The sequence below is a fragment of the Gymnoscopelus braueri genome (assembly GCF_963280865.1).
Source record: "Gymnoscopelus braueri genome assembly, chromosome: 6".
In the NCBI taxonomy this organism is placed as follows: Eukaryota; Metazoa; Chordata; class Actinopteri; order Myctophiformes; family Myctophidae; genus Gymnoscopelus; species Gymnoscopelus braueri.
The window spans coordinates 44,712,002-44,856,180 of record NC_137607.1 but is presented as its reverse complement, the minus strand read 5'-3'; the positions used below and the strand labels follow the sequence as shown (position 1 = coordinate 44,856,180).

The 144,179-nt window shown below is 41.8% G+C and overlaps 5 protein-coding genes, 2 long non-coding RNA genes and 1 pseudogene across 10 annotated transcripts in view; 4 read left to right on the top strand and 4 right to left on the bottom strand.

Moving 5' to 3' along the window:
- camsap2a (calmodulin regulated spectrin-associated protein family, member 2a) overlaps positions 1 to 15,499 on the top strand; it is a 93,542-nt gene extending 78,043 nt beyond the window's left edge. The window contains exons 12-17 of the mRNA XM_080431874.1: positions 4,744 to 4,880; positions 5,453 to 5,685; positions 6,633 to 6,729; positions 10,765 to 10,877; positions 11,912 to 12,030; positions 12,456 to 15,499. Coding sequence (XP_080288000.1) covers positions 4,744 to 4,880; positions 5,453 to 5,685; positions 6,633 to 6,729; positions 10,765 to 10,877; positions 11,912 to 12,030; positions 12,456 to 12,764 — 1,008 coding nt within the window. The 3' untranslated portion in view covers positions 12,765 to 15,499. The remainder of the gene's footprint in view (positions 1 to 4,743; positions 4,881 to 5,452; positions 5,686 to 6,632; positions 6,730 to 10,764; positions 10,878 to 11,911; positions 12,031 to 12,455) is intronic.
- Positions 15,500 to 18,561: 3,062 nt separating this feature from the next.
- LOC308086964 (WD repeat-containing protein 47-like) lies at positions 18,562 to 43,035 on the top strand (the record flags this gene model as incomplete). Its single annotated transcript, XM_080430605.1, has 16 exons — positions 18,562 to 18,719; positions 21,873 to 21,956; positions 26,239 to 26,323; positions 28,430 to 28,738; positions 28,892 to 29,190; positions 29,595 to 29,735; positions 37,027 to 37,123; positions 37,634 to 37,818; positions 38,337 to 38,558; positions 38,660 to 38,738; positions 39,004 to 39,161; positions 40,311 to 40,483; positions 41,135 to 41,305; positions 41,438 to 41,569; positions 42,392 to 42,610; positions 42,890 to 43,035. 16 exons carry the CDS (start codon positions 18,562 to 18,564, stop codon positions 43,033 to 43,035), a joined length of 2,658 nt encoding a protein of 885 aa, XP_080286731.1.
- Positions 43,036 to 52,162: 9,127 nt separating this feature from the next.
- lim2.2 (lens intrinsic membrane protein 2.2) lies at positions 52,163 to 55,991 on the top strand (the record flags this gene model as incomplete). The annotated part of the gene is made up of 4 exons (XM_080430925.1): positions 52,163 to 52,340; positions 52,855 to 52,995; positions 53,336 to 53,470; positions 55,921 to 55,991. The coding sequence occupies 4 exons, from the start codon at positions 52,163 to 52,165 to the stop codon at positions 55,989 to 55,991; spliced, it is 525 nt and encodes a 174-aa protein (XP_080287051.1).
- Positions 55,992 to 58,713: 2,722 nt separating this feature from the next.
- Positions 58,714 to 61,575, bottom strand: LOC308086963 (integrator complex subunit 4-like; the record flags this gene model as incomplete). Its single annotated transcript, XM_080430604.1, has 1 exon — positions 58,714 to 61,575. One exon carries the CDS (start codon positions 61,573 to 61,575, stop codon positions 58,714 to 58,716), a length of 2,862 nt encoding a protein of 953 aa, XP_080286730.1.
- Positions 61,576 to 74,119: 12,544 nt separating this feature from the next.
- On the bottom strand, positions 74,120 to 75,689 carry LOC308087302. Its single transcript, XR_013933309.1, has 2 exons — positions 75,148 to 75,689; positions 74,120 to 74,902 (listed from the first exon to the last, which is right to left on the bottom strand). It is a non-coding gene; the product is annotated as an uncharacterized lncRNA (long non-coding RNA).
- Positions 75,690 to 87,382: 11,693 nt separating this feature from the next.
- On the top strand, positions 87,383 to 89,091 carry LOC308086962 (DNA-directed RNA polymerase III subunit RPC7-like; annotated as a pseudogene). Its single transcript has 3 exons — positions 87,383 to 87,513; positions 87,700 to 87,867; positions 88,637 to 89,091. The product of its transcript is annotated as a DNA-directed RNA polymerase III subunit RPC7-like (transcript).
- An 8,064-nt stretch (positions 89,092 to 97,155) lies between these two features.
- LOC308087342 lies at positions 97,156 to 98,884 on the bottom strand. Its single transcript, XR_013933320.1, has 3 exons — positions 98,824 to 98,884; positions 98,525 to 98,589; positions 97,156 to 98,438 (listed from the first exon to the last, which is right to left on the bottom strand). It is a non-coding gene; the product is annotated as an uncharacterized lncRNA (long non-coding RNA).
- Positions 98,885 to 109,238: 10,354 nt separating this feature from the next.
- On the bottom strand, positions 109,239 to 135,626 carry LOC308087590 (GRAM domain-containing protein 2B). 3 transcript variants are annotated; one of them, XM_080431551.1, is made up of 13 exons: positions 135,396 to 135,626; positions 119,861 to 120,037; positions 118,920 to 118,983; positions 118,310 to 118,382; positions 117,468 to 117,571; positions 117,057 to 117,155; positions 116,413 to 116,484; positions 115,805 to 115,873; positions 115,340 to 115,439; positions 114,631 to 114,720; positions 113,976 to 114,075; positions 112,577 to 112,684; positions 109,239 to 112,052 (listed from the first exon to the last, which is right to left on the bottom strand). In XM_080431551.1, exons 1-13 carry the CDS (start codon positions 135,485 to 135,487, stop codon positions 112,037 to 112,039), a joined length of 1,164 nt encoding a protein of 387 aa, XP_080287677.1. In that variant the 5' UTR covers positions 135,488 to 135,626; the 3' UTR covers positions 109,239 to 112,036. The 3 variants fall into 3 exon arrangements, with proteins under 3 accessions (XP_080287677.1, XP_080287676.1, XP_080287678.1); XM_080431550.1 differs by having other exon boundaries at positions 119,846 to 120,037; positions 135,396 to 135,625; XM_080431552.1 differs by lacking the exon at positions 135,396 to 135,626 and adding an exon at positions 121,814 to 122,083 and having other exon boundaries at positions 119,846 to 120,037.
- Positions 135,627 to 144,179: the final 8,553 nt, after the last annotated feature.

The window sequence follows — 144,179 nt, the reverse complement described above, 5'->3', positions numbered from 1 at the left end:
AAACTAAAAACAAAAGAAACTAACACGAAAGACGAGACGGACGGGAGAGGGAAGAGGGGGTTGGTACAGACGCGAGAGAGGAGAGAAGAGAGAGGGTTATAGACGAGAAAGTCCCCAACCTCACCATGGAGCATAGTTGCACGGACGACCTAGAGAACGCTCTAGCCCAGAACACCTCTTTATGCCACAACCTCCTCAGTGAACTCCATTACTACAGCTTTGGACCTCTCCCTTTATCCACCCCAAAAAATGAAGCTACAGGCTTTCTGCCACGGCACAACATGCCCCGGGGTGAACCCAGCGTACCTTTACGCTGGTACACAGAAGAGAGAGTAATAAGGATGGGATAGTTACATGCAGCCCCGGGAGTCAAACTGGTGACTCGACTCACTGTTAGGCCTGTGGTATGCCCTGTAAACATTTGGCTGCCCCCATGCACAGGAAGGAATCACAGGTGTAACAACGTCTTCATCACAGCCCCCCCCCCCACACACACACACACGCATTCACACACACACACACACACACACACACACACACACACACACGCATTCACACACACACACACACACACACACACACACACACACACACACACACACACACACACACACACACACACACACACACACTCACACACACAGTGTCTATCTGTTAAGATATAGGAAACTTCAGACTGACCACACTCGGGCATTGTTCATGGCTCCCGAGATGTGTGAGTAAAAGAATGAACAGTCGGAGTGGATGTATACGCCTTTGGAATGTGCATGCCGGAGAAGGTCACCTTCCCACTCCCAGTACCTTTACTCAGAGTTCTACTGCAAAGTCACCAGTGGGATGAAGCCATTCAGCTTCGAGATCACTACTGAGAAGGAGGGATGAGGGATGAGTTCGTCCCCAGAACATAACCTTGCTTTGGTCAACAGAAGAATCCCCTTTGACCTTATCAAGCAAGTGCCGGAGGACAGGCATGCTGCTTCTTTTTTTTCCCCCCCAAAATGAAGGGTGGGTTGTGTGGGTGTATGTGAAGGCGACCATAAAGACCATAGGGCCAAGAAGGCCATAAAGGACAGGTTTAGCTTAATCTGAGATTTGAAAAAAAGGGAACCAGGGGACCTGGTACTGCCAGACCCCTAGTGGTTGAAATCTGAATGGCCGACAGAGCACTACGTCACGCTAAGCTTTGTCCATATATGGACAAAAACATTGACCGGGAGGAAAAGAGGGACCGACAAAGCCTCATGTAGGCCTGACCCCCTGGGTCTGGCAAAAAAGAACTAGAGGTTCGGGCCCCTACGTGGCCCTCACACCTACGCCGCACCGCCGATCCAACTGACATCTCCAGATATGGAGATCTCTATCTCTCAGTCCTTGTCTACTTTATGCCCATATATAGAGATCCCTGATGTCATCAGTATATACCCATATATGGGCATGCCCCTTTTATGCCAATATATGTAGATCCCTGATGTCATCAGTATATGCCCATATATGGGCGTGCCCCTTTTATGCCAATATATGGAGATCCCTAATGTTTTCAGTATATGCCCATATATGGATATGGAGCTGACTGATTTGTTTGCGCCTCATTATATGCAGGGTGGAACAGTACAGTGATAGGCTTGAATAATGCTCTGGTGCAACAGTGCCAGATAACAGTTCCAAATAACTTGCAAGTGCTGCCACGACTGCAGTCATTCAACTGCAATTCCAACAGAAGAATCCTGCCCCCAAAATGCAGTGTTCCATTTCAGTGACGTTCCTTTAGTTCAGCCGATGTCGGCCATGATGTTTTGTGTTTACAAAGAAATTGCTGCTGTTTTCTGTTACATGACATGATGATGAATGGGTCTGGAAGTCGGCCGACTGAGTGAGGACAGCGTCGTCCTTCCAATTTGTGGCGTCGCAGGCTAGCGCACTGGATAAACTATATGCTTTGATCTAGGTCAGAAAACTGGGGCTGTTGTGAATAATTCAGACACAGCTGCGGAGAGGAGCAGGGGTGATGAGATGTTGAATGAAGTTGTGTGGGTGGTTATATGGAGTGCAAGGAATGTTCACATGAAATCTTAATTATACAGAAGATAGATGTGTTGTGATTAGTGTTGGAATTAGCTGCCTGCTGTAACCCGGGCCAGACTAAAGACTACTAAAAGCATGAATCATAAACCACTGGCAAGATATTTTTTGATAACCACTCACACAATTACAATTGAATTGCTTTTATATGTAAATAAGCTACACTACACAGTATACCATTAAGAGGCTGCAATTTTTGGAAGGGTTTTTAGTTTAGTTTAGTTTATTTCGCTCAATTCTGTAGTAACGTTTAGATTTCATAGGTAATAGGTAAAGATTAGAGAAAATAACCACATTTCTGACCGAAAAGGTACTGTATAGGCGGAAGCCATAACTTATTTTGCCTATATACTCTTTTACAAAACAAAGAAAAAATAAAAACAGTCAGGCGGTTGGTTTAGTGAAAATAATATAGTAATGTAACGAGTAAAGTAAATTATTCGTTTTTATACTAAATAATAGGTAATTGTATTACTTCTTAAAGGATAAAGGGGTAACCTGCCCAACACTGCTCATGTGTGTACTTTGGTTAAAATAAGTGTTAAATAGCTCTATATTGTGATAGTACTCATTGCTATAGAGTGTTGTAAAAGGAGTCTCCCATGTCTCTCCAGCTCTTTATTAAACAGAAAATGCATGTTCAGTGCTCTCTTCTTATTGGCTTAAACGTTATCACCTACCTGAAATTGTACTATATTCTGTTTACTAAAGAGCTGGAGTCAGACCCCTGTGACCGAACAAACGCTCTGTAGCAATGATTACTATCAGAATATAGTACTTTTAACCTGTTTTAACAAAAAAAAAGATTTTACCCAAAAATATCACTTACCCTACCTTTAAGCCTGTTCATGGTGCAGAATCATAGTCCTTGTAAAAAAAACATAAGTGAACTGTCCTGCCCAGTTCCTTCTTTTCTTTAGACTAAGAAAAATAAACATTGAATAGATCTTTGCTCTCTCAGGACACCAGTCCAGGTTCACGCAATTATCTTTTGTTTTTATATATTTAGTTTTACTAGAGTGAGGTTTCCTAAAATATCTTATGTATGCAGGAAGTCGATTTATTTTCTTACAGTCCCTTGTCATATAATACAAGGCCTGTGCATTGGAAAACAACCACAGTTTTATATTTCCTTATAGGTGTACTGTACATCCCACTGGGTATAGGATGATTAATAATTAAAGTATCGCACAAAGCTACCATCCTCCACTGTACAGTATGTGAGGCCACATTGTATACCATGTTATACTGTATGTATAGTCCTAGGAAACAATCCACGCTCACATACGTTTTTAACTCAATTCATTTTACCGCAGCAGCAGTTCAATGAACGGACACGTTTCAGCACCTCAGGCCTTCATCAGCGTTTTGAAAATGCTGATGAAAAACACATCCGTTCAGTCATGTGTCCTTGTGCTGTAGAGTATGAGTCTTGTCTACTGTGTACACCTTCCTGAGAATGTCAGCCTGACAGAATCACTATCATCTTGCCAGTCGCTTCTCCCAAGTCTCACTTTATAATCTGTGGCCTTTCATTTATTTTAATTACTTTAGTCTTGTTGCATTGTGTTAGCTGATGAATTTGCTCTTCTTGAATGCGAAGCACTTTGTAACTTGAAAAGTGCTATACAAGTAATTATGATGATGATGATGATGATGATGATTCATAGTATTACCAGTGGTGGAAGAAGTACTCACATTTTGTACTTTTGTATTTAGCAAAGTACCAATACCACAATGTAGAAATACTCTGTTACAAATAAAATTCCGGAATTAAAAATGTACTCGCATTAAAATATACTTAAGTACTGAAAGTAAAAGTACTCATTTAGCAGAATGTCCCATTTCACAAGTTTCCAAATGTATAAAAATGATTTGAAAATAAGCATTTTAATAAGCCTATATACTTAGGCTATTTGAAAATAGCCGATCTACAGTACATGCTCACAACGTGTCACGACGCGTTGTGAGCATGTACTGTAGATCGGCTATGTTCAAATAGCCTAAGTATATAGGGCTGAAGTGGTTAATGCATGTTTTGTAGTATAATAATCAAAATCTACAAACTAACTAGTAACTAAAGTTGTCAAATAATTGTAGTGGAGTAAAAAGTACAATATTTGCCTCTGAGATGTAGTGGAGTAGAAGTAAAAGTATTGAAAATTGGAAACACTCCAGTAAAGTAAAAAAATCCTCAAAAGTGTACTTAAGTACAGTACTTGAGTAAATGTACTTAGTTACTTTACACCACTGAGGCCAGTCGGTCAGTACTCTGACGTCATATTGATGTCATCATGGATATCCATATATAGGCATAAAAGGGACACAGGCAGAAAGACAGACATACAAAGATTTGCAAAAGAAAGGAAAACACAAAGTTTGAACTCGATTGATGGGATGGTCCTTGATATACATGGGACACACACAGAGATTCTGTGCTTTATAGATAGATAGATAGATTATGCACAATACACAACATACATATCCTAAGCTTTTACTAAGCTACTATCTTACTTATTGTTGGACCTCTTTCATATCTGTGTGTGTGTGTGTGTGTGTGTGTGTGTGTGTGTGTGTGTGTGTGTGTGTGTGTGCGTGTGCGTGTGCGTGTGTGTGCGTGTGCGTGTGCGTGTGTGTGTGTGCGCGTCTGTGTCTGTGTCTCAGGAGGATGGGAAGGCTGAAGACAACATGGCACAGAAGAGGGCGGCTCTCCTGGAGAAGAGGATGAGGAGGGAGAAGGACAACCAGCAGAGGAAGATGCAGCTGGAGGTGGAGCTCGAACAGAAGAAGGGGGAAACTCGGTATGTTGGCGGCAAAGCCATACTCGGTTTCCTTCGTTATGTTTACAGAACACATACTGTATACACAATATATTAAGCCTGAAAATAGCTGATCTACAAGCTCACAACACGTTGCATCACAACGTGTTATAAGCTTTAGATTGCCTGTCAGTGTGCGACACCATACGACAGCCTATGCCGGAGGCATTATGTATGCCAGATTGTCCGTACGTCTACATATGTCTACGTATGGACGGATTGACGTATGTATATACAATACATCCATCCGTCCATCCCAACCTTGTGAACGTCATATCTTAGGAACGCCTTGAGGAAATGTCATGACATTTGGCACAAACTTCCACTTGGAATCAAGGATAAACTATTCAGAAGCACGTGGTCAAAGGTCAAGGTCACTGTGACCTCACAAAACATGTTCATTAAAGTCTTCATTCACTACATTATGCTAGTCTGGATAGACATGTAAATGGCAACAGGATGCATGGTGGCATATACAACCACAATACGCTGCTCTTTCTATCCTGTCCTAATGTTTCCTAACTATACCTCCTTCCCTTCGTCCTCCTCTTCAGAGCGAAAGCGGAGGAGGATCGTCTCAGGAAGGAGGAGGACAAGGCTCGCAGGGAGTTCATCAAGCAGGAGTACCTGAGGAGGAAGCAGCTGAAGCTGATGGAGGACATGGACACGCTCATCAAGCCCCGCCCAACACCGGGGGGCGGGGCCAAGCCCAGGAGGGGCCGGCCCAAGTCCATCCACCGGGACGGCGTGGACTCGCCCAAGACTCCCGTCAGAGCCACCGCCGCAGGTAACTATGGAGACAGTCTCTCATGTGACCCCGACGACTGGACCCTCCCTCCCTCAGAGGGGGAGTGACCTGTCATCCTGTCTGTCGGAGTCTGTCTGTCTGTCTATCTGTCTGTAACCCAAGCTGTGCCCGGCGGTGCCAGCTAGCTTTGTGCCACCTGAGCCACTGAACGTGGCTGCCCGAGGTCTCGGTTTCCTCAGCTTATTGCTTAAATATTGTTTTTTGTTTTGGTGTTAACTAACCTAAAAATGATCTTGATTGATCTGTATTTCTCTGTCAGACATAAAACTACTTTGGCTAATTTTTGCTTGTAATGAATGGTATTGTGTGGATCGATTTGAACAGGATAAACCACTAAAAAGTATTGTTCCATGGCTCTCACAGCAGACAGTGGCTGTGACATTTTGTTTTATTTGAGCTTGAAATTAAACAGATTGAAAAGAAACTGAAAAGAGCAATGCACAGCATCAAAAGTGCATGTGTGTGTTTGTATCAATATGTATTACTGAATATTGTATGTAGCTGTGCACATGTGAGAATATTGATATGTTAGGTGTGCCTGTGTCTGTGTATTTGTGTATTATTTGTGTGTGTGTGTGTGTGTGTGTGTGTGTGTGTGTGTGTGTGTGTGTGTGTGCATACATGTGTTCCTATATAGCGCTCTATATTCTACGCAATATAGAGATATTTAGAATTGATATCACATAATCACATAATCATATCCCATCACCACCAAAGCTGCATTGCTCTTTTACAACTCGGGCACAAAGTGCGACAGAAAGACTTGTGTTATGCTCATCCGTGGTGTGTGTGTGTGTGTGTGTGTGTGTGTGTGTGTGTGTGTGTGTGTGTGTGTGTGTGTGTGTGTGTGTGTGTGTGTGTGTGTGTGTGTTGTGTCGTAACTGTGCTGTCCCGTGCCATGCCACGTCTCACCCTTTCACCTCTAGGTTCACGCCAACGTGTTTTTTCAGTCTCCAGCTTGTCCCTGGCGTCCCTGACCCTGGCAGACAACGACAGCGTTCACTCAGAGAAGAGAGCGCCAAGGTGAGACACTCTAACCACTTAAACCCCCAGTACCGTATTCTGGAGATTCTTTTTTGCAGAAAATAGCCGATCTACAAGCTAACAGCCTTGTGAGCTTGTAGATCGGCTATTTTCAGCTAAGATGTTTAATGTTGAGCGAAAACACAAAATTCACTAGTATAGAGCCCTGAGGGGCTCCGGTCAACCGTGTAGGGTTTAGTACGTTCAGTTTTATGTGAAATGTGCGGTGTTGATGTGTGTACAGCTGACCATTCAATCAGGACAGATATTGTTGGAGATTGAGATTTTATTTTAACATTATTTGGCGTTAAAGGACCATGCCAGCCTTTTTGACATGTGGGCCCGTCGTACTCTTACTTTGATAGGATTTAATTCTTCAAAACCATTTTTTCTGTTTTTGAGATATATTGTCCTATTTATGATAGATATTGCCTCTCAAAACATATCTTAAACACCTCAAAAACACACTAAACTTACCACACAATGTTGATATTCTTCAAGTAATTTAGGTCCATTGTGCCATAATCCACAAGAAAGTCCCATATGCATAGGTAGGGGGTAGCCTATGGCACAAGGAATCTAAATGATGAAATCTTGAACAATCATGAATAGGCAGTTAGATCTCTGTTGGGAAAAAATATATAACATTAGTTGAATTGAAGTTTGTGGACAAAGTTATGCAAGGCTGTGAGCAAAGATCACACAAGAAAAAAAACTCTATTTGAAACCTGACAACTTCAGACAAGGTTTGAGATCTAATGGTAAGCTAGTGTTTTAGCCAGGATTCTCGATTCCCAGACAAAGATCACAAGGTAATATCTTCTGATCCATTCTTAAACTCGTCTGGGACTCTGGTGAGACTATGGGATCGATGTGATTTTATTTGAAGTCTTTTAGTGTTGGCTCTTGTAGTGTGTGCAACACAACACCAGTAGGCAATATTTTTTTAATTTAAGATGTGTTTTTGACTTTTCTGCCTTTATTTTCGATAGTACAGTGAAGTTAGGACAGGAAACAGGGAGAGAGAGACGGGAGCAACACATCAAAGGCCGTCGGGCTCGAGAATCGAACCCGCGACTCACTTTCGGGCTGTATTAGAGCCTACAGTATATGTGGTATGCGCCTTAACCACCAGGCCATCGGCGCCCTGGGATCTGGATTTAAAGGGTTCGCCAACTGAGAACTGGTGAAGGAATCCCCAAATGTGTGATCCCTGTTTCTTTTGTTCAGGCTATACAGCAATTGTGTTGTTTCCTAACTTATGAAGGCAGATTCCATTCATCAATGTATTTGTATTATATTTGCGTACGTGAACTTTTTTACTAGGCTCTCCTCCTGACTAACACCTGCCTTAAGGTCCTAACATTTGCTCTCCTTTATATTCTTCCCATTTCTTTTTTGTTTTCTTTCTTTCGCCTCATTCTGTCTGTCTGTCTGTTTCGGGGCTGTCAGGAGTGCTAGCTTAGCCTCTGGCAGTCTCTTCCACTTTCTGAGCTCTCCTAAACGGAGAAAGAGAAGGTCAGTTTACACGACCCTACCAAACCCAACCCCCAAGGCACTTACTTCACGCTTTTCCTAAACCTCCACTTTAGAAAATGTGATTTATGTATTAAGTGCTTTGCAATGGCCTCATTTCAGTGTATTAAGTTTTGTATATGGAACGCTGCTGTCAATACAAAATTATACTGTAGTACTGCTTAATGTAATTGTCTGTATTATTTAACACTATGCCTGGATGCATGGGGTCTATTATTTCCATTAAGTTTAAATTTAATGCAGGGTTATTTGACATTTTATGCAAATGTTCCATAGGTTAAAAGGCAACTTGTGGATTTTTAACCTGAGTCTTATTGTGAGGACATGCGAATTTTGTGTATTACTTAAAACACATTGAAACTCGTCATTTAGGCTGTCAGAGATTTTCCAGTATCTATAGAGACACACAGAACACAATGGGAAATGTTCCGTCATATTATATTTTCACATGTCTTCCTCACAGTAGATGTACTGTAGATAAGAATCAGGTAACAAAAATCTGCGAATGTTCCCTTTAATATGCAGGTTAATCGTAATGTACGGTACAGCAATGACGCCACATTAAAATTAAATGCTACTCTTTTTTTGTTTCCCCTCATTGAAAATACCCTCTCCACGTTTCACTGCCAAGCTTATCTGTGTATCACCAAAATAAAAGCCTTTTTTTCCCCTCCCCTCACTTTTCATTTGTGCCACTGTCCACTCAACTCTGACCACCATCATCCACTGCTGTGCTGAGCTCTTTACCTCACCTTTAGAGTAGTCAATTGTTGTTCTTTTGTGCAATCCCTAACACCTGCCTAATATTGATTGATTGATTGATTGATTGATTGATTGATTGATTGAATACTTTATTAGTCAGAAGTACAGTAAGACATTAAGGCTAAAAAGATAACACAAAAAAGTCCTGTGGACTTGTTTCCATTGTGGTCCTATGTATTCAATTCATCAACATAGCATAAAGAAATGACACAATAATTACATGTCATCAACAAATACACTGGCCTCTGTAATGGGAAAATTACATGTACCTCCCCTTGTGTTCTCCTGATGTTTTTCAGGCCAATTTAGAAAGAAACCATATGCTGTCAGGGCATATCCCCATTTTTACATACAGTATATACACCACAACAAGTTATTTAGCCTTGTATTCAGTCTGAACGTAATTTTCTACTATCGACTGCAACTGCATTGTTGATGAGATTTAAAGACTGAATACAGGATTTGCTTCCTTTCTTTCTGGTTTCAACTTTTCTTAGCTGCTTACATCTGGACTAGAAGTGACAAAAGCATCTTCTTTGAGTCACTTTGGCTCTGCTGCCTGCGTCACATATTAAAGCTGTGATTGCTCAATGTGGTCTATTTATGAGAAAACTTGATTCAATCAGGCAAAGAGACAAATTCCCATGTAGTCCATAGGTCTCTTATCACCGATCTCCATTCAAAGTGAATAAAACATTATTTGTATCTGTATGGCAGAGTATGTTAATGCAATGTAACTAACAACTGTGGTGGTTGTAGTTGGCCTACCATCCTTTGGTCAGGTATGACCACTACTGGTTGACAAGTGGTATTGCATGAAGCTCAAAATAAGTATATCCTCTGTCGAAACAGGCTTTCTGTATTAGCTCAGCAGCAGATATTCTGGTGCTCCCGCAGGGCATCGTTGCTGTCAGGCAGAAACCTCTTATCTCCATATTTCAACGTTTTTTTCCCCCCATGTAAATGTATGCCCCACTTCATCATACAAGAGTGTCGCACAAAAGTAGTGAAGATTGCTGATCTACAAGTTCACAAAGCAATTTTTATAATAATACAAAAGGAATTGGTTTGGACATACAAGGTTTCCCCCCGAAACTGATGAAAGTTATGGATTGCAAGTAGGGGTGTGCCGATTCCACTAATTCCACGATATGATACGATACACGATATTGGGCTCACGATATCGATACGATACATGGCACTTTTTTTTATTATGAAAATATATGGGGGGGGGGGGAAGCTTATGAAAATATATGGGGGGGGAAAAAGCAAATGCAAACAAATACTTCTGTTTTTGCATTATTTTTTTTATTTTTTCAAAACAATATTTTTTTCCCTCAAAACGATACATATCGTCACAAAAACGTATCGCGATATATCGGCACACCCCTAATTGCAAGCTTTAAAGCCATGCCTTCACTTCCTGAGTGCACCACCACCAGACTTTATCATGTGACCTCCTCACTGTCCCTGCTTGTGTGCTTAACATCGCTTTAATGATCTTGGATGCCATCCAGATTCCAGACACATGCCACCCCACCATGCTGCTGATAGATAGATAAACAGATGGATGGAGCCACATTGTGGACATTAATGTAATATATACTGTACTTTTAAAAAGGATGAGTCTGTTCAAATTCTCCACTTAAAGAATGTTCTGGTGCTGTGTAATGCGATGAAAAGAGGTGACCTAACTGTGTCCGTGTGCGTGTGCGTGCGTGTGTGTGTGTATTCCAGGCCGGACTCTGCAGATGTCTTCCTGTCTCCCAGTCGTTCCTGTAGCAGGAACGGAGAGAAGGACTGGGAGGTTGCCTCCACCTCCTCCATCACCTCCAACACAGAGTACACTGGTACGCACCTCCATATAGTACATTACAACACATCCAATAACTTATTCACTCACTGTCTCTCTCTCTCTTTCACAATCCCTCCCTCTCTCTCTCTCTCTCTCTCTCTCTCTCTCTCTCTCTCTCTCTCTCTCTCTCTCTCTCTCTCTCTCTCTCTCTCTCTTTCTCTCTCTCACCCACTCCCAATGAACTCCTGAATCTACTGTACTCATCCCGATTACAATCAATAGTAATAACATTGGAGCAACATGCAATTGTGTATAGCCATGTCTTTGTAGCCAAAACTTACTATAGTAAGTAACACATTTTAGAAAGATTTAAAATATAGAAAATAAATCCTCTTATGAAATAAAATGATGATAATGTAAGAAACAAAACACAGTATCATGCAGTAAAAAAAAACTACAAAGCTATTAAAAATCACACCCTGTGTGAAGTGGGCGGTGTCTTGCTAGCTAATCACAATACTGAATGGAGTCGATCAATCATGTACAAAAAATAAATACATTTATTGAAACACTCTTTATGATGGACAAAACCATAACTTGAAAAAAACAAATTTTTTTTTTTTTTTCAAGTTATGGTTGCTTATATAGGGCTATGCACATGTGTCATGTGACACTGGCCAATCACAGTCCTGAATAGATTGTGATTGGCCAATCACAGCGCAGGATAATTGTACAAATTTCCAAACCTCACTTTTAGGGGCGGTTTCACTGCCCAAGATATTTGTAAATTTTTCCAAATCTCACTTATAGGGGCGGTTTCACCGCCCAAAAATGTGAGGGAGGGGGGGAGAAAGAAGTAAAAGCTCACACACATACAGTATAGCATTCAGAGCTTACACAGAAGCATGAGGAGTAATGCTCTAAAGGAAGCACCACCATGAATCATTCATATAAACAGTCAGGAACGGAGCTCATGTCCTTTCTCTGACAGAAAATATAGTGGTTGCCATGGCAACTATTTGGTGATGATTTATTTTTTATTTTTTCCTCTTGTCTCCTCCTCTCCATCTGTGTACGTCCCTCCTCCAGGACCCAAGCTGTACAAGGAACCCAGCGCCAAGTCCAACAAGCACATCATCCAGAACGCCATGGCACACTGCTGCCTCGCGGGCAAGGTCAACGAGGGCCCCAAGAACAAGATACTGGAGGTAACGGCTGACTATTCTTTTTTTTTAAAATTATTATTATTATTATTTTTAATGCATTGGTTCACAAAGTGGGGTCCAGGGACCCTCAGGGTTCTGACTGGGTTCCAAATGGACCTTAATAGGTCTATTACCCTGAGAGTTATTTGGTTCCATTTGTACGCTCTCAGAGCTAGGGGGTCTTAGAAATTAAAAAAGTTTGAGAACCACTTCCATATACTGAAGTAACATTGCAGAATCACTGAATAATATTATTTCATCAAACCTCTGCCGAACATGAAATCAATCACAAGTGTGTGCAAAAACATCTTATCACCGTCTGTGGTGTTCAAATGGTACCGTAGTTATCTATAATTGAAGATATATATATACACACACACACAAGCACACACGATTCTAACCGTCGCTTCTCTTCTGACCTTTCACAGGAAATGGAGAAATCGGGGGCCAACAACTTCCTGGTGCTGTTCCGTGACGGCGGCTGCCAGTTCCGTTCCCTGTACACCTACTTCCCCGAGCAGGACGAGATCACCAAGCTCACCGGCATCGGCCCCAAGAGCATCACGCGCAAGATGATCGACGGCCTGTACAAGTACAACTCGGACAGGAAGCAGTTCAGCCAGATCCCGGCCAAGACCATGTCGGCCAGCGTGGACGCCGTCACCATCCACGGCCACCTGTGGCACACCAAGAAACCTGCCACGCCCAAGAAAGTGCTGCCTGCCGCCCAGTCCTAATGGAACCCTTGATTTGACTAAACCACCCTCCCATCCCATCCATTTCACCCTCTAACGGAACATTCCCGTTTTTCAAATTGCACTTCACTGTAAATATCCATGAGATTCAAACACCTGCAAGTGTCAAATTCACACTCTTTTATTTTTTGTTAGTTTGTTGCATTTTTTTCCCGTTTGTTTTAATTTGATTACGCTGTCAAATCCGGAGTGTTTTAATTGAAGAGACACTCTCAGGAGTTAAATGAACACTCCGGATTTTAGTGTGAACAGCACAGTACATGCTCCTAACTGGACATTAACGAACTTGAGTTATGGAACATCGTTGAACAACTGGAATGTATATCACTATTTAACAAAAAAAGAAAATGATGTAAATGTCATCACTAATGTGTTTTTTTTAGAGATTGTCAGGTCTGAGCTACAGTACCGCATGTGAGTGTGTGTATGTTGTTTTATTTTCCTTTTGTACGTGCCAAAAGTCAAAAGAAAGGAGAAGAGTGAATGCAGCCGAAGGATGTGTTCCTTTGTTAAACTGAAGCACTGAATGTTTTCGACTCATTTTTGTACAGGTCGGTTTTCGGTTGTGTGGCCTTATGCTCGTTTCGTTTCAGTTTGTGAGGATGATGAGGTGATTGTAAGGCGGTTGAACCTTAGTGAGCCTTTTTGTATTTGGCAAGAATGCTTTTTCGTTCCCTTTTCCATTTCTGTGGGTGTAAGACTTTGTTTGTATAGCTAAGGTACGTTAAGACTACGTAGGGCCAAACAATGAAAGCATTGCATACAGCTAGTGTTAGTGTTAGCCACACAGTACGTGTGTCCTCGCTCCCCAAGAGCCAAGCACTTGCAAAAACCCTTTTGTCAAAACAAAAGGAGATTTTTACACAAAACAAATCTTGTTTTAGGTTATTCTAAGACTGCTGCTCGTTCACAACAGGTTTGTGAACAAATCGAACAAACACAGTTCAGTGTTATCTCCTTTGCATTTACTAATGAAGAGTTCTGTTCCGATATGATAATCCGTTTTGAATGACAAAACATTATCAGATGATTATCTTTCAGTATGTACAGAAGTCACCCACCTAGGGCTGAAGTATGTGATGCTTTGTATCACTTTCGTCAATGGTAGATATTTAATTTTGGAACAACATTCTTCGAATTAAGTGTATTGCATCATGTAGTTTCTTTGAAATATGTTTCTGTAAGTGAATTGGTATGTTTGCCCGCTGGTATAGTTTCAGAATTATAACTAAAATCCCCACTGTAAGTAACAACCAGGAAATTGCATGACTGATTTCCTCTCTCGTAACAATCAGGACTTTAAGTGTCTTTGTTTTTGGCAGGCACTTCGGTCCTCAAACTTTAACCCTTAAAGGTGATCGGAGTGATTTGTTTTATTAAAATAGCTCTATATTCCCATATAGTCATTGCTATAGAGTTCAGTAACAGGGGTCTCCCTGTCTCTCCAGCTCTTTAGTAAACAGAATAACTTTTTTCTCCATTCAGGAGAGAGAACCTATTTATCAGCAGGATCAGAATATAATTCTTTTTAATAATAATACAAAATATCACTTACAGACCCTTTTAAATATCTAAATATTTCTTGCCGGTCAACATTCCTGCATCTGCATTAAGTACTGTGGTCAGCATTCACTTTTTCATTACAGTGTTGGGGAATGCCTCTCACAGCTTGGCCACTGCAAATAATTAATATATTTTTCATTTCCTTACTTCCAGACACATTTTCAACATATCCATGTGTCTACTTTTGGACTAGACACGTCTATTACTTTTGTACACTATTTGAACACAGCATAATATGCATATTATGTTCTGTCAATATTTCTGGCTAAATAGCCTACCATACATAACTTATGTTGTTTAACACATGAACCCTAGCATTCTGGGCATGTCATAATAGACAAACATTTGTCATAAATAACAGATCTACAAGCTCACAATGAACTTGTAGAGATGTAGAGAGGGAAAACATGCCCCTGGGAGACCCTGGTTAACGAAGTATAAGGGATTTATGTGATATAATTTAAATATAATATAAGCGATATTAAAGCAATATAAACGTGTTTTGTCCAAGACTTTTACACAAGGATGTGTTTAAAATGACTCATCATAATGTATTGTACATTAATTGCAAAAATGACCCTGCTGTCTACAGAGACCACCAGGCCTGCTTTCAGTGGGTCAAAGTCAAATTAAATTTGAATCCCTTTCCTGTTTCTATTAATAAAATGAAAAAGCGCAAGGCAGGGCAAATCTTGTTGCTGCATATACGGGTAGACCTAAAAAAAACACTTGTACAATTCGGGTACAATTCAGCCATAAATGTGTGCTCATGGACTTACACGTGCACACACACACAAATACACCTGCCAACATTGGTGCTTTGTCTCATATATGGGCTTATATTTATAAACTCGACCAAATGACAAGTTGTACATGTCTTTGAAAAATGAAAACTTGATGGAGTAAAGAGTTATTTCGCTGTTTTTGAATGGATTTTCCTGCAGGGGAAAAAGCTCTTTTCTTCTGTTTCTTGGCTGTTTAAGGCCAAGTTGAATGGTGAATTCAACTGTAAGGATTAGAAAACTGTACAGTGTGATGATGTGTGCTCACTGGTTTTGTTCATCAGACGCTGTGCTGTCATTCATTCAACATGCAGAACATGTTTTATTTCATTTTTATTTTTCATTTTGCATTGAATAAAACTAAGCATGGCCCCGGACTGTGAGGTGTTGTTCATGGTATAAAAACGTACATAGGCTACATGTTTGATAGAGAGACCTTATACTTTGTTAATGCATATTTGTCAACAGTGTGCTATAATGAGACGTTTTATAAACGAAATCTGCCTTGAATTCCCTGACAAAATGTTGCTGTTGTTGTTAGGGGTCGCTTAGCACTAAAAACATGTTGATCAAAAATACATATTGACTTTTTCAAAAAGACTTTCAAATTAAGGAATTTAAAATGAGGATCCTCTCAATTTAGTCTATTTTTTCGAGTGGTTAACCAGGGGTTCTCAAACCTTTTCATGTCAAGGACCCCCAAACCAAAATGAAAATATTTTGTGTCAGGGACCCCCCATATAAGATTTGAGTTGTTTCCAAAATATGAATAGTGTTGATGCTATATTAATTAATTTGGATGCAAACCCCCTGGAACCCCCCCCAGGACCCCACTTTGAGAAGAAGCTTGGTCCAGTCCATCACTTGTTGAATCCCTATCCTGGCTTTTGAAACCAGGCTGAACACACAATTGGACAGATGGACCCACCCACCCACAATGTGCCCATGCAGGGGGGGGCAACAACACCCCACCCAGCATCCACCCTGCTGGCATTGTCTCATTATCAGCCCTGTAATGACTGGTGTCTGGCTGGTGTTTCTGCTGAGTTACTTGGGCTCTTTAACGTTAAATCAATACAGTAGGCCCAGGCTATCTGATTATCACTAAAGTGCACAATGTAATCTTCTGTAGAGAAGTTGCTGAGGTGAGTCGGCGTGCATCATACTGTACGGTGGCGCGCGCGCGTGTGTGTGTGTGTGTGTGTGTGTGTGTGTGTGTGTGTGTGTGTGTGTGTGTGTTTTTATATTGTGTTACAAGTAAAAGGCCTGTGCTCAAAAGGTTACTTGAGTAAAAGTACAAATAAGATTGGCATCAATATATACTTTAAAGTACCAAAAGTAAAAGTACAAAAATGTTTGAAAATATTGCAGATCTACAAGCTCACAACGTGTAGCGATGCGACGCATTGTGAGCTTGTAGATCGACTATTTTCAAATAGCCTATGTATAAAATAGGGCTAAGGTGGCTAATGTATGTTTTATAATGTAATAATTTATATCTGCAAAGTAACTAGTAACTAATAATTGTAGTGGAGTAAAAGTACAATATTTACAATATTTAGATGTAATGGAGTAGAAGTCAGAGTGTTGAAAATTGGAAATACTCCAGTAAAGTAAAAATACCTCAAAATTGTAGTTAGTACAGTAGGCTACTTGAGTAAATGTACATAGCGACTTTACACCACTGTGTGTGTGTATGTGTGTGTGCGTGTGTTAGTGCACGCGCGCGCGCGTGTGTGTGTGTGTGTGTATCGCGCGCACGCGTGGAGCATCATCGCCTCAGTTGATTGGTGGTTTGCGGCGGCCGGGCTTGGCAACCAGACTTGTTGTATTGTATCCTACAGGAGAAACACTGCAAACAGACAGACGGTCGGCAGCTTTTCAGACAAACTACGGAGGGATGTTAAAGAATAATAATAATAATAACCGCTTTCATTCAAACGCCGCAGTTTCTTCTGCACGGGCTGGCCGGTGGACTCGCCTTCATGTGGTGCGTTTTGAGTGAAAAAAATTGACAGGTGAGAAAAGAGAGTTGGATTGATTCATTTCTAGGGTGGTGTGTGTGTTGTTGACTTGGTAGCGTGTTAATTAAAGCCCTTGACACATTATAGGCTACACGCTTTCCTGTGTTTGTCCCTGAGCTGCACCTGCATGAAAGACACCAACACCATTAGCCTGGAATCCAGACTGATTCGCTACATTCGGCGGATTTCTTTTCTCATGAGAAGCGAAGTGAGGATAAAAAAAGCGACGAGCGTAGCAATCAGTCTGGATCCCAGGCCACCAACACCATGCAGCCGGTCTGTCTGTATTTGTGTCTATTTTATTGTATTCGTCTGTGTTCTGTCTCTCTGTGTGTGTGTGGCAGTGCGCTGCTGAACAGCGTGTCTTCTCTGCGTGCGCAGTAGCCTACGTATGTTGCCAGCAGCGATAAACAAGGTAGCTGACATCAGGTGATGCAGTATAATATAATGCTGCTTGGCATCATGAACCAGGTCCCGTTTAAATGACACTTTATGGATGATTCGGGAGGTGTGACTGATCTTAATTGTCTTGTCTTGTGTTGTGCATTGTCCCATTACTGTAAGTAGCCCGTTATTTCACTCACCAACATAATAATGAATGTGCACTATTATAGGACACTAGGACACAAGTGCACACTGACTGCATCACCACACAGCACAGCACAGCAGCCTACATGATGTTGCAATGATTAACCCTTTAAAAAGGTGTTTGAGTCAGAGGGCATCCTTTGGGTGTGATTATATCCTAATAAGAATGTGAAAGTATGGCGATGTTCAACTAATGTTTGTCATTTAGCACCTCATGAGAAATACCCCCCCCCCCTCCTCCCATTTATCCCTGTTGATAGTGTCACTGTCAACACACATTTCTATTCACACTATTATGAAAGTGTGAACGCATCAGAATCAGGATTTGTGTTACACCATCACGTGGATTTAAGATTCAAAATGTTGTTGTTCAATAATGAATGCATGCAGCATGGTCATCATGGTCAAGAGCTTCTTCAAATGGTGGCCGTGTCATTTTGGAAGGATACTGCAAAATAAGGGAGATGTCTGTTTTCTTTCTTTATTTGCAAGATGAGATGAGATAAGACTTGACATTCATTGCAGAGAGGAAGTATGTTTTCAGCTTATCTGTCATTCTGCATCATTTCATCCAGTGGTGGAGTATATCCAAAATATAGGCCTACTTACAGTAAAAGTACTCACAAAAAAAGAAAGGCATAGGTTTTTGATAGTGGTTAAATGATTTTGATGCTATGTTTACTAATTCTGCTGGAGACCCCCTCAAGGATCCCTGGTGGTCCCTAGACCCCACTTTGAGTACCACCTATCATCTCCTGTGCTCTGTCCCTGTCTCTCTCCTCCAGTCACCTCTCCTGAGCTGACAGCAGTGACCCAGTAACCATGACAGCGGAGGAGACCATCAACATCAAGGAGGCGGAGGTGATCAAGCTCATGCTGGACTTCCTGAACTCCAGGAAGTTGCACATCAGCATGTTGGGCCTGGAGAAGGAGAGCGGAGTCATCAACGGACTCTACTCGGATGACATGCTCTTCCTCAGGTAAGGGGGAGAGGAGGAGGGAATAATTCCCAACTTTTTTTTTTATTTCAACGACCCACAGTTTGATATGCATTAGTCTATGACCCCCATCCCCGTGTGAAACTATATATATCCCTGGGCCCCGAATCTACACTGTAATATCCTCAGTGTTAATTTAACTCTAACACCAATGGAACAAAATGGTCCTTACAGGTCCATTTGGTTCTATTTGATTAACATTTTCAGTCTCTTAGTTACACACCCATAAGGGTCCATTTGGTTCCTATCAATCATTTAGCTGGGGACACCCTGGAACCCGATCAAGGGAGGACTCGACGCAGAGAACCAAGATGTCTCACTCCATGCATTGCTCAGTAGCACCCTGTCAGAACCAGTGCTCTAATGGCACAATCACACATCACCTTCCCTTTCACATCGATCGACAAGCGAAGGAGTTAAACTTTGGTGAACTTTGATTGGGCCTCAAACAATTTCAAAGAAGTATGTGTGACTGACCCCCTTGATTGTCATTGGCTTTAGTTTTCTTTGTGAGCCATGATAGAGGAGAACTACATCCATTCAAACTGACTACAAACCAGCAAACTCATTTCTGTGCACGTCACAGCGTGCACTACACATTCAGCACGACAAGATAGGAATTTGCCTGCATTCGCACATGTGATCGTGCCCCAACAGTCATATTCTATGGCCCAGTCCCAATTTCTACCCTTATGGACTAACAGACTTAAAGGCACATTCACGCGAAGCCTGCGAGGACTTAGGGCTGTCCCACTGTCAAACTGTCAAGTGCATGAAGGCTCCCTCAGATCACTTTATGCACGCTTTCTGTAAGTCTGCATTTCTGCAGACTTTTGCCTGAGGGAATTACCCCACACATTTATGACGTTAAATCCGGGATTACCAGGGAATTGCTCCAAACGTCAATCATGACTGTATGCCAACAGCAATGCTTTCAATCACCATATTTCAAAAGAGAGACGGGTTGGAGAAGACATGTATTCAGTAAAGATGAGGGACAAGAGATAATAAATGAGTAAAGTCTATAAAGGTACAAATATATACTGTATACTGCATCCTATAATAAAATTGCCATGTAGGTGGACAGTGGGTGGATGCTCTGATCAGCACAATATAGGACTAGATTTTAAGATCTAGATTTTCCGGCTTCTTTTAAGAGAAGCCCGACATCGCAATGAGCATTATTGAGGACCAATTACATGAAGATAAGGTTGAAATTGGGTGAAGGACTCCCTTAAAGGCTTTAGCGGGGACATTGGGATTGGGCCTATTGAGAAATGTTTTATTCCAACCAAATACTCCATCAGCTGATTTAACTAATTAGCTCCAGTGGTCTAAAACCAGTGGGTTGCAAGCCAGGACCCTTAGTACCATGGGCAGCATGGTGGCACATTGTTGCTTCTCACCAAGAAGTTCCTGGGTTCCAACCCTGACGGGAGGCCTTTCTGTGTAGTATGTTCTCCCCGTGTTTGCGTGGGTTTCCTCCGGGTACTCCACCAAAAGACATGCAAGCTGGGTACATACCATTGCCACTGCCCTTGATCAAGGTATTGGGCTGGCATCACAACTGGAGTTGGTCCCTGTGCGCTGCACCGCTGGTATGTACTTGGGATGGGTCAAATGCTGAGGACACATTTCCCCAAGGTGATAATAAAATATGCAGTATAACATCATGCACTGCTAGTTTTTGTACTCTGCCAGGGAGTTACAATTGCAGTTACCTTGTTTTCTAGCTGTCTTAATGGGGACTAATTAGACATGATGTGCCAGGTCAGTGAAATTAAAATTGTCGTCTGTATTTTGGGGGTGTCATTATAGTGAACATTTCGCTTGTAGTTTTCTTTCAGTGAGCCAATACTCCAATGTAAATCAAACAAACTACACACAATTACATGTGCTTCAGATGCATCATAGCCAACGCAAGCCTAGACTTCAGATGCGTCCATTTCCCATGTTATCTTGCAGGGCTGCGGTCAGTGCCGGCAGGAGTGCAGGTTTTCCGGTGTCATGTTTACATGACCATTTCATTGACCAGAATATTGAAATTCCATATGATTTGCATTCAAGAAAAACTTTTATCTGTTGATTTTATTTCATGTTTACAGCTTAAAACATGTCTGTTTTGTGTGCAGCCAAGCGTTTGGGATTCTCCTCAGTAGCTGCATGTCCAACAGTTTGAGCCCAAGGCCTTTGTGTCTTTGGCCCCTCCCACTGTCTGAGGCAGATGGCCGCCCACCCAGAGCCAGATTCTGTCCAAGGTTACTTCCTGTTAAAGGGGAGTTTTTCCCTCGCCAAGTGCTTTCTCATGATGGGGGGGATTGTTGGATCTCTGTAAATTTAAGAACAGAGGGCCCTATCTTTACCCCTATCTTTACCCCTTATGCCTAAACCTTTTAGGCATTTTTTACTATTTTGAAAAACGAATAAAAAGTTCAAATAGCCAATCTACATCGACACGTTGTTGTGAGCTTGTAGATTGGCTATTTGAACTATTTTAAAATGTTTTTCAAAATAGTAAAATATTCCAAAAAAGTTAAGGCATAAAGGGGTAAGGCTAGATAGGCCCATAGTCTTAACCCGCTCTAAAGTGGTAGGAGATTACGTTAGTTGTGATTTGGCAATATATCAATAAAATTCACTTAAGTAGAAGACAGACATAGAGGAGCAGACTGGCCACCATCCCCCTTTATTTAATTTAAATAAAATAATAAATCACTTTGTCACTTGTCCAGTGTAGAATTTACTGAATGGTGGTCATGTTTCAATAATGCATAATATGACATTGATTCTCTGCCCTGTACTGTACCTGTTGACCTGATCAGAGGTGCGGTCGGTGCTCTACATTTTGGTAGAATTAGTTTAAAGTCCTTGTCCACATGTCCCCTGGTGTTGTTTAAATCCATCTCCCCAAAAAACTTCCCTAAAGGAGCTTTTCGGTATCTTAACCCTCATTTAGTATTCCAGTATCCATGAATATGTATACGTCTGATCTTCTGGAATGTGGGTAATCCAGCAAGTGTCCACGGAGAACATCCAAAGTCCAGGGTATAATATTTCCGTGTGCTAGAAAAAGGTTTAGAGAAGACTGAATAGCTGTATGTATTTTTATTTTATTATCATTATTTTTTTGGACAGACAGCTTATTCTGGATGGCCAGTGGGATGAGGTGCTGCAGTTCATCCAGCCACTGGAAAGCATGGACAAGTTTGACAAGAAGAGGTGAGCTTGTTCTCTTATTTCATATTCACCATGGTTTGTTGTTTTCTGTCTTGTGTTTGTTTTTGAGTTGAGATGATTTAACTACTGAAGCCCCATTTTATACTTTGTCATATTATGATGTCATTCAGAAATAGCAGCTTGAAGATTGGCTATTTTCAATGTTTTTTTTTAATGACTTTGGGGTGCAAAAAAAATACTTTTGAATATTTTGCCTCATATAGGACCTATCTGGTTCTCCTGATATTCTGTCTCATCAGACTGGGATGTATTAACTAGTAAACTGAAAGAGATTGCCTAACCAGAGAGCACATCTGGGGAAGTCTTTGTCTTCTAGTGACACTGTCATGTCATTGTGTCAGTGTCTCTCACTGACTAGGGATCAGCTGACAGCAATGACAGGATCCCAGCGGCATAGGCGCCTGTCATAGCAGGATGCTGGCAGACTGTGTGTGTAGGGCTGAGCTTGCTGAAAGTATACAGGAATGATAACATCACAGTGGCTGCAGTTACATGGACAGTTTTATTCGGAATGAATACACTTCTATTCGGAATGAATGAATGGATGAATTCATTCAGAATAGAAATGCTCATGTAGACACCTCAATTGGAATAGAATATTCCATTCCAGTCTGACCCGAATTAATTTTCATTCGGGTTTGGAGGGGTGGTATAGACCGTTTGAATTGGTATATACCTAACCAATCGGAATTGACCATGTAAACACCTTATTCCGAACGCTCCTGTCTGTTTGGAATACATGCATTCCTTTGCGCATGTCCGTGCTTAGTAGTGCTGTCAGAATTGTCAAAAAATGACCTATCAAATCTCTAATTCGCCCACGGTTGGTGCTGAGAAGCGCTCGCTCCTGCGGGATAAAATGAATGATTCTATTCTATAGCGTCATTTAATAAGCCTGTCATGGTTAAGCCCAGACTTGTCCAGGAGAACGGACGCTCCGAGGATTGCTGGCCTAGGCTACACTTATATGGATCTTTTTCTAAACGGGTATTTTAGTCCTCAGTTTTTAAAAAGAATCCCTGGCCACATGACAAAGATTTAAAAAAAATCCCTGTCCACACGTAAATGCAGAAACGCATTGATCAGCTGCAAGTTTCAATTTTAAATCAGATTTTACATTTATTTTATATATGAGGGGCCAAATACATATACATTTTTAATCACATGTTAACACATCCACTGCCAAGGGCTAATCTCATAATGTACTCACCAGTGCCAAGGTGTTTTTGTTGTTTTTTTGTTTTTTTCATGTCGCCATAGATCTTGTTAAAATCCTTAAGATTGAGCGCTACACAGTCTGTTTACATCCGCGCGATCTCCCTGTATCTCCCAGTGAAAACCACGTGTCAAACGGGGCATCCATGTTTGAGTTAGAGCGGATTACGTTAAACAGTGAAATGCGAGGAGAAAAAACTACAGGAAGAGAATTGAGTTTCAGTTTCGTCTGTAGAACGAGGGCGGGCGTGATCGTGAAAACCGGATCCCAAATAATTCTATTTCCTGTCATCAAACCGGAAACGGAAGTGGATCAAAAAAATTCCGAAAGTGCACCCGGACCGCGCATGCGCGAAAAGACCGCAGCCCGTAGGGCTACGGTCTCGGCGCTTAACAGTTGGATTTAACGGCCCGTAGGACTACGGTCTTGGCAGTTAATGTGTTAAGGCCCAATACTGCAATAGCTGCATTATTTTAACACATTGGCTGCCAAAGACGCATATCTGCGTTCTATTTAATCCCTCGCCTGGCTTTTTTTTTTTTGACCCAAAGACCAAGGAGATATGATTTATCGAAGATTTAAACTCCTATCCACTTCCTTGTTAACTTAAAACTTAAAAATTCTGTATCTCGGCTCCTGAGTACTTTTTTTTTCAATGAAAAATCTCTGGCAGTCTACAGCAAAAAATCTGAAATAATTCTGGCAGATTAGGTGTTAATAGCATACGTGAACAAAAATAAATGAAAACAACATTATTAGGGCGCAGCTGCAGCGAAAACAGATGAGTTGTACTTCATCAATTCATTTCATGGGCAGCCGGAACGGTCGTCGCAAAACACCCCGCCCCACGCACCTTTTGAGCGGGCCATCCGCGGCCGCTCCATGGTCGCTGGACTTTCACCCGGGGCGATTGTGTTTTAGGACGACAGACCCTGCATTCAACCCATGTGCGCTACTCGGCGCAGAAAGAGGGGTTTCGTCACAGTGAATGAGTTACAGCATGTTTCAAAGCCTTTTCATAATAATACAAGAAAAACGTGACATTCGGCATAATGAGTAGCCTATACTTTCTACTTTATAAGTGTATTTTGATGCCAATACTTTTGTACTTTTGCCATAAATGAGAGTGCCTTGTTTCATAGACTGTAACTCTCTCTCTCTCTCCATGTATTATTATAATGACCATGAGCGGTCCGGTGTTTATGTATTATTATTTATTATTATAATGACCATGTGCGAATGCGCGATGACGTCATCGTACCTACATGAGAATGTGACAAATAGTAGGCCTATAGGCTAGCCTAAGTTTTACCGTGTCTGGTACCAATACAAAAAAATAAACTGGTCTGAACTTGTAGATCTGCTACTTTTGCATTAAAACGGCGATAACAAAGGAACACAGGCTTGCACCGCATACAACGCTGCCTGGCCAGGAGTCGGTGCGTTGCTTCCCGGCCTGCCTACGACCGACAGACCTCCGCCGCGGAGGCACAAGGGGGCTATTGCCTCCTCCCATGCCCACCAGGGGAAGCTCTGCTATGGGTAGTGGCCCCTGGTCCATGCCCGGGCGTAGGCGGGAACCACTTTGCGCATGTCAAAAGTTATATTCCTAATGAATGCTTTGATCATGTAAACGAGGAATACTTTTATTCAGGTTCCATGTAAACAGGTGAGTGGAACAGATTCCTCTATTCGGAATGAGTTCATTCTGAATGAGTTCATTCTGAATGAATACATGATGTCCATGTAACTGCAGCCACTGTCTCTTTTTATTATAATCTCTTGTAACTACTCTCCAAACAGTCAACAACAGTCTATATTACAGAGATTTGTAATCTATTGAAATAATAAAGGTGACATACATCTTCATCTATCTAACAGATAATACTAATAATAATGGACAAACCTAATGCATGACCTACAGGTAGATGAGATGCTTACCACAAGGTGAAAGCAGGGAGTGTTAAAGGACAACTTAGTTTTTTTTAAGGTTTATGTTTTAGATTGTAATTAAAGTAAATAAAAGATGAGTGTTATTTTTTATTTATTTACTGCTTTCTATAGTTTTAGCAATTTTAGCGATCTTTTTTACAGTGGGCGGGGGCATTCTGTCCGGTGGCTAAATATGTCTTTTTTTTACACAATAACCCAACGTTTTTTTTATTTTTTTTTATTTTTTTTTATTATTATTTACAGTAGTATATTTAGCCACCGGACAGAATGCCCCCGCCCACTGTAAAAAAGATTGCGAAAATTGCTAACACTATAGAAAGCAATAAATGAAAAAAAAAGAACACTCATCTTTTATTTACTTTAATTACAAGCTAAAATATAAACCTTGGTTGTAAAAAAACAAAGTTGTCCTTTAAGGGTGACGCAGCCATGACGTAACCTCATTCCTTTCTTGCCTATTTTAACCCTCGTGCCTTGTTTTCCAGTTCATCGTTGGTTTTCTATAATCGTTGGTTTTCAATAATTGTTGGTTTTCTAACATTTGGTGTTCTGTATTCTCTTGTGACCTTCCTGAGAGATCTTAACCTGAACATCCATCCTTGTACCTTCGCCAAGGCTTTATTCCATTTATTTTACACCTTTTACACGTACCTGTTGTGATCTGTAACAGTACGATCAGACCAGAATGACCCCGGCAGAGTCCCCTGGGAAGTTTAACCCGACATCTGAACCGGAGGAGACCCGTATCCCACGGGAATCCGAACTGGCGGTTTTAGAGAGCCGTCTCACTCGCCTTGAGAGGGCTTTTGAGGACCGCCTCGCCCGTCTTAACGGTCTTGAGAAGGGTTTTGCGGAGCGCTTCGCCCGCCTAGAGAACTGTCTTGGTGGGAAGAGTTATGAGGACCGCCTCGCCCGCCTAGAGACTACACTCGCTAGATACAAGGCCCTCCTCTTGGAACGTCTTGAAAATCTCCCCGAATCCTTCCGGAGTGACGGCTTTGAGGAGCTCTACCGACCGTAGCGTACCGGGTAGCGTGTCAAACCAATTCATGTTCTTGGAAAGCATTTTTTTCTTACTGTTTATTTTGTGTGCAGGTTTCGTTACATCATTCTGAAGCAGAAGTTTCTGGAAGCCCTGTGTGTGAACAACGCCATGTCAGCAGCAGAAGACCCTCAAAATGTGAGTCAACCCATTTAGGCCGGGAACCCCTATTGGCTATTTGTAACTATACCTTTCCAGACAGGAACCCCTTTTGGGGTTGTTGTTGCTATGTACAGTATATAGCAACATACTTTATTTTTTAATAATTTTAAATATTAGAAGGCTAATCAGCCTCAGGTCTAAATGGGTTAAAGGGGAAAAATGTCTGAGGATGGGAAATATTGCTGCTAGAAACATGGGCATCGCTTTCAATATATCTAAGGTTATTCAATCTTATGTTTATTACCTGAGAAAAAATCTAATTGTTTCTGTCCATCTCTGATCTGACAAAATGTGCTCATGCTTTTATTTCATCACGTCTAGACTACTGCATCTCTCAGTACACAAAAGGGTCTCTTTATTGTCTTAAACTGGTTCAGAACACTGCAGCTCGACTTCTAACTGGCTCCAAAACATTTCACTTATCGTAGCATCCCTACCGTTGCTGCCTATCTCTAAGATTCTTTTTTTAAGTTTCACTCTACATACAAGGCTAGGTGTGGTCCGGCTGACCTAGATTACTGAATCTCTCCCCCTCTGAGCAAACGCGTTGCCTGAGATCCTCAGGCATGCACTGCTGCATGCGGTCATTCCAAAGTCCATCTTAAAAACATAAGGATACTTGGCTTTAGCAGTTAGAGAAAAGGCTTGCTGTGCCTTGTTTTAAATCCCTTCTTGAAACATACATTTACAGTTGCTTTTATAAAGCTTAATCCTCCTAATTTTATTTTATTTAGCATTTTCTCCTAAGCTGTTTACATTTTATTTATTTTGCAAAGCACTTTTTAACATTGATTTTCCAATGTGCTATTTAAATAGTTTATTATATTACAATGCTATATTAATTTCTTTGTTAAATTTGAGGGCATTTATATTGTTAACATTCACCCATTTTCTTGAGGGTCTTTTTATTTATTTGTTTGTCCCACTAGTAATAGGGCTCTAATGGCCCAGATATAGAGCAGACAGTTGGACTACCACAGCAGGGGTGCGCTAAAGTCGGTCAAGTTCAAGATAATCAGTGCGTAGCTGAGTTTTCATGTCGGAGCAGCACCATTGGTTGGAAGTACCAGAGAAATAAAACATACAGTGGTCATGGAATTTTGTGAAAGTGGTCTTATTTTATGTATGTGGTCAGATGAGTCACATAGCCTTACAGTATATGGATCTGATGCATAAGTAAGTAAGTGAGTAAGTAGGGTTAGGGTTAGAGCTGCAGTGTTCTGAACCAGTTTAAGACAATAAAGAGACCCTTTTGTGTACAGAGAGTTGCAGTAGTCTAGACGTGATGAAATAAATGCATGAACACATTTTGTCAGATCAGAGATGGACAGAAACAATAAGATTTTTTCTCAGGTAATAAACATAAGATTGAATAACCTTATATACGCTTATATATGCCGAGATTGAGTTCGGGATTGAAAGTGATGCCCATGTTTCTAGCAGTAATATTTCTGCCCATCCTCAGAAAATTTTGCCCCTTTAACCCATTTAGACCTGAGGCTGATTAGCCCTTTCTGAGTTTGGGCTATGGGAGCTATCGTCGCTATGCTTACAGCCGTCGCCATGGTTATAGCGCCCCAAGCTATGGGATGAATGGTCAAACTGCAAACTGCGCACGGGCACTGTTACATAGAGAACGCTGCAAACGTATAAAGGACTTTCATTTACGGCCTGTGTGGGACACGCGCGCGTGTGTGTTGGAACTGTTGCAGGTACCAGGTACAAAGTCACTTTCCATCCCTGATATATATACTGTCTGTACACAGCGCATCACCCAAACTGCTCATACTTTGGGTGCTCATAGCCCCGGACGGGTATGGACTAGTAGATAGAAGATACAGTAGATAGAGAGATCGATAATGTAGATAGATAGAGAACACAGAAGATTTTATTTTAATTAGTAGGAAAACCACTCCACTGGAATTGAACGGGTGTTGTTGTGACTACTGTACTTTATGTGTGGTCGGCCCCCTTGATTCGGCACCTTTATGTGGCATTCAATCTATATGAATGCATTATTAAAATTCTTTTTTTGTATTAAGTCACATATCTGGCTCATGTTTTTCTTGTGTCTTTCTTCAGCTGGAGCTGAGCATGCAGGAGGCGGTGCGTTGCCTCCACAGCCTGGAGGCCCTCTGTCCCGCCAAGGACGACTACAGCCAGCTGTGCCTGCTCCTCACGCTGCCCCGCCTCACCCACCACGCCCAGTTCAAAGACTGGAACCCCAGCACGGCGCGCGTCCACTGCTTCGAGGAGGCCTGCGTCATGGTGGCCGAGTTCATCCCGGCGGACAGGAAGCTGAGCGAGGCGGGCTTCCGGGCCAGCGGGAACCGGCTCTTCCAGCTGCTGATTAAAGGCATCCTGTACGAGTGCTGTGTGGAGTTCTGTCAGGTAGGGCTGTGTGCGTGTGTCTCTTGATGGTTGAATACAATCTTATTAGTCTAAAGCGGGGGTCTTCAACAGGGGTCTGGTACCCCTAGGGGGTCCTCAGAGTTACTACAGGGGGGCTGCCAAATCTTAATTGTTTGCTCACCTAACGTCCAGAGCAAAGCGACCGGTGAGGAGATCACGGAGGGCGAGGTGCTGCTGGGAGTGGACGTGCTGTGTGGGAACGGCTGTGACGAGCTGGACCTGTCCCTGCTGTCCTGGCTCCAGAACCTGTCCCCCGGCGCCTTCTCCTGTGCCTTCCAGCAGAAGACCCTCAGCATCCACGTGGACCGGCTGGTCAAGCCCTCCAAGGCCGGCTACGCCGACCTCCTCTCCCCCTTGATCAACCGCCTGTCCCCCTTGGCGTCCTCGCCTCTCCGCCGCCGGCCCCTGTCGGCTGACACCTACATGTCCAGGTCAGGGTTAACGAAATAACGACAATTGAAGAAGAATAAGAAAAAAAGAAAAAAAGTACATTTTATTTAACTGAGATGATAATATAGGATAACTAAAACTATATTGTGTGTTTACAATACTTACTAAAACTAACTAAGATTATAGAGAAAATGTCTAGACTACTATTTTGGGTGGATATGAAATCGTCCAATATTTTAGCTGCAGCAGTTTTTAGCTCTAAAATGGTCCAAAATAGCTGATCTGCAAGCTCTGACTAAAAAGTCTAAGCCTTTTAAAAAACGAAACTAACTAGCAAAAGAAATCTAAAAAACGAACCAAAACTGAACTGAAGTTGAGAACAGAAACTGAAATTGAAATAAAAATTCTTAACTCTAATAACCTGCACTAATAACCTTGTGTCCAGGTCCCTGAACCCGGCTCTGGATGGGTTGTCTCACGGCCTGACTGCCCAGGATAAGAGAGGGATGGACGGGGGGGTGAAGCCATGCCTCAGCAGAAGCCTGGTGGAGAACAACGTACATCAGCAGGACGACTCACCGGAAAGGTAAACAGAGGCTGGAGGTCGCAGCACAGTCTGCTATTTGACTGTTAAACTACTTTCAACCTGGCGTCCCTACTTCGCATGTTATTACCCTCACAAAATAACAGCTCTACAAGCTCAGAACACGTTGCATCGCAACGCGTTATGAGTTTTTAGATCGGCTGTTTTTGCTATTCGTCAAGTATATAACGGGACTTAATTAAGCAACGTTGTAACTTGTGTTTCGAGAAACCTAAATTGAAACACAATTTGGGAAAACAAAGGGCCTAAGCTAATTAAGTTTGTTATAGTCGAGGTATACAAACAGTGTCTGAATGGATACATTCTGCACTGCTATACTGTGTAATCCATCCTTTCTGGAGACATGTGATAGTCTTGAACTAGGGTTTGGGAGTATTTTGTGCACGCTCAGGTTGAGACTGACATTACTGTTCAAACTGCTTTAATTATCATGGTTATTACTGTATGTCAGGTGGAAACCTTGTATGTCAGAATCAGAATCAACTTTATTGTCACATCAGGTTTACAGGTGTAAAACAGTGGGTGAAATTTGTTTTTGTGCAAGCTCCATCGTTTTTATTATTTCCATAAAAAGAGGAAGGGAAGAAGAAGGAGGGGGGCAAGAAGAAGAGAAAGAGATAAATAAAAACAGCAACAATTTATCTACATATTTACACATAGTATACTCCTGACAGTGTAGATGAAAAAAGAAAGGCAAAACAATACTAAAAATCACACCCTGTGTGAAGTGGGCGGTGTCTTGCTAGCTAATCACAATACTGAATGGAGTCAACCAATCATGTACAAAAAATAAATACATTTATTGAAACACTCTTTATGATGGAAGAAACCAAACCATAACTTAAAAAAAACGAATTTATCGTTTTTTTTAAGTTATGGTTTCTTATATAGGGCTATGCACATGTGTCGTGACATTGGCCAATCACAGTCCTGAATAGACTGTGATTGGCCAATCACGGTGCAGGGTTAGGCGGGGTACATTTTTGGCCAATCACAGCGCAGGATTTGTTGTACAAATATCCAAACCTCACTTATAGGGGCGGTTTCACCGCCCAAAAAAAGGAAATAACGCGACGATTTATCGGAGCTCACTCGCAGCCTTCACCCTCCATGGCGCTCCCAGTCTCCAAAAGCGTTTTTAAATCATTTTAAATAGTGAAAATAGCTGATCTACAAGCTCACAAGCTTGTAGATCTGCTATTTGTAGGGCATACATTTACGAAAAAACATAAAAAGTTTAAATATGGAGATACAATATTTCTGTCCGACAGCAACGATATCCTAAGCCTTCCTACTGTGCCCGAACAGCCTTAAGCAAGTTAATCTGTAACTTTTGCTATTAATCCCCAATGTTAATGTCTATATGTCGCTAATCCAGTAACTGCTTTAGCTCTTTAGCAGCGATTAAGTGTCTCCCCTGCTGGATTCACTGGCTCTCTACTCTGAATCGTAACTTAAAGGTAGGGTAAGTGATATTTTTGGGTTAAAACAAAAAGTATTTTATAAAAAGGTTAAAGCACTATATTCTGATAGTAATCATTGCTATAGAGTGTTTGTTCAGTAACAGGAATCTCCTTGTCTCTCCAGCTCTTTAATAAACAGAAAAAACATTTTCTGGTAGGTGTCAAAATCTCAGCCAATCAGGAGCAAGTACCCATTTTTAAGCTTAATTTTTATAGTGTTCCAGTTCCAATTTTGCCTGCTCATTTCTTAGTGTCATTACTTCCAATTTCACTTGTTTAATCTATATCCTGATTGAGTTCTCTATCCTGATTGGATAAAATTGGAAATTAAACTGAAACTGAATTTTCTGTTTTATAAAGAGCTGGAGAGACAAGGAGACTCCTTTTACTGAACAAACACTCTATAGCAATGAGTACTATCAGAATATAGAGCTATTTAACACTTATTTTAACCAAAGAAAATCACTTACCCTACCTTTTAATTCTAATAATGCAATATGCAACTATCCTTATGTTTTACAAACTAACAAAATAATTACCAAGATTTAACCTCTTGAACCTATATTCTAGGCACTTCATCACAACGTTGTTGTGAACCCGGTCATTGTAGTATAGGGTTTAAGTGGTTAAAAATGAATGAATTTAAGACGAGTATAAAGCAGAGTAAAACAAGGCAAATGCTAAAATTTAAATAGATACATAAAAAGGCTGGTCAATTCTTTTTTTAATATAAAAGGTGATTTTAGGAGATGCATGCACATCCAATCTCTCATCCAGGTGCTGGACAAACAATGATAAACAGTCAAAAATAAAGTCCACACACTGGTATCTCAGCTCCATTTAATTGTTTATTGCAGTTCTAAATGTTTTGATCTTACACAATCTTCATCAGAATTTTATTTTCTCTTTTCTTTTTTGTAAATAGCACTCATCCAAACCCATTAGATGTTCTTTCAGGACAATGTTGATACCAGACCAGTAAGTTCAGTACAGGCACAGCATGTTACATTGTTCAGTGGAAACTCTCTAACTCTCAACAGAATGACAGTAGAGGAATGTAAGCCGAGATGTGTGTATAGTTTGCATCAGATCTCCGGAGCTTTTCTTGGCATCACCTTGATGTCTAGTTAGCTGACAAAGCTTTACACGATCGATCTAAGTGAAATGCTACCCCAAGGAGGGGTAAGAGGAGGAATGGCAACTGATTCTTTTCTGAATCTTTAGCACAAAAATACTGAAAAGGGCTTCCGTAGAGGACGGACGCGCAAGGAAGACGGGTGCTTGAATCGGAGGCTCCAGCTCTATTGGCTTTTTATTTAGCTTTAAACCATTGACATCCATGTTATTTGTTACTGGAGTCACAAGTTAGTTACCATTTCTATTACTCATCGTACCTGCAAGTGAAATGCAGAATATTCGTAAAAATGCTGGTAACACGGCTGAAGAGTCGTTAGGCCTAGGCTTTGGGGCTGATGCCAACTCGAAGGCCGGACAGACTTCTTCAAAATCCCTGGGTGACTCTGTAGTTGAGCCCACATCTAGGACTGTGATTCATGGACTTCTCCGAAAGCTATCTGAGGACCAAGCGAGACATTTCACGGACATTCGGATGGAACTGTCAGAAACACGAATAGCTGTTTCTGCTGTCGATAAGAAATTAGCCGATGTTCTTACACAGTTGTCCGGTGTGGAGGCTAGGCTGGACGTGTTGGAAGACGCTGAGAAACGCCGGCGTGCTCGCCGTCTAAGGTATCTTATAATCCAGACAGGCTACCTGGTCTTGGTTTTATACCGCTCTTTTGTTAACTTCTTCATACTGTATATATCATAGGTCTGTTCATTTAATTTTGCTTAATTCATTGACCATACTTAGGCTCTTCGCCCTTATGGGGCATAAGGCATTGATAATGTTACCACCTAATTACGTTCCTTAGCAACCAGTTGTGTCTCACCCCACTAGAGACCCATCTCCAGCAGCTCAGCCTCTTTGCCAGGTGATCTTAGATCGGCCTTGTTTCCTTTCCCCCAGCGAGTGGTCTGGGGGCCACTTTGGGGATCTGCTCTGGGGTCATTCTTACCACACCATTTTAGACGACAGTGTTTAATCTCTGAGATCACGTTTCGGCAGCCAGTCTTTATATAGAGTTCCTTATTTGACATCTTATTGGGCCAGAATATAAGGCAGATCTTTCACAAGCAGTCATTGTGGAATGGGCGGACTTTGTTCTTGTCGCATTTGATTATTCACCTGCACTCAGCCCCATACAGTAGAACCAGCTTGACCAATGTGTTTTGAGGCTGTAGGTGTTAGACTTTCACATGTTATGGAGTATCCTCGTGTTATGGAAAATTCTGTAGTTGCCGCAGGCTTTCCCAAGTCATTTCCCAAGTCATTCACTCACACACACACACACACACACACACACACACACACACACACACACACACACAGATTTAGCAGATTTATAGAAGGGTTGTAGGCCGGGCTCGAAATGTTCTTTTTTACTTGGCAGCACCGGTGCTACCAATTTAAAAATTAAGGAGCACCAGAAAAAGTGTGTAGAGTACTCACCAAAATTGAAGGAGCACCAATATGTAATCGATTTTTTTTTATTAATAAAAACAATAATATAACTGTATGGTTTACAAATAACATAAAATGATGAAAATAGTCTTAAAAAATGCATGTTGGGCCACCACTGGGACTTCATACAATATGCTGGAGCCAGGATTTAAAATGCAGTGTCCTGACTGTCTGTCCCTCATCCATCCATCTCTTCAAAGAGACTGAGCTATCAAACATGTCCAGATGAGGACCGTAGTCTACACTCTAAGCCAATCACATCTTCATCAGTTTTTTTGTTCACCTTCATAGCTTATTTGGATAATATAATTGGAATTTCTGTTATTAAATAATGGCAATGCAAATATAACATGGTATTTGTCATTACATTGGCCATATTGCGTATAGATAAGCCTACTCACTTCTTTTTTTTTAACACTTTTTTTATCCCAAGATTTTGTAACCCTTTTTCACCCCAGTGATCCCCCACCAGCCTAGGGAGCCCAGGGCCGAGCTCATGCCTCCTTCAATGCATGAGAGCCAACTGACCTTCTTGTCACCTGACAGGGGGAGTTTCCCCGGTTGGACATAGCGTGTGGCTGTCATGGGGGAGGCGGTATAGCGACAAGGATTACTACATGTTTTTGTGAGGGTATTAACTACCCTAGGAGACACGGGGAGAACATACAAAGTTAACTCTACACAGAGTAGGCCCTTTCGCCAACCCCACCTAGGGTATGGGCGCTGATGACGTGGAGGAGAAGACACGCCCCCAGCGTCCACAGTGTCCCCGGCAGGAATCGAACCCAGGACCTTCTAGATGTGAGGCGACAGTGCTACCGACTGCACCGTGCCCCTGCCTGCCTACTCACTTCTAATGAGCACATAGACGCATTTCCAGACAACGTCACACTGAAAAGAACCAGTATGCACTCGCATGCCGGGGCCAAAAGAACCCGACAGCTCATTAGATGCAATGTAAAAGTGGTCCCAGCACTTTTCAAATTTTCAGACGTTGTTTTCCTCCCACTGTGAAGGAAGAAGGTTTAGGATGGATGTTAACTGTGATCTCTCGCTCTTGAAATATATACCTTGGTTTATGTTGTGTGTAAACAATTATAGCGATTCTCAAAGCAGTTGTCCTCCAAACCCCACCTCCAGTCGCAGAGGGAGCGCTCCCTACGATCACGGCGCCAGAGCCTGCTTGATCGCGCAGCTGTATCCCCTGAAACCTAATTTATGCTCCGCCGTGCGAAGGTGTTGCGTGCAGAGAACGGCCGAGAATAGCAGACCTCCAAGCTCACAACGGTAACATTCGCGATGCGATGTGAGCTTGTATGTCAGCTGTTCTCGGCGCGCAATACCGTTGAATGGACAGAGGTTGAATGAACAGAATGAACAGAAAGGTTGAATGAACAGAAACCAGCGCTCCCAATTATTTTTTATTGGAAATTGATTACATGAAACCAGCACCTGAGCGTGCAGTCTCAATGTTTGTAAACAAGAAATCTGTCTATAGATCAGTTTTTTTGTGTGTGTTGTCAATCATTTGTCAATAGGCTACAAATTAAGTTTCAAAACTCATTTGCCGAAATGTACCACCAGCTTTCTGTTCCTATGACTTGATCTCTGTCTAGCTCCGACAGTTACAACACACACACACACACACACACTCACTCACTCACTCACTCACTCACTCACTCACTCAGGTCCGCCTCCTTCTCTTTCACAGTGAGAGAGACTCTCTTTCTCTCCGTAGCCTCAAAACGCTCAGCGATGCCCCACACTGTTGTGTCAATGAGTAGTTAACTACACACTACAACATACATGCTATTGGATTAGCATTAAGAACTAGCGCAGCTCAGAGGAGAAGGCAGTTGGATGGCAGGGAGCGCCTGTTTTGGTTCACTCGGCCGTTTTGGTCGCACCACAGCAATTATTTGCAGTCGACAGGTGCAATTATATGTTTAGGTCGGATTCAAATTCAGGCGCATTTGCGTCGCAATTCCGAGCCCTGATTGTAGGTAAAAAAGCAAATCCAATTATGTTCCTTATGGAGAACACCTGCTTGTGTTGATGGCAAAACAGAAAACAGAAGAGTGAGAATTCCTTCTTGAATGTGAAGGCATGGAAACTATTCTTAAACTCACTTTACAGTTAGTATAGTTTTTTCCTTGTTCCTGTCCATGTTGTAATTATTCCCATGAGTGACATGCGCAGCCTGCAAAGAGGGGAAATGAGCTGGCCTCGCTGAAGACCTGGGGGGGTTGATGAGTTGCAGTACACACAGTGGGTTGTTGTTAACTACTGTCTGTTGTTTCTTAAGTACACACAACAAGCTGCCAGCACAGCAGGCTACAGACGGCAATAGGGAAAGACAGCAGTGAGAAATCGTCTGCTGTAAAGATACAAAATAAAAGTTGAACTCCAAATTTTCCCCAAATCATCCTGTGGGCCGGATTTGACCCCTGTCTTAGATGCTGCCCGAAATCTGAATACTTTGGCTGCAGTCCTTTTTTGGGGGATTTGCAGTCACCTAGAATGGCCTTTTGTATGGTTAGTGCTTGGGGCTATGGTCTTCGGTGCCTCGTTTATTGATATGACGCTCACAGTGCAAGAACCTCTCCCCCCTTTTGCCATTTAGAGAAGTTCAAGGCAGGGTTGTCCCCAAGTCCATTACTGTTTGCGTTTACTCTCGATTGCTCTCTGACTGGATGGAGCGCTGCAGAGAAACTGTGTGGCTGCCCCTTTGCATGGAACCCATAATCTCTGAATTGGTGGCCATCCTATTCAGTTTCTCCTTTATCTTTTCTTTACATTTAAGATAAGCTCTAAATGCTGGTGGTGTTACACAAGGTTGCAGGGATGGTGGGGGATTTTATTATTATATATTTTTTTCATGTATACATTCTTTTCATTATCCCAATTTAGTCATTATAACAAATCCCATTTCCCCCCCATGTAGTCCCTGTCACTGCTGACCCCTACTGGCTGGTCTTGGAAAAGGCAGCGAACAACCATGTGTCTCTTCTGATACATGTGACATATCCAGCCACTTCTTTTCACCTGACAGTGATGAGTTTCACTGGAACATGAACATTTATTTGAAGCAGCAGCTACCTGTGCCTTGTTTTATCCTTATATTTTTTGTCAATTTTAATGACTTGTAATATCAATAGGCCAACCAGCAAATAACAATGTATAGATTGAGATTCAAACGTTTTTTTTTTAATGTTTCTGTCTTTAGGAAACACCCTCAAGGTCTGGAGAGCCCCAATGCCACACGCACCCCCCTGACCCCTGGAAAAGATGGTGGGCCACCCTGTAGCACAGACAGGAACGAGGTAATGATACAATGCTGTGTGTGTGTGTGTGTGTGTGTGTGTGTGTGTGTGTGTGTGTGTGTGTGTGTGTGTGTGTGTGTGTGTGTGTGTGTGTGTGTGTGTGTGTGTGTGTGTGTGTGTGTGTGTGTGTGTGTGTGTGTGTGTGTGTGTGTGTGTGTGTGTGTGTGTGTGTGTGTGTGAGCTTTGTAAATTGGCTATTTTCAACATGTTTGCATCTTTCTTACATAATATTTGACAATTTGATCTTAAAAGTCCTTAAATTGTCACTTGTTGTGCAAATGTGCAGATACCTGGTATATTACACTTATACTGTATGTTGGTTTGTTTACTGTTGAGTGAGAACAGTAAGCACATTAAGCTAATCATCTGGGGACCCCCCAAACATAATTTGGGGACCCTCAGTTTGGGAACCACACCTAAATCACACTCTTAACATTTGTGTAACATATGTGCTTGTTCATGAATACTGGGATGTTGATGAGTGTGTGCGTGCGCGCTGTGCCCCTGCAGCGTGACTCAGACCAGTACCAGGAGTACCAGCGCCAGCGGCTTCGGGTTCAGCAGCATCTGGAGCAGAAGCAGCAGCAGAGACAGCTCTACCAACAGATGCTGCTGGAGGGAGGAGTCAAACCACAGGAGGCGGGGCCCGGGGCTGCAGGGGCCCAACACAACCTCACCGAGACCTTCCTCAACAAGTCAGACATGAGAACATTATATCACACATTAGAAAAAAAGGGAAAAAAAGCTTGGTCTATAGGATGCGTAATTTATACATGTCATACTCTGGTGTTGCACAGCGAAAATAGCAGATGTACAAGCTCACAACGCGTCGCATCACAACATGTCAAGCTTAAGTGGATTTCTACAACACTTTTTTTAGACGGAGCATGCATTGCGGAGGCCCCACAGCAGTGTTTCTCAACCTGTGGGCCGGGGCCCAATGGTGGGCTGTGAGGGTACTGCAAGTGGGCCCCCAAATAATTGGCAAAACACGACAAATTTTATGAGAAACAATTATGTGGTATTTTTACTTTAAAACCTTAATCGGAGATGGAAACTAACAAGAAAAATGTACCCGTATAGGTCTGTAATGGGGGTCCGTGGCCTAATGCATACCGAAACTGGGGGTCCTTGAAATTAAAATATGCGAACCACTGCAGTATGTAAAACAGACGAACAACGTATAAGTCTGTACTCTGGGTTCTGTGTCCAGGTCCATCCAGAAGCTGGAAGAGATGAACATTGGGAATGGGATAGACCTGGAGGGGACCCCGCGGCTCAGCCAGCAGTGGAACGGAGTAGCGGGGGTCAAACCCAGCCCCTCCACCCCCGACACCCCCCCCGTCACCCACACCTCAGACAGGGGCGGGAGCAGCACTCCTCTCAAGACAGGGGGGCGCATGCAGTCCCTCGACGAATCCCCTGTCAGCCAGAGGTACGAATGAGAAATATGACCGAAAATATTGAAATATTGAGAAAACTGGTATCATTATACAGAGATTACTAACTGTGTGTGTGTGTGTGTGTGTGTCCCAGTGCTGAAAGAATGAAGTCTACTTTTCCACCAGTTCAAGATGACTCTCTCGGCTCCACTACACGGAGCATAACACAAGAGGTACAGTTCCCGGTCCAACAGAATGACTAACTCTACTGCAATGCTGATAGAACCAAGACCTACTGTAATACAGTAGGCTACTTGTGAATAATATGTATTTTTAGGCATTAATTGTGCTCCCATTCAGATACTGTAGGGTTAGGGGACGTTGCAATTATGTGGTTGATGCAATAAAAAGAATACAAGCACAGTGTACAGTGCATCCATACAGCGTAAATGGTATGTCCTTTCATACTGAAGCAGTGTAAACTCTTCCTGTGTCCAGACAGGGAAGACCAAAGGTCAGTTTGTGAAGGTCAACCAGCTGGAGGACACGCAGGCGGTGCGCTGTGTCGCCTTCCACCCATCGGGAGCGCTCTACGCCGTGGGCTCCAACTCCAAGACCTTGCGAGTCTGTGCCTACCCAGAAACCCTCACCCCTAGGTAGAACTAACAGACTACACATATTATTACGCAGTGGTTCTCAAACCACTGCAAATGGATTTGGCCATGGACCCCCTATCTGAAAATGTTTTGTGCCAGGGACCCCCAGAAGAGAAGACAAGATTTATGTTCAAAATTATTCAAAGTTTTCCAAACACTTGAAAGTGTTTGGAAAACTTTGAATAATTTGTGTGTGACATTTCAAAAATGTCCAAAAATAGCAGATGTACAAGCTCGCAGCACAGAACAAAGTGATGGGCTGTGAGCTTGTCTATCTGCTATTGTTGAATACCCACGTATAAAACATGGATAAAGTGGTTAAAATGATTGTGATGCTATATTAACAAATTTTGCTGGGGACCCCCTTGAACCCCCTCAAGGACCCCTGGGGGTCCCCGGACCCAACTTTGAGAACCACTGCCTCGTTAATTATTGGAATCTCTATTAATATTAAAACTGGTGCATTTTGTCGCTGAAACAATCTACTTTTAATGTTTTTAAATTAATGCCCAACTTGATCATACGACAGTGTGACACAAAAGTATGTAAAATAGCAGATCTTCAAGCTCAAAACGCGGTGCGGTGCGATGCGGCACGTTTTGAACTTGTAGGTCTGGAATCTACTGTGTTTTATTCATAGGAATATTTTTTACGGTGTGTCTGTGTGTCCAGAGCTAATCTCACAAACCACTAGACTGATCAGCACCAATCTTTGTATGCACAGTTGCTGCCAGTAGGCCACAGAAATGCCTCCACTCACGTTTTTCACATAATATGTTTTATACCTTTTTGAAATGTATAACTTTAATTTTATAATGGAAGTCAATGGGGCTCGAATCGGGCTGAAACCCGATAAATAAAAGCCCAAACAGCTTAATAAAACTCTATTGACCATAGGCAGTTCTGAATTTGTCCCACCTGTTTCGTATATCGTCTCTGTCGGGTGGAAACCTCATATGGTACTTTTCAAATTCCCAAAATATCAAAAGTAGCAGATGCTACTTTTGATACTTTTGTGTGACGCTGTAGTATGATCAAGTGTAATTTATGAAAAGGTTAGAATATGGATGGAGATAAGAGGTTTCTGCCCGACAGCAACAATATATTATCTGTACAACAACCTGGGTTGTCTTTTATGTGTTGGTCCAGTGGTTCTGGTGGAGCGGTCAGACAGCCAGCGGTGCGCTTCAGAAGGAACAAGCACCATAAGGGCTCCATCTACTGTGTGGCGTGGAGCCACTGTGGTCAGCTGCTGGCCACCGGCTCCAACGACAAATACGTCAAAGTCCTTCCGTTCAACGCAGACAACTGCAACGCCACAGGTAGGCTGTTGTGTGTGTGTGTGTGTGTGTGTGTGTGTATGTGTGTGCGTGCATGCGCCTTTGTCTTCCTTTTCCGGAATTATCCTTATCTTTTCTTCTATTTTGAAAGATAGAAGGAGTCCGTGCTGAAGAACTGGTGATGTAAACGAGAACAATCCCATCACTCCTTGCCGGCGCGCTCAGCCCACTGACACTCTTAGAGCAGTGGTTCTCAAACTTTTTCAGGTCAAGGACCCCCCCAAAAACAATATTTGGCCGCGGACCCCCACCTCAAAATATTTTGTTCCAGGCACCCGCAGAAGCAAAGATTTGAGTTACGAATGTTCGCTTTTAAAAATTATATATTTTTGCACAAAGATTTGCACAAATTTTCAAGATTTTTCTAAAATAGCAGATATACAAGCTCATAGCATTATGAGCTTGTATATCTGCAATTTTTGAATAGCCAAAGTATAAAAAAATGGATAAAGGGGTTAAAATGATTGTGACGCTTTATTAACTAATTTTGCTGGGGACCCCCTGGTACCGCCCCCAAGGACCCCTGGGGGTCCCTGGACCCCACTTTGAGAACCAATGACTTAGAGGACAATACCGCCTATATATACAGCATTAGGGTTACAGTGTGTGTACTGTGTACACATTGCTGTTCAGGTCCAGATCTGGAGTTCAGCATGCACGACGGCACCATCAGAGACCTGGCCTTCATGGAGGGTCCAGAAAGTGGCGGCTCCATCCTGATCAGCGCCGGTGCTGGAGACTGTAACATCTACACCACTGACTGTCAGAGAGGACAGGGCCTGCACGCCCTCAGTGGACACACTGGTACACACACACACACACACACACACACACACACACACACACACACACACACACACACCATCGAAACTTTACTAGTCTGTTACACACCAACACTCAGTGTGTGTGTTTTGTCATTTTGTCCTCTTACTGTAGGTCACATTCTTTCTCTGTATACGTGGGGTGGCTGGATGATCGCCTCTGGCTCCCAGGACAAGACGGTTCGATTCTGGGACCTGCGGGTGCCCAGCTGCGTGCGTGTAGTGGGCGCCACCCTGCACGGGTCAGGTCAGTCCACGGCACCGGCCATGGAGTGGCTCAGTCATGGTCATCTTTAACCGCTAAGCCCTATATCGTCTGTCAGGTGGAAACCTGATGTCCAAAACTGTTACTTTTCGGGATTCAAATTGAAAAACGGCAAAGGTAGCAGATTGAAACGCGGTGCGAACGAGCCGCGTTTCGAGCTTGTGGATCTGCTACTTTTGATGCTTTTGTGTGAAGCTGTAGCTGTAGCTGTTGTGTGAAGTAGGACATTGATTTACGAAAAAACACAAAGTCAGATATGAGGTTTCTGCCCGACAGCAACGATATACTACGTTTACATTGAATACCAAAAAGCAGACCTACAAGCTATAGGTCACTAACTCATAGTGGGAGACATTGACAGTAAGTGTAGACTATTTTGTTTCCACTCATAGAGGTAGAGCTTGACAGTAAATGTGGACTATTTTGTTACCGCTCATAGAGGGAGAGATTGACAGTACAGTTAAATAACAGCTTAGTCAGATAATACAGTATTTCTGTTACTGTGTAAATTACAGTAGCCTGGAAGAAGTTGTTTGTTTCCAACTAACGATTGATTTGTGATAACACAATTTCCCCACAAGAGGGCAATAATGCTACTTTAGATTTTTCACAGCCCTTATAGCTGTGGGCCTTGTGCATTTTCAGAGCATGTTTATTTTAATGATCAATCAATCGATTGTGTCGATAAGTGGAACTAACATAGCATACTGTAAGTTCCTATCTATCGGTATCAGCATTTTATTTTAAGATGCAAGAGGATTTGAATCGTCAAACTAGCAACCAGCATCTCTCCACCAAACCCAGGAAGTGCAGTGGCCTCGGTGGCGGTGGACCCCAGCGGACGGCTGCTGGCCACGGGCCAGGAGGACAGCAGCTGCATGCTGTACGACATCCGAGGGGCCCGCACGGTGCAGACGTACCGGCCCCACGGCAGCGACGTGCGCTCGGTCCGCTTCTCGCCCCGGGCACACTACCTCCTGACGGGCTCCTACGACAACAAGGCCATCGTCACCGACCTGCAAGGTAGAGTGATAGAGATTGATTGATTGATTGATTGAATAATTAATTAGTCAGACAGACATGTAAACAGCACGTGGTACAGTAAGACATTAAGGCTAAAAGAATAACAATAATAAAAGTCCTGAGGACGTGTTTCCATTGTGGTTCTACAATATGTATTCAATTCATCAACATACAAAACACTATATGTACAAAGGAGAAAAAGGGAAAACGGCGGCAGTGAACGACACCTTCTTTCTGTGGGAATTTGCATTTACCTCCCCTTGTGGTCTCCTTGTACAGGTGACCTGACCAAGCCGCTGCCTCTGATGGTTGCCGGGGAACACTCGGACAAGGTGATCCAGTGTCGGTGGCACACCCGCGACCTGACCTTCGTGTCCTCCTCAGCAGATAAGACTGTCGCCCTCTGGGCTCAGGTTGACCTTTGACCCTTGACCCCGAGCTGAGAAACACTGGCTAGCAGCTAATGCAACAACAAGCACAACACCTCCTCGTAACATCCCTAAGATGGGAGACTAACTGCCGTGTGTGTGTGTGTGTGTGTGTGTGTGTGTGTGTGTGTGTGTGCATGGATGCATAGGCGTGCATTCATGCCTTGCAACTTGCTGGCATATGCGCTGTATGTGCATTTGGCCCAGTTTAGCTATTTTCCGTGTGATTAAAAGTTATAAACATCCAAGAAGAAAGCTTTCGCCCATAGTGCTAGCTTATAGTCACTGTTAGGTTAGGGTAGGTATTTGGCACATATAGGTTTAAAGGTGCAGGAGTTGGGGTCTTACTAAAGACTAAAGACCCTGACGACACACTGCAAGCGTCAGTGTCGCTCCAGGACGATTGACACACGAGTGTCGCAAAAGACGGAGGAGTGTCTTTGTTTCCATCGCGGCCACACCGCGACCCTCCGTTCTTTAGTTATTGGCTGTTGAATATAGCTTGTTCTCGCCAAAAATGCAGAAAAAAACAAGAAAGCAGAGAAAAATGTATTTTTCTAAATCCGGACTGGGCTGGGCTTGTTGTGATCACGTTATTTCCGGGTGTACACTTCTTTGGGAGTTCTAGGATCACTCATAGGTGGGCAAAGAGCGCCCTCTAGCGTAAACACTTGAAAACACCAGCATACGTCATAATATGTCAATGGCGGTGAGTGTGTTTGGATTGACATGTGTCAAAATACGTCAATGGCAGTCAATGAGTTAATGGTTAAACCAATGTGGGCCCCAATGCCAAACCAGTTGAGAGGCACTTCTTGGTTATATAGGTTGTGTTCACCACGGATACTGCTGCTGTATGCTATTTGCCTTTTGCTCAGATGTTGTGCCTCGGTAGACTGTTTTAAACTGGACATGTAATAGTGATGTTGTAAATAAGGAAACCACAGTTATTATGATGGCGAGATATTTGTGCATGATTGATCACCAGTACCTTCACCGTAAGCACACTTGAAGTCGGGCCAGCTCTTTTCATGTCAAACCAGCCTATGTCATTAAATTGATCGAGTAATAATGTCCTAGCAATGTATGGCCTTCCCTACCAAAGTCAGCCAGATGTTCCCGAAGTTCATGAGTGATCTTTATGCCGTAATCCAAAAAAAATACTTTAAAACTGTTTAAAAACATTTCTGGTAGAGCAGGTCAACTGGTCAGGTCACATGGTCAGAACCATATTCAGCACTGGTTATATATTTATAAACAGGTAAACTTGTATTGCAGAGGGATTTTTCCCCTCCAACATGAGATATCTACAGTACAGTACCATTGGGAAGCTCCTCCAAAACAAAAATGATTGGCAGCAGGACTGTAAAATAATAAGACTTTTTCAGACTGGGCCCAATAATTTTTCAATGATTTTGAATTATATATATATTTAAGAGTGATTTATTTTAAATAATAGGCACATAGCATGATGGAAATGAACTCCCTTCAAGACTTCAGTGGCCTGATGGATTTACGTAGTTTTATCAAATCACATAAGCTTAACGTCATGTATCATTGTATGTAAAAGGTGCCTTTTTTTGTAATATACTTAGAGGTTTTGAATGTGCAGCATTGCCAAGTTTGATTTCAATAGCTTTAATAGTTTTACCCACGTTAATTGTAATATGATAATAATAATATGTATGTAATACGTTTGTCAAGTCACTGTTAAGCCTGATTCATACTTTGCTGTGTGTGTGTGTGTGTGTGTGTGTGTGTGTGTGTGTGTGTGTGTGTGTGTGTGTGTGTGTGTGTGTGTGTGTGTGTGTGTGTGTGTGTGTGTGTGTGTGTGTGTGTGTGTGTGTGTGTGTGTGTGTGTGTGTGTGTGTGTGTGTGTGTGTGTGCGTGCGCGCGTGCGCGCGCTGTATTTGAATTCTTGACATTGTCTGTGTTGCACTGTGCTGTGTGTGTGGTCAGGGCCTCAATCAAGCAAACATTTTTTTTACTCCTGTCTTGACACATACCACTTTTTGTTGTGCTTCACCAATCCATGTTTGAGATGCAGAACTCTGTAAAAAAGAAAATAGATTCTTACAACATTTTAAAGCTACTGTACTATCTATTTTAATGAATACAACCGTATTTTAGCCAATCTGTATGGTAGAGTATGTTAATACAATACAACTGGCACATCTCCAGTGATTGGAAGTGGTCTCCCTACTCTTCCATTGAGACACCTAGTGGTTGACAATGTCAATACACAGTCATTTGAATCAATATTAAATGATTCGCCATCTTTAATTGTACTGTTGTTCAGACATCATTCAAATTAACTCTCTCCATCGGTAAATTGTATAAAATCTACGGATTGTAGCTTTACTAGTGAATTCTTTCAAAAGTGAGAGTCCAAATTACGTTAGATCAGTGCAGTGTGTTTTGGTTTGGAAGAAACCGTTCTTTATGTACTCTTGGAAAAAGACACCACTCAAACATGGCATGTGCTCAATAGCATACAAAGGCTTGAAAGTTGAAAATGACATTCTTTTTTTTAAGAGCATGGCCAGTTTTATGTAGCAATATCCTGAGTGTTAATTTAACTGTTGAGTGTCAAAATGGACCCTCAGGGGTTGGCCCTGTGTAATAGTGGCTCAGTTATGAGTGAAGGTACCATTGATTCTCAACCTGTGGACTGGGGCCCACTGGTGGGCCGTGAGGATATTGCAAGTGGGCCCCCAAATAATTGACAAAACACTAATATGTTATTGATAATATATTATTAATTAATGTAGATAAGTGTCATGGTATTTTTCTTTAAAATCTTGAAAAATGTGTTTTCCTTTTGATACTGATAAATAGGAACTTCTTCTTTCTTAGTTCCATTGATCCCAGCCGCAACACAACACAATCTATTGATTGATCATTAAAACAAGCGTGCTCTGAAAATGCACAATTAAAAATGTCCAGAAAAGGTTGAGAACCACTGCTGTATACAAACAAAAGCAAAAGACAATGATGACAATGATGCACAATGTTTGAAGAAAGAAATGCTGACATACAGTGGGAAATAATCAATTTAATCGATTATAAAAAACAAATCGTATCGTGACACATTGTGAGCTTGTGAATGGGCTATTTTCGCTATTTGTGTGCGCCACCGTTGTACAACTAATTATGAAATAGTAGTTCATCACACTAATTGACTTAGTCGATTATAAAAACAATTATTAGAATCTTTTCACTTTAATTTGTTGATGTATAAAGAATTTATAAAAACAACCCTGCACTTCTCTATTACGTTTAATCAATAGAATAATCGCTATGAAGATAATGGATGGTTGCAGCCTTAACTATTACCGCTGTAAAACGTATACCTATAATTTGGTGTTTGGGGACATTTCCTAACACCGTAGAGAGCTAAAACTTAACTTATGTCATGTTACATCATGTTACATCATGTTACAATCATGTTTCAACACTGATGTTATGGTATGCCCACTGTATGCCGCCATTGCTGCACTTTAGCAAATCAAGGTTATATTGTATTTATTTTTAAGTGACACCACTGATTAAGATGTACTGAAGTGATAGAATAAAGATGACTTATTGTGCCATGAAAACTGCTCTTGCACAGTGTGATTTTAGACATCTTTTTTTCTGCCTTTATTGATAGTACAGGAGATAGACAGTAAACAGGGAGAGAGACGCAGCAAAGGTCGTCGGGATTGGGAGTCGAACCCATGACGCGCTGTCAGGCATTAGAGCCTATATGTGGCATGCGCCTGGACCACTAGGCCACCCGATTTTAGACATCTTTAACTGAGTTTTTAGTTAACATGTGGACAGAAGATACCTTATGGAGCATGATATCCAAATATGCATGAATAAGATGTGGTGGAAAAAGTACTCAAATGTTTTACTTAAGTAAAAGTGTCAATACTGCAATGTAGAAATACTTTGTTACAAGTAAAAGTCCGGAATTAAACATTTACTTGATTAAAAGTATTGCCATCAAAATGTACTTAAAGTACCAAAAGTAAAAGTACTCATTATGCAGAATGTCCCATTTCACAAGTTTACAAGAAAAACAATCTTTTGAAAATAGCAGATCTACAAGCACACAATGCGTCGCATCGTGACGCATTGTGAGCTTGTAGATTGGCTATTGTCAAATGGCCTGAATGTATTTAGGACTGAAGTGGTTACTGTATGTTTTGTAATAATAATCAAAATCTACAAAGTAACTAGTAACTAAAGTTTTCAAATAATTGTAGTGGAGTTAAAGTACAATATTTGTCTCTGAGATGTAGTGGAGTAGAAGTACTGAAAATTGGAAATACTCCAGTAAAGTAAAAAATACCTCAAAACTGTACTTAATCACTTAAACCCCATATGTTGTTTACCTCAGGTCTGTTTTCACTCACACACATTATAGAGTGAAAATGTCTGAAAACGTTTGCAGAAAATAGCCATTGTAAGCTTGTAGATCTGCTATTTTCTGCAAAAGTTTTCCCTCAGAATACGGATACTGGGGTTTAAGTGCTTAAGTATGGTTAAAATGCATTATAGACATGGAAGAAGAGGATGAGGGTGAAAGAGAAGAGGATGGGGGAAGGTGATGGAGAGATGAACAGAGTGCAAAGAGTTTAGGGAAGAGAGGAAGTGGGGGAGAGGATGAGAGGGGTGATGGAAGGTTGTCGGTAACCAGAGAGAGAGACCAGTAGAGTGAGAGGGATTTAGTATTATTCACGTAGTTGCACTGGATCATTCCCTCTATTGTCAGGTTGGACAATGAACAGCCAGTGGCAGCGGGCTTAAAAAGGATAGACACACGCCAACAGCCAGCAACCCCGAAGGCAGACGGAGAAGGAGACAGCAAACCAATACAGAGGTATTACAGAAAAAAATTACTCTTTTCTTAATAACTTGCATGGCGTTTGCAGATTCTGTGGTAGCCTACTTTAGTACTTAGCATCTGAACATACTTTAGGTCCATTGTGAAGAGTTGTGAAGACCTGAATGAAGAATGAAGAAAAGGCTGCTGAGCTCTGAGTGGATTTTGATATTCCTATAGCTTACAAACTGTGTGGTGCCCAAGTGTCAGGCTCATTTTGATGGATATAATTCATCTTGGAAAAGGGCTTCTGCACAATGATACCTTAAGTCAAAGAGAACGAGAAAAATATTATCATTGCAAAGTGGAAGAACATCCAGCCAGTCTTCATTTCCATGGACTAAAACATCTCGCCCAAGAGAATATCAGGACTACAAATTCCCCCATGGAGGATTTCAGATTTATCTCATTTAGTTAGGTTGCTTTTTTTGAGGTGTTGTTGCGCATACACAGCAGCGCATGGAGAGATCACCGCTTACTGCACGGGTGAAGGAGCACCAATGCTGACTCTATTGGTCGGGTTTAGAAGATTAGCGTGCGATGCGCTGAGGGGAATTAGTTGCAAACAATGGCTTTGGAACCTGCACTACAGCCTAATCAGCACTTCCATTGGCATGTGGCCGTTTGGGTCAAGTGCATTGCTGGCTTTGGCCAGTTTGAGTGTTTCAACGGTGAAAAGGTCTTTAGTTTCTTAGTGACTGAATGGTGGGACATGTGGCCTGTTTGCTGTTATTTCTTGTGCTGTAAAGTGAGGGTGAGCTACCAGGTTTAGATGTTGGGGAGACGGGTGAGAGGGCATGGTGGGGGAATGTACCTTGCCACCCTACATTCAGCAAAAATATTTAAACATTTGGCAAAACTCTGCGAACATTCTGCGAAAATAGCAGATATATAAGCTCACAATGCGTCACATTGAGAGTCTGTAAATTGGCTATTTTCACTTTTTTGACGCACAATGACGTATATAGGGTTTAAGTTGTTAAATGACTGCTACACATGGTTCAACAGGAAATTATCTATATCTTTAGGACAGGAGAGAGACAGGAAACTGAGAGCAGAGATGGGGACAGACATGTGACACAGGTCCCCAGATGGAATTCAACCGTTGCAGTGATGTGGTTGATATATCTGGTTAGCTACCTGCACAACACAGTGTTGGTGGGTGGGGAAAAAGGTAGCGTTATGTCTAAGTGAAACATTATTTCCAGGCCTTGCACACATTGCACAATTTAGCTTGTAAGAATTATGCAAGTATGTATCTGCTCTGAAGCAGTGGGTTTAGTCTGACGTGCAGTTTCCTGCTGCCTTTGTTAGCTTCATATTAAGCTGTGTACATTATTTACACCCAATTCACACCAGCAGCAAAATGGCGCTTCCGCGTTCTGAGAAAGCGGCGAGGTCAACACACTCTCATTCCCCAAACGGCCTATCGTGACTTCTTGGGACAAATGTGACCAACCATTCATCTTGGTGCCGTCCCGGGCACTTCTGCACTCCGGGAATGCAGAAGTGCCGTTCTCAAACTCAAAACGTAAGAGGGTGTCCGCTTAAAAAATCTGTTAAAACAATGGAGCGCGTCGCCTAAAGCGGACTTGAGCCACGAGAGTCGCCATGCCGAGCGTTGCGAAGTCTGCTTCAGCCGACTCAGCGCTGTTTTGAGTTATGTCCGGATATGAGTATCCCCCCTAGGCAACATGTGACGTTTCAGTCCCCTTCCAGTCTAACGTTTGACTTCTTGGCACATCCGTCCCAAGAAGTCGCATGTTTGCCGTCTTGGGACTGAGAATACGTTGGCGAGGTTCCATGTATTGTCTATGGTGAAGAGCTGCAGCAGGAGGCAGAGCCAGCAGAAAGCGGTGCGGTAAATTTGAGAAAAGTTCAACTCTGCCACTGTAGCTGTGTGGTGATAACAGATGGGCAACCAACTAGAACCACACTGTGGTATGAAATAGGCGTTGTATATACTAATTTAGTGGAAAAACACAGTGGAAGAAATCATTTCCACTGCTGGTGTGAATTTGGCGTTTAATTGATGCTATTCACTTGTTCATGCAAAGTATATGTTATTTAGACTGATGCTACATTTGATGTCTACCTGCTATCCTAGTTACATTGCACCACTTAGTTTCTTTCTTGGCACTCTATTTAAATGGCTGCTTACCCTGGTGTTGGCTCACTAGACTCTAGTGACTAGAGTTCATGCCACTAACTCCAAACGTGTACTTTGTAAATTGTTTTGGATTAGAGCGTCAGCTACATGACAAATTTGTAAAAAGTCATTTGTTGCTGTCAGGCGGAAACCTTGCATCTCCATCTTTCAACTGTTAGTTTTTTCGGTAAATTAATGCCCTAGGTCGTCGTACTACAGTCTCACACAAAACTAGGAAAAAAATCTAGAGAGAGATCTACAAGCTCTCAACATGTCCCGATGCATTGTGACTGTGAGCTTGTAGATCAGCAATTTTTTTGCTATTTTAGAAAGGTTTTTAAAGTGAATGTTCAAATGGTTAAATGTGTCTGAGTTTTATTAATATTGAACCTATGAAAAGTAAGTAAAACACAAGCTTGTGACTAAATAAATACATTGGAGTCATTGGAACATGGGTTCTTTTGTTTCCATTACAAGAAAAGTAACCGTTTTGGACATACAGTAGCCTACAAGGTTTCCACCCAACAGCGACTGTAATCTGCTCTCTATTAATTTCATTTAATTTCGAATCTTTATTTATGCACGAAAGGCACTGAATTTACCCTCATTCACAGTGACGTCGAGCGAACAAAATAAAAACAACAGCAGCCAGCAAACAATGAAACAAACAGACAGGAAGACGCATACAAACAAATACTAAAATATATACAAAATGGAATACTATACAGGTTAAAAACAATTACAAACAGACGCACAATGGAGCATGATCATTGATTTGAACTGTGCAAACGATGGCATAGAAACAAACTTTAAAATGTGTTGAAGGGTATTCCAGGAGTTGGGAGAATTAAAGGAAAAAGAGGATTTGCCAAACTTAGGGATTTTAAGCTCTCATTTTCCCAGGACATCATCTCAGACAGATACAAAGGATGTTTACCAATGAGGGTTTTAAAACGTTATAACAACCAATGCTTGTTGCCATACCATAAAGCAGTGGTTCTCAAAGTGAGGTCCGGGGACCCCCAGGGGTCCTTGAGGGGGTTCCAGGCAGGGCCGGTGCTAGGCAATTTGGCGCCCTAGGCAATATTTTTCCTGGCGCCCCCCCCCCCTCCCCCGCTGCAGCGCCACCTAGAGCACCCAGACAAATTATTGATACTTAGGAACCAAATGGACCCTTATGTGTCTGTAACTCTGAATGTACAAATGGAACCAAATGGAGCCGTTATAGGGTCCATTTGTATGCTCTCAGAGTTAAAGGCATACTAGGTAACGTTTTCAACAAAACTAAAGTTAAATTGTATATCTTTTGTGAGTGGCAAAAGTTTCACAACACCCACTCCATGAATTTCACCCCCGGAAGCCTTTTATTTATATATTTTATATTGAACGTGGACTGGGGGGACTTTCCCGGGGAAATGACGTCATCTGGCCGGAAAACGGAGGTGGAAATGTACTGGTTTCCTGTTTGGCCAGGAACTACCGCAACGGTTTCCTGTTTGGCCAGGAACTATCGCGCTAATAACAAAAATGAACCTCACGCTGATTTTAAGAGAATGTAGGATTAGAAGATCGAAAAAGAACAGAAAAAGAAAGCACAGCTCATGGTAACTAATGCTCCACTGGCTAAGAGAAACGATCCGTAGATAGTATAAAACAATTAAAAGATCGCTTTTTGAAACGCTTCCGGCTTCCGGTGAAAACGAATGGAATTCTGGGTAATCGAGGACTTCGGAAATTGTATGCAGTGACGGTAGTGACCAGCAGAGGTTGCTAAAAATCGTTAGTTGTGAATTAGCATTGTACAACTTTAAATTAACACTGATGATACTACAGTATAGCTTGGGGGTCCAAGAGATCAAAATCATATCAAACTGGGGGTCCTTGGTATTCAAATGGATCAGAATCACTGCTATGCAGTAGTTGTAAAAGCCTTCTCTTGTGGGGGTCCCTGGCATATCTTTTAAAATGGGGGTCCGTGGGCTAATATGTGTCAATTTGGGGGTCCTTGACATGAAAAGGTTTGAGAACTCTCTCTCCTCTCTCCCTAGCAGTGGTTTAGCATTCAGGAGTTCCAGCAGTGCTAGCATCGGAGCTTCTCCTCGATGCTGTACACCTTAGCAGGAGGAGGCACGCTATGTGGCACGGCCGCACTCGTGCTCCTCATCGTCTCCACGGCAACCGACTTCTGGATGCAGTACCGCTACTCGGGCGCCTCGGCCAATCAGGGACTCTGGAGGTTCTGCATCAACCACAAATGCCACGCCCACACAATCACCGTTGGTGAGCAGGGGACAGTGGTGGTGGAAAGCAACTATGTACATTTACTCAAGTACCATACTTGTGCACAGTTTTGAGATACTTTTACTTTACTTGAGTATGTCCATTTTAGAATACTTTATACTCCTACTCCGCTGCTTCTCAGAGGCAACTATAGCATTGCTATAGAGTGTCTGTTCAGTGGCAGGGGTCTCCCTGTCTCTCCAGCTCTTTAATAAACAGACGGAAAACAATTAAAGTGGGTGACAACGTTCCAGCCAATCAGGAGAGAGTACCCATGTATCAGCTTAATTTGTTTTTATAGTGTTCCAGTTGTAATTTTGTCTGCTAATTTATTTATGTCATCACTTCCAATTCCACTGGTTTAATCTGTATACTGTGTGAGTTCTCTATCATGATTGGATACAATTGGTATCCCGACCTTAACACACTCTATAGCAATGAGTCAGAATATAGAGCTATTTAACACCTATTTTAACAAAAAAGTATTTAAGTGTAACCTGTGTTTGCACCACAGCATTCTGGGACGCCACGCGGGCCTTCATGCTGCTGTCGGTGCTGAGCTGCTTCGCTGGTGTGGTGCTGGGACTCAGCGCCTTCGCTAACGGCACCAAGAGCAGGAGGGTTCGAACCGGTGGCATCGCCCTAGTTCTCTCTGGTAATAATCCATGGATTTGGGGGAGGCGGGGGTGGTCTTCTGTATTTTACTGGTTCTCAAAGGGGGCCGCTACTTGGCCCTCACACCTATGTCACACCGCCGATCTGACTGATATACACATGGAGATCTCTGTATCTGTCAGTCCATGTCCCTTTTATGCTCATATATGGAGATCTCTGTATCTGTCAGTCCATGTCCCTTTTTATGCCCATATATGGATACTGAAAACAGTGACAACACACAAATGTGTGTGCAAAGGAATTAATTGGCATAACAACTAAATTGGGTAAAAAAAAATCCAAAAAAGAGAAAACTAAATGTTTTGTTCTTGGTTGCTCAGGCTTCCTGGCCCTGCTGGCCCTGGCCATCTACACTGGAGTGACAGTCACTTTCTTCGGCAAGCGTTTCCTGGACTGGCGCTTCTCCTGGTCTTATATCATTGGCTGGGTGGCCATCATCTTGGCTTTCGCTGCAGGTAAAGGAACAAAAACACAGATTTTACACAGGGGTCTTTATCAGGGAGTCCAGAGTTACTAAAGTCGCCAAATCTTTGTGTGATAGGAACTTTTTTTTAGGACTGAAACTCGATTAAAAAAAACCAATCTAATTAATTAGAGGCGTTGTAATTAATTAATCGAAATGAATCGTATATTTAATTGCATATCAATATTTGACCTGAGAAGCAAAAACAGATTTAGGTATTCGAGTGAATCAATGCGTGAATACATAAGTTTAAGCATCAAAATATAGTTTATTTTGTTATCAAGGTGGTACTAAACAGACCAACCGATCAGTGCAAGTTTTACCATAAAGTGCAGCAATTTCTTAGCCTCGCGAATGCAATTTTGCAAAGGCAGATTCGTCTGGAACCAGGCTAGCAATTTTTAGTAATAAATTCAGAGATTCAGGTAACCTATATAAATTCAAGGACCTTCACAAGTAAAACACAATAATTTCAAGTACACAATACTTTCAAGTAGTAGTAGTAGTATTTTATTTTGATCTTAGCAGGATACATTCAATATATTCAACATATCATCATATCATATCATGTATGATTAAGACCAAAAAGGAGTACATTCTGTGGTACATTCCAGAACAGTGGAAACCCTGACCATTAGGAGAAATAAAAAATTAAGAAGTCTTGATTGACCTTATTGTCCAATATCCTGTATGAACAAACCAGACTAACAAAAACAAAACTCTCTGTTGCTTCAAAGGTCATTACTATGTTACTTTGTTGATTTACCAACAATTTAGTATAGTCCATATTGATTTTTTAAAATAAAATACGATAGACCCCTTCAATCCAATTCTCCCTCAATATCCTTGGCCAAAAATAATAAACAGACCAACAGTTCAACATAAGTGGTCGAGCGTGGGTTGGGTGTGGGTCCTTGTACTCATTATCCGCGGCTACGTTAACGTTAGCTCTGGCTTTCCACGCTAGCTGCAACATTAGCAGCAAATTCTTTGTTGCACAATCTGCACACAACCATGCTTTTATTCACGCTTCCATCAGAGAGTTTTTTAAATCAAAATAAATTTCCCTTCCACTGGGCCAAGCAAAGCGGTCTGATCGGCTTCTTCTCCCATTGCGTGCACTGGGGTTTGTTGTCTGTTGGTTGGTGCACTGGTATGATCGGTACACCTGAAACTCGTCCAGTGAGAAAACTAAGCACGAAATGTCGCGTTATTTTTTCTGTAATTAATTAATTGAAATTAATCAGTTAAAGTCCCAGCCCTTTTTTTATTAACCACTTGAACCCTCGTCTCCATTTAGGACACATCATTATAGGCGAACAGTTTCCAAAACGTTCAATAGTTTTTTTTACAATGCCATGATTTGCCATGATTTTTTGCTTGCTTTTTCGCATCTGCATCTTCCAACCTGTAGAATAGTGACCGACAGGCCCACTTTGGTTCCCAGTTCAGAGCAAGAAAAAACTAGTATTTTTTTTGAACTTTTAGGGTTCTGAACCAATCCATTTTCAGTGGAAACACTCTGAACTGGTTCAAAATTAGGCGGGGGAAAAGAACGGAACCAGTTCAACCCCAGTGGAAAGGGGCCAATGTGTACACTAGGGGCCCTATCTTGCATGCCGCATTACCCCTTATCCTTAAACTTTTTTGCCATTTTTTACTATTTTGAAAAACATTTTAAAATTGTTCAAATAGCCGATCTACAAGCAAGTAGGTAAGGCGGCACGCAAGTTAGGGCCCTAGCATTATAAATGTGCCTGTATAAATGCAGGACTCTGTCAGGTAAAGGGACTTTCACATACATTGGTGCCACCCAGTGGAACAGCCTGGACACTGCAACCAAACTGGCTTTAAACTTGAGAACTTTTAAACAGTCAATAAAATCACGGCTGATGTAGGCTGCAGTTTTTGAATGTTAGTAAGGTGATATCATGTGATGTCTTTTCTTATGAAAAGTGTTTATTTAGCGTACTTAGTTGTCTTTATGTGAGGACCACATTGGAAATAAGTCCTGGAGTCCTAGATAATTTTGTATGGTTGATACTTTCTGAAAAAGAAAAAAGAAATGGCAACAAGGTATTGTATGGGGGTAAAAAAAAAACATGAAAGCATACTACATTATTGAAGAATAATGTTGCACCCTACTACATTACAGCACCTGTAATACCTGTATTAACACTTGCAGTAGTAACACCTTTTTTAAGTGAAGGGCTAAATTCACCATTGTTACGCCCGGCCTAGGAGAAACCCAAGGCGCAACAAAAAAGTGGGACTCTCCTCTTTCCAGCTCCCAAGAACCACCAGCAACAATGATGTGCAGCCTTTTTATGGGTTTTATTGAAAAGCCAGTGATTTCAGAGTGGGCTTACAGTCGAAGCAAAAGTAACTAAACATAAACCTAACCTTACCTATCAAAACAAACCATTTCCTTCTCTGTTTCAGGTGTATTTCAACTGTGTGCCTACCAGAAGAACATAGCAGAGCCTGCTCCTCCAAACATGCCTGACAGCTGAAATACGCATTGATTTGTATATCAGTGTTTCTTAACTGGCGGGTCATGGTACAAGAAGTGGGTCGCAAGACATTTTCACATGATCACAGATTAATTAATCTTTTACTCTGGGTTCATGACCTTATGAAGAAGGAATAGCAGTAAGAAACGGTTGAGAACCACTGATTAATGCAATACCACAGAATTACATACATGTACTACTGCTTTGGACGTCACCTGAGATTTGGAAATTGCCTAGATTAGAATAAACAGGAATATTTAACTCCAGTGTGTGGTTTATTTAAAGTGAATTTCCAGTGTGTCAATCTCACACTAGTGGAGCGCAACAGAATAATAGAATACAATATATAGTGGATGGAAGGCACTTCTGTGTTCTCTTGATATGTGTCCTGAAGTGTTTTAAATTGTTTGCCTTGACTGCTTCTGTTTCTGTGTCTGTGGATCCAGTTACATGTGAACCCCAGGAAAAACAGATGTCACATCTGACTGTGCAAACTGAATCTCCTCCTCATCACATAACATCACAGTATCATTGAGACTGTTCGTCTGTAGGATGCCTTGTGTTTGGCTGGACCTGCACACGGATCGGCGCAATACACACAAATGTGTCTGGCTGACTGACTGACTGACTGACCGACCAAGCAGACAACACAAATGTACCTAACCATATCACCAGGGAGGAGACTAATAGCCCAATATAAGCACTGAGTAAAAACACTGAACAAATTAAAGACTTTTCTTTAATTAAAGACAAAACTGAACTTGTTTTTGGAGCCAGGAAGAACGATTTAATGTCAGTGCCCAACTTAATTCGGTAATGTTAGAAACCAGAAATCTTGGTGGTGTCATGGACTCGGGCCTGAATTTGAACAGCCACATTAAGACAATTACAAAGTCAGCCGACTATCACCTTAAAAATATCTAGACTTAAATGTGTCCATGTATTCATCTTCAGTATTCGACTACTGTGTCTTTATAGGTCTCCCTAAATTATTTTGATCAGAATTCTGCTGCTTGAGACTTTACTAAACAAGGGGAAAATATCACTCCATGCTCAGATCTTTACAGTGGCACCCTGTCTGTCAAATGATGTATTTTGAATCTGTCTGTTTGTCTGTCTTTAATCACACCCACACCCACACCCCATGTCAGGCTGGCTGAAACATTCCATAGCGGGGCAACTGTTTGAAACTTTTCATAATAATACCTAACATCTTTAAAATCATCCCTAATGTACTATATGTGTATCTGGTATACATTTGTGAATAGTGTTTTGTATATGTGTAATTCTTTTTTTTGTTTTGATTTCCTTGTTTAGGTTGAGTTATTTTGACTGTTGTGATTGATAATGTTAGACCACATGTTCTGTCCTACTGATTGGCACCGCACTCCACATTTCTTATTTGTTTTTGTCACTTACATTTTAATTGGGTTTTTAAACAAGACGGGTGTCCAAACGACAACAACTAAAACAAACACAAAAACCAACACAAATGGACAACTGTTGATTGCTGTCCTTCCTTCTTACAAGCTCCATCATCTGCTTCAGATGTCCTTTCCATATTCATTGTTGCTGTTTGAGTTCTTATACATTGCCCGTTTTCCCCATTTTTATTCCATTTGCGTTTCCTGTCATCTCAAGCGGTGTGTGTTTCCATTACGTAAATTTCCTCTACCAACTCAGTCCATTGTTCCTGGGTTGGGGGTCCTACCTTTCTCCATTTCCTTGTGATGGCTTTTTACCAGCCATTAATAGAGAACTACTATTGTCCCATCACTGGTTTACAGGTGTAAAGTGGGTGAAAGTTTTAGTGTAAGCTCCATCATTTTGTTGTATTCCAGAAAGGGACTCAAGATTATACACATACTGTAGCATAACACCAGCAGGTACATGTCGTGTTTACATGAGGTTAAGCCTAAGATGTGAAACTGGTAAGGCATTGGTAGGCATATAGGCCTACATAGCTGCAGGTATACATGAGATTAGACATAAGGTGCAAAAAAAACACAGAGCAGAAAACTTTACAGGGAAAGTAAAGTCTGCACAGAGGAACATACATGCATCTACATTCTACATTAAGGGAGGGGAAAGAGTGTTCCAGTTGACAGGCCAGGTGACGGGCCTCGTTCAGCAGTCTGATGGTAGCGGATGGAAGCTGTTAAGAAATCTGGTGGTCCTGCCTTTGATACTATGGTAGGTCTCCTTGCCTGGCCTTGTGGCTGGTGCATGTCCTTGATGATACTTCTCTACAGTGCCTTTTTTAAAGGACAACATCACCCATTTTCAACATATCATATAGTTGGTCCTCACTAATGCTCATGATAATATGGAACCATTTTTGTCTACTTTGTCTGTGTCTCAGAGGAGGGCTGTTGACAGTTCAGAAACCCGCCTACCAGTGACATCATCTTTAGGCAGTTTTTTTTTCTTCAAACAAGATTTCAACAACTTTTATGGCTTCCATTATAACAAACTAACTTTCCAGGAATAGAAAGCCTAAAGTTTCTGTTAGCTTGGATTGCCCATCGATGATGTCACTGGTAGACCGGTTTCTGAACTGTCCACAGCCCTCCTCTGAGACACAGACCGAGTAGACAAAAATGGTACCATCTTATAATGAGCAATAGTGAGGACCAATTATATGAGGATATGTTGAAAATGGCTGGAGTCATCCTTTTATTTTAGGATTGTTTTATTGATTTTGTAGGCGCCTGCATTGCTTTTATTGCATTTTGTTCTGTGTATGATAGTGTTGTGTCTGACACGGCCTGTTCACTTCCAGCAAGTGTTTGGCAGGTTTGGGCCAGATCCAGACTTTGACAGGCTTGCTGAGGGCAATGGTGCCCTGTATAGCACCCTCTGGTGTTGGGAGCCTGTCAGTGCTATAGGCCAGGACGAGGCACACCTCAATCTGACATGGTTCTGTCCATGACTGCATGGACAGGTAAACCTTTGACATAAGTCTGTGTCGGTTTGGTCCGGGCTTACTGAAGTCTACGGGCTTGGGTTGGATTACATGAGACTGACCGTCTGGATACAGCACCTGGATTTTAACAGTATTCAGGGGGTCCTGGATGTGTTCCAGCGTGGCATCAATGTCTAGTGCCACCACCAGACCAGCGATGAACCTCACAGGGTTGTCTGACTTCCCTGTCGGCTCGATGACGATGGCCACTGCTGTCGCTCGCTGGATTTGTGGAGGCAGCTGTGGGTGCAGCAACCTACTATGACTCAGTGTGGTCTGTACAATTTTAACCTGCTCCACTGGCCCTCGGGAGGACAGTTGGGGCGTTAGGTCCAACATCTTTCCAACAAAACTGTCCTGCAAGTGGGGCAGCTCTGTGTGAAATGACCTTTGAAAAGAGCCCACCTCCTGAACAAACCTCTCACAGCTTCTGGTGAGAGAGTCCATCCCTCGTCCGGTGCGTGCATCAAGCATCAGCTGCAATGCCCTTGCCTGGAGACGTACGTGATGTATAGTGGCCATCTGTCTCCTCTCCAACCCACTGTACAAAAACTCCAGTTTATATGTCTCCTCTGTGATCTGTCGTATTAATGACGTTACCGTGGATATGTACTGTTGGAGGATGAGAGGGACGGACGTGTTCCACAGCCTCTCATGCAGGGCCTTCATGAGCAGTAGCTGACAGCTGAGGTATGTGGCTGTGAAGTCAGCAGCTCCAGCCAGCTCCGGCTGTAGCTCCCCAAGCCTCTGGAGGTCTCGGATAGTGAAGTTCAACATGTCCTGTGCCCCCAGTGTCATCAGGTTCTGGATGGTACTGAACCGGTTCAGGCTCTGCTGGAGGAAGAGCTGGGTGGACTCCACAGCACCAGACCCTCTGCTGGAGTCTGCTGAGTCCAAACCATATACCTCCTTCATGCCTGGTAACCTTAACGGGGGTACTAAGTGAGACAGGCTGTCTCTGAGGTAGACGTAGTGCTTGAATGTGTGGTTGGAGAACAGGGCCTGCATGGTGGGACAGGACTTGGCTGCGTTGAACACCAGCACCAACACTCCAATGTAGGCTGGGTCGTCCATGTCGGGCTCAGGTGTATCCAAGTAGGGGTGCGTTTCGAGCAGCTCTGGGACCAGGTGCAGAACCAGGGTCGGGTGACGCTCTCCCACTAACTTCAAACACCTCCAGACAGCGTTGCAGTCGGTGGGATACTTCTTGAGGTTTTTGAGTAGCTCCCGTAGGAGTAGCTGGATGCACTCTTTAGTGAAGACGTTGGTGTAACACAGCAATTCATGCAAGGCCTCTCGGATGTGTCGTGATGAATCGGGCAAAACGGCCAGGACAGTGTCCAGCTGGTCCTCTCTGAGCGTTACATGAGTGGAGAGCTGTCTCAGCGCATAGATGGACTGGAGTCTCACTTCCTCTATCTCATCATTGAACATGTCAACCAGAAAGTCCAGGCACTTCTCAGCAAAACTGGGACATGCTCGTGCCAGAAGGCACAAGGCCTCCACTGCCGCAATACGCACCTCATACATCTCGTCCTCCAGGCCGTGGACGAAGGCCCCGCAGGCCCCTGCATCAATCAGGTAAACAGCGTTTTTGTCTATCTTCTCTTTTGTTGGTTTGTTTACACCCCACTTCCTGCCCAAGGAGAACTCTCCAGTGGTATACAGCTCCCTGACTACCTCATGGTCTGTACGTTTCTTCCTGAGATCTGACATCAGGTTCTTGTCCAGGGTCAGCTCCAGGAAATGAGGACTGACTTGCAGCATGGAGCCCAGTGTTTTGGCCGCCTGCACCCTGACCATCCAGGATGCGTCGCTGATCATGTGACTGATCTTCCCAAATGAGTCATCCACCAGACGGATCCCCTCATTAGATGATGAGAAGGGTACAATGCTTTCTGGGTAGAGTTGGCTGAGCACCCCGACCATCTGCACTGCTGCAGAACGCACCTGTTCATAGTCATCAGACAGTGACCTGCAGGCCGGCTCATAGATGCTCTGACTAATCTTCATTCCTCTCTCATTCAGCTGAAGCATAGCTTTGATGGCTGATGTGCGCACTCTGGGGTCATCGTCTCCAAAGTATTTGCTGATGATACTCTGGATGTCCTTCACCATGCCAGCAGGTGTGCCCAGTCCCTTGTTGCCTTTGGTTAGAGGAGGCCTATCCACAGTGCCCAGACACCCCAAGAGCTCCAAGGCCTTCTTTCTCACACCAAAATATGTATCTGACAGGTGCTTACAGGCCACCTCTATGAGCCTCTGCCTAACGGCAGGGCTGTCAGGCAGCTGTGAACCTATGGCCAGCAGAGTACCCAGCAGCTGAGCCAGAACCTGGTGGGACTTCTCATTGTTGACGATGTTGATGACAGTGTCGATGATGCAGTCGGGGCTAAAGCCGTTGGTCTTGGACAGCAGGCCCAGGAGAGAGGCGATCTTCAGCCTCACAGAGGTGTCTGTCTCCTTACAGTGGTGCTCCACTAGGACCCGAATCACGCCCTCGATGCTCTCTGCCCCCACATGCCTGTGACCAAATGCAAGCAGGACCTGCACAATGTCGTACGAGTTTGTGGATTTGCACAGATCAATGTGGAGTGCTGCTTCCTCCGTAGATCTCATTATTACCGGTTGACAGTCCTCTCTGTCACCACCCGAGCCTCAGCAAAAGGGACACGTAAACGTTCTGCTTCTGTCCACGAGTTTATGGATCAATCTGTGTGTTGTCAGCTTTTAGACAGAATCATCGCATCAACTATCAACTATGATGTCAGTCTTGCCCAAATATGGAGTTCTATGACATCAGTACTGTGACATCAGGCCATTGCCAGTGTACTCGGAGGCCAGTCTATGCTGTACTAGTCTGCCCCAGCACGTCTGATATCTGGCATAGAGGGGCGGATCTGTGCGTCCGCCCCCGCCCCGCCTTGCGCCCCTCCTCCTCCCGAATGTGCAGCATTGAGAGCCCTAATGTCACAACATTTGGAGCGACGCCCACTGCACTCTGGTTGGTTGGGGAAATGAAAGGTTGACTCCCACTTCCTATGCCAGGAATGTCAACAGCTTGGTCCAAGCTTTCTTTTTAAAAATAAAAGCCTGGAGATCGAGGCTAATGATGTACTAACTTGGGAAAATTTGGGACTTCCATATTTGGACACACACACGCACGCAGTTGAAGAAATATAAGTGCTGTAACTGGATTGTGTCAATTGGTGTAAGCACAATTTTTCATAAGAATGTGATAATATATAGGAAAACTGTGGGCATAAAAGGGATAAGGTATCTGACAGATACAGAGATCTCCATATATGGGCATAAAAGGGACACGGGTAGACAGACAGAAACAGATATCTCCATATATGGCCACAAAAGGGACACAGACAGACAGGTACAACGGGTACTCTGACAAAGCCCCCGGCACTATGATGCAGACATATTGGTTGGACCGGCGGTGCAACGTAGGTGTGAGGGTCGTGTAGCCGAAGATTAGATGCTCACAGGGACACACGGACAGACGGACAGGGGTTAAAATATAGTCTCCGGCCTTTGGCCGTCTGGCCTGGTGGAGACAATAAATTATCACAATAAATGAGTGAGAGACATACAGTGAGGGACAAAAAAGGATGAGAGGAAAGATAGATATAAAATAAAACAAGACCAGGAGACCTGGTTCTGCCAGACCCAGAATAAACTCTGCTCTAAATGGGCACAGAGCACTACGTCACGCTAAGCTTGGCCAATCAAAAAGAGGGACAAGTAAGCACCATGTATGGACGAAACCGTTTGGAGAGGGGGACCGAAAAATATATCCATATATGGACGAAAGAGGGACCGACAAAGCCTCATGTAGGCCTGACCCCCTGGGTCTGGCAAATATAGGCTATAAAGATTTGACACATTTTGTATGTACAATTAAGTAAGAGGGGTGTTTAAACTCTTAATCTATTAACCAAACAACAAAGACAAGTATGTACATGGGGATTTGAATCCAGGTCTCTCATCACATGCAACAGCACTACCCAGCTGGCTAAACATAGCCTGACTAGGCTAAACATCAAGGCCCACTGGTTCTTTATACAGGTTACACTTATACCAAGCTCATGGGACACAATATCATTGGGGAGCCAGGTGTCAATCAACTCTAGTAAACCTACCAGGTTCTGAGTGGGGGTGGGACAAAAAAAAAAGCAGGAATAGAGACTGTCTGAGAGGCGAATTATCTAATGGTAACTAGATTCTACCAAGCTCAGCCCTGCCTGCCTTGCGATTGACTGAATGCGAAAACAAAAAAACAAGGACTCCGCCCATAGAGGGGACGGTGGTGGTGTTGTCACATTCTAATACCACCCAAAACACACATTTTTCACCTGGTCTGTAGCGCGCCTCGCTGAGCATTGGAATGCAAATTCCTGTTGCCGGCACCTTTTTTTGCAGACTGCAGACTTTTTGCAGATAAAGTATAGTTTTGGACCACGACGGAGGCGTGCCGTCTCAAGCGAACTTGAGCCACGAGAGGCACCGCCGAGTGAGAGTCGCCGTGCCGAACGTTGCGAAGTTCGCTTGAGCCGACTCAGCGCCGTCCGAGTATGTACCGATAGGCACAGAATCGTAAATCATGTTTTGGGGTGAGCATTTGCCCCAACTGCCACTCAAAGTGACTACTGGCCAATCACAGCATGTCTTTTCCGGGACTTGTCAGAATCTAGTTGTAAAAAACTAACACGCGTCTGAGAGTGAGATAAACAGGTGAAAACAGATGTCTAATTGTTGGTTTAAGTTCAATAAACTGGTAAATGTTGTCACCAAAGCCTGGGTGAGGATACATCATAATATGTCCCGGGGCCTATTACACGAAAGGAGAATTAAACTAGAAAAAGTGCTCCTCGGAGCACAGGTCTCCGCCAGGTCAGGTAGGTTATTGTGGACCAACAATGTTCGGAATTCGCCAATCAGGATGGAATATGAAAAATCGGACAGAACCATCTTGATCACTTGACTATAGAGATAATGGGTACCGATTTGCATGATGATTGGACATTTGTAGGAGCAATACAAAAAAGAAAAGTGTTGAAAAAATAGGCCTCCTGGTGGCGCTATAATAGGGCAATGTTAAAGGGTGGCATTTGCTCTTCAACGTAGTGCGAATCTGCGTGCAAAGTGTCACCTCAATCGGACACTGCGTTCATGATTTGTGGCATTTTGTTCAAAACGGGCCACTTCTGCAAACTTTAGATGTCAATGTTAGCCAATCAGGATGAAATATGAAAAATCAAACAGTTCCATCTTGATCACATGACTATAGAGATCATGTGTACCGATTTGTGTGAAATTTGGATAAAATCTGAAGGCTTAATATCCAAAAATGTGTTTTACATAAGTCGGCCTCCTGGTGGCGCTATAAAAGGCAAATGTGAAAATGCAGGGCAGATGTTTTTCCTTAGCCTCTAGGGAGTATGCGTGCAAAGTTTCACGCAGATCGGTGCAGTTATAGTTAAAAACACAAATCAGCCTTTTATAGCCCCACCATGAGGCTGATTTGAAAAATGTCAAGTGGCATTTCTTCCTCGGCCTAGTGGGAATGTATTTGTGAAATTTCAGGGAAATCGCAAGCTGCGTTCATGCTTTGAGGCATTTTGTTCAAAACGGACCAATCCTGCAAATTTTGGAAGCCAACCTTAGCCAAAGAGGATGGAATATGGGAAATCGGACAGATCCGTGTTGATCACATGACTATAGAGATACTGTGTACCGATTTGCATGACGTTTGGATAAAATCTGTAGGAGTAATATAAAAAAATCACACCCAGTGTGAAGTGGGCGGTGTGGTCATCACAGTGGTCATCACAGTGATGGAAGCTCACTTTTGTGCATAGCCCTATTTATAGGTTATTAATGTCATCATGTGTCTCGCTAGCCAATCACAGTGCTGAATAGAGTCAGCCAATAGAGTCAGCCAATCACAGTACAGCTAGGGGTGTACTAATGAGCCAATCACAGTACAGCAAATGTGTACTAATGAGGTGTCCCAACCCCACTTCCAAAAAATGGGTTTTGCACAAATCGGCCTCCAGGTGGCGCTATAACAGGCCCATATGAAAAAGCGACCGGGCCAACGGTGCCGGATATTAGCTGCTAACACACGGACAGGACACACGGACACACGGACACACACATGGACGGACGGACAGGGGGTAAAACATACTCTCTCGCCATGCCTTTCGGCCTGGCGGAGACAATAAACCTGGATTTAAGTCAAATCCAGGTTTGACAAAGTCTGGTCCGTACAGCCTGGTTTATTCCGTTCCATGAACGCCAAGCCAGGCTGAAAAAGGAGCGACTTTGTCGAGCTTGACCTAGTCAAGCCAGGCTGTGTCGAGCCAGGGCCCTATTCCACGAAAGGTGAATTAGAGCTAAAGCCTGGCTTTAACACCTATCCTGGCTTAATTTAGCCAGGATTAGGGATGAATCGGTTCCATGAAAGCTGAATTATCTTGAAGATTAGTTTAGGCAGTTCACCCTGGCTAAGTTTAGCCATGACTCGATTCCACGAAAGAGAATTGAAGCAAGCCTACCTTAAGCAAGCCTACCTTATAGTTACCATGGCAATTTAGCTGTGAAGTTAGCCTGGTCAGGAGCAGGCTAACAGCCAAGCTTACTTAATCCAGTGCCTTTGTTCTTCAAGTGTTTCCACAGTTAATTCAACACATGTGTTTGTAATAATAGGCTTCACGTATTCCTATAAAAGACCATGAAAGTCGATAGCAGAATCCTTGAACTTGACCAATCATGGAGCCCAAAACCAGAGCGGCGTTCTTCTCTGTGGCTGAACAGCAGCACTGCAGCAGCTCATGGAACAGTGGCGTTCCCAGGAATTACATTTAGGGCAGGCGAGATTTTTTTCACTGCCTGTTTTTCAGTCAGTCTTTTACTTCATTTTCTAGGGGAGGCGGGATTTTAGTTCCTGCCTCTACGGTGGGTACGCCACTGATAGCGTCACAATCATTTTTAACCACTTAGCTTTGGCTATTCAAAAATAGCAGATCTACAAGCTCATAGGAACTTGTAGATCTGCTATTTTTGAAAAATCTTGAAAATATATCTTTGAAATAGGCCTATATATACATTTTTAAAGCGATTTTTTTTTACTAAAATCTTTGCTTCTGGGGGTCCCTTGCACAAACATTTTCAGATGGGGGTCCGCGGCCAAATGTATATCAATTTAGGGGTCCTTGGCATGAAAAAGGTTGAAAACCACTGTTCTAAATGGCAGTGGTTCACAAACCTTTTAGCTCAAGAGTCTTGAGTCAAGACCCCGGCTCCCGGGGAGACATCAAATTTCTCTTTTGGGTCTTAGTCCCAAGATTAAAGACCCAAAAAAGAAATTTGATTAAATTTGACTCCGGGGAGATATCAAATTTATCTTTTGGGCCTTGACTCAAGACCCAAAAGAGAAATTTGATGTCTCCCCGGAATCATACGAGGAAGTAAAACTTATAATATGCAAGAAAGGAAACACGGCCGCAATAAATGGATCCAGGGAGAAAGCGTGGCAAAGTATTGCCGACAAATTAAATGCACAAGTCGTCCAAAAATATATACAATTTATATACAAGTCCATAAATATATAATTCAGTTAGGCGTAAACATGAGGAGTGTCAGGAGTCTATAGTGAATATTGGAATTATCGCCTACTAATCTACAATGCGATAGCCTATTATATGCGCCATGCATCCAACCAATATGTCTTTGTCTGTGCTCAGGAATGTGGCAAAAACAAAAAAATCTCCATGAATTCAAGTCTTCATGGAGTGTGTAATTGATAGAAAATAAGTATTTTTTGGGTGAACTATTTATTTAAAGCGTCATGTCTCAAATTTTTTACAATGTATTTGATATTACCTTTATATCATTTAATAAATTATGCATTTCATCCTCTATACATATTGTCCAGCAAGCAACCTTTATGATAAAGGCGAAAAAAGATAGTAGACCCGTGGGAGCCAGATTGCTCAGATGCCAAGGTTCCTGTGCTGGGATTCGATCCCATGATCTTGTGGTCTGAAGTCAAGAGCTCTTCCGAGAGAGCTATGGATAGAGCAGCAGCATGATAAGCAGAAGTCACACTTTCAAATCCCACCCTCGCCAGGGTCAAAAACTTTATATTTGAAATCCGAACGTTTATGTAGATGAATGAAGGGGTCAAAAATGGAGAAAGTGCAAACACCAGGTTGAAGTTCATCCATGACGGTCATGACAGATCCAGACTGCACTAGCGATTTGTTTACATTTGACCGCATGGCTCATTTGCATAAGACGTTACTATATTGATTTTATCCCACTGTTGAGGGTTAGGGTTATGTTTTATATATTTTGTTTAAGACTTACAGTAGGCTGCCTTGCCCCACTGGAATACAGTGACTGATATGAATTAATAATATACTGGACCATACGTAAAATGAAGAATACCTTGTGAAGTCAGTGACATTTTATTACAAATGAAAATAAAAACAAGAAACAGTGCAGTAACAATACGTTTTCGTATAGCAGCAATTTTGCAAGTACAATATAAATATTAATATATTGTCTGTCAGGCGGAAACCTCATTATGGCCAAAACTGTTACTTTTCAGCATAAACATTCTAAAATAGCAAAAACAGCAGATCGACAAAAAAGAAACAAGACTCGCGCAACATAATTTGGCAAGACACACCATCTGCGGTTTACTTCCCGTATCTGCATAGCCAACCTGCTTCCGTTCTCCTAAAAAGGCGTCCGCCCACTTCACGCAGATAGCTACGCGGGCCCAGGTGCTCAAAGAGCCATTAGTAGATAGACTGCCTCACCTAGAAGGAACAGCATGAGCAGAGCACACTCCCATAACTCCATATAAGGGAGTGGGGCATCACAGTGTCAGCTGACTGTGATGATCTGGTAACTACCCCAGATCATTATTTTATGTAATGTATCCATGTGAGAAAATGTCTGTTATACAATTTCCCAGTAGATCTGTGACTTAGTTAATGTGTAAAATCTGGTGATTTTACACATTACCTGGAAAGAAAGCATGGTCACAAACTTTGTGGTGGAGTTATAGTATTTGCACTCTCATTAATAGTTTCATTGGGAAATGGGACGATGCCCTAGATTTCTCCTGTGGTTGGGGATTAATAAGTTAGTGCATGCATGCACAGATGAATATAATGTAAATATGTTATCATTATTTGTTGAGAGTAACACTCATGTTTTTTTAGGTGCCTCTTGTGCCAGGCTCGGACGTAAAGATCCCAAGGTTGAAGCTGAGGTCTTTGCGGACTTCAAGTTGGTCTCTGTACATTGGGGATCTTGCGGTGGTGATCTTTAGCAGGGAAACGCTGTCTAACTCCAGTTTGACTGGGAAGCAGTCAGGGGCCCACAAAGAGGTGGAGTCAAAGCCACCACTGGATGGCACTAAGCTTGATGCCATACTTGGTGAGTGTCTTTAATTAAAGACAAAACTAATTCTAAAGTGAATCCCTACATATTATGCTTTGATCTTCTATTTTTTAAACGCATCTATATGGTAAACAATAAATAATGTTTTCAGCTGTCTGTTGGTAACTATCAATTTTGCTGATAAGTGTTCAGAAAAGTGCCTAATGAATCAATCTACATGCCTTTGACTTTTTTCTTGTGTTAATTGTGGATGGTGGATCATATGGGCAGCAAAAAACATATTTTTTTGTATGTATGTTTTTTTCACTCACAGGCCATGCCCAGGCAAAGTTCCCTGACCTCACCATGAATGCTATGAGACAGGTCATCAGAAAAAAGATCAACAATCTGTGCTATTCCAAGCAAGTAATTGACAAGAAGGCAGTGGTGGAAAGTAATAAGTACATTTTTACATTTACATGATAAGGGAGTGGGGCATCACATGATGCCCCACTCCCTTATATGGAGTTATGGGAGTGTGCTCTGCTCATGCTGTTCCTTCTAGGTGAACAGGGTGGGGCAGTCTATCTACTAATGGCTCATTGGAGAGCACCTGGGCCCGGTGCCTCCAGGAGTGTATAAAACCCAGCCCATGATCAGGCTGAGTTGAGATTCAGAAGAGAGGACTGCCGTCCTCTTCAGCTGCTCCCCATGCTTCTATTTAGTTCTATTTGATTATTCTTCCATCTACACACCCTGCACCCCACCCTGTTCACCTAGAAGGAACAGCATGAGCAGAGCACACTCCCATAACTCCATATAAGGGAGTGGGGCATCACAACACGACTTTGGTTGCAGAAACTGCTGCGTCTCCAGACTGTGTGGGTGTCCAGGTGGATGCAGTTGCGGCCTGAGATTTGAGTTGTTCTATCACACCTTTCAATTCTGTCACTACAGCTGGAAGCTCTATGCAGGGAATGATGTAAATGATCATAAGACAAGGGAATGAAAGCATTAAGTGTCATGACTGCATTTTGTCCATTTTACAATTTAGCAGAGTGACTTCCAGTAAGCAAGGACAACACAATGCATCAAATGCATAGAAATAGTAATATAGGATCATAGGTAAAACCAAGAACCTATCATCAGTCTAAACAGTACAAAAAAAATGACATGAGTCTCTTTCTTTTTTTTCTTGTCTAGACATGGCCAGAATATATATTTTTTAGGTATTTAAATACCTCTCATAGCATTCAATATCTCCATGATGTTGGTTTCCTTCAGGAGTTTGTTCTTCCTCTGAAGCTCCTTCAACTGAATGTCAATATCTGAATTAAAATAGGAGATAGTCATTTGAACACATACCTACAATAGGCGGAAATGTAAATCTATGTAGAATGTTCTCTTTACTTTGTAGTGACTGACATGGATTGTCATAGCAGCACATATGATATCATGTTGGAAAAGGTGTGGTTCCACTGAATCCAGCAATATCAAGAGTAGCTTTAATACTCATGGAGTTGTGTCACTAAACGTATATGGTGTCCCAAATGGGGAAAACATGAACCAGTCCTAATGAGATCTACAGTATCACATCGATTAGTTTTATTTTCAATTCACTTATCAAGGGTGGAAAAATATAAAAAATTCACTTGAGTAGAAGTCGCAAAAATGTATGAAATGTCCCAAACTTGAGAAATCTTTAAATTGTATGCAACTTAAATTGTATGCAACTACTGTAGGCCTGAAAGAAAATTTCAGGCCTACAGTAGAACTAAGAATTATCTAGCAAACCTGGCTTGTTTTCTTTCAGGAGTCTGTTTTCCCTCTGAAGCTCCTTCAACTTCTTTAGTGCCACACTCCAGTTCCTGGGCAGCTGGTCCTCATCTGAGCACTCCTCATTGGAGTTGGTCAACTACACCACAGAAAATCAAATAATCTGTCTTCTCTGTTGCAGCTACATTAACAGGAATTACTACATCAACTCAAAATAACACACTTCAAATCTAAAGTTTGTAAATAGTGAAATATATTTGACCTCTGAAGATGCTGCCAGCTGCTTTTTAAGCTCTTCGATCATGTGATCTGCTGCCTCTTTTTCAGAAGGGACAGCCTTTTTGCCCTTTCTCTGTGAAAATGACAATTTATGTTTTAATAACAGGGATGTGTAATAACATCAACACTGATAGATCCTAACTAGCTCCATAATTTTGTAAATAATCAAAACCAATATAATTTGACAAGTGTGATCTGTGCACTTGGACAATTATTAAATATATTTAATGAAGGATTTACAAAAATAAATAATTAAAAATCAAGCAAATTCTATCACAAAAACAATTATAACAGTGGGTAAAAACATGAGAAACAGGAATGGCATTACTTTTTTAAAGTGCATTTAGGTGCCATACATGCCTTTTTTATTGGTATTGTTGACAATAAAGTTGAACCTTACTATTTATCTAGGGAATTACCTTTTTTAATGGAACTTCCTCCTCCTCTTCCTTCAACTTTGCGTTTGGCTTGACCCCCCTCTTGGCTGCCTCTTGCCAGATGTCTTCACCCTTAATGAAGGCCTGTCTTTTCTTGCAAAGATCACTGCAGTTGTCTATTTGAGAAACATGAAATCAAATTAAAATGTTAACTATGGGCTCTCTTTTGCGATCACATAATGTTAAATTACCCATTTTCTCTTTCTTTTTTGTATAACTTTTTATCAAGATAGGCTAGTATAGTAGTTCTCAAACATTTTCATGTCAAGGACACCCAAATTAATATGTATTTGGCCACGGACCCCCATCTGAAAATATGCTTTGGCTGAGACCTCCAATACAAGATTTGTGTTGTTAAAAAGTAAGAAAAAATGAAAAAGCAGATCAAGCTCACAGCTCAAGCTTGTAGATCTGCTATTTTCTAATAGCTGATTTATATAAGGTGTAAGTTGTTCAACTGATGCTACATTAAATAATTTTGCTGGGGACTCCTTGAAACCCCCTCAAAGACAGAGAGAGAGAGAGAGTGGAGGAAAAGGTATTCACATTTTTACTTTAAGTAAAAGTATCAATACTGCAATGTAGAAATACTCTGTTACAAGCAAGTTTTAAAATGTAGAAATTTTATTTGGGGCTGAAGTGGTTAATGCATGTTTTGTAATAATAATCTAAATCTACAAAGTAACTAGTAACTTAAAGGCATACTAGGTAACGTTTTCAACAAAACTAAAGTTAAATTGTATATCTTTTGTGAGTGGCAAAAGTTTCACAACACCCACTCCATGAATTTCACCCCCGGAAGCCTTTTATTTATATATTTTCTATTGAACGTGGACGGGGGGGACTTTCCCGGGAAAATGACGTTCCTGGCCAACGTCATGACGTCGTGGCCGACGTCATGACGTCGGCCAGGAACACCGCAACGGTTTCCTGTTTGGCCAGGAACTACCGCGCTAATAACAAAAAGGAACCTCACGCTGATTTTAAGAGAATGTAGGATTGGAAGATCGAAAAAGAACAGAAAAAGAAAACACAGCTCATGGTAACTAATGCTCCACTGGCTAAGAGAAACGATCCGTAGATAGCATAAAACAATTAAAAGATCGCTTTTTGAAACGCTTCCGGCTTCCGGTGAAAACGAATGGAATTCTGGGTAATCGAGGACTACGGAAATTGTATGCAGTGACGGTAGTGACCAGCAGAGGTTGCTAAAAATCGTTATTTGTGATTCTGCATTGTACAACTTTAAGTTTTCAAATAATTGTAGTGGAGTAAAAGTACAATATTTGGCCCTGAAATGTAGTGGAGTAGAAGTAAAAGTAATGGAAATGGGACATATTCAAGTAAAGTAAAAAATACCTCAAAATTGTAAATTGTAAGTAAATGTACTTAGTTACTTTACACCACTGTCAAAGACCCCTGGTGACAGATTAAATCAATTGCTATCAAGGTAATACCAAGTAATATGATCAACTACTTACCACCAAACATTAAAACCTTGGCTGGATAAAACACAGGATCATCCGTTTTTGTTTTTTTTGCCTTTGTCCCATTTCACACTGAGCCATCCATTTTCATCCTCCAGGTTGGGGCATTCTGTGATTACTTTTGGACATGTTTGTTGATCTTTCATGCTCATCCATGCTAGGACCAGTACATTAATCCCTCAAATGTATAGCATGAGCGTCAACAATACATTAAAGATACTAGGACACGACAGGGATGTCACTGTCATGCAGAAGTGTTTCAGAGTTATGTGTCACAGATATGTTTAAAAAAATACCTACACCTGACCAGACAGACAATACCGTCTGCTCTTGATAGTGACGTCAAAAAAAAAAAAAAAAAAAAAAAAAGTTCAGCAGCATTCAAGCCCAAGATCGACGTTGATACATGAAAAATATAACACATTTGGCAGAGAGAAATGTGTAAGCTCTAAGAGGTATGCTTTGTCTAGCGCAGTTGGCCTCCTATACCAAACTAAATAGGAACTGCTGCACTAGCCTGGCATTCAGACTGATTAGCTCCGTCCAGCTGACTGTTTTTTTCTCACTGACAAGTAGTGTTGATTTCGTTAACGACCATTTTTCCTGTGACTAAACAAGATGAAAACCCACGTGAATGAATAACTGGGACTAAAACATTATGCAATTGTTGATGAATAAAGACCCCCTTGACTGAGTGGCAAAACATTGAGCAGCATGGAGCATTGGAGTTTGGAAGCACTCGCTGGAAATCACTCAACGGTCCTGCGTACCACCTGTTTCGAAATTGCATATAATGCAGGAGGCAGCAGGACGTTGCGTTAGTGAAAACGAGCGCATCCAAACTCTGAAACTTAAAAAAGATTATCACCTGCACGGAATTTATTGACAGAAAGTAGCTCATAACATGTCTAGGGTGGATTTTTATGAAACAAAAACTTTGCAGATAGAAAGAGGATAATTCAAGCTTTCCGTACAGCTGCCATGTTAGTGAGTTTAACGTCGTTTAATACAATCAGACCCAAAGACCCGCCCACCTCAGACATCAGCAACATTATGAAAATCACATAATTACAATTGTTCGGGTGAAATTCACCCATTATTAGTGTTATTTTTTAATGAATAAAATTTAGTTTTGTCCAATCTGTATGGTAGAGTATGTTAGTACAATATAACTTATACAATTGGGGTGGTTGTATTTTGTCTCCCTGCTTTTCTATTGATCTTCTAATGATCTACTGAACATGTGAAAAGGTCATGTCTCACCTAAAAACAGAATCTGACACGAATTTTGACCTGATGGTCAAGATTAAATGTATCCCCTGTGCAAGCAGGCAGGCTCTATTAGCTCATAGGTAAACATTTCAGGACTTGTGCAGGAAACCGGGTTAAATCCGGGGTAGAAGAGCAAAGTTACATAGTGCAGCTTTAATTAAAATACTGCAATGTGGAAATACCCAGTTACAAGCAAAACTCCTGTATTCAAATCTGTACTAGCATTGGCATCAAAATAAATGTTAAGTACATCAAAGAAATGTCCCATTTCACAAATGTTTTAATAGCCCATCAACAAGCTCACACCATGTCACGATGCTAAGTGCTGTGAGCTTGTAGAGAGTCTATATTTAAATGGCCTGAATTGTTTAATGTATGTTTTGTAATCATCTAAACCTGCAAAGTAACAAGTAACTAAAGCTGTCAAATAATTCAGTATATTTTTTATCTGAAAATAGAGCTTTAATTTCCATGTTCTGTATAGGAAGAAAAACTTCGCGCAGGTGTATAAAAGATTCTTTATTATGACCAAAAACATAAACAACCACGTTTCCCTGCTTTACTCAGATCAGTTAGATGTTGCTGAAACTGAATTTGAGGGAAGAAAACAACATTTTGAAATAAACATTTCTTAGGCTTGTAAATTTAGGGTGATATAACTGACATTGACATAACAGGACTGAAATGCTTAATTTATGCTCTGTTGTGCGACCGCATCGCACACTGAAAATAGCTGATCTACAAGCTCACAATTGTAGATCATTTCTGGAGCACAACGAAGAAAGAATCGGGCATCTAGCTAATCAGACACATTATCAAGTTTTCCTTCCAACTTGTTCTCAAACGATCAATTATGATTTGTCAGATGACACATTATCTAGACATCACGGGTGCATTCGTAAACATGCTCAGAAAATCTGCTCCGTTTTCACGCGTTTTCACACTGACGTCAGAGTGCTGTGAAATCAGTTAAAGTTGCGATCTGTAAGACTTATGTCCTATGCAGGATTCGAACCCGGGTCTCCCGAAATGCCAACTGCTGAGCCAAGACGGAAAGCACGTTTTGTGCAATGGGAGATATTACACCTTGATGTTGAGGCAGTGGGAGCGCTCATGGTGTTCAAGTTATGAACACACCTCGTGTCAACACATTATTGGGTTGCACAGTTAAACTATGACTGCTCTGTCCTTTACAGAGAACAACTAAATACTAGAACGAGTACAACTATAAAAATTATATCTAATACCACGAATACCCAGAGCCCGACTGATGCTAGAATTTTGGGTCTGAAGACGATCACGATTTTAGACCACTGATATATGGATTTTATTTAACCACTTAAGACCTATTCAAAAATGTCAAAAGCTCTACAAGCTCACAACACATCGTAACGAGACACACTGTGAGCTTGTAGATCTGCTGTTGTTTTCAAAGTGTGTGAAAACTTTGAGCTTTTCACCGTAAATGACATGTCCAAAATCGATTGCAAAATCGCTGATACCGTCATCCAAAAATTCAAATAATCTGTTACATCGGTCGAGCTCTGCTAATATCTCATCCACACCGACAGTAACCCCTCCCCCCTCTGTGACATCATATCCAGGAAGGTCATGTGAAGTGTTTCTCTACTAATAAAGTTCAATTTAAACAATGATTACAGCTGCATGGAGGAGTATCTGCTAGATGAGAGCTTCCACGCTGATGGAGTTCACCTCAAAGGAGAATTTCACTTGAAAACACTACTTGGGTAATTTTAACGTCTACTCAGGCTTTTGTGTGAACCCTGGCAGTTATTTAAAGTCCAAGTAGATGTGAAAATGACCACATAAGTGTTTTGAAATCATAGCGTGTAATCTTCGCAATAATATACTTTATATATAGTCTTCCACTGGCATAATTTTCACAATAACCATTTCACATAAATGTGCTGTATGACCAGTTCTCTAAATATTATTTAGACAGTGTCTGCCGTTGAGTGGTCCCTACATTACTAAACTAACACCGAAATGACGCAGGCACTCACAGGAGGTGCTATGGAACCAGAAATGTATTTCTTCTTCCATTTTTATTAACCATTTGGAGCGGGAACCCCTATTTGTAACTATACCTTTCAGAACGGGAACCCCTTTTGGGGTTCCTGTTGCTATGTACAGTATATAGCAACATAATTTTTTTATAATTTTTGAATACATGTTTGAAGTTTTTCAGAAAGCTTATATCAGGATTTAGAAGGCGTTTTTAGAATCGGCCTCAGGTCATTTTCTGTTAATGTATTTCTTGGTGAGGGCCGGAAGCAAAAATCAGCTATAACCAGATGGTGTAATGACGTGTGGCTACCAGAGGTGTCACCCCAAAAGCACTCCAAAAAGCAAAGTTACACAGTATGACTTTAAAGTGAAATCCCCCTTTAGAGATCACAACTCCTCCTCCTACGTCTAATAACCTCCCCTGTATCCTCCTCCACCTCCTCTGTATCCTCCTCCAGTTCCCCTGTATCCTCCTCCACCTCCCCTATACCCACCTCCACCTCCATACCCGCCTCCTCCCCCCCTATAGCCGCCTCCCCCTCCCCTGTAGCCACCTCCTCCTCCGTACCCTCCTCCCCCGTACCCTCCTCCTCTGTACCCGCCTCCACCCCCCCTGTACCCTCCTCCTCCTCCTCGGCCTCCGTCGTCAAAGCGACCCATCTTGGGAGGGCGGGGTCCGTCACCGAACCTGTGGAGAGGACCAGACGTCAGTTAAGAGTGTGTTCACACTATCGCCTTTATGAACAAACAGTGCTGTATAGAACGCTTTTTCTGCTGTCGAAATAAATAGACTTCAATATACCACTTCCCTCCCTCCAGGAGATGTACAAGAAGCTGTGTGTAGTCAAAGCTCACTGTATAATCAAGGACATGCACCACCCCAAGGCCAGGCAAGGAGGTCTACCATAGTATCAAGGGCAAGACCACCAGGTTTCTGAAGAGCTTCCACCAGGCTACCATCAGACTGTTGAAGTCACTATCAACTGGAACACTTTACTTGAAACTGACAGTTTTTCCTCCATTCATTTGGATCTGTTCCTCTATGCAGACTTTTACTTTCTCTGTGGACCTGCCATGTGCATCTTATGTCGCTTACATTGCTTTTGAAAACACATCTGTATATAAAGTGTTTTTTCCTCAGGATTGTTTTACTGTATGGGCTGACTACAATCTGTTTTTATGTTTAATTTTTTTCTTATTTCCATTTTTCTCTTGCTGATGTTTGCTGTTTTTAACATGTATGTAAAGCACTTTGTAATTATGTTTGGAAAAGTGCAATACAAATACAATTCATCATGTACAGAGATTAAAGCAAAATAAGTCCTAATGAGTGATTTGTGAAACAGCAAGGAGCTCCCCCACACACTAGTGCCGTGTTTCATAAACAATTAGCACGATATGTAAAATTAGGATGTACAGTATTGGTAGCCATACAGACAACCAGTTGAAGTAATTGTAGATTGAGGCTTTAACCTTTGCCTTTATGCAATATCCAAGATCAATTAGGGTTTACTGACGTTTTCAATCTACTGTACGAGAGTTGTAGACACTCCCCATTGTCACCGGGACTTTCAGCTCCTAGCCTGTCCGGGGCTCCAAACATGTACAAATGCAAAAATAAAGGGGCTTACCCACAAGCCCCAAATGTTAACTAACTGTCTAGTGCAATGTAATAATCCATATCTTTCAATAAAGAAGTGTTTTAATCCCGTCTGTGGCCGATTCTGTCGGAAGTTCCCAATGGGCGGTAGTGACGCGCCGCATCTGGTGAAACCCGGAATTACGCTCAATGTAAACAGGAAGTAAACGAGGGTGAAAAAATGGCGTTCGGCCACAGACGGGATTAAAACACGTCTTTATTGAATTATTAAATTGCACTAGAACTCCTGACAGTTAGTATATACAATATAGGGTGTACAGATTTCTAGAATCACATATTATATAATATCCATCCATCCAGTCCTCCCTCCACACACCCACCAATCCATGCCTCCATACCTTCTCACTGAAGACAAAGTAAGGACTCAGGTAGGCTATTTGATGTCAAGGGAGCTGAAGGGACAGTTGACGGAGGATTTGTGGATCAAAGCGTTGCGTCCCTCTGTGGTGAGAATCTTCCTCTTCTCTTTGTGGTAACACACGTTGGGATACGACCGAACGCAAGCAGAGACACCACCACGTCTAGATTTTTGTCTGGTCCCACGACAGAAAGAGACAGAGACAGTGATAGAGAGAGACAGAAGAAAGGGAGAGAGAGAGAATGAAGATCTATTTCATGGCATTGAAACAGAAGACAGATGTAAGTATTTCTTTAGGGTGATTTGTGCTTGCTTGCTTGCATGCCAGTGTCACACACTGAAAATAGCAGATCTACAGGCTCACAATGTGCCGCAGTGTGACGCATTGAGAGCTTGTAGATCGTCTATTTTCACGCCAACCCAAATAAATCAGCCCTAAACAGAAGACAGAAGATAAAAGAACGTTCAGGAACCTTCAGGGAAGCCAGCATTGACCAGGATGTCCGTCAGTTGTACTTTGGCCTCCGAGGTCATTTTCAGCGTCTTCACCGTTAACCCTGAAATAACCATAACATAACCAAATATTAACCAATACGTAACCAAATATTAACCATAACATAACCAAATATTAACCATAACATAACCAAATATTAACCCTGTAAATATAAACAAACCAAATATTAACCCTAAAACCATAAATAACCAAATATTAAGCCTGAACATCTCCCAGTACAACAGTATCATACTGTATTTCAAATGGTGCATAATTAGGTATTCTACCATTATGTTGTTAAAAGTAAAGGTTTAGTAAAAATTCGATCAAAGGTTTGGACTAATCGGTGTAGAGTGGCAAAGGGATTTTGATCACATTACTGAGAGAGAGAGAGAGAGAGAGAGAGAGAGAGAGAGAGAGAGAGAGAGAGTCCTATTTAATCATAAATGTATACTTTAATAATTAATTATATTAATTAATAACAGATTATTGTTAATACTAACGAAGGCCAGTAGTCCGTCATCGATGTTGCTGGAGGTCCGGGGGTTCCAGTTGACCTGGGGAGGAGACCAGGGCACCACGCCCGCTCCGCTCTGCCTCTGACTGGGCTCAAACGATGCCATCTTCCCCTGGATGAGAGACACTGGAACGCTGGGGTCCACAGGCTGGCAAAAGATAGTAAGAACATACAGTTACAAACATCACCAATATGAAAAATCACAGGCATACAACGATGTGCCCCTGAATGAGAGACACTGGAGAGCTGGGATCCATACTGTCCATAGGCTGGCAAAACACAATTACAAACATCTTCCTCTGGATGAGACACTAAACCTCCAGTTCAAAGATACAAAAATTAATCAAATGTAATTTAAAAAAAGTGCATATAGATAGAAACATCAGTCTACATACAGGGATCCACAGGTTGCACCAAGATATATCAACCATGTAAACCCCAGCATCCGTATTCTGGGGTAACTTCGTGAAGATATTTAATGTAGATTAAAAACAGAAAGGGACTCTGCTGTCAAAAACACAGGTACAACCATCAGTCTACACACTGCATCCACAGGCTGCCCCAAGATACAAAAGAAACACACAGATATAACCATCACATACTAGACTAGAGCACCACACATATAATTTATATTGATCATTTTATTTAAAAAATCTTGACGCCATCGGGATCAGCCTTTATGCTGCCAAAGTCTCCCAATAGTTTTTATCATCATTATTGTCTCCGCCAGGCCGAAAGGCATGGCGAGAGAGTATGTTTTGCCCCCTGTCCGTCCGTCCGTCATTCTGTCTGTGGACAGCTAATCTCCGGCACCGTTGGCTTGCTCGCAGTGAAACTGTGCACACACACTCCCTGGATGCCACAGCAGAACCTCTGCCCCACATTTTTCACATGGGCCTTTTTTAGCGCCACCAGGAGGCCGATTTGTGCAAAACATATTTTTTGACAGTACTCCTACAGATTTTGTCCAAAAATCCCGCAAATCGGTACACAGTATCTCTATAGTCATTAAACGAAACGGGTCTTTCAGATTTTTCATATTCCATCCTGATTGGCTAAAAATGGCTTCCAAAGTTTGTAGGAGTGCTCCGTTTTGAACAAAATGCCTCAAATCATAAACACAGCATGCAAAATGTTCTAATCAGCCTCATGGTGGCGCTATAACAGGGCGATTCGTGTTTTCACCTATAACTGCACCGATCTGTGTAAAACTTTGTAAGCGCACTCCCTAGAGGTCAAGGAAAAACCTTTGCCCTGCATTTTTCACATCTGCCTTTTATAGCGCCACCAGGTGACTGACTTATATAAAACATTTTTTTTTATATTACTCCTTCCGATTTTATCCAAATTTCACGCAAATCGGTACACATGATCTCTATAGTCATGTGATCAAGACGGATGTGTTTGATTTTTCATATTCCATCCTGATTGACTAAGATTTACATCTAAAGTTTGCAGTAGTGGCTTGTTTTGAACAAAATGCCGCAAATCATGAACACAGCGTCCGATTGCGTTCAAACTGCACGCACATTCACACTATGTTGAGGAGCAAATGTCACCCTTTTCACATTGGCCTGTTGTAGCGCCACCAGGAGGCCACAATAACCTACCTGACCTGGCGGAGACCTGTGCTCCGAGGAGCACTTTTTCTAGTTTATACTGCACTTGTCTGTTTTCACATAACTGCTATTAACTAGAATCATCCAGTAGGGAGAGTCCAAATACAAGCACTATGAGCTTTGTCGTCCTGCCTCTTCCAATATAGATGGACAGACAGGTACTTTACCTCTAAGAGGGGGTCTAAGAGGTTTTTTTTAAGATTTATTTTTTTAAATAGCAATCTTCATGCTCACATCGCACAACTCCCAAAACATAGATTAAGTATTAATCTTCATCATCATCAAACCGATTTCTGGCTTTTCAGAGGACAGTGTTACTTGAGGTCAGGAGGAGATGAAGTTCTACCAGCTAAACTAGTTTTTTGTTTGTCAAGATAGCATCAATAGTTGTGGTTTCCATTAAGGTGAACAGGTATTCCATGTTCATGAGAAAGTCTTGTGTAATGCAAGGTATGCTAATAGAACAATAGAAACAGATGCGTGCATGATGAGAGATTAGAGAAGAGGATGGCATGATTTAAAGGAATGCAAGTTCCACTACTAGTGGCACGATGGAAAAATACAGAGAGAAAAAAACACAACCAGGTTCTCAAAGGAGAAACAAGTTGATAAAAGCATCGGCAGTGTTCCTGGATCTAACAGGATGAAACGGAAAAACTTTTGCCCTGATGAAAGCTTGTTGTGGTCGAAACATGTTGCCATTTGCCTTGTTTTAATTAAGGCTATTTCCTCCTTTTATTATTAAATGCCCGGATCCTCTGTTTTTTCCAATGGAAAAATACACTTGAGTCAAAACAGATACGTACATGATGAGAGATTAGATAATGAAGGTCAAAGTTAGGAGCCCTTGCATCAAACTGGTTAAGTAACATTGCATTCCTTTAAATGCTGTCATACCTTCATTAATCTCTCATAATCTAATCACTCATCATGTACCTATCTGTACAGATGTGACATCAGACTGTTGGGCAAGGCATGAACACCGCCTGCCTGAGGTGGTTTTTAACCATGTGAAATATGTTTTTTTTTAAACCTTTCCATGCTGCACAAACTGGTTCTTGAAACAGCACCTTAAACACTGTACCGGATGATGCTTTTTTCTACCTGCATAATGATACTAATGTACATCTCTTCTAAATATGTACATCTGTTTTCACATTTACTCTCTGTATACTGTAGGTATATATCTGTATTTGTTCTATTTAACCTGTTTTCTATCTCTTTCCCTTTTCTCCTTTTCTCTCACTCAAGTGTGCACGAAAAACACAAACACATAATTTCACCGACTGCTTTACACCTACAAACTGTGATGTGACAAATAAAACTGATTCTGATGATTAATGAAGGGCATGACAGAATTTAAAGGACGGCAGTATCACAACTAGTTTGATGCAACGGCTCCTATACTTTGATCAGAGCGAAGTGAGTAAACTCTTAAGTTGGAGGTCTGATGGTTATTTTGGACTAGGGGTTTGTTTGACTGATTGATTGATTGATTGATTGATTGATTGATTGATTGATTGAGCAAGGGAAGTACAGTTCAATACAAGGTCTGTTTTAAATAAAAGAAAGCACAATGGCTTTGGGGTATTTTGTACTCAATTCATCGAAACATTTTGTTTTGGGATGAGTTAAACTAATACATAATAAAAAAACTATAATCGTTAATCAATCAACATAATTGATTAACAATCAATCCCTATTTTGGGAATGTGATTAGTTTCTTAATAATGTTCAATTATCATTGTACCGACATGTTGATGTGAAGAGATGTGCATAATGTTATTTATTATTGATGAAGTTGCACTGTGATAGTGAGAGCAGAGTCTTACAGGAGATGTGATGGTAACTATAGTAACACAGTAATTATTATTATTAGTGTTAACTATATACAGTAAAACTAATACTTACAGGAGATGAGATAACTCATCTCCTGAACCACGGCCATGATCTGCTGCTGAGGGTCTGGAGCAACAGTGACGTCATGCACCTCCAACTACACACACACACACACACACACACACACACACACACACACACACACACACACACACACACACACACACACACACACACACACACACACACACACACACACACACACACACACACACACACACACACACATATACACACACACACACACACACACAGAGAGATAGAAACCCTTGGGTTGTACAGCAACTAAATATACTACGTATTGTCCATAATGCCTTTCTGTTAAACATTTCAACTTGGTGTCCCAATTTTGGGAATCTCATTACAGGATAAAATAAAAATAAAAAAACAATATTCAAATAAATGCAACAATGTAAAAATAAAAAGCAGATCTACAAGCTCACAACGTATCACATTACCAGAAGTTGTGAACTTGTAGATCAGCTATTTTCGCTATTAGTCACATGAGAAAGTATGGTGCTTAAGTCTTGATCGTAGAACACAGGAGCAACAGATAAAAGATTTTCAACATTTTAGTCTCACCAGCCAGACGATTAGAGATCTACACCTACTGAAAGACATACTGACATACTTCAAGGATTAAGAAAACAGGTCGTGGGGAAAAGAATCTCTGATCATCTGGCTATGCAAGACGCACAAGTATTTGAACTTATATCATGACCAGGTAGCGATACAAACCAATGTTCTACCAGTTTTATTATTTTTGCTTTTTACCCTTTTTTCTCCCCAATTTAGTCGTTATGCCAATCATTTCCTCCCCACACACATTTCTGTGTTGTCACTGCTGTCGTATCCTACTGACTCACCTGCCAGTGAGGAGCCCCCACCGGGAGGACGTAGAGCCTTCGTCCTACTCCTCCCAACCAACACTCCCTTCTGACTTTACGGGACAATTTTATTTTTTATTTTTTACAAATCTCTTTATGCATTTTTTTAAGCAGATGCAAAAGACAGCGTATATAAAGATCAATGAAACAAAGAGGACAATCGTGTTCGTAAAGATGCTCGACAAAGCCAGACGCACCGCGTTGATTTCGAACCCCCAGCCCCTACAGTGGTGGACAGGCACATTACCACGGCACCACATGAGCGCTCTACCAGAGTTAATGTTAATTTCAAGATTTGAAAAGGGGAAAAACAAAAACATGTTACTTACTTCGTTCCAACTGTCTCACAAAGAGCTGCATCTTTTCGCAAATTTGGCTACCAAAAAGGGCAGAATCCCCACACATACAAAGGTTTTATGATTAAGATGATGATGTATGTACTGTATGTATGTTAGTTTGTTTGTGATAGCATTAAATGTTGTCTGTTTTATGTGAATCATGTATCAGTTTGTGGTAATTGTGCAAAAAAAATTAATAAAATGACTGAAAGAGAAGTTTTAGTACATAAACGGACAGAAATAAAGCAGATGCTGACAAAATAATAATAATAATAAGGGTAATAATAATAATAAATATAGCTGCAAGCAGCGATAAGCGGGGCCAGGAGAGAGAGAGAGAGAGAGAGAGAGAGAGAGAGAGAGAGAGAGAGAGAGAGAGAGAGAGAGAGAGAGAGAGAGAGAGAGAGAGATAAAGAGAGAGAGAGAGAGAGACGGAATAGATTGAAGAGAGAGAGAGAGAGACGGAATAGATTGAAGAGAGAGAGAGAGAGACGGCATAGATTGAAGAGAAAGAGAGAGAGATAAACGGAATAGATTGAAGAGAAAGAGAGAGAGAGAAACGGAATAGATTGAAGAGAAAGAGAGAGAGAGAAACGGAATAGATTGAAGAGAAAGAGAGAGAGAGAGAGAAACGGAATAGATTGGAGAGAGAGAATCGGAATAGATTGAAGAGAGAGAGAGAGAGAGAGAGAGAGAGAGAGAGAGAGAGAGAGAGAGAGAGAGAGAGAGAGAGAGAGAGAGAAACGGAATAGATTGAAGAGAAAGAGAGAGAGAGAGAAACTGAATAGATTGAAGAGAAAGAGAGAGAGAGACTTGGAAAAGGAATAGATTGAAGAGAGAGAGAGAGAGAGACATGGAAACGGAATAGATTGAAGAGAGAGAGAGCGAGAGAGACATGGAAACGGAATAGATTGAAGAGAGAGAGAGAGACATGGAAACATAATAGACTGAAGAGAGAGAGAGATGGAAGCAGAACGGACATCTCAACCTATTGCCATTAACAGGAATCGAACCCTCAACCTTTGGATTAACAGGCTGCAACACTACCTATAGTGCTATAGCTTTGTACAGATTGAGGTTGTCTGTTGAAGATAAAAGTGAACCAGTGAAAGCAGCCGACCTACAAGCTCAGAAACACGTTGCTATCTGAAAAGTTGTGAGATTGTAGATCGGCTATTTTCAGAATGAAGTATGTCATACATACTTCATACCCTCTCAAATAAGCATTTCAGGTTATCTTTATCAATTGCATATGTATTAATTGACACAATTACTGGTAGTGTCTGTTGATATTTATAAGTATTTCCGTCCATTATGAACCAAGCCTCTGTGTCCCGAACTACTCTAGATCACTGGTTCACAAACCATTTACCAATAGGCATTTTTGTGTCTCCTCGGAACGAAAACTAGTGAAAGTAGCCGATCTACAAGCTCACAAAACGTTGCTATCTGAAAAGTTGTGAGATTGTAGATCGGCTATTTTCACAATGAAGTTTGTCATACATTGCAAAAACATACTCTCTCCAAGAAGCATTTCATGTTACCTTTAACAGTTGCACATGCATTAATTGAGAGAGAGAGACATGGAAACATAATAGATTGAAGAGAGAGAGAGATGGAAGCAGAATGGATTGATTGGACATCTCAACCTATTGCCATTAACAGGAATCGAACCCTCAACCTTCGGATTGACAGGCTGCAACACTACCTATAGTGCTATAGCTTTGACCAGGCTGAGGTTGTCTGTTGAAGATAAAACTGAACCAGTGAAAGCAGCCGATCTACAAGCTCAGAAACACGTTGCTATCTGAAAAGTTTTGAGATTGTAGATCGGCTATTTTCACAATGAAGTACGTCATACATTGAAAAAACATACTTTCAAATAAGCATTTCATGTTATCTTTACAGTTTGCACATGTATTCATTGATACAGTCATGTTTTTTGCAATTCAACTTAAACGAGTCTAAATCAAGTGAGGCTTGAACCGGCAACCTTGCGGTCGTGAGGCACACGTTTAAGGGAGAAGCCATTGGAGCAACAGACAAGAACCTGTGAAAAAGGAGATCACACAGATGATACAGTTTCACGCAAATAGCTGAAAAATCCTGGGTTTAAGTGTTTTTCAAACTGCTCAAAATTGCGGACAATCTAAGGGTGGAGCTTACTGGTCAACGTGATACATGTGTTCCTCATGAGTCAAGGCACATGTGTAAGCAGGTTTAATGGCTGTCGGCCAAACGAGGCATGACTTTTGCCTGTTTAAAGTTTGCACTTTCAAAAAATCGCTATAGCGCCCCCCTTTGACCAATTGGAGTAAGATTGGTTTCAGTAATATTTGGAATGACCCTCAACATTAACGCAAAGTTTCAAAGAAATGTGAGTCTGCATGTATGTGATAGGGGCAGATGAATAATTGTCATAAAACTGCAATATTCATTGGCTCATTAAAGCTTCATTTTTTCACTTATGGAAAATCTTCGCTGCTTGTTTGTCGGCATAGGTCCAAAGTTCATGTGTAAAACGTTTCGTGCAGATTACTCAAAAATCCCAGGAGGAGATAGGTTTTAACTGTTTTTCATATAATTCAAAATGGTGGGAGATCTAAAGGTCAGAGGTCAAAAGTCAGAGGGTTAAAGTTGTTCATCATGAGTAGACGCATGTGTGTATTGAAGTTTTATGGCTGTAGGTCAAACAGGGCATGAGTTGTACCTGCTCAAAGTTGGCATTTTCAATTGAGTGCTATAGCGCATGTAGTTTTTCATGACCATCTACCATATGGCCAAGTTTCGTAGAAGAAACAGAATACAGGAAATATTAAAACAGGTCCAGAGCTGAGCTCTGGCCCCGTAATTACGATTCTAAATCACTATGACTGTGCTGTGGAATTAAAAAAAACATAGTATTTTATCAACTCCGTCAGACTCCGTCAGATGTCAACTAGGTCAGATATGCCATTCTATGAAGATGACACCAAAAAAGAAAAGGTTTAACCCTTCCATTTTCAAGTTTAAATAGGTAAAAAATACCCTTTATATTTCTTTAATGGAACGAGACTTGAAACAAAATTATTTATCATCATTTTAATTAATTCTAATGGTCTCTAAAAACAAGACCAGGAGACCTGGATCTGCCAGACCCAGACTTCACATGACGTGTCAGCCTGTGTCTATGCCCATGAATGGCCGGGCTTCGCACGACGTGTGTCCCTTCTATGCCCATGTATGGACAGACTTTTTTTGGGGGACAGATTTTTTTTTGGCTGGGGCCGGAGGACAAAGTGACCATGCCCATGTATGGACGAAACAGGTACAAAGCCTCATGTAAGCCCGACCCCTTGGGTCTGGCAAAAAAGTGACACTTGTGGTGTTAGGGTCCGAAATGACCCGGAAGAGAAGTGTGGTTCAATTCCCCCCAAATTGTCAATGTTCATGTTTGAGAGTGAGAGAGACTTGTCCTCAATTAACATTTGCTATCAGGAGTAAAATAAAGTTTGAGTTTATGAAAAATAAATGACTTTTTACCTTCTATGGTATATTCTATGGTATGTTTTTATTTAATTTTTTTTAAGTGTGTTCTAATTATTATTCTTAATTATTATATTAATGCTAGATAACATCACTATCCATTGCCTTCATTATAAGAAATGTAATGAGTGAATTTTAACATTTTTACAATAGAAAACAAGATATATTGAAAGATGAAATCCTAGCCCTCATAATATTTTAAAAAGTGTTTACATGGATATGAACGCATTACAAGTCAGCTATGAGGTGGGAGAAAAAGAAAAAAAAAAGTATTTTGGGTTGATTTAAATCACAGGTCAAATTTGACCCGCTAACACCACAAGTGGATGCAGTTTTCTAACACAATGCAAGGGTTAACAGTCAACACTTTGATCTTTTAAAATATATTTTCCCGGCATCGTCCCTCATAGACGCATATTGCATAATCATTGATCTGCATCATCATGGCTGGACGTGGTGGCAGGGGGCGTAGCAGAACCAACATGACCTTTAACCTGGAGGATCTGGGCATCGGGAGAGGAGAAGCTCTACCTCCCACTGCCGTCAAGCCAACAGCCCTGTTCAGGGTTGCCAGGTCTGCTCATAATAATTTCCCGCAAGATTTTATTTGAAAATAGCCGATCTACAAGCTCACGCGTTGTGAGCTTGTAGATCTGCTGTTTTCAAATAGCTGATGTATATGTTAAAGTGCTCATGTGGCCCATATAGTCGCTTCTTTTGGGCTGGTTTTCCTAGACCTGGTTGCTTGTTTCTCTCACAGAATCTGGCAACACTGCCCCCTGTTCCCTCCCATGACGGCCCAAGCCGTCCCTTTACAGACAGGAGAGGAGGTAGAGTACATGCTGGCTTTGAAGCAGGAGCTGAGAGCTGCCTGCAAGAACCTGCCCTTCTACGTCAGAGGAGCTGCGCCCAGGAAAGATGTGGTTCGGTAAAATAGACCAGGAGACCCAGAATGAAGTCCAGAATGGAGAGTACAGTGGTTGATGAGCTTTACTTAATTACATACTTGTGACATAATAATGATGTCATGAATAGTTCGTGACGAAAGGGGACGAAAGGGGGACAAACCCCCCCCTCTTCTTTCTATGGAAATTAACGTTGCGATGGGAACGATGTACAAAAACGAATTTCACCCACTTCTTTACCTTGTAAACCTGTGATGTGACAATAAAACTGATTCTGATTCTGATTCAGACCCCTAGTGGTTGAAATCTGAATGGCCGGGCTTCGCACGACGTGTGTCCCTTCTATGTCCATGTATGGACAGACTTTTTTGGGGGACAGCATTTTTTTTGGCTGGGGCCGGAGGACAAAGTGACAGATTTTTTTTGGCTGGGGCCGGAGGACAAAGTGACCATGCCCATGTATGGACGAAACAGGTACAAAGCCTCATGTAAGCCCGACCCCCTTGGGTCTGGCAACAATAATAGAGAGGGCCCCCGATATCCCCTCCCATCCACTTGCATTGAGTTGCTCACACAGCGCATGGGGCCGAAATCACCCCTTCTTCCGGGTTGAGAAATGTGATGGGCGGGGCCTATTTGGGGCTTCTGCGCGTCACTTCTGTGACGCGTTTCGCATCACAGAAGCGCGCAGCCCCGTGCGCAAGCTCGTAAGCACGCTCGTGAGTCGAGCCCATTGGTCAAAACCGTTTTCGCTCGTTCGTGATAGACGCCCCAGGGCGTTTTAAGCTGCAGTACCATGAATGGCCAGCATGTCCATTCGCCTTCAATGAAACCCCTGGGTTCTGGGGGCTTGGACAAATACCACACCGGAGAGCCCAGGGACAATACCATCGAATGGAGCCCAGACCGGAGTCGGTTGCCCAAAGAGCTTTGTATCAACGTCAGAAAGTCTCAGAGAAAAGCAGGTCCAGTGTGTCCACCTCAAGTCAAAGCAGTGAAGAAATCCATCATGGCAAAAGAGGAGGTTCTTTCCAAACTGGAGACTCTGGAGAACTCTCCAAACTGGAGGAACGACGGAGGAGATGGCGGCCAACTCTGCAGACGAGGAGGAGAAGAAGAAAACCAACCAAGAGGCCGAAGAGGAGGAGGCCGAGGAGGACGAGGAAGAGGACTTCGAGGAAGTCGAGGAAGTCTTCGCGGATGATTTGGTGGAGGAGACAGATCATCTAAAACTGATAATCGGCTGACTCGTTAACCAGATCCAAAGGCCATTTATGCTAAGTAGAGAAACTTATATGTGATGCCTTAGGCTGTGGGAATCAACTATTGCTGGATTATCTTCGATGCTTCTCTCTCTGTAAGTAGTTAATGTCTCTCTGGGTCGCTGCTGGAACTCTACTCTCCCAAGACATATCGAGCCTTTATATACTGTTGGCTAATGTCACTACGATGATGTCAGGTAGTGTCAGGCATCTCCACATATATGGAGCAGGCTATCTCCGCTATGCCCAAATCTGGGACTGTGATGTCAGTTCCAGACGTTTGGGTGATCGCCATATAGGGAGTTCAAGGAGCCACCCTCAACTTACCACTGAAAAAGCTGAACTGACAGCTTTAAAATGCCTTTTGTGTGAATACAAACAAAGCACAACTTTGAAAGACTATTTGCATCACATTGGACAGCATCTGCAATATTTTGAAACTGTTACATGTATTTGCCGGACCCAGGGGGTCTGGCTTACATGAGGCTTTGTACCTGTTTTCTCCATACATGGGCATGGTCACTTTGTCCTTAGGCCCCAGCCATAAAAGTCTGTCCCCCTTTCGTCCATACATGGGCATGTTTTGTACCTGTTTTCTCCATACATGGGCAAAAAACAGGTTTTGGTCACTTTGTCCTTAGGCCCCAGCCATAAAAGTCTGTCCCCCTTTCGTCCATACATGGGCATAGACACAGGCTGACATGTCATGTGAAGTCTGGGTCTGGTAGAACCAGGTCTCCTGGTCTTGTTTTCAAGGGTGCCCATTTAAGACAAATATTTATGGAGCGTAATATGTTCCACTATAAATATCCGTAAAAAAATTAACGGACAAACACTTAAAAGTAAACTTGGTCAAACTTGAGGACACCACATCAACCGGGTTCATTTTCAATGTGTCTATAACAAAAACCAGCAAAAATAACACCAACTATTTCAACTTCCTACAACAAACCGGACCCGAAGACAAATGCTATTTTAATGTTTTTTTTCTTTTCTTATTTCTATTTTTCTCTTGCTGATGTTTGCTGTTTTTAACATGTCTGTAAAGCACTTTGTAACTATGTTTGAAAAAGCGTCATATACAATTCAATTAATTAATTATTTTGTTCGTTTGTTCATTCATTTGTCGAGGGACAGCGAGTGCATTTTCCGGCAGAGCTGCCGTGGAGCTGCCGGCGGCGCCAGCTTTGGGAGTGTGCTGCGTTTGTGTAACGCAGTCCCCACCAATATTATTTACGATTCTGTGCCTATCGGTACATAACTCGGACGGCGCTTAGTCGACTAGTAGACCATCGGCCGGTCGTCAAGGGCACTCGTGCCTGGAGGCGCTCGGGCGCGACTCCTTGGCCTCAAGGTCTACTGAGTCGGCGCGCCTCCGTCATGGTCCAAAACTATACTTTATCGGCGGAAAAAATAAGTTGACTGCCGCTCCTCCACCGGCAGTTCCGCGGCAGTTCCGCTGCTGCCGCTCCTCCACCGGCAGTTCCGCGGCAGTTCCGCTGCTCCGCCGGCAGCTGCCACTCCACCGCCGGCAGTCACTGCCGGCAGTTGCCGCTCCTCCACCGGCAGTTCCGCGGCAGTTCCGCGGCAGCAGCCGCTGCCGGAAAATGCACTCGCTCCTTCTGCATTTGTCAGGGCTAAATTAATACAAAACAACTCTCGTTATGTAGTGCTAAAAAACTGGTGAGACCAACCGGTAATTAAACACACCAAAAACATGTGACTACATCTCACTTAATACATAGGGACAATCAAGAAATCATTGAAACCTGCACATGAGTGACTGAGGACCCAGTAACCAAAAAGTCCTACATAAAACACAACCCATTACACCCATTGTCCACAAGCAACTTGGAAGCTATAAATACTGTTCACAATGTAATGGCAAAAATACTCTCACTTCGAAACGAAGGAATTCCAAAGGAAATCTTAAACACATGGTTTCATCAACATGATATCTATCTTTACAATTGGATTGTTACCTCTCGCCGCTGACGCCACACCCACTCCATTCATTTGGATCTCTCGCCACTGACGCCATTCCCACTCCATTGATTTGGACTAAACACAACAACTACATATCCAGCCTGATCTCCAGAGAACTAGTATACATTGCACGGATCCAGTGCACTTCATTCCGTGGATAGTCGCATAGAAACCCCGAAATTGCGTGCATATGTACGGCGAGTCCCACGGTGGGCGTAACCAGTCGCAACCCGGAAAAACCCGGAAGCACAACAAAATGTACGATTCTGTGCCTATCGGTACATAACTCAAACGGCGCTGAGTAGGCACAAGGGAATGTCGCAACGTTCGGGACAGCAACTCGCTCGCTTTAGCTCGCTCGGTGGCCCCGTACGTGGCGACAATTCCCTTGAGACTGCGCGCCTCCGAAATGGTTTTGTCACAAAGGGAGAGATGTACATATGCACAGAATTTCAGGGTTTCTAGGCGACTATCCACGGAATGAAGTGCACTGGATCCGTGCAATGTATACTAGTTCTCTGGAGATCGGGTTGACATATCACATGCCACCACAACACTAGCCACAACGTGCGCGATGAATTTACGGGTGGCGTAGGGTACTTCTCATTGCTCACTACACATTTACCTCCTCGGAACATAATTAATTCTACTCACCACATTACGACCACAGCGGACGGGGAAACACTTTAGCACCGTTTACCGTGAGCACCACCGAACGCCGACGGCCACAGCCGAAGCAACACGAAGCGGCGGCCATTGAAATCTCTGCATCGCCACAACAACAACAACAACAACAGACGCGCGTCCTTCGCTTCAACCCCCTCTCTTGCTTACCTTTTTGTTTGGTCATGTCTCTATCTGCAGTGTATATCAACCCTGGCAAACGTCCCAATTTTGGGCCGGGGCTACTGCTGAGGTGTGCCGCGCCGTTTGAAGAAGGTTTGAAAAAATATCATTTTTTAACAATAATAATAATCAGGCATGCAAACAGCCCCGAGGTGAAAAGGGTGACAAAATGCTGGTTTTTTTTCGGGTCAGGTGTCACACTATTGCCCTATTTGGATTCAAAACGGCTAGTGGAAGCTGAAAAGCTACAAGTTTGCATGTCTGAATAATGCAAAAACAGAAATATTTGTTTGCATTTGCTTTTTTTCTCCCCCATATATTTTCAGGATAAAAAAGTGCGTATCGTATCGAAATCGTATCGAAGTTGTGTGCCCAATATCGTATCGTATGGTTTCGTGAAATTAGTGTCGGCACACCCCTAGTGTGTGTATATAGATATACCGTATATATATATAATTATATAATTATATATATATATATATATATACCGTATATCTAGGTGTGCCCTGGGATTTTTTGGCTATGCCAGGTGTGCCTTGGCACAAAAAAGGTTGATAGACACATGATGTGGTGGGATAGAGTCTATCCCACCACACTCACGCTAATATGTCCATGATCTCCGTGCCATGCAAATCCCAAACAATACATTATTAGTTACCCGCACCAGCCTCTAACAGTCACACGAACCGAGACGGCAGTCAGTCGGGATGCCAGGTTGGAGTTAGGATGCCAGTTTGGAGAAAAACAAGCGCCAGAAACAAGCAAGGCGAGGTTCATGAAAAAACAAAAGCCACAGGGAGCAAGACGGTGGATCTCTATGGGGTCTGAAAGGGTCGGCGATGTTTCGCGCGGCTCCCAACACTCCCAGGGGTTCCGCGAGGGGGTCCGCGCACCCCCAAGGGGTATTTTATTATTATTTTGTTCCTTTTTTATTTTTTTTCATTACTGAATACATACAGACAGAGGGACACGGAGGGACCAACAAACGCAAAGCCCTGCGCAGCGGATGGGGTCTCGGGGGGCATAGCCCCCCGAGACTCTAGTAGCTCAATAATTAAATGATGTATCGGCCTATATACAAACTCTGAATTAAAGCCTAATAAATAACACGTAATGATAACTTAATTGGTTGTCAATTATAAAAACATAGCCTATGACATCGAAAAAGAATGAAGTTGAAAATACAACTACAATAAAGACAATACATTGCGTAACTGATTGCTAATTGCTTGCCTGAAACACCGTTTACAAACGTGATGATTGGTTGATAGTTAATCTGCTACCTAATAAATATCAGACAAGATGGTGGTTTGATGGTGCAAGACACAATGGCAACTGCAGCCAAAAAACTAAATGTAGATGAACCAGTCAACTTAACTGCATACAATACATCCACAATGTTATGTCCATCAGCGTTGCTAAAAGTAGTAAAAGATATTTCAATTTTATTTTGCAAATAGACAGAGATGAGTTTATTCCTGGAGTTGCTTTCAAATTGGACAAATTGTCCAATTTGAAAGCAACTCCAGGAATAAACAAATTTATTTAATGTCAACAATTCATGCAAGCGGAACAACAAGGAACTCAAGTACGGTAACATTAATTCACAATGGCAATCCCGGCTTAATCCAGGTTACAGGTTCATAGAATTTGGTAGCCACGACACCCAATTTTTTTTAATTTATTTTATTGTGGTGGTCTCTTTGTAGTTGCCAAGATTCAAAAGCCATGGTTATTATAACCCTTGCATCCCTTATTCTGGGGCTAATTTTCAGCAAAGCCATTTATCATTAGAACGGAGGGAGCGCTCCCTATGAGCATGGTTGGCAGCAGAGGCTGCTTGCTCACTCCATTCATAGGCAGATAAGTGACACTAATTGAACTGTCCACGTTATGGTTTGAGAAAAGTCTACTAGTTCCATAGGTCGGCTTCTCTCTCTCTCTCTCTCTCTCTCTCTCTCTCTCTCTCTCTCTCAAGATTGTGTCTCATGATGAGTCATTACCAGTTTGAGCCCAGGTGTTTGAATTTGAATATTTTATTAGGCAAAAAATACATTAAATACATTTAAAATACTTTGTTTAAAAGGTCCTTCCAAAAAAGTCCTTGCGGTCTCGTTTCCATTAATGGTTTTCATGTAGTCTGTAAGTTATGAATTCATACACAGTATAAGTCTTAGTGTTAATTTAATTCAAATGAGTGTACAAATGGAACCAAATGGACCCATCATGTCATGTGTACAGAACACTTTTTAGAGTTAAATCAACAATGAGGATTTTACAATGTAGGCTGCAGAAAATAGAAAAAAAACAACTGCTAATGTTGAAAATGCAAAGTCAGACTTTTAAGGGAGAAAGGATGCAATTACTGGGGGCGGGGGAAAAAAGTAAAGTAAAGTAATATGTAGTAAGTAATATATTACTGGTTTTGAGTAACTTTTCCAACACTGGAGAGGAGTGCACTGCACTCTGTTTGAATTTGGGCGCTTCTCATTGGGGGGAGGGGAGAAGAGCAATGGCAGAGAGCTGGCAGGTGTCTTCTCATTGGGTTCATCAGCCACATGGTAGCTAGCTAGCTGGCTGCTTGTTGTGTTACATTAAACATGGCCAAACGTCGTGGACCTTATAAAAGATACTTGGAGGACAACAGAAGAGATTCCAAGGACTACGAAGTACAGATGGAAAGTTAATGTAAGTAACAGATAATCCTTTGATTTCTGCTTTAATTTCACGTTTATGTCAAAGATCAGAACACAGCGGTCACTTATAGTGCTTCAGGAGATCTTTACTGCTTGTTCATTTTCAATGCAATTGGCAGAATAAAATGTTTGCATTGTATATCGGTAGCCACCAACCACATGATGTTTCAACATTAATCTACATCCAGTCTAGAGCATAGTGGTCTCTGTGTGTATATGAACTGAAGGTGTATAAATTGGTTTCTAAGACAGAATCCAGACATTCCACAAGTTGAAAGCCTGGTGATGTGAGGATAATAATAGCATATTCCAAGCATTAATGTGTCTAACCTTAACATAAATGGCTGTTATGCAGGTGCATGTTGTGACAAACTGACAAGGGTGTGGTTAAGGGCTGGTTTGATATTGGTACATAAACACTGGTTAGAAAAATGTCATGGATTGAAATGTTAGAGACTAAAATGCAATTTATTATTATTTATTTTGGAAACAATGTTATGTAATAACATAAGTATTATGTAATAATACATTTTCCAACTTTGGTTTTTATTCATCTGATTGTACAACTAGAAAAAGTGCTCCTCGGAGCACAGGTCTCTGCCAGGTCAGGTAGGTTATTTTGGCATCCTGGTGGCACTATAACAGGCCCATGTGAAAAATGCATGGCAGACGTTCTGAATTGGCATCCAGGGAGTGTGTGTGCACAGTTTCGCAGTGAGCGGGCCAACGGTGCCGGAGATTAGCTGTTCACAGACAGATGGACACACGGACACACGGACGGACGGACAAGGGGAAAAACATACTCTCTCGCCATGCCTTTCGGCCTGGCGGAGACGATGATTAATTTAAGTTCTAAACTCATGCAGTTGGAGAGATGAGATTTGTTTTAAATGCTACCTACTATGTACAGCCCTTTTACATTTATACTTATACATTACATCTTCCCTTGCCTAACAGGACAACACACAAGATCACATGAGCACTGCTTCACACAGAGAAGCTGATGATGTCAACAATGGGAACTCCTCCTCACCTATGCTTTTGGATACTTGCATTCAACAGGTAAATGCACAATGACAGTTTTAGCTTCACTGGCATTGTTTTATGTCCAAGTTATTGATCAAAGGCAACACCTCTTGAAATATACCGTGTCATTTGCCTAACAGTGTAATCATCTGTTGCCAGGATATCTTCTATTTTCCCCAAGTGTTTGGGTCAGTTTAGAATCCTGTTTGATCAATCTCACTTCTCTAAACTATGCCATCAGTAGATATTATCATTTAATTCATGTCATATCTGCCTACTTCACTGAATATTTTCTCCCATAACACTACAAGCTATGTTATAATAAAATAAGCTGTATATACATGGCTAATTGTAACTGTTGTGATTTGGCAAAAAAAAAACTTGACATGAAGGGCCAAATGACTAAATCTATTCTCCCAACATGGCATCAACAAGCCAAGTGGCAGCACCAGACTTGCACAAGTTCAATGATGTTCTTAATTAATTCAATGTTTCATTGTCTTTATCTTGTTAATCTGTAGAATGATGATGACCACATCAACATTGAAGGTCACATGGGTAACACTTCCACCAGTGAAGATGAAGTTAACAATTCCAGCGGTGAAGAAGAACTCAATGCTGAGAACTCTTCCACAACCAGCCTGTTGAATACTGACATGCAAGAGCAAGAGGTACAGTCTCAGTGACCTGCAGTTTTTGCCTCATTGAAGTGTTTTTTTGGTTGTTGTTGAGCCAAGGCAGCAAAACCTTGAAATACGCTGGGCCAATTTCCTTTCAACTTTGCACACAATTTACAGTACGTAGTTATAGGTTTGCTATAATAGTTGAGTGCTTTCTTACTCCCTAAAGGAATGTTCAACTTAATTGTGGTACATTTTGACCTTTCATGTAGCCTAACCCGAGTCTAGATGAATTAATTCTCCAAACATGCATCAAGACTTTGGTTGCAGCGAACCTGCAAAATTCAATCGTTCATTCAGTAAATGTTTCATTCTCTCTCCCTTGTTCACATGTAGAATGACAATAATGATGATCAGATCAACACATCACATGAAGATCACATGAGTAACACTTCCAACAGTGAAGATGAAGATGATGAACTTAACGCTAGCCGGTTGGATACTGACATTGAAGAGGTAAATGCACCATTATGCAATGTATGAGAATACACAGGACCTCAATGGAAATAAGCTCTGGGCTTATTGGGTTATCCTTTTAGCATTTTTTTGTATAAATCTGTGCCACCGTGCCTTTTTTACAAACTGTTAATAAAGTATTCAATCAATCAAGAACGAGAGATACAAATAACTCATTTCTGGAGTTCTATCAGCTTGATTTTTTCCCCTCCCACTCTCTTCAGCTGTCCTAGCACCCTTGACATCGAGATATGGTGTTATATGACACAGGGTCAGTTGGAAATATTCTTTATTTAAAATAATTTAAAACGTTTATTGAAAATGTTCATATAAATAAGCAGTAGACTTGCAGTGCAGCAGGAAGTCATGACATATGTTGAGATCCATGTTACAATAACAATGCTTCAGTGTACACTAACCTGCAGGGAATCCTTAACGGGTACCTACATATTGGACATAGACATGGTTCTCTGGCAGTGTAAAAATGTCCAACAATACAGTGGTAGTAGATAAAAGCATGAAAACATGACACTAAGAGAGGAGCTAGAAGCTGAAGACTCAAGGGAATCCTTGCTTGACACATTGGCATTATACATAAGCCTATATGGTTCTGATCTGACAAGGGCAACATGCGCATAATTGCTAATTACTTTGGCCGCCAAATTACACCTTGTAAAATACTTGAGTTATGGATCTAATATATGACATTCCATGGCCTTGTTGAGATTTTATGAAAATAGTGAATTGAGTCATTGCAGAGAGAGTGATACATACTCATGTAGTAACTGAGTAGTAATACTCTAATATGCCTGACTACGCCACCTCCCACTTGTAGAGGGGGCAGGAGGAACCCCTAAACCTTAGAATGTTCAAGACAATGTAATATGACCAATTTCCCTTAAACAGGAACAATTACTTTACTAGAGGCAGTTTGTGTAGAAATATAACATACTTTATTACCATGAAATGACAAAACACATCACTGTTGTCTATTACAAACTAGCATGACAATCAAGGTCCTTAAGGCAGGGTATTTAGTATTAAAATGGCTAACAGTTACCTCTCGCTTTCTAAGGAAGGGCGGGTCGGCCCGTGCACACAGTGAATACCAAAAGAACTAGGGGAAAGAAAAGGGGATAGGCCTGGCCTCAAAGAAATCATGCAATATAAATACAAAATTCAAATACAAAACATGCAGTGCCAGGTTATATCAATACACACCAATAAAAACCAAAGGGGTCCCCAGTGCAGTCCCAAGCTGAGAGGAAAGCCGTGTGCAGCAGGGCGGACCCGGCCTTGAACAGGGTTACACAAATTAAACTGTAACAGAACACAGGAGAGAAACGGTTAGAATATGCCAATATGGATGAATGTTAAAACCTATGCCTACAGTGTACCTTGGCTAGATGACTCAAATAAACAAAACAAAAAGGAGTAAATTAACAGTGGAAAACAGTGGCCGGTGTGGTCCCTTTAAGGAAACAAACAAAACGCATTAGTTGCCAGCCCTAGTATCACACTAAATAAAACACTATATTCAAATCATTAAAAGAACAAACAGCTTAAAACCTACTTTGTGTTGCAGTAACTGTGCACACAATGCAAGGCCAAGGCGAGGGGGGCAACCTCAACACCAGAGCTGCTGTATAAAAGAAGACAGTGATGTTACAAACTAAAATACATTAAAATACACAAAGAGTGCAATGCATAAAATGTATACTGCTTTACCCGTGTCTCCAGGTAGGGCAGACAGAACAGACACCACAGGACAGGAGGTCACTTCATTTGTAAAACTGAAATAATAAATAAATGCATTAAAATAAGATAATAAAACACAATGATGTTGGCTAAATTAAAGTGCTAAAGAGCATGGGAAGCCTCCATGTGCTCAACAGAAAATAGGCAACCAAACAAACAAAAGCCAGCAGTAACATGTGCTCAAACAATAAGCTAACATTAGCACTAGCTGCAACAAACAAAAGAGTCGCACAAAGTAGCAGATCTACAAGGTTCAGTTTTTGGCCTACCATGTGTTCTCCTTCTCCCTGTATGAACCATGCAACCTACAGCAGAGACAAATGGCTCTCTACTGGAAGGAGCTAGGGTTTTGTACTTCCTGGTCATGTGATTAAGTCAGGTGCAGTGGGTGCACCATTCACCTGGGTTCCCACACTCATTTTGCAATCGTTTTGTGGCTCAACTAATTTGTGAAAGCTGAAGAATGACGGTGTAGAAACAAGAGAATACTCTGAACCACCAGAAATGTGCCATTTTATACAAGGTTATTGCTGTTTTAGCCAGACATGAAAAATATATTATTTTCTTAATGGTGAAGTATTAATGTAAATGATTCGATTATGTTTTTCTTGAGAATTCCAGTTAATTCTAGAACATAGCTCTGCCTGACATCATCATCATCATGTTTTCATCATTTCTTTGTTTAACCACCACTAGATGGCAGTGACGAGCGCAGTATTCCCAATGACGTAATGTCTCTCAAAGATAAAAGCCCAACTAGTTCCTCTGTTTCTTGCCGGGCGCAGTGGCGTGCGCCTGTAATCCAAGTTACTGGGAGGCTGAGGCTGGCGGATCGTTTGAGCTCAGGGGTTCTGAGCTGCAGTGGACTATGTCGATCGGGTGTCCGCACTAAGTTCGGTATCGATATGGAGCTCCTGGGGGAGCCCGGGACCACCAGGTTGTCTAAGGAGGGGCGAACCGGCCCAGGCCGGAAACGGAGCAGGTCAAAGCCCCCGTGCCGCTCAGTAGTGGGTTCGCGCCTGTGAATAGACACTGCAGTGCAGCCTGAGTAATACAGCAAGACCCCGTCTTTTTTGACGGTGGTTCTAAAACCTTTTTTTCTAAATCCCCATAACGGTAGTCACATTTTACCCTGTCAAATGAAAACTTGTCTTCAGAGTTACAGACCTCGAAAAGGTCCATTTGGAACCCCTTCAACTCTAGGAACCCTGAGCTGAGAGTCCCTGGACCCTCTTTGACAACCAGTCAACCACCGTTTTATGCCCCCTTTTCAACAAAGTTGTTTTCAGTCCTTGTTGACAATTATAGCAAGTTTAATAATAATAATAATAATAATAATAATAATTAACTTTATTTATATAGCACCTTTCATGACATAAATGCAGCTCAAAGTGCTTAAAAAAATAAAGCAGAAGTGCTTTACAGAAAATAAAACACAATTCAACAACAAAGCAGAAAAAACAACATTGAAACAATTTAAAACAATGGCATAAAAATGTTTTAGTAGATGTATGCTTGTCTTAGCCTCTGCTGATAAATAATATCATAATAACCTACTGTGTACAGAGTTCTGTAAAAAAAATAAGAAGATTCTGAACGGTTTTGTGTTCAGAATTATACTTATTTCAAATATATAATGTAAATAACCATATGAACATGTTGTGGACGGTATGGTCTACACCGCCTCCTATTGGAACAGAAGGGTAAAACAACAGACTTGAGATGTATAATGTCCCTAGCTGCCCAGTGGGTGTCGCTATTTAACAACATATCAAGGTGGGCTTTTCACAGTCAACGGTTCTCTTCCACTCTTCCATACTGTATACTGTACACTGTATGTTATACATCAGGCTGATACTCTTCTTGCACTTTAATGTCTATATTATAAATAGTACAGAGCTATCTATGCTCATACACCAAAAGCCTAATATCTCCCCCGGCCAAGGGGGAATGCTCCTTTAGGCGAGTGGTTAACCAGAAACCAGCAGTTATCATGTGCTCAGCTGAGAACAGGTATCCTGCCTCTTACTATTGAGGCCAGTCTGTTCTCAGCTCTACCAGAAGAGAATAGGATAATGTATTATATGTTTACATATAATATTTTGACCTTGTTTATATAAATGTCCTACCCTTTTACCCATTCATTATTTTCCCTTGTTCATTTGTAGAATGAAGACCTGTCAGATTCTGAAGGGGACAGAAGTGAAGATGAAGACGTGTTGCAGTAGTGGAGAATTTCCAGTGGTATGTAGACAATATTTCAATGACAAATTGATAGTAGATACTGTAAGCCCATTAAATAAAATGATCTATGGGTGAACTGTAGCTGCTGTTTTCACCTGGTCAGCAGACACAGATATGTGATGTGCCTAGATCACCTGAGGAAGAAGCTGCAGTGTGTTGCCTAACAATGTTTTCTTTTTCTCATGTCATTACACTATTTAATGTTTGCATGATGTGGAGTTGAGAACGCACGTAGTAGTGCAAGTCTGAAGTGAGACTGTTTCAAAATTACAGCATCTGTAAAAGTGAAATTCACTTCCTATTTATTTTCTAACTCCCAAATTTCTATATCTTTTAGTGTTGTTAAATAGAGACAATAAAATATGATGGGTTAAATTTAGACTCATTGAGACATACACACACACACACACACACACACACACACACACACACACACACACACACACACACACACACACACACACACACACACACACACAGGCAAGCTACTCTTTCTAGGCCATGAGGCAATTATGTGAATTTTGTGATAATCCAGGGTGAAAATGTCTTATGCTGGACTGATATTCCTGTCTGCTGCTACTCATACAGGTACTCATTTATACATGCTTTTTGTCTTTTTATCTATAGGGCAGTAAAGACGGTTCAGATGGTGACACGCCCCTGTATCCTGGTGCAGATGTTTCAAAAGAAGAAAGTGTGTTGATGCTGATGACCTATGTGTTTTGCGGAACAATATCACAGGCAAAGCACTTACTCATTTACTGGAATTGTTTGATATAGTGTTTCCAGGTCTGATTCCACCCTCACATTATCTTTTCCACAAAGAATTTGGAAGTTCATCTCATTTTGAGATTCACTTTTATTGTGAAAAGTGTTGGTGCACATTGCCCCTCTCATTGTGACTTTTGCAACACAGAATCTGATGCCAACACAAGTTTGAAAAAGGGCATATATGTTCTTGTCATTCCCCTGTATGCACAGATTAATCAGCTTCTGCAAGAACATGATGTCAGTCTCACTGAAAAAAGAAGATCCTTTGGTGTTATATCTGACATACAGCCTGGTGCAGAATCAAAGGTTGTGTGATAGTGGAGTCCTTGGGAAGGATGACTTGACACTAAATTCTAATTGTGATGGTGCACCAGTGTTCAAAAGCTCTAAATGCAGCATTTGGCTGATTCAGTGTCAGATTATTGAACTGAAACCGAAAATGAGGAAAAGGCATGTGTTGATGCAAGCATTATGGTTTGGGCCAACTAAACCATCCATGTTTGCATTACTAACACCATTTGTTCAAGAAGCCTCATCATTAGAAACTGAAGGTATTACGTGGCAAGACAGACAGGGAAACGGCCATGTTTCTAAAGTGTTTGTGCTGATTTGTAGCTCTGACTCTGTGGCCCGTCCATTGCTTCGTAATACTAAACAGTTTCATATTTTTTATGGCTGTGACTTTTGTTTACACAAAGGTGGTAGATCATATCCATATGAACAACCTGAACCCCCACTTCGAAATGAGAGGGATCATTTCAGTCATGCAATGTCAGGTACAACTGATGAGCCAGTGTATGGAGTCAAAGGACCATCTCCTTTAATGAAGCTTAAATACTTCCAAATTATAAACGGCTTCATTCCAGAATATCAACACAATGTGTGCCTGCATGGGAGTCACTAGGCAACTCTCTAAATTGTGGTTTGAGTCAACAAACAGTGGATCTCCCTGGTACATTGGCAATGAGATTGATGAAGTTGATCGGCGACTTGTAAAAATCAAACCACCTGTTGAGATCACTAAGACACCAAGGTCACTGTTGAGTGACAGGAGGTTCTGGAAAGCTTCAGAGTGGCGAGCATTTCTCCTTTTCTATGCTCTGCCTGTATTGAAAGGCATACTCCCTGCCAAATGTTTTGAACCATTTGTTCCTACTGGTGTTTGGCATATACACATTGTTGCAGGATAACATTAAGACTGGAAGCATCTTGGTATCAGAGCTAGCTCTTAGAAAGTTTGTCATTGAGTTCCAAAGATTGTATGGGGAAAACAACATGACTTTTAATGTGCACTTGCTCACACACACTGCTCAAAGTGTCAAACTATGGGGCCCATTATGGGCTACGTCAACCTTTTCATTTGAGTCCAATATGGGCACTCTCATGAAGTATTTTCATGGAACACAGTATGTCCCCTGACAAATAGTTAGGACATTTCTATTGTGGAGGGAATTGACAGAATTGAGAATTGGGTTCCCAGATTGCTATAAACTTGAACATGTAAGTTTATTTAGTATGTAAAACATGCTGGGGTAATACATCAAAGAAGTCAAAGTGTGTGGTGAAAAACATAGTCTAATCAATTGAAAGTAAGCACCTGTTACCTTATACTTAGATCAAGATATACTATAAGTTTATATACTTTGCCTCAGGAAGTATAAGTATAAGCCTTAGACTTTTCTTTATACTTTTCAGTATAAGACAAGTATACTTAAGTATACTAGTCTCAGGAAGTATAAGTATAAGCCTTAGACTTTTCTTTATACTTTTCAGTATACGACAAGTATACTTAAGTATACTAGTCTTAGGAAGTACAAGTATAAGCCTTAGAATTGTAGTACTTGGTAGTCTAATTAGTATACTTAGACTTGTCTTTATACTTTTCAGTATAAGCCAAGTATACTTATGTATACTAGTTTTAAGTATATTGAGTATATAAAAAGCTTAAAGTATACTAGTATAAAAGAAGTATACTTATAGTACACTTTAATTAACTGCTTTTTGCTAAGCCTGATAAAAGTGTCAAACTCCCCAAATCCACCAGAATACTGGAAATACTCTGTTAAAAATGTCCTGGGGGGGGACCCCCAGCGTGGTCAAGAGCCCCGGACGGTCTGAGGTTGGCAGGTATGCATGCAATGTAGAGATTACATGGAATCCATCTATTTATATATCTGAAGTGCCGTCCAGAATGCAGGGTCATTAAAATGAGTCAATATACGAACACATGTGTTGAATTAACTGTGGAAAAACTTGAAGAACAAGGCACTGGATTAAGTAAACTTGGCTGTTAGTCTGGTCCCTACCAGGCTAACTTCACAGCTAAATTTCCATGGTAACTAAGGTAGGATTGCGTAAATTTTCTTTCGTGAAATCGAGTCATGGATAAACTTATCCAGGGCCCTATTCCTCGAAAGGTGAATTATAGCTAAAGCCTGGCTTTAACCCCTATCCTGGCTTAATTTAGCCAGGATTAGGGCTGAATCGGTTCCATGAAAGCTGAATTATCTTGAAGATTAGTTTAGCCAGTTCACCCTGGCTTATTTTAAGCCATGACCCGATTCCGCGAAAGAGAATTGAAGCAAGCCTACCTTAGTTACCATGGCAATTTAGCTGTGAAGTTAGCCTGGTCAGGAGCAGGCTAACAGCCAAGCTTACTTAATCCAGTGCCTTGTTCTTCAAGTTTTTCCACAGTTAATTCAAAACACGTGTTTGTATATGGACTCATTTTAATGACCCTGCATTCAAATAAAATGAAATAAATACAATAAGATATAATCAAATTAATTATATTACTGAAATAGTGTGTGACCATGAATCATAACTGTTTCACAATGACTCATGTGATATGTCATTGTCACTCTGTTAACACTATAGTTCATATTGTTGTTAGATGTTTGATAATATATTACAGATTTTTTTTAATATTATAAAAAATGTCTGACGTAAATATATATATATGGAGAAATTACAATGGAGAAATTATTTTTTATTTCTTGTCCATCTTTGGAGTTACATCATGATGGCAAGGTAACTACACAACCCAAACCTCTACCAAAGTGGTCTTGCAAATGTGGGGTTATTGCGCGTCAACACACTCTGTGTGTGCTTGCAATACTTTGCCACGCTTTCTCCCTGGATCTATTTATTGAGGTCGCGTTTCCTTTCTTGCTTAAATACATTTCACTTCCTTGTATGATTTCATGAGCTGCTGCAGTGCTGCTGTTCAGCCACAGAGAAGGACGCCGCTCTGGTTTTGGACTCCATGATTGGTCAAGTTCAAGGATTCTGCTATCGACTTAATTTAGCCAGGATTAGAGCTGAATCGGTTCCACAAAAGCTGAATTATCTTGAAGATTAGTTTAGCCAGTTCACCCTGGCTAAGTTTAGCCTTATCCGATTCCACAAAAGAGAATTGAAGCAAGCCTACCTTAGTTACCATGGCAATTTAGCTGTGAAGTTAGCCTGGTCAGGAGCAGGCTAACAGCCAAGCTTACTTAATCCAGTGTCTTTGTTCTTCAAGTTTTTCCACAGTTAATTCAACACATGTGTTTGTATATGGACTCATTTGAATGACCCTGCATTCAAATAAAATGAAATCAATACAATAAGATATCCATCCATCCATCCATCTTCAACCGCTTATCCGGAGTCGGGTCGCGGGGGCAACAGTTCCAGCAGAGAGCTCCAGACCTTCCTCTCCTGAGCAACATTAGCAACTTCCTCCTGGGGGATCCCGAGGCGTTCCCAGGCCAGTGTGGAGATGTAATCCGCCCATCTGGTCCTTGGTCTGCCCCGGGGTCTCCTCCCAGTGGGACGTGCAGCGAGGACCTCCCTAGGGAGACGCTCGGGAGGCATCCGTACTAGATGCCCGAACCACCTAAGCTGGCTCCTTTCCAAGCGAAGGAGCAGCGACTCTACTCCGAGTCTCTCCCGGGTGACCGAACTTCTCACCCTATCTCTAAGGGAGATGCCAGCCACCCGTCTGAGAAAACTCATTTCGGCCGCTTGTACCCGCGACCTTATTCTTTCGGTCATGACCCACACTTCATGACCATAGGTGAGAGTAGGAACGAAGATTGCTCGGAAGACCGAGAGCTTTGCCTTCTGGCTCAGCTCTCTTTTCGTCACCACAGTGCGGTACAGCGACTGCAATACCGCTCCTGCTGCTCCGATTCTCCGGCTGATCTCCTGCTCCGTCCTCCCCTCACTCGTGAACAAGACCCCGAGATACTTAAACTTCTTCACCTGGGGCAAAGCCTCATTCCCTACCCGGACTGCACAATCCACCGGTTTCCTGCTGAGAACCATGGCCTCAGATTTGGAGATGCTGATTTTCATCCCAGCCGACGCACACTCGACTGCGAACCGATCCAGTGAGAGCTGAAGGTCCCGGACCGATGGTGCCATCAGGACCACATCATCCGCAAAAAGCAGTGACGCAACCCTTAGCTCACCGAACCGTATACCCTCTCCGCCACGACTTCGCCTCGAGATCCTGTCCATGAAAATCACAAACAGGATAGGTGACAAGGCGCAGCCCTGTCTGAGACCAACCCCCACTGGAAAATAATCCGACTTACTGCCGAGCACACGGACACAGCTCTCGCTTTGGGCGTACAGAGATTGGATGGCCCTCAACAAGGTCCCCCTCACCCCATATTCCCGCAGCACCTCCCACAGAAACTCCCGGGGGACCCGGTCATATGCCTTCTCCAAATCCACAAAACACATGTAGACCGGATATGCATACTCCCAGGCCCTCTCCAGGATCCCTGCCAGAGTAAAGAGTTGGTCAGTTGTTCCACGACCAGGACGGAAACCACATTGCTCCTCTTGAATCTGAGGTTCGACTATCGGCCGGACCCTCCTTTCCAGTACCTTGGCATAAACTTTCCCAGGGAGGCTGAGTAATGTGATACCTCTGTAATTGGCACACAACCTCTGGTCCCCCTTTTTGAAAAGTGGGACCACCACCCCAGTCTGCCACTCCCTCGGTACTGTCCCAGACTTCCACGCGATGTTGCAAAGACGTATCAACCAAGACAGCCCCTCAACACCCAGAGCCTTCAGCATTTCTGGACGAATCTCATCAACCCCCGGAGCTTTGCCACTGTGGAGTTGTTTAACTACCTCAGTGACTTCCTTCCGGGAGATTGACGCCGATCCCCCATCATCCTCAGGCTCTGCTCCTGTCAGGGAGGGTGGGTCTGATGTCATTGGGTTTAGGAGTTCCTCAAAGTGTTCCTTCCACCTCCCTACGACTTCCTCACTTGAAGTCAGCAGAGCCCCATCCTTGCTGTATACAGCTTGGATGGTTCCCCGCTTTCCCCTCCTGAGGTGCCGTATGGTCGTCCAGAACAACTTTGGTGCCGCCCGAAAGTGGATGGATTCCCCGAACTCCTCCCACACCCGCTGCTTAGCCTCCGTCACAGCTGTGGCTGCCGCCCTAATCAATGTAATTATATTACTGAAATAGTGTGTGACCATGAATCATAATTGTTTCACAATAACTCATTTGATATGTCATTGTCACTCTGTTAACACTATAGTTCATATTGTTGTTAGATGTTTGATAATATATTACCATTTTTTTTTTTAATATTATAAAAAATGTCTAACACATACATACATACATACACACACACACACACATATATATATATATATATATATATATATATATATATATATATATATATATATATATATATATATATATATATATATTTAAATATATATATACATTATTAGTTACGGGTTTAAAGGAGCCTCTTTGTAAGTCAATAAGGAGCATATTTTAAATTATCAATTTCTAGTCAATGGAGAAATTATTTTTTATTTCTTGTCCACCTTTGGAGTTACATCATGATGGCAAGGTAACTACACAACCCAAATTTCTACCAAAGTGGTCTTGCAAATGTGGGGTTATTGCGTGTCTCGTCCCGTCCCCCGCTCATCCCGTCGCGGAATTGGATCATATTCAACAGGAGCGTCGTAGACAAATCCTCTATTCTGGGCAAACAAATTAGAAATGTACTCCTCCCATCCTGGTTGCATCTAGTCTACATTTTCAGATTGGAAATGTGTCAAATAAGCCCTTGTAAATTCGAACTGCAAATACACTTTATAATCTTCATATATTAGCAGAGATGGAGGTCAGCATAATGTCAGTAGCATGTACCATGTCAGTACCATGGTCAGTATCATGGTCAGTATCATGTCAGTATCATGGTCAGTATCATGTCAGTACCATGGTCAGTACCATGTCAATATCATGGTCAGTATCATGTCAGTACCATGTCAGTATCATGGTCAGCATAATGTCAGTATCATGGTCAGTACCATGTCAGTATCATGGTCAGCATAATGTCAGTATCATGGTCAGTATCGTGGTCAGTACCATGTCAGTATCATGGTCAGTACCATGTCAGTATCATGTCAGTATCATTGTCAGTATCATGGTCAGCATAATGTCAGTATCATGTCAGTATCATTGTCAGTATCATGGTCAGCATAATGTCAGCATAATGTCAGTATCATGGTCAGTATCATGTCAGTACCATGTCAGTATCATACTATCATGGTCAGTATCATGTCAGTAAGTAACCCTGTTTCATACTTTCACATCTGACAGCAGCCCAGTACAGTCACAGTTTTCTACTGTCGGCTACTTTGCAGCTCCGTTGGATCAATATACTTGGTTACATTGACTTGCTCAAGGCAACCTGGGTAGTAGTTTTGTGATGGAGCAGTTGAACTTTGACTCAAGCCATACAACAACCTAATTCTTCTACAGCAGTGGTTCTCAAACCTTTTGATGTCAAGGACCCCCAAATTAATATGTATTTGACTTCCATCTGAAATGATTTTGTACCAGGGAGGGACCCCCATACAAGATGTGTTGTTAAAATGCTTCAAAAATATTCAAAATATTCCACTTTCTTTTATTTTTATTTACTTGAAACTGGCTTTGATGCTATATTAGTAAGTAGTTTTGCTGGGGACTGCCCGAACCCTACTTTGAGAACCATTATTCTAAACGTTTTCTTTTCCAAAACTAATCACTTTGTCACGTTGTGGACTGAAGAGATGAAACTATGTGCCTGAGGGTGTTTACGTTCCTGCAGTGTCAACAAGAGGCAGAGAATGTAGAGAGTGAGTCTTTAATATGTGGTTGGAAAGCTTTGCGGGTCAGGAGGCCACAGCAGGAGGTGTCTAAGGTACCTTAGACGTGTCAAGTATCAAGAAACTGAAATATTCAAGTTAAAGTACCCTGAAATTGAACATATGTAGCCTACAGTACTTGAGTACATGCACGTAGTTACTTTACAACACTGCAAATAGTATTTAAGGATGAGCTGTTGTAACAGTAGATAGCACCTTTACATTCAAATAAATGCTTGCTACGGAACCTTGTAAAATGCTGATCACATTACTGTGGTGCACAACTTAGTGTAATTCAATCCTGGGTTATGTATCAATGAATTGGTGTGGTAAGTTCTGGCAACATGGAAACTTTCAGTCTAGCAGCTTTGGTGTAAATGTTTTCATTTAAGTTTGGGTCTGGGGTTATCATGAGTCATCAGTTAATTGAAAGTTCCATTTTAAATTCACTGCAACTTGAAATAAACTCTTTGTAAGATACAATAATGAGAGAATGAGAGAATTTACTTCTTGCAACAGGTGATTTATTATGAACAATAGCAAAGCCATCTCACAGAGACTACTTTGAATTACACAGAATGCAAATAAATATATATTTATATATATTGACCGTAGTAGAATTAAGGACATTAACAATTAACAATCGATACAAAAATTATTTACAACACTCCTGAATAGTGCAAAACCACACAAAAGAAAACACTGCCCTCTGCATTGAGATTCTTTGCATCGAGTCTTTGAGGACAGGTAAGATTTGTGTGTGCTGCCCCCTGCTGGGGGTTCTTAAGGACTGACAGTACTGCTGTGACATGTTGACAAAAACATCGTAATACCACTTCCCTCCCCCCGAAAATGGGACGTAGCAGAAGCAACATTAACACTTGCTACGCCTCGCGATAAAAGGGTTGTAAAGCCGAATTTATGCTTGGTCGCACGACGGTGTCAGTGCGATAGCAGTGATAGAAGACCCACCAGCTCACAGCGCGTCGTGGATGCGAGCGAGCATGTGATCTCGTAGGTCTGGTCTTTTTGGCACGTGACACCTTCTTACGACAAAGTATGACTCGGGCTTAAGAGTACCCATCGAGGGTGACCGAGACGTGGCGTTGATATGAGCCATTGCATTCTTATTTTCTTTTTAAACAAGGTCATCAGAAGGAAAAAAAACTAAACAAAAGCATTCTGAGATGCAGAGTACAGTTCCATCAGTCAGTGAAGTCTCTCAGATCGGTAAAGTCACAAACATGATTCTCATTATGAAATGTTGAGCACGTACGTTTCCCCTGAGGGCCGTTTTGGAGAGAAAACTCCACTGCATGTGTGTGAACCCCACCCCCACCCCACAGAGCACAAGACTTGAAATGACACCAAGCAAGGAAAAAAACAAAACATGAGTTGTGAACCTAAAACCACATGGCAGGTAGAGCCCACCAACCCTGAGTGAAAAGATTTTTTTGTTTGTTTTAAATGTAAAAGAAATAAGGTCTTAGCACCACAGTCGGTTCTTAACACAACATCTGCTTCACCCTTTTCCATGTCAGTCCAGAATGTGACATCTTTGGATGGTGACATACAACACATCTCGTTATAAAGTGCGCTCGCTCGCGTGAGCCATTCCTTTCACTCTCAACTTTATTAATTTTTTACTTTCTGCTTATTTATTTTTTACTTTCGGCTTCTTTACTTCCTTCTGTTCCCCTCCGTCCCCTATACGGCTTCCCTGCCAAACACCACCAAGCTTCAGTTAAAACCAAACAGAAAAAAAAGGGATCAAATTATTTTATAATTATTACCAACACATAATCATATTATCTTTTTTTTGCCATGCATAATCACTAGTTGCATATTGAAATTTTCTTTTGTGGGACCACCGCAGCTGTTGAAATTAGGACCGTACAGTACCAGCGTGGTGTTGATGATGGGTTATTAATAGCGTTAAAAGAATGTTCCTCTCAAAAGTGACAAGGCAGAGAGGGAAACGGACATCAGTCAAGTATGGATGTTCTAGACACATGCATGAAGATTATTACAAATACAGTATTGGTGCCAAAAGTTCTACAAATGCCTCTTTGTCAGGCTTTTCAAGGACAAAGAGGTACAAAACTGTTTTTTTCTTCATTACGTCATCGCCGTCTCCTTTTTTTTTTACTGACAGATACCAGACAAAGACATACTGATATATCAAATATTTTTCTTGAAGACGAGAGCATAGAAAAGGTATACTTAGGAAAAATTTGGCGTCTAAAGAGACAACCCAGACTAACACCTGATCATACTTGGTTACTTGTGCATTGAAGATGTGTGTACGTCCAGTGGAACCTGGAGAAGCTAGCCTCTGAGCATTGGATCATTAAACCGGTTTAAATCACACCGAATGCCGGGGGACATGAATACTGCAATCATCCAGAATTGGAGGAGAGAGAGAAAGGAAGAGACCATCAGAAGGATAAGAGTTCAAAATGGCCACCCACCCCAACGGGCTGATCCGAAGTTTGAGATTGTTTTTGTAGTCATCATTTCAACCCAAATCTGATTAGATAGACAGAGATACCCAACAACCAAGAGAAGTTTAAAACACTCGATTTGTATATACCCTGATAGTGAAATGTGGAGGGTTAGTTGATAAAAGCAAATGCACAAGAGACAGGAAAGCTACTGAAAGTCATCTCTGTGCTCATGCAAAAAAAAAGAAAAGAAAAAAAAGAGGTGCACTCGGTGCATCTTTGGCTATGCATAACACTATCTCTCAGATGTTGAGGTGGAATACGTAAGAGGAACTACTGCGGGCTCACGGCTGACTGCTGGAGCCCTGCTAAGACCACATGCTCAGGAAGGACAACAGGTTGGAACCAAGACGGTTCCGAAATCTGGAACAGTTCTAGTGAGGTGAGCAGCCGTCAACTTCATGGATGCCATGGGACCTCCTCGAGTCTGAGCCGTTTGGCTTTGGTTAGAGAACACTGCGACACGCCGCAACCAGGCGGTGTGTGTGCATGTGTGTGTGCATGTGTGTGTTGTCTTGGCTCTGAACGTCTACAATGTGGCATGCCCTTGGTTTTACTGTGCACCGAGGAGGAGCTTGTAGCCCTTTCAAGTTACCCCAAATGTCTCAAGTTGTCTTTGAAATTGCACAGATTAGACGCTCTTCCCCGAGGCTCTGTGATGCGACGGCATGCGCCGTGGCAGAGGAGCACAGTCTAAAAGTGGGTTGCAGTTCTCCGCTATGGGTTCTGCTGGGAAGAGGCTTAACATCATCCTCCAGTCATGAGTCGACCAATCTCTCCTTCAGCCAATATAAGGTTATGTGTCCTGGTACCTGGAGGAAAGAAAAAAACACACAAGAGGGAACCGGTTGAGTACGGTATGACCAGGCATTCTGAAGAGACGCCTGACAATGGCAGAGGATTCTGTTTCGTGCCAGTAAAAGGCTGCACCTTCATTGGGAATTTGGCAAGCAGACAAATGCAAACAAGGGTAAATTTGGGCATCATAGACACCTTACAAGTTCACACACATACTTGCTTAAAAGACAATTTAACATAATTTATGTAGGCTACGGCCTAAAGATAGACAGGTACCCCTGATCATGATTTGGTGTCGTTTAAAATTGCAAGTTGATTTGATGTCCGGGAATTGTGTCTGGTGCAGCTAATCTACATTCGATTAATGGCTGCTTTGTTTGAGAATATGGAGAAAGTGAAGAGAGAAAAAGCGAGAGACGAGTAATCCACAGTGTTCACTTAACTCTTGAGTGTACAAATGGACCTAAATGACACTCTCAGGATTAAATTAACAGAGAAGTCACTGGGCGAGAGCTGTCATTATATTAATGTTTCTTACCCGCTCTGTAGAGTGAACTCAGGAAGTGCACCTAGTGATGTCAGCTGTTCCTCCAGAGCGACAATCCGAAGGCCAATGTAGCCCGAGGACAGCAGAAGCAGTACCACCCTGCAACACACAAACACATCACACACCATCAGCATCTGGCTGTCGCTACAACCTATCAATTAGACAAGCCTGGAGAACTACGTAATACGTATATCTCTTTTACACGGAACATTCCAGAGCAGTGGAGTTCACTCGGCAGATGGTACGGCTGGATGCACAGCTAATGAGGCTTATACCCATTTAATCTGTGCATTTGTTCAAGCCAGACGATCATTTATGTTCAAATGACACTTTCAAATTCCAACTAGTGGGAGTTTTTGCCACTGTTCTGGTCCATATATGGAATGTAGATGTTATCAGTAGGCGAAGATCTCTGATTGCGCGTGTCTACGCAAGACTACACTTCATTATGTATTAGACGTTAATTATTTCAGTGGACTTTTTCAACACGATCAGTTGATTTTCCCATGTTCAAAATGCCGTGAAAAAAAATGAAATAGAAGAGCCATCACTTCATGAATCGAGTCTTTTGAAACTTTTCCACTCTCTGAAATGGATACTAATCCGGAAAATTTGCACAGCAGTGATAAGTAGGTTTTTTTTTTGATTATACAAGATATCATATCACCCCATGACGGTAGCTTCCAATGAAAAGCCGATACGTAATATGAGCTCATAGTCCAAAGTAAACACGGGACAAACAAGAGCAGCAAGAAAGTAAGGAGACTGACACATGATCCGTCTTACTTCTGCTGAGGTGTCTTAAAAAAGGAGACATTTCAGGCCGTAACGGAGCCAAATCCATGGAGCAATGCCCAAATGTACGTTCGTCGTTTACACAATGCAAAATTAACAATGCATACAATATGAAGTATTTTCTTTGAGAACCAGTCTTTGAAAGGTTGGGCATTAACTTTCGCAACTGCTGACAGGAATGGTTTCAAGCCTCATTGACTTGCACTCTTTCACATTGCTAACAAGTCATAGCAGGAAGCTCAAATCTAGTGCCTCAGAAATCGAACGAAGACGTTTTACACATATTAAAGAGACTGCCAAGTCAAGAGGACAACCTCCCTGTGTAAGGAGGAGGGAGAGTTCTGGGACCTCAAGTACTATAGACCCTAATTAACTAGATCAGCTAGGAAAATAGAGACATGGGACTAAAAGGCAGGGTAGAAGAGAGCAGATTGTATAAAGAGAGAAATCAAGGGACATGAGGTTGAGGAAAGGGGAAAGGAAGTAGGACACAAAAGAAGAGGAAATAAAGGAGACAAAAGAAGCAGCGGACAGAAGAGAAAAGAGGAGAAGAGAAAGGAGGAGAGGAGGAAGAGAAGGATAAGTAGCTACTCACAGTATCAGGTAGATGAAGAGGAGGGTGTTGAGAGTGCTGGCCTCTCTTTGTATGAGGATGGACCTGGCCTTCTCTGTCACACTCCACACCCATGATCCACCTGAACCAGGAAGAAGAGAGGAGGAACAACATTAACAACCAAAAATACAGAGCACAACACTTTGGTTACAGCAGTGGTTCTTAAAAAAAAATAATCAAAGACCCTAATAATTCAGGAGAGTGTACCCCTGAGGGTCCCTGGACCCGACCACTGGTTTATAGAGTGACAACAATAACAACAGTGAATGTTCCAACTCCATAATTACAATATCAAATTTAAGAAAAACCTTGCTGGTCAGATGTTAGCTTAGCTAGCCAGATATCATTTCCAGTAGTTACGGTGAGGAAGCAAAATTATACTGGGAGAAATGATAGTGGACTAGCTTCTCTCTCCCTGACCGCTTCCAATGTTAGCCAACATTGGCTAAATTGGTTGATTAACTAGTTAGCCTATGCAAACTACAAAATATTACCCCCCCTCCCCCAACAGCCAAACTAACACGTACAAGTGTTTTTTTTGCTCATCTCTCAGCAACATGAGGGCGTTTGGATGAAACTGTCGACATATACCGTTTATCATATCTTGGGTGACCTAAAATTCAGCCATGATTTGTACCTGATATTGACAACTCCTCTGTAGATGAGCTGTTGCTGATCTGGGTCTCCAGGCTCTGGACAGAGGAGCTGTCTCCATTAGGCACTGGCTCTGGAGAAGGAAGCAATGAGGAGAGAGATTAGCATATTAGCCTTGGGATTAGAAACATCACCTTGGACTTTGCCTTTGGAACGGACAGTGATAGATAAACGGAACACCAACATTCAGCTGGCTGTAAAAAACAGCCTTGGTGAACATAATAAAAATCTATGGCTTATTTTACTGTCTAAATGTTGACATGTTCATGTCCACGGGTTGGCCTTGATCCATTATCACGGGAATGTGATTTCCGTCTGTTGAGGCTTTCATCATTAGTCTTGCTAGTTTATGCCGTTTATGTAGGCTTTGAAGATTATACTACTGTAATGCCTTCTGGATCACAGATTATGGAAATGGCTAATAAATACAAGGTCGGGACACAGCATTATTAGCAACACCAATGGTCATGTGGCTATGGGACTGTGTGGCAAGTTAACAACTTTCAATCTGGCGTCCCTATTTTGGGGTGAACAGTCTCCAAACATTTCCAAAATGTTCAACAGCAGTGGAAATGGCTGCTGAGTGCTGAGCTTGTACATTCATTATTTCAGCTATTCATCTTACCATAAAGTATAAATGGCTCAAGTGGTTAAATGTAATTGCATTGTGAAGTGATGTGACATCCTCTCACCTCTGTATGGTTTCTGGGGGGGAGGTTCCAATAATGGCCTTGGGTCAGAAGAACCATCAAACTGGTCAAAGGTGTCATCCAGGCTGGACTGGCTCGAGTTCTGTTGAGGCAGAAGAGTGTAGTGTACTGTGTTTTAGTTGGTAAGCTACTGAAGACAAGACATTCTCTCATCATTATCTGAATGATTCACATGATGCTGATAACCCTTGAAATAGCTCCTACAGCAAACATAAAGAATGCACAATTATAAAAGATTACGATTTGTGTAATCGATGAAAACGCGTTATTATAAACAGTAGGTCTGTGCGGATCTCATGACATTTTGTACTGAGCAGGGAAGGTCTCTCAGGACCACAATGGAATCATTCTTTTAGCCTTAAGGTCCCCAGCATCTTTTTGTGTTATCCTTTATATTAGCCGTGCTGTTTACATTTCTGACTAATAAAGTAATCAATCAAAACTCACCACTGGTTTGCTCTTGTCAAAGCTGTTTTCTGCTGAGGAGAAGATGGGACTGCTGTTGACGCTGCCATCCTGCAAGAACCAGAGACGAACATTTAATTTCTATTGAAGAAAACATTCAAATTCTATTGAAGAAAAACACTGAAAACAAATGTCTGCATACATTGAAACACCATAAGTTTAGTTAGAGAACACATAAAACTACTTTTACTGGAAAAAAAACATGTTTTTGCTATTTTAGTTGTCTAGCACGAGATTGTATGAATATATTTGCTATTGATTATATTTTTCAGTATGTATCTGCTACCCCCCCCCCACCCCACCCACTCAAGAAACAGAAATAAGCATTTTGTGTTTTATCCTTCCAACAGATACGCATGTATAAATATATGTTTAGGTCTTCAATTCCACCTTTAACGGCTTTCTCGACTACAAAAAAAAATCACAATAAGGATTTACTGTCTTCACCCTCCACTGTGTAAAGTGGAGGGTGAAACTGCCAGCTACAACTTCTCCATTTCCTGCTGGTGAACGAGGCCAAGAGCATGTGCAGACCTGCATGGGTTGGATAACAAGCATGCATGCATGGATGGCATGGCTGGCTTACTCACCTCGATCTGAGGACACACTGAACGCAGCAGCTGGTAGCAGGCCTCGCGATTCCGCAGGGACACAAACAGAAACTACAAGAAAACAGAGGGAAAAGAAACATGTTTTTTTTTTAAACTCGATAACATTTCAACTCAAACTGTGTCTTCAATCATTAGGTGTCAATGTGAAACACTAAATTCAGAACCAGATGTGGCTAATCTGGTTCTGTGACCACACCTACTAATTGCAACGGTAATACAGGGGTGTCATCTGGTGCATATTATGCATTATATAATTATGCATATTAGGGTTACTGAAAGGAACATTTCTTCAAGTTCTCTTTTGACCTAGTACCGAGTAGGCTCCAGGCCCTACCTGCACTAGACCGGTATGTACATGGATATTCTCGTTAGTCCTACATTACATAACTGATTTTATTTTGTATGTCTCTGCACTTTCCATGTGTGAACCTCACACTAAATAGGTGTTTCTGAGCTCCGAGCCAAGTAATAACACTAATAAATAATCTGATTACATCTCATATCAAGAGTATGACGCTGTTGACATTGAGAGCCGGACTTCAACCAGACTGCATGTCACTTTTATCAGCGCTTTATGGATGTGGTTTGTCTGCACATGGGAGACAGGCAGGGTGAAAACTGACCTTCTCGCCCTCCGAGGTGCGGACCGACATGGCGTTGGGCACCAGCAGAGCTGTGTTCTGCTTCTTCACTATGTGAATACTGGAGACGGGAATGACCACCTGAAACAAAGAAAAAATACAATAACATTAGAAAACTATGGAGATATCTGCCACCATCCATCTTAAATCCTACAATGGGAGATATCTGCTCCCATTCATCTTAAATCCTACAATGGCGATATCTGCTCCCATTCATCTTAAATCCTACAATGGCGATATCTGCTATATATTAATCTTAAGTCCTACAAAGTTAAAAAGATAACACGATAGAACATGCAAACATTTCCAAACTTGGCAGTGGTGGTGAGCTTTGCATTCCAAGCAGATATGAGTAATCACTAGGTGAGAGGTGAGGACTAGGCCGTGGCCTACCTTGGTGTCCTTCAGCAGGACAGATGAGTAGAAGCAGGCGTTGGTGTCAGTGATGTAGAGACGACCATGGTAGGGCACTTCCTTCTGCAGGGCGCAGACGTATGCTGAGAGGAAGGCAGAACACAACAACAATTAACGTTAGATACAAGTTTTGTCTTAACCCATTTAGACATGGGGACGATTCTAAAACGCCTTCTAAAACGTTTTTCTGAAAGACTTGACATTTGACACAGGAAAATAAAAACAATAATGTTGGTATACTTTAAATACAGCAAAATCTAAAATGATACAGACGCTGTCCTGTATTAAAAAGCATAAAGACACATACAGTAGGTTAAACAGGTCTAAATGGGTTCAAGCTTCTTTTTTCTTCTTAGAAAAATGTAACCTAGTAGATATTAAATTGCGTCAAAGAAGGTGGTCATAAATTGTCATTAAACAGTGGTCTTCAAGAGACAAGAAGGTGGCCGTTCACACTGGTAGCCAAAGTGCCAATATTTTATTATAGGACGCAGAGCAAACAAACCAACGTTTCGGCAGGTAACTTCCTTCTTCAGGGTATCAGAAGGCAGTGCTCTGCATCCTATAATAAAATATTGGCACTTTGGCTACCAGAGTGTGCGGCCACCTTCTTGTCTCTTGAAGACCACCGTTTAGTTTATTCTGCCGTTGGCTGGCATCACCATAAGGACTTTGGTGTGCGTAGCATTCTCGTACACATGAATTGTCATTGCCAACATTGTTATGAAGATGCACTTTTGGGCAACCACAGAGCTCCCACATGCACCAACATAGTAATGGCTTATGAAAACACCAATATCACCCATCTAATCTTCACCTACCATGTATCACGTCCTCGCTTTCTGGAATGTCTGGAAACAGCTTGTGGAATGTCTTGTTGTGTTTCATGAAACTCTGTGGAGACGGGACATAAATCACACAATGAAAATGTACATTTCAAACAAGCTTTAGGAATGTAGGGCATTGTGTGCATGTGTGTCTACATTAAACCACTTAAGCCCTATGTACTTTGTCGTACGAATAGCAGAAATAGCCTAAAGCTTTTATATCTGCTATTTTTTTTAAAGATGTCACTGTATATGGACATGGTGAGATTTGTTGACTGAACGTCAATTCTGTGAGTTAAATTTGGTGAGGGAAGATTGTCACTTCAGCTAAAGCACTACAGACATGCTCAAAATAGGGATGCCAGGTTGAAAGTGGTTAACCACTTGATCCCTATAGCATCGCTATTCTGGGGGAGAAGATTCTCCAAAAATAGCCGATCTACAAGCTAACGTGTCGCAATGCGACACGTTGAGAGCTTGTAGATTGGCTATTTTTGGCAAAGATATTTGGTGTAAAGGGGGGGGGGGGAGTGGACCAATTATAGAGGCAACTCCTGTCCAGTTTCCTAAGAATGGAGGGTTTAAGTGGATAAGGTGGACTTACGCTCTGTGCACCAGTGCCTTCTGTCCTCTCGAAGGCTCTACTGTCCATGTCAAACGTCTGAGACCTGCAGAGACAAAGAACACAGCTGTTGGTTCAAAGGAAGTCGGTTGTTTTAGCATGTCTGTGCGAGTGTCAGGAGATCAACACAGACACAGCGACGTGTACACAAACGTGGTTTTTGGACCCTACACCCCGTTTTGGGTTCCAGCGTTTATTATATAATATGGGTAGTCCTCCCTTATTTACACACACACACACACGAGAAAAACAACACAAGCAGGAAGAATCTTTACCCCATACATAACCAGGAAGGGGTTTTACCCCACACAAAGGATCTTTAGTTAAAACACCCATATAAAGTGACAATAAGTTTATTTTTCCTTCACTGTTGGATTAATATATTAGATATATAAGTGTGTATTTTGATTGTTACACAGATGAAAACAAACAGAACTGCCACTGAAAGCAGCAATTAGGACTTTTAAATACCTAAAAGAAATGTGTATGTGGATCTTTAAATGTGTCCTGTATAATAAACAAATATTTTGGTAAATTCTGTATGTCATTCAGTTTTGCAAAACTGCTACTTTGAATTGAAAAAAAAAAAACAGTAGGAAAAAACTAAAGCAAAGAGAAAGGGTGAATTTTTAGACATACGGCTTAACAGGTATGTTGTAAACCCCATTTCCCCTCAGGGATAAATACAAAATAATTTAGGGAACCACAAAGTGAACTTTCAGTACCCACAGGTGAACACTGTGTTCTTTGCTTCCTCGGGTATGAAAAGGCGTATTTTAAGGAACCTACTGCAAGCAGGTACATTTCAGGGAACCAGCCAGAGGAATGGTGATGAAATGTACATAATTTGGACTACCACAGATGTGGGAAGTACTTCTTGGGGAAGTACAGGCGAGTTGGTGTCTAACCTGACGGGGGCTTGCCTGGTGAGGGTCTTGTGTTGCTGCTGGAGTTCCAGCTGGGCTTCCTCCAGACTGAGGGTCTTTCTGGCTTCCATCTTCTTCTTAACGCTGCCATTGGAGACGCTGCTTTTGCTTTTCTTGAGCTTGGTTGGCAGACCGCCGCCACCTCCTCCGCCAACACCACCTTCTACTGGGTAGCTGCAAGACACAGAGAAGCAGAGAGGTTCGGTTACACATCTTGCAATCAGAAGCCGCCCTTGAACACATTTCTTAAGTATGACACTAGGAGGAGGACATTCAGTGCCATCGGAGCAGGGGAAAGTTAACGTCATTTGAGCTCCTCCTTATTGTTGTAGAGAACGGGAAGGACATCGCCGAACAAAAGATAACTGTGATTGGTTCAACTCGGGTTCAAGGTTAAAGGAATTTTGTTTTCATTCCATCATCACATCTCAGTCTAAATCTAAAACGAGGCATTGTGACCGGCAGCCAAGATTAGAATTAGCTGCCATCAGTTACAATGCAGAATTGGTTCCTTCTTCATGTTGTGTATACTGTAGCTGCCCTATAACGTACGTGCATTGCTGGAAAAAAAATAAACCTGCAGTCAATCTACTGCATTCTTTCCATGAGCAAACAGTCGAAGGCTAAACAGTCAGTCAGTCTTACTCTTACTGAAGCTTGCATATACTACAGTAGATCTGCAAGGAAAGTTTTTCTACTTGCAGTGCAAGTCGACTAGTCAGGTCACCAAGAAACTGACCCTATTCTATTCTTACAACCCAACTGGCTTATAACAACAGCAATTAATTAATAATAAGCGAATGTTTTTAATCTATACACACTGTGACCACTGGTCAAGAAATAACATTTCCACCACTGGTGAAATGTATTATTATTGGTTTTACATTAAAGATGACAGCCATGCCCATTAACATTGGTATTATGAATGGAAACATGGGGGTGTGATGACATGACAGTATGTCAAGTCCAATCAAGGCTCTGCTCTGGAGGAATGGACATTAACAAATAGGGTTATCTTTATGGTGTGCTGGGAAAACTCCATCCCATTTCCCTATGATCAGGAAGCTTCATCCATAGTGGAGGCACTGGAGGGTGCATCACCGCTCATGCAACATCTGTAAAACTAACTACAACCTACTTTATGGGCTTTAAGAGCATATAAAAACAATGAGTCAAGACCGACATGGCTCTTAAGAACGTGGCGCCACAGAAAACTAGAAACCCGTAACCAGTGAATCCTGTAACCGATAGTTACAGGTTTGATTCCCTTAAGAGCTAATATGTCCTACAACGCACCAGGTTTGATTCCCTTAAGAGCTACTGTGTCCACCAAGAACTATGTCTGATTCCATTAAAGGCTAATGTGTTCCACAAATAACCATGTTTCCTATCGAAGTTTCCTTGAGAAAGACATGAAAAACGTAGGCTACATTCATTGTTAATTACTTTTCAGCTTAGTTTTGTACATTCTTAAAATAGAATGTATAAAACGTCAAGTATGCACAAATACTGCTAACAAAAGCACACAAAATAAATGCACTATAAACTCAAACGTACAGTAAGCAGGTCCAAATGAATAAACTGCAATTTCAAAAAGGTGCTATGAAAGGAGAGATATCTTGAAAAACATTAAAAGCTTTTGCAACAAATGTGTGGCCTAGATTAACATTGATTACAACAAAAAAAACGATTAAGCAGGGTTTACTCACTGTAAACCACTCTGTATTTCAGATAAATGTCTGAAATATATCGTATGCTTAAACACTACAGCATAAATCAAACTAACCAGAAAAACCGGCATCCCAACAAATAGAGTGAAAGAATACTAAGTAGTTGGCACGGCAAACATAAAAATCTTTTTTGAACGCAAAACGGCAAAAAAGTGTAGCCTATGTCGAGCTTAGTCAAACTGCAGCAGTGTCTGACCTATCCAACCATCTGTAACCTTACCTGCTCAGATGAAATCTCTTGGATGAGCGAAAACTCATGTACCGACTGACAGTAGGCATTTCCTCTCGCTTTTCAAAAAAGATCAGACAAAATCTAAAAAGAATCACAGTGGCCTCAAGGCATTATCCTCTTCTCAGATGGAAGAAAAATAAAAAAGGCAAATAATGATCATAACAAGCTGAATGGCTGAAAGGTAAAATATCCTATTATTTGGTAGGTGAAAGTGTGGTGGTTAAGCCTGGGCTCTTAGCCACATCCTGCTGGAGAAGGCTGCTGTTGTATGAATGCAGAAGAGGGAGGAAGTAGCTTTGTGCAGAGGATGGTGTGACACTCCGTAGGGTGTGACGTCAAGCTCTGCCACTCCCCCCAACACACACACACACACACACACACACACACACTAATGAGAAGAGAACGGAGCAGTGTACGCACACGTAGCACAGACTACAGCTAGGCTCATGGATTAGAGCAAAATAAAATCTCATGACTGAAATGTTTGTGAAACGGTTTGAAAGGCGATCCCCCACACGCCGTTTCCTAAACAATGAACACACAATATGTAAAATTACGGTGTTTTAGTCAGTGACATTGTTCCTGTTGTTCTAGATACTGCCAACATGCTTCCATGGAAGACATGCATGGCTTCTATGGAATCCAAATGACTGAAATCAGTTGTGGCGAGTCTGGTGATTTTGTCCATTGGCTGGGCCAAATGGACAAAATCAAATATCACTATACGTTTTTGGGCAAGTACCTCAATATTCTTATTGTGACGATGAAAAAACAAAACAGCCGATCTACAAGCTCACAACGTGCCGCAGCTCGTAGAATGGCGAGCTCATAGTTATTAAAACCAGGACAAGATAACACTCATGCCATATCAAATATTACGCTATCCAAAATCCCAGCCGATATCTCACAATATCGATGATATAATCAATTGTATGCAGAACATGAATACAAGTGGCTTTGTATTTCTACATAAACCCCAGTTAAGTTTCATTTGGCTTGACTTTTAAAATAAACCAAAAGGATTTGCTCTGAAACCGTAGCTGATCAAGAGACCTGACCACTAGGCAATCCAATCACAGGGCAGTGGAAAACATTGCCAGACAGACAGATGACTGTTTAATTTCATTGGACACTGTTAACTTCATTGGACACCATTCACCTTAGGGCTCTGTAATGAGATGCTTGGCTTCGTTCACTACATTCAAGTACACTCACTGACGTCAGTTGTGCTACATACAACTAGGGTTAGGGGAGGGTGAGGGTTAGTTGTACAGATCTTAACTATAAAGACTTTTTGTGTTAAAGCTTGTGATGTCACTGTGCATAACAATGTTAATTTGTATTAATATGTCACACTACCAAGGATAACAGCAAACCCTTCCAAGTGTAAACGTGAAAAATGCACAAATACCCATTCCCATACACACATCCAACTGAAGACTACAAATAACAGGTGTAGACACGTTCCATTAAAACAAAACAATCCCTGCTTTGAAAATCTTCCACTGGCAATGAGTAACAGGAATGAACTGAATCCTTTCTTGCTGGGTTTTGTTGCAGGCTGGGAACAGAAGATCAAGAGGTTTTACAAAAGGCCAGGTGTGTGCGCACGACACGACTGCAAATCCAAGACCCAGAGAGGTGCTCAAAACCAGCCTAGGACGCTGATTTATGAGTGGTACATTACTACTTCTAGCCACTCTATAAATCTAAAACATAACACACACATAGGTTTAGCCTAACACATTGTAGAACAGAGCAGGCAATGGTTAAACCTATGTACATACAGGCATATAGACTGTGCTGAAAGATCACCAAGGCTTAAAATATTTAGTTTATAATCCAGATGGTCTTTCATGGTATTAGCCCACCAGGCAATGAGCAGAAAATGTTGACTCCTATCCTACACAGTAGAATCTCTTAAACTATCAGTAATTGTGTTGGACAGCTCAGCTGAGGCATTCCTCTACCTGAACAGCTGAGAAACTGGAGCAAAAGTCAGTGGGGAAAAAAGCACACGCAACCCACAATAGAGAGAGAGTTACCTAACCTATTATTTCTATGATCATGGCTTAGCAAACAATAAGCAGTGGCATTACACCTAGTAACGGTAACAAGCACTAGGAAAAGGTAACACCCACCGTTTGCCGGCATGTAGGGTGGATTATCATGGTGACTTTTGTGCAATCTTTTGCCATGTTGAGAAAGGCTGGAATCAGGATTGTATGTTGATATAGTGGAATTGCAAAAAAACAAGACTATGATTCATGGCCACAGCAATCCACTGGTTGGATAATAAAAGGCTTTACACAAATACATTTGTATTGGAGCTTAATACACAGATAGTGTTTAAACAGGTTTTTTTTTGTTTTCTTGTAAATGATTTAAAAATCTATTTACACAATTATTTGTTCCGATTCAATAAATCTAAATATTGATAGTTGTACGGGCATATTGGCACACCCAATGCACAAAATATATTATAATCGGCCATGTTTGCCAATCTAACGAAGAGGTAGGACATTATAAGCATTTAGCTTATTCCTACTCCTTTTCGAACACATCTATGGTTTATTGTTCATGAGATTGTTGGATTTGTTTTAATTTAACATATTGATTGGGCGCGCTCTACCATTAAGCCACCATCAAAGTAGATGCTACTGTAAGGACTGACTAGGCATCATGAATACTAGAAGGTGTTGTTGCCAAACAAAGTCAATTACATGGTAAAGGTGAGGCTTGCTTCCTTTGTTTCTTCCCTCATACAAGGTCACAAGGTGGAATGTGATTGTGTTCTCCTGACCCCCTGGGGGGTGTGTGTGTGTGTGTGTGTGTGTGTGGGGGGGGGGGGGGGGGGGAGGTAATAATTGAACAGACACTATTCAAAAGGCCTTTATCCGTTTGTATTTCACAACAACTTCCTCTATTCATCCATGACCGCAGCATAAAGATTAACCCGGCCTCTGTCAATTGCTTCCTAAACCCAACGGTTGTTAATTTTAATAGAAGATGTCAAAAGTCAACACAGGGTAGACCACAAAGAAATACCATTTAACCCATTCAAACTGGGAAAGCATCTGTGTAACCACTTTAACCATTATTTTATACTTTGGCTTTGGCTCAAAAAATAGCAGATATACAAGCTCATAGCGCGGCACTCGGTGCAGCGCTATGAGCTTGTATATCTGCTATTTGAAAAATCTTGAGCATTTGTGCAAATCTTTGAATATATATATTTTTAAAGCAAACATTTGTAATTCAAATCTTTGCTTCTGGGGGTCCCTGGAACTACATATTTTGAGAGATGGGGGTCCGCAGCCAAATACATATCATTTTGGGGGTCCTTGCCATGAAGTTTGAGAACCACTGATATTGTAGCAACACAAGTGTTTCAAAAAACTTTAGATTTAGAAGACATTTGTAGAATCGACCTCAGGTCTTAATGCTTATTCGTCAAGGAGGAAGGCTAAACTTGCTTATTTTCCCCCTCAACATCTTTAATCATATGCTTCTACATATCCACATGTGGGAGTTGCCCAGTGGCATTGGATACCTTCAATGCCACATGAAGAGAAAGGCATTTCAAGTGTCTTGACTTTTCCTTGTTCAGATTCCTTTACAATTTCCCGGTTCCTCTTGCACTAAACTATGTATTCAAATCGCCACGTCACAGCAGAATGGGGAGTGCACTGCTTTGATGCTGCAGCCAAGATATGTGGTCGGTCTGATTCAACTAGTAAAGTAACTTATGACTTTATGAAGAGGAAGGATGAGCTGTGTACTCTTTTGCAAAGAAAGTACACAATTCCTACACTGCAAAACACAGACATACAGACAAACACAAACATACAGTATAAACAGAGTCCACAGCCTGCAATGCAAGTCACTCTCGCCAGCCACACACACACACACACCACACACACACACACACACACACACACACACGCTGTTTATTATGGAGAAGATCCAGGAAAGACACTATTGCACTTTTCTAGGTATGTTGAATGTTTAATGCTGATCAACAGGGTGAAATGCAAATCCACAATGAATCAATTGTATGGAGTCTCCAGCTTGGCAAAAGCCTATAGTGCCAATGTTGAGAAAGGGTTGTGCAATTTGCCAATGGGATTCAAATTGCCATAAATCAGAGTTCAAGGACAAAGTTATCAAGGGTGGAGGAGGTTTGTATCCAACAAGGTCAGAGCATACAAAAAGAGAATTATTAATTTTTCAAATGACCCACCGCGGACGAAAACTTTTACTTGTAAATAGTTACAAAACCACTTTGATACCAACAAGACCCAAAGGTCACACCTTTAAGAGAAATATCTAACACTAGGCATTGGAAAAATGCATGCTTCTCTCCCTTAACCTTGCTATCAAGGAAATGGCCTAAATCTCTTCATTTCCAGCTGGTGTTGTGCTGTGCTGGTGGTTTTGAACTCTGACCAGTTCACTCCACTGCGCTGGAAACTAGTTGGGGGGGTTCACTTTTCACCTGACCAAGTCAGACCTGGAATGTAAAGTCAACAATGTAGAAGTGTGACAACAGCAGCAGCTATTATCAGATTTATTTTGCACTGCAGTGGAGAACTGTGATATTCGACTGAGATTCAATAGCATGAATTAGTATAAGGCTGTGGCACTATGTTTATCTGTGCTGCAGGCTGCAAAGCACGATCTGTCACTAGTAGGAACACTGGGGGATGCAAACTGTACAAAAACTCATATCACTTGGTGACAGACTCAATAAAAACATGAACCACATTGTGGTTTTGATGTTCTGACCACTAGACTAGACTGATTAACCACAGCCAACATTCAAACCACCGCACAGACCAGCAAGTCACAACTCACTGCGACTAAAATCATGATAACATGATTGCCCCTGGCTTTACGAGGGGCTTTACATCACCAATGGAAGGATGTTTTGTTCTGAGATAGCAGCATATGACCATCATGAAGTCAAATCACATGAACATATTTATATTCCACATTTTGCTTCAGTTGCCATTGGAAAAAAACAACAACGACCTTTGCCTGTCCACCTAACACTCCACAATGAGGAAAGCTTAATGAACAACAATAACTTCCTTGGCTCGAGACAATGATTGAGCATGTTTTCCCTTTTTTTTGTACAGTCAAGTAATAGCGAGGTCTGCTTTCTCCTACCTTCTTCCATTCCCAGTGTGAGATGGTTCCACTGTAGGGTCCTGCTGGCTTAACATGCTCTTCCCTCGCTCCATTGTTGACCAAGAGCTTGTCCTCAATGCTCCTTGGTAGCTAGCACACGAGCAACACTTGTAAAACCGGACTGTAATTACTTGGTACCTTTTTTTTGCCCTTTAGACCCTGAATTGGGACAGTCTAATCCACAGGGCATAAAGGTCTCTTTTAGCGGCGCTGCGTGTCAGAAATACCTGAAGATCTCCACGCCGAGATAGCACACAGGCGAGGAGAAAGAAACCACAAATGAATGTTGGCAGAGAGTGAAAGAGAGAAGTTGTGAAAAGAGATGGAGGGTTGAGGAGGGAAAATGAGGGCTGGCTTTCAAACTGATCTATCCCTATTCACCTCAAAGCTTTGTCCTTCCCGAGACAATATAAGCTCCTGCTACCTTGGTAACGACTGACAGTAGGTAACAGTGGGAGGCGACCAGTGGTGGGGGGAGGCAATGCTAGGCTATTCTTAACAGTGTTCAAATGGATGCAAAATAGCAGTGTCAATAGAGGCTTGTTCAAAGTAACAACAGGGAGATGCATTACAAAGGCAATTTGGCACAATGTGTGACTGTGTCACACACTGAGGGGGGAGCATGGGGGGTTATATACAAGATCGGTCTCAGTTTTTGGTTTTTACATATCTATACCTGGCTTACACAATGTCATTCATAGCTCTTTACGGTCATTAGGTGCTGCTTTTATTTTTACTAAAGTTTGTTAAAAAGTTAAAGCTCTTTGCTATAGAGTTTGTTCAACAGGGGTCGCTCCATCACTCCAGCTCTTTAGTAAAAACAAAATACATGCACTGTGAAGATGCACTGTGTGTTCAAAGCTGGGTAATACTCACCAGGAAATAAAGAGGTTAACAGTCACCGCAATACAAAAGGTCAGAGTGTGAGTTTATCGCAAGTACTTCCTATAATGGAGCACTAAAGTGCCAGCCAGGACAATAAAAACAATGTTTTTGCTTTTTCCCACGTCGCTATTGTACCAATTATCACTTCAATCTACTTACAAGCCATTTACCAAGACAATTTCTAAAGCCGCTAAGTATTTATTTTGATGTTATCTGGCCTATTTAACACATTCAAATCAGGGCATCGGAAGAAAGAACCCTTTTCTGTTTTGTTTGGGGATTTGTTACGCCGTGGCTCTGCAGGAGTCTAGCCGTGGGTCTGTGTGACTGTCTGTGTGAGCTAATCTCCAACCGCTGAAGCCATCAGTGCCAAATTTCATACCATTTGAAGTACCTCCACATTAGTTTTCCCAGGTTTTATACTTTTCAAAATATCCAACTTTATTTGTATAATGGAAATCACTGGGGCTCATTTTTGGTCATACAGACAGCAACTCTGTTTCAAGAGGACAGTAATCACTAGACTCCCCTACAGCGCTGCCAAAAAGGTTGCTGTAATTTGAGCCCTCATACAATTTAACTGAATACAGTTTAGCTGTGTGTATATACACACACACAACATACAAGCCGTGGGCTGATAAATAATCCTGATGGTTTTTCTGTGTAGCTGGACACAGTGGACACTAGGTGGGTCTGCCTTTTGTTTGCTACTTTCAGTTTTATCTGCAGATAAACTGATTGCTCAACTCTTATCGTATGACTAAACACGGAGGTGGCAAGGAAATCACAACGGCTGCCACGATTACCTTCCTGACACGAAGAAATCAGACACTTTAACTTTTTGACTTCCTGGTATCAAATTGAACACAGGCTTGCAGTGGACATGGTGTACGGGTTTATTAATACCACAGTTTGTACCATGGTAGTCTAGGTTGGATACACTGTGTCGTTATGGATATGGGACAGTGTGGCAGGGGGTGTGTCAGTGTGGTGTAATTTCCTGTAACCCACCGCATACTGTAGGTTAAAAGGCATTCCTTTGAGGTCGGTTGACATTGGACCTACAGTATTGTAAACAGACACACATACTGTATGTTTACAATATTCAAAATGCTGTAATGTTACATTTTGTCTGCAGCTGGCAATATCGATTCCCTCCGGCCACTTTAGTGTTTCAACTCCATGAACTCCTCAACTTGTTGACAAACATATTGATGTAGCTTCTTGTGTCTATAAAAAAAACGTCATTAACGATTGCAAATGACCGTTTACTAAAACACTGAAATCAATTAAGTGTGTGACTCTAATCTTATCAACTCTGTATGGGAAATGTTATGGGGGGGGGGATTTGTTATGCTGCTCTGACTTTATGGGAGGTTTTGAACTGCATTTAGTTTCACGCATTAACAGTAAAACAGAGAAGGCTTTTGTTCCGTCTCATGTGGGGGGGTTCACGTTGTCTTGCGGTGGCAGCCAGGCTTGTGCTCCCTGTGTGACAGGTATAGGATGTTCCAGCAACGAGGTTTTCCTCTGGGGGAGCAGAGTTATGTTCTGCAGCAGTGCCAAGAGGTGACCCTCGATTGCTCCCTGCAATGATGCACTGCTCCCTGGGGGGCTTGCTGCAGACGTCAGCTCTACGTCGGACCGTAGCCGACTGGGAGTCATCGGGAACCTCGTGAGGTCACGCTTTCCCACAACTGAAGCCTGATTTATACTTAAATGCATGCCGGTGTCTCGCTCAGTAATAGCAGATCTACAAGCTCGCAACACGTCATGAGCTTGTACAGTATATCTGCTATTTAGGGCAGGCAACACCAGTGTACAACGAAGAATGAATCAGGCTTGGCATGGCAATTACTTGGAAGTATTTACTGCCGCCATAAGGCCTTATTGTAGTTGTGCATCATTGTTGCACATTGAAAATTGCTGATCTACAAGCTCACAACGTTGTGAGCTTATAGAATCTATAAGCCACTCTATAATATAGAGTGGCTATATAGAGCAAGCCAAATATAAATAAATCAGGCATGACTGTATGCATGAGCACAGCTGAGCAGTTCTTATAGGAAGAGCTATGACAGTCTTTATGTGCAATGCATGACAGAAAACAGGACATGAGTTCAACAGAAGAATGAGAGCCCATAGACAGTAGGAATGCACCATCTAGTGGACAAGTTAAGATAATGGCCACATCATCATGTGAGCTTCTATCCAATCCAATCAGAATCTGCCTATTCCCATGCCAAACATCAGGTGACCCGTGGCTGTGACTTTATAGTCCAGTAACATGTTTAAGTGGCTCAAACTGGACCGGGCGATTTGAAAAGAATACATGGAAATTGCTGTGCATGTCCAAATAAGATCTTGATAATGTGGCAACAGCAATACTGAAGCTACATTACTCTAACTATCTCCACCAGGAGATCATGTGTGTGTCTGTGTGTAGCTAATATCACATACTACTAGGCTGATCAGTCATATATTTGTGCACACTTGACAGCAGGCCAAGGGCCTCAATTTTCAAATATTGTTTCAAATTGGTCAACAACAACTAGGCTAGGCGAAGTATTTTTGTGAATGTCTAATCACAGAACACATTGTCCCTCCAGGCTATGGGATAAGCATCACACCAGGCTACATAATTACAATGCTCCTGTCCCTCCAGCATCGGTACAAGCCAACGTTAGATTAACACCAAATATACATTTATAATTGTGACAACATAGTCCAAATCACACAAAGTATGAGAATCAACTGGTACACACATGCTGTGCGTGCTACTCTGGCCAATTAGCTATAGGTAGAACTCTTAACGTCATACATTACTATAGTATTACTATTGTTAGGACATAAAATGATTATTAGGTGTTGGGGCCACTTATCGGGAATTAGCTATGTGTATTGGACTGAACTGGATTTGTGTGTGTGTTTGTTTGTGTGTGTGCGTGTGTGTTTGCTTAGCTGCAGCAGAACAGTCAAGAAGGGCAGTGGGCCAGTGGCCTGGGCCAAACAACACGTTGTTTGTGGCGGCAGGCCAAAACTCTGTGTGTGTGTGTAGGTGTGCATGTCTATATGTGCACGTATGAGTCCTTGTGTGGTTTGTGTGGTTGTGAGTCTGTGTGCGTGTGCACTTCATGGGCAGAACAGTGTGTGCGCTTTAAGGAAGTCATGAGGACTCATTCAATCTCTCTAGTCCCTCCCTCTCCCCCATGCACACGTGTCTCCCTCCCTCCCTCCCTCTACTTCCCCCATGCACGCTCTCACACTCGCTCTCTCTCATGCTATCCAGGCCAGCCCAGCAGACACAGAGGGTCTTTCTTCTCGTCATCTCAAGCTGCTTTCAGCAACCCGTTAAAGTTCAGGGGGCTGGCATAGTTCCCCACCTCACTCAAATACAGTGCAAAAAAAGTAACACTATGCCAGTCTACGAGACCAGATCCTGTCCTGATCCTTTAATACAGAGGGGCTTTATCTTAAATGTACAGCACTGCGACCGGCATAATCTACACTCACACAAGTTAAAAATAGATTCTTACAAAGAATATGAAACTAGTGGGTCAAAGATACGTTACGCCCAAATACCTGACAGAGAACGTTTTTCTCAGAAACATGCATATGCACAATATCATTTTCAGGTGAAATAATTTTACATGCACACTTGACCTATCTGTACTTTTTTTTTATTCTATTCAAGCTGCCCAGTCAATTAGGAGTTAAAATTTGAAAATGGAGTACGCAAGTCAAGATAAATAGAGTCATTTCAGATGTATACAACTTGGATAAGCGAGTCTAAAGCAATGTTTTTACTTGGCAGAAAATGGAGGAAAGATCTATGTTTTTACTTGGCAGAAAATGGAGGAAAGATATACGTTTTTATTTGGCAGAAAATGGAGGAAAGAGCCGACACTCTTCTTTTACAAAACAGTTAAAATATGTTATTGGCAGTGCATTGCCGTTAGATGGAAAACACACCTAAGACACTAGAAAGACATCTCTCACTTAATTTCTCTCTACCATGTACAGATGCTCTAGCCTCCTATAAACAAAATCAGAAGGACTTTATTGGCCTGGCCAAGAAACAGCTTTTCTTCTTTTAACGTCATCACATTAAAAGATGTTTAACACTGGTTTCATTCAAGACAGGCCTGAAAAAACTCCACCAGGAGACCAAAAGGGGAGGTAAATGTAATTTTTCCCATCTCTGTACATAGTTTGCATTTGTTGAGGATATGTATTAGTGTTAATTTTGTATGCCATGTTGATGAATTGAATACATAGGAGCGTTATCCTTTTAGCTTTAATGTCTTACTGTACCTTCACTACCTTGTGCCGTTTACATTTCTGACTAATAAAGTAATAAAAAAAAAAAAAGACAATTTAATGCTGTATTTATCTGTAAAAAATGTTATTTTTGTCAAGCGAAAAGTCACAACTGAACAGTGACGTATAAATCAATCTTGCACGTGTGCACGTGTTGCTCACAACAAACAGGCAAGATTATCAAAGCACTCATCTATGACAAAGCGAACCATAGCAGTTCCCTTGCCACGCCAGAGAGTGCAGGGTTCATCTAGACATCAAGATGCCATGTGAGAAAGACTTATTCAAATGGGCATGGCTTCATATGGCTACATTTGGCGTGTCGTGCACGTGCAGTCTTTAGTCAGCAGCAGCAGCCTGTGAAATCTTATCAGAATGTTCAGATAGGCCTGGTCAGAACAGCCTTAAGTTAGAAGCCACTAAGCTAGCTCACGTTTTCAGTACAGTCTTGTACAAAGTCCTGAGCAGGGAGACATGGGGGGGTTGTGGAATATGCTGGCTGGAATTTACCAGGTCTGTGGCAGGAGCGGGAGCCAAAGGTGAAACAACTCAGACCTGGTCAAACCTTTTAATTTGGTTTTGTGACCATGGCTTGGGAGAGTGGTCATTAGCACCAGACTGAGAGATACAAAAACACACACCCCTACTACCTTCAACCATAACCCTGGTTTAGCCTACAACCCGTCATTTTGCAATAAACCCTGCTGCAGATGTGGTTCCCGTTTCTGTAACTCAGCCAACTCTCAGAGAGCTCTAGTCTGCAGCAGGCTCATAATTTAGACCTACACAGGACGACATGCCCTACCCGCAACTGCTGAGAGCATCCTCCTGGAGACAGAGTGACGGCCGCAGCCCCACCCTGTCATTCGAGGCCCCTAGAGGCACAACAAGATTTCCAACCCAGAACACGTTCTGTCCCTTACAACAAGCCACATCTTAACCCATTAAGACCTGAGGCCGATTCTACTAAAGGTCTTCTAAATCCTAACAGTTTTCTGAAAAACAATTGTTGCTATTTCAGTGGTGCTCAAACGTTTTCATGTCAAGGACCCCCAAAATGATATGTATTTGGCCGCCGACCCCCCATCTCAAAATATTTTGTTCTAGGGACCCGCAGAAGCAAAGATTTTAGTTAAAAAATGTTCGCTTTAAAATAATCTATATTAAAGATTTGCACAAAATTAATGTTCAAGTTTTTTTTTTAATAGCAGATTTACAAGCTCATAGCGCAGCACAAAGTGATAATCTATGAGCTTGTATATCTGTTATTTTTGAATAGCCAAAGTATAAAACAACGCTTCAGCTGAAATCTAAAATGACAGATGCTTTTCCGGTTTTAATGGGTTAACCAAAATGCACTGAGTATATAGAGCTCTAGTAATTTTAGCTATCACTAATACATGGTTATTGATACATGTAATTTCAAGCAGGGAATCAAATCCACGACATGGCCGTCTCTCCAACCACAAAGACACCTTAGTATTTAATTTTATGTTAGACACTTTACATGTAGAGCAGAGACCCGACATTGTCCCGTCCTGCGCAAGCAATTTTTTGCGACAGTGGCAAAGAAAAACTCCCCCTTAACTGTAAGAAACGTCAGGCAGACCTAGGGTCTAGGGTGGGTGGCCATCTGCCTCGACCATGTCGGGGGAAAGAGAGAGAGGAGGAGAGACAGAGAAAGAGAAAGTAGTTTGTGTGTCCCCTTACACACACACACTCTCTATAATGAAACAGCTGATCTTTTCAGTGACCATCCATCTATGGAGTGGATGTCTGATGCCTACAGGAAGAGGAGACGTGCAGTAATACCACCAGGGGTCTTTACAGTTAGTATGACACCACCGACCACCTGTGGAAAACCCACGGCAGCTAAAAATAGTCTTTTCTAAGACAACATCTGTTACACAAGAGACAACTGATCATCTGCGCTTTGGGGGGGGGGGGCATCAAGGGACAGGGAGCAGGAGAGTACACTGGACAGTGACAAAGCTGTGTGTCAGAGGACATGCATAAGAGAGTGCAACTTAGTGTGTATATTTGAGCGTCTGTTTAGGAATTTGTGCGTATGTATGTATGCATGCGTGCATGTGTATGTGTATGTGTATGTGTGTGTGTGTGTGTGTGTGTGTGTGTGTGTGTGTGTGTGTGTGTGTATGTGTCATGTCCCGTAATGCCTGGATGATCCACAGTGGATTCGACAACGGGATCATCCATGATCACGAAACCAGAACAAATAGCGGTCAATCTGTGCCACATAAGGCCACAGGGATGAAGTCACCACTCAGTCTGTCTGTCCGGGAAGGAGTGGCCAGATTAAGAACTGACCAGACCTGGACTAAGAATATGTTCATGCTGTCATGCTGTTTGTTTACAACAGCTAGGATATAGATTAGCCACAGCCAGCACCTGCACAATCAGCCTTCCCAAACAACAGGCTAAATCTGACATATCTTATCCATCAGGTACAGATAGTGTATAGGATTTTGTCTTGTTGACACTGGATCAGGACATAATAAACCCTATATATACTGTGACACCCCCTTAACTGATAACAGGACACTGAAAGTGGCATGTCTGAACTCGCTGTTCCTGGGTTTATCACACAATCAGTGCAGTACACTGATTACAACATGGAGAAAAGAATGGCAGAGGATTCTATGACTTGACTTAAAGATGTAGCCTAGATAACTGAGAAAAGAGGAAGGTATGTAGGCAGCATGGTTTCAAAAGGAAACAGTTGAGTGGTGGCAGAAGTTGCACTGCTAATGTATACACAACACAACCACCTTGTTGTCATTATTTAAATGTCAACACACTTCCAGACGGGGGGTGTAGTGGTGGGGGGCTCAGGCTAAGCTAACCCTTTAGCCTGTATCCACCCATTCAACCACACTGGTTCACTATAACACGTATATAGAAGCTACATTCCGGGGCGTTCAATTCAGCTTACTTACACTCAAAAAGCCATGATCTGTCATAGTAATACGTTATTTAAAATCCCAGTTCTGACACCAAAAAGCTGTCATATTCATACGTTATTAATACAAAACAATATATAGATATAGACCATTCACAGGGACGTGCTAAAGTGTTAGCATCCTCCTCCTCACCCAGCCTCCAGGGAGAGGATGCTGAGACATAGCGGTTCATGCATGTATGTTAGCTTTACCTCTCCTTCATGAAGTGCTTGATTCTGACGATGGCCTTCTCGTCTATCTTCCTCAGGAAGGTTTTCAACCTCTCTCTCTTGTTTTCAAGCATTGCTTTCTGTCCTCCTCCTCTCTCTCGTTCCACCGGTGGCCGTCGTCGCTTCACGGCAGCTATGCTAATATAAATAACAAACAGAGAGAAGAGAGACGGTCTGTTTCTCTACACCACCATACCGGGGCCGGCTGCTGCTGCTGCTTTTCTCTCACGGCTTCAGAATCAGCCACTCATTAGGATAATGAGCCCCAGAATCGGACCAAGTCCTGTCGGCCAATCAGAAGCGGCGACGATCGGGAAAAAACAGGAGCGTCGGGTCATGTCAGACGTCTCCTCCAATCGCGGCGCGGCACTGGGCCACTACGGTCCCGCCCAGTTACCTTATTTGGGAGACGCGTCGTGCGGCCTTGGGCATTATCTGTGCAGAGTGGGCGGGGCAAAGGTTTTATTATGATAAAGAGGAGGGAGGAGCGGTTCAGGGAATGAATGAATGATTTGCCGGATTGGAGATCCGGGCTATTAAAGCAAAGGGCAAGTTTGGTTTGGTTTGGTTTCTTCGTTTGTAAACAACATTGGTGGAAAAAGTAGGCCTGCTCAGGTCAGATATTTGTTTCTACTAAAGTAAAAGTAACAATGCATCAATATAAACATACTCTGTAAAAGGCCTGTATTTAAATGTTTTGCTTAAGTGAAAGTACAAAAGTATTGGCATCAAAATATAATTAAAATACCATTAGAAAAAGTAGGCTACTCATACTTTTTTTTTTAAATCTACTTTTTTTTAAAGAATAGATCTACAAAGCTCACAACAACGTGTTGCGTCCAGACGAATCCATCCTGATTGGCGAATTACGAACATTGCTGGCCCACACCTGACCTGGCAAGAGACCTGTGCTCCGAGGAGCACTTTTTCTAGTTAATAATCTAAATCTGCAATGTAACTAGTGACAAAAGTTTTCAAAGAGGAGTAAAAAGTTAAATATTTGCCTCTGAGATGTAAGTATTTAACTAAAGCATTGAAAAATGGACATACTCAAGGACAGTAAATAAAAGTACCTAAGAATTATAATCAAACACAGTACTTGAGTAAATGTACTTAGTTACTTTCCACCCCTGGTCAACGATGTTATTGTGTGTGCACGGCTGCACACGCTCCATATGTTACATCACAGACATTCTACCCTATATGACAGCAAACTGAGCAATACAACCATGACAGAGGGGCAGAGAAGGACAGAGCAAATGTTAGTCTTTTACACACATAAGTGTGTGAAGTAAGGTAACTTGTTACGTAGGGATTAAAGCAAAAACAAATGTCACAGGACTGAGAATTTGTGTTTTGCTGTCCCAATCTGATTTATGACAGGGTTTCTTAAAAACATTTTCATGTCAAGGACCCCCAAATGTATACGTAGGCTATTTGGCCACGGAGCCCCATCATCTCAAAAATATTTTGTGCCAGGGACCTCCAGAAGCAAAGATTTGAGTTAAAAGTGTTCGCTTTAAAATATATATATTCAAAGATTTGCACACATTTTCACTATTTTTGAATAGCCAAAACATACAATATGGTTGAAGTGGTTAAAATGATCGTGATGCTATATTAACTCGTACCCCCCCTAGGGACTCCCCGGACCCCACTTTGAGAATCAATGATTTTTGAAACAGTGTGAAAGGAGACCTCCACACTACAGAGCTGTGTTTCCTAAACAATTAGTGCAGTATGTAGAATTATGTTCAGGTATTATAATTCTAAATGTGTTCTTGCTGTTCTAACATACAGCCAACCAGTTGAAGAAATTGCAGATTGAGGCTTTAACCTTTGCTTTTATTAAATATTATGGAAGTTGCTTCTAAACATCAATTTACAATTTACATTTATGAAGCAATAGAACATAATATTCTATTGCTAATTTGACCAATTCTAATACTTGTATAAAAATGGATGAAATCGTGGTGACTGACAACTTTAATCCATGTTTATGTCACAAAAAAACTTGGTGAAATAAGAATATATGTGGACATAACTTGTAAATACATCAAAAGAGATGAATATGAATACAGTATTATCTGACAGCATTTTGCCTGTTTGAGTCAAGCCAGACAAAAATATGTATAATGCCTTAAAAGTAGAACCAAGCAGGCTGCAACAACACAAGTTCTGCAGCTTCTCGGGTTGATGAACATCTGATTCTCATGAAGGGTAATGGACCCAAAAGTCAATCAGCAGTTATTCCACTTGATAATGAAGGGTTAGTAAGTCAGTCAGTCAGTTACACTCAAGAGAGAGGCATTCAATAGCTCAGCTGGTGTCCTTTCTTCCAAGATCACAGCAGCAGTCCATCATTGAAGGAGGCCTGCTGGCCAGTGGCCATCAATTAACCCCCCACCCCGAACACACTTACACACACACACACACATGCGCGCACACACACGCGCCCACACACACGCACACACACACACACACACACACACACACACACACACACACACACGTGCACACAAGCACGCGCGCGCACACACACACACACACGCACACAAACAAGTACACCACGTACACCAACTGCAGCTGCAGTTGGTGTTGTTTATGTTGATAGAGTATGAGGTGAGGTGTCAGCTGACATGTGATCAATGGGTGGGCTGAGGGGTGACTTTTACTAATCTGTTGTGACACCAGGAGAACTGTAGTACAATTATTTTTATTTCAATAAATTATAATAAAAAAATTAAAATAACTTGGAAAGAAGCAGTTGGTGTTTAATTTATTGATTAATTGATATTGATTTATTGATTAAAATGTCTGTGTGTCTCTGCTCCCCCTAACACGTGGCACTTAGTTTACGCACACATTTACACTCAAAGGACCACAATGGAAATAAGCTGCCGAGCTTTTTTGTGTTTTTAGCCTTTAGACAGATGTACAAATATATGTATTACTGTATATACAGTACAGTACATACCTTGTGGTTAGACTGAAGATGTGAGGTCGGGGTTCAATCCCCGGCCATAAGTCATAGAAAAGATTGTAAAAATGGTACCCAATGCCTCCCTGCTTGGCACTCAGCATCAAGGGTTGGATTGGGGGTAAGTCCTCCTGACCTGGGCCACATGGCTCCAGAACCGTTGGCTCCCAAGGCTACTTACTTCACACACACACACACACACACACACACACACACACACACACACACACACACACACACACACACACACACACACACACACACACACACACACACACACACACACACACACACACAAAAACACACACACACACACACACACACACACACACACACACACACACACACACACACACACACACACACACACACACACACACACACACACACACACACACGCTGTAAGTCAGCTGACCAGAGCACACATTAGTCACGTTGCAGTTAATACCCGGACCTGATTATGTGGTATTGTTCAAAGTGGTGTGATTCATGGTGTTGGTTAATGTGTTTTATTTGAATATAGACAGGTACAGTTACAAATGCACATGAACACCTTGAATACACAACACATCAGATGTGTTGTGTATCATAGTGTTTGTAGCTTACGTTTATTTTCAACACCCGTCCCTAACAACGAATAAAAAGTCTATCTACATTTTGAAACTAACTCAGAATCTGCCAAGCGTGAGGTTCAAAAGTTCAGGGAGAAAATAAAATGGCTCTCCAGAAATTATGCTTAGAAAGGGATTTGGTGCAATCAGAGTACAGAATCTTGCAGTACAGTTTAGGCGTACCCCTTATGCCTAAACCTTTGAGGCATAAAATAGACGATCTACAAGTTCACAACGTGTCGATGTAGACGGCTATTTTCACAATTTTAAATTGTTTTTCAAAATAGTAAAAAATGGCCAAAACGTTTAGGCATAAAGGGTAAGGCGGTGCGAGAATCTCACTCATTTCACACACGCACATGCAAGCACACACTCACACACGCACAATCACACGCACACGCACACCTCAACAATTATTTCACTTAAAACATTTTAGTAAAGGAAGGATGCTTTTGTGAGAGAATGACACATTGAGAAACGAAAAGTGGAAGTGTGAAAAACAGGGTACTGAGAGAGAGACACACAGAGAGAGAGAGAGAGTGGTCTCCTTTCTTGGCAGCAGAGGAGCTCATGACTGCGTGCGGGGCGCCTCCTCGCCGCAGTGAGAACAGAGAACAGAGGAAGCAGTGTGTCACCACATGATGCAAACACGCCACCACAACCTCCTCCACCCTCACGCAATCTATCTGCCTCGCCATCCTCCAGCCCCCTCACCAGCCTCTCCCTCAATCAGCACCGTACCCAGGCCACTGTCACCGCCTAACAAAGACCAGAGCAGTAGGTACACACAGAAAAATAATGGACCTTAACTAGGGATGCACCCATATTGAAAACGCTTGGCTGATACAGATGTTTAAAATAACAATTTAGCCGATAGCCAATTATACCGATATTTGTTTATTTCGTTTGGTGTTATTATTTCCCCCTTTTGTGCCAGGGAATTTGGGAAACAGATAACTGTTCAGAATCTGCAGCTTATAGGCTGCAGATAACCAATACACCAACATAGCCAGGGCAAAATTTATGCTTATCAACGACAGATAAATATCGGCTACTGACATCTGTGATTGTCAACTTTATTTGCAGATACCGATATTGACCGATAACGGCAAATATACCGATATGTGGCCGATATATCGGTGCATCCCTATTCTTAACCACTTAAACTCTTTATTCTTAGTAAAACGGACCTGAGCTACAACTGTACCGCTTTTTTCCATTCTACATTCTACACCAAATCTCTTCACAGCACGTCGCGTTGTGAGCTTGTAGATCGTCTATTTGTGGCGAATGTACAGTACGCCCCATGGTTCAAGTTTAAAAGGCTATAGTTCCATGAAGAACCATCACCTACTAAAGAACCATTTTATTTAGTGAATGCTTCTTCATTGTTCCTCATAATGGTTCTAGATAGAGAACCTTGTTTGTAGTTGTCAAAAAATAAATAAATATTGTTCTTCGAGGCACGTTAAACCACTTAAACTCTAGCACCCCAATGTTTAGTACGTCTTAATAGGTGAACATTCGCCTAAAAGATCACGTCTACAAGCCGACGACGCGCTGCAACGCAACGTGTCGTGGAGCTTGTAGATCGGCTATTTTCTACAAAGAGATTTGGTGTAGAGGGAAACAACGAGCAGACCAAGTATAGACCCCTGCAGGACACTGGTCAACGAAGTATGTATACTGTGGGTTTAAGTGGTTAAAGGTTCCTCATATATGAGGAATTCTTGGTTCTATGAGGCTCATAGAACCAAAAATTCCTCTATGGCATCACTCTGAAGAGACGGTTTTGGTTCCAGTTGGCGTCTTGAGGAAGGCTTAATAAGGAACGGGTGGAAGCTGGTGATGCAGGGAGCGAGGGCGGCTTGTAAATAACGTGGGCGAGTAACAGGCTTTCCCACATCGATTTGTCATTCTTCATTGATTTCCACACCGGGGGGATGGGCACAGGGGATGTAGCCTATCTATGTATCGTATCCGACTGTCTCTATCTATTCATCTGTTTATTCAGTTCAGCTCGGTTCAACTGTATTGTCGTGTGTATTATAATACAATGATACACTTGTGCTCTGGCTCTCTCTCTGCCTTTAACCACTTAACCACTGAGCCACTTAAGCACCCACAAAAATGTAATTGTCTCAAAAAATATCCAATCTACAAGTTCATAGTGCATTGCAGCGTGCACACATTGTAGAGCTTGTAGATCTCTACTATTCTGCTATTTCTAATGTCCATTTTTCAAAAATGTACAAAATTGTTAGATTTATTTAGATTTTTCACCTATAATGACATACCCATAGTTGGGTTCCCAGGGTTCAAGTGGATAACACAAAGAACACACCACCCCAAAACCCCCACTATTAGACCTATACATAGACTATGTACACAGTGCACTCGCATAATACATTATGTACACTATACACAGTACAGGATAACATCACATCTTATATTAACAATGATGTGTGTGGTGAATACACCGTAGGTGCATCAGCTGTTCAGCAACCTGACTGCCTGTGGAAAGAAACAGTGTGTGTATGTATGATGTTATGTAGACGGAAGGAGGCATGACTGTACAATCCATCCACTATCACTGAGTCATCGATGCATATATGATGTGTTACAATCAGAATCAGAATCCATTTACAATTATAATCTTCAATAGATATATCTACATATTTCTATGCATATTTCTGGTTATTATAAAATATAGATTACATATTGTTTGATTACTATATATAATATATATATATATTTTGTTTTACTATTATTATTATTATTATTTTCTTTTCCTCTCGCCCTTTCTTTTGTGATTATTATTATTTATGCAGATATTGGGCTCTCAGTTTGTGCTAATTGTGGCCTCGTCCCCAATCTCAGTCCACTGCTCTGTACGCGCGTGTGCATGTGCGGCATGTTGTGAAAAAAAGAGTGCATTGGGAATTGAATGTTTAACACTTGAGTTATTGGAATGTTTGCACTGTGAATAAATACAAGGTTACCAGGTTTGCACATACGAGGAAGTTGTCTTCTCGTATGTGCAATAGTGTGAAAATAAAAATATGTACAAGTGAACATAAGGGTGCACATGATCAGATGACTCTTCGCAGCAGAGACTGGAGTTGTTTACATGGTAAAAGAGGACAAGTCATTCTACACACGTCCACAAATGTGCAATTTAGAGCAGAACGCATTCTTGTTAGTTAAGTCTTGTTCGATGAAATGTAGGTTACAAACAAAAACACGGGTTGTTATTGAGATGGATTAGCAGTAAACGTGAGTGTGTTGTGTGTACACAGAAACTTCTCTCAGATGTACTGAAAATAATAGAACCATTGAAAGAATATACTGTACATTTCCACTGCAGCAGACCTGTTCACACTGCATGACTGAGCAGTCTTCAGCAGGAATAAGTAGGCTTACCCTAATCGATCAAAGGTCAGGCCAGTTTAGTTTTAAATGCAATTGAGTATCAAACGTGAGTAGAATTATGTCGGTGTTTGACCATTCTTTTATCATTTAAACTTTGTCCAAGAGTTGTTGATATTTTTATTTTGTATTTTTAATCGAATCACTTTCTATAGACCATGTCAGTGGAATTGCATTTCTAGGGAGCAACTTGGGTCCTAATTTATTTCCTGTCAGCTTCTGATATTCACAAACACTGTCTGCAACAGAAAATCAACTTGGACCCATAGAATATTTACAGTATGTTGTCATTTTGTCAAGCGTGGAAAAAGTCTATCGATCACTAACCTTTCAATGGCCCATTACAGTCCATTACATTTTACATGCATTGTTTAATTAAAGCAATTTTTCACCGTAGGCCAAAAGATAGGCAATTCACTGCCCTGGTTGATATGCTTTAAGGCACTTAAAGCATATCAAACAGTGGGTTGGGACCCATTTGTGAGTCACAAACCGATTTCCCCTAGTTTATATCCCTTATAACCCTTTATTTTTTGTTTCCTATATTTTGTTTTTAATTATTACTTCAAAAGATTGTATCATAAAAAAACAACTTGTAAGAATTCGTGAAAATAGCCGATCGACAAGCTCACAACACGGATGTGTTGTGAGCTTGTAGATCTGGTATTTTCACTAGTTTTGGTCCCTGGGAGAAATCAAATTTCTCTTTTGGGTCTCGAACTAAAATGTTTGGGAACCTCTGCCTTAAATAAACATGACCTTGGTTTCCTTATCCTTATTGTGACACAATTGTGTCAACACACTGTATGAAGCAGGTGGAGGTTATATTAAGGTCTCAATAAGGAAGACAGAGTGAGATGGCCTCAGCTTTGATTACTGCTTATCAGCTGCTGTAGTAGTAGATTACCAATAAAATCATTATGTCGCTGACCTTCAGAGAGTGTAACTTCTCAGCTGTACTATTTTCCTCCTGTCCTGAAACACAATAAAAAAAAGCTGTGACGCACAATGAGTTGCATTTGTACACGTCACTGCCCAGGTGTTTAAGATTGCTTATGGTGCACTTCATGGACAGGCTACTTTAAATATGGCTTGACACATATATACTGTATATATTCTTTGGCTTCAGAACATATCGTCACTGTCGGGTGGAAACCTTGCATGTCCAAAACCGTTCCTTTTTTATTATTATTTAAAAAAAAACATTTTAAAATAGAAATAACAAGCACACGTGTCACATCCCGACGTGTTCTGAGCTTGTATATCTGCTATTTTCCCTGCTTTTGTGCGACACTCCTGTATGATGAAGTAGTAGGGCATTAATTCACGAAAGAACATAAAAAGGAGATTTCTGCCTGACAGCAACGATATTCAACATGTGCTATTATGCAGACATACATCCCATACATCCTAAAACACAAGCTAAAAATAATTGACTTTATGGATGAGAATTGTTTCCTAAAAGAAAGGAAAAGGGAAACTTTCACAAGAAAAAATAAACATAATTACTTACGCTTCATGACTCAATATCCCATAATATACAGGATTCAGTTTGTTTCATCTTTAAAGTTTTGTCAACTAACGACATACTTTACTGACCATCACATAAAAAATTGTTTAACATGTTTTTTAACCCATTAAGACCTGAGGCCGATTCTAAAAATGTCTTCTAAAGCCTAACAGTTTTCTGAAAAACCTACTATGTTGCTATATCAGTGGTGCTCAAACCTTTTCATGTCAAGGACC

Coding starts and splice junctions, on each gene's coding strand:
- LOC308087590 (XM_080431550.1), bottom strand. CDS start 135,487: ATGCTTGAAAACAAGAGAGAGAGGTTGAAAACCTTCCTGAGGAAGATA. Junction 118,984..119,845: donor ACCAGGCAAGCCCCCGTCAG/GTTAGACACCAA, acceptor TTGTCTCTGCAG/GTCTCAGACGTTTGACATGG. Junction 114,076..114,630: donor AGAGGAGTTGTCAATATCAG/GTACAAATCATG, acceptor TTCCTGGTTCAG/GTGGATCATGGGTGTGGAGT.